Raw genomic sequence first — 114,890 nt, forward strand, 5'->3', positions numbered from 1 at the left:
TCGAGTGAAGGAATAGAGGAAAAAAACTTTGATTTTCTAATGGTTTTTTTGGCTACTTCGACCATCGAATTGGCTACTTCGACTATGACCTTCGACTTCGAATCGAACAGTTCGAACTAAAAATCGTTCGAATATTCGACCATTCGGTAATCGAAGTGCTGTCTCTTTAAAAAAAAACTTCGAACCCCTAGTTTGCCACCTAAAACCTACCGAGGCCAATGTTAGCCTATGGGGAAGGTCCCCATAGGCTTCCTAACAATTTTCTGATCGAAGGATAATCCTTCGATCGATGGATTAAAATCCTTTGAATCGTTCGATTCGATGGATTTAATCGTTTGTTCAATCGAACGATTATTCCTACGATCATTCGATCGAACGAATTGCGCTAAATCCTTCGATTTCGATGTCGAAGGATTTTAATTCGGCAGTCGAATATTGAGGGTTAATTAACCCTCGATATTCGACCCTAGGTAAATGTGCCCCTAGGCGTGGGAAGGGAAATCACTTTTCATCTCAAAACAAGGAAGTAAAACATTCTTTTCCCACTTTTTCCTTTCCAGCCTGTAATTTGCATATGCAAATTAGGATTCCGATTCGGTTCAGTATTTGGCCAAATCTTTCACAAAGGTTTCAGGGATTCTACCGAATCCCAAATAGTGGATTCGGTGCATCCCTAGTAGGAAGCCTGATTATTTTGTTCTTGCTAAATTGGTCATCAACTTAAAAAAAGCATGATAAATAAAAGGGGCACATATGGTTCTTTACATTCATTACAGTTACCAGACGAATATTTTATTCTCACAAAAATGCATAGTTGAAGGTGATATTATAGTATTAACATTTTTACCTTATACCTGCAGTTACTTTACTATTCCCATCAACCTCACCGTGGCTCATTTATCATGGAAGCTAGTGATCAAGCTCGGATTCTCCTCTTACAAATAATAATGATGATATTGTGCAATAGGCAGCAGTGATTGAACCCAATCCTTTAGGCTTGGATACTAACCCAAAGCAGTTTAATGTTTAATATGAGACTTGATTGGAACTCTGCTATTTACACTAGGCCACACCAAACATAAAGCACTAGTATTCGACACTTTGTGCCGGTTTTGCTTATGTTCCATATGCTCCTTTCACCCAGTGATGCCAACAAGAAGCAACTACTGTGTTGAGCCAATTGGTACGCCCTGGATTCTGTTTGCAATATTATCTGTGGCTATTTTTGTGTTGCTTCTTTCATACTACAAGTTAGAGTCCTGCCTATTTGCCTACAATGACCTACAACCTGCACCTTTTCAACACAAACTTTATTTACAAAGAAGGAACTGACATTATCAGAGGGCCAACAGGAAGCCAGAAAAGGAAAGCAGAAAGCTCTGCCAAACCTGACCTAAAGGTAATTCAACCTCCCAATCTACATAATCTTTACTATGTTTTTAATACCTGCCACGTACTGTGTGTTACTAACCTGCCGAAGCACTCTAACTCCCATTAGTGAGATGATTGGAGCTGTGGTTTAACAGTATCAGAAGGGTCACTGTACTACTAACAGTTCAGTACAAAGACTTCTGCAACATGCAACTCTCCAGTTACTGAACAACTTAAATTATAACTATAAAATCTTCTGGAAGTTTTAGTTTTAGCAATTTAGCAATTGCTGTAGAGCTGCTGCTTGTGGATCATTAGATTACACCAATGTAATTCATTAACAAAAAGACTTCCTATTAACAAAAAGACTTCCTATTAACAAAAAGACTTCCTATAAAGCATCACATTTGCACAAGAAGGAAACTGCATATCCACAAAAAGACGTGTAGACATGTAATTTCACAGTTGTAATAAACAAACATCATTGATAGGACGGCATGCCTTCGATTCCAATGCACGGTAATCACTACAGGGTGTTAAACATCTGGCTGACAGCAGTGGGACTGCAGGAATTTCATTTTCTTTTGCAAAAGTGTTTTTAAATATCCAAGTGTCTGAGCCATTGGATTCAAAATTCATCTTCTGAGCTGTCGGCTAAGAGCATTACTCTGTCTTGCATGCTGTTAAATTCTCTCTGCTGGAGAAAAGGAAGGAAATGGTGAGGATCCTGGGAAATGTTGGAAACAGAGCACGGCATGGGAATGAGAAGAAGGAAAACGTGTAAGAACCAAGAAAAAAGGGGAGGAGAAAAGATTGAACTCTGGAGTCATGGAAAGGAAACCAAAAGCAGTGGAAAATAATTCAAAATTAATAGCAAGAACATCCTTAGAGGATATTTACCTTGAAATTAGCATTCTGTAATATGTAGACAAAGCTACTGCAATGCAATTTACTTGCTGGCTTTATTTTTTACTCTTTGAATTATTCAGTTTGAAGCAGTCTCCAGAGAAATAACAAAATAGAGTATGGAGAATAGATATGAAGTAACTTCAACACAGACATACAGAGAAGCAACATTCTAGCTAGATCTGTACTTTACAACTGGTCTTTATCACACAATTATTTATTGATTCATTTTATGTACCGTATATACTCGAGTATAAGCCGTCCCGAGTATAAGCCAAGGTACCTAATTTTAACTCCAAAAACTGGGAAAGCTTATTGACTCGAGTATAAGCCTAGGGTGAGAAATGCAGCAGCTTCTGGTAAGTTTCAATCAAAAAATTGAGGGTTTCTGCTCCCATTGGAGGTGCCGGCGTCTCGTTTTTAGATGCCGCGAATATTCTTGGAGACTATTCTCGGACGCCGGCGACTATTCTTGGACGCCGGCGACTATTCTTAGGCGCCGGCGACTATTCTTAAATGCAGGCGACCGTTTTTGCGCTTGACCCGAGTATAAGCCGAGGAAGAGTTTTTCAGCATATTTTGGGGGCTGAAAAACTCGGCATATACTCGAGTATATACGGTACTGACCAAAACATGTAGCATGATAGTGTATTTAAAGTTCTAGGGGCACATTTACTTTGCTCGAGTGAAGGAATAGAATAAATAAAACTGAATTTCTAATGTTTTTTTTGGCTACTTCGACCATCGAATTGGCTACTTCGACCTTCGACTTCGAATATTCAACCATTCGATAGTCGAAGTACTGTCTCTTTAAAAAAAACTTTGACCCCCTACTTCGCCACCTAAAACCTACCGAGGTGCAATGTTAACCTATGGAGAAGGTCACCATAGGCTTTCTAACAATTTTTTGGTCGAAGAAAAATTGCTCCATCGATGGATTAAAATCCTTCGAATCGAAGGATTTAATCGTGCGATCTAACGATTTTCCGTTTGATCGAACTATTTGCGGTAAATCCTTCGACTTCGATATTCAAAGTCGAAGGATTTACATTCAGCAGTCGAATATCGAGGGTTAATTAACCCTCAATATTCGACCATATGTAAATCTGCACCCTAGTCTTCACACACAGAGCCCCACTGGCAGTGTCCAGGTGTTTACCTTACAAGTCAATTTTAGGGCAATGTCCATAGTTTTGTTGCCCACCATCAGATTGAAATCATGTGGGGGGCAAAATGCAGCAATAGCCCTGTGTGCAATTGCCCTAAAGCTCGTTCTAAATAAAAGACAAGTGAACCACTTTTTCTGATATACTTTTTGGCCATTGAAAACAGTAAATATTTTAAAATGTCTTTGAGATGTGTTTTTTCAATAACATTTTCCTTTCATACATGGTTTGCTAATAGAACTCCCATGTGCTTCTTTATACCTTTCTTTTATGCTGTTTGAAGCCATTTCTCCTGCGGCGATTCATGATCTTTATGATGTACAGAGCTCCAAGGATTAAAATTGCTCCGGCTACACCGACTCCTACTGGTATGAGCATCCCAGACATGTATCCTGCCTGAAGAGAAATTAGAAATACAAATTTATTATACTTGCAGTGTCTTTAAACACTTCTAATCTTTTTTGTTCTATAACCATTCTGTTATTCCAAAATAAGTAAACTAAACATCTTTTTTGTCTTTGTTTATTAAATTTGATCAATCTGATTTTCCCGATAATACTCGAGTTTAAATCCCTTTATTTAAACTCGAAACAGAACAATTTATAGGAACACTGAAATTAAAGGGCAAGTCAACCCCAATATAAAAATGTGCCTAATAAAAGAAAACATAATTCTAAATATTCCAATGTACATGTATTATAACTTTTTAGTGCTTTTAAAGTTACTGTATATACTCGAGTATAAGCCGTCCTGAGTATAAGCCGAGGTACCTAATTTTAACTCCAAAAACTGGGAAAGCTTATTGACTCGAGTATAAGCCTAGGGTGAGAAATGCAGCAGCTTCTGGTAAGTTTCAATCAAAAAATTGAGGGTTTCCTGGCCACTTCATGTCAGCAATACTATGGGTATTCGCCCCGCCCCCATACCCCAGTTAGCATTGTCCCTCCCCCAAAGAAAACGATAAAGGACCCAGCTCCTCCTCACTTACTTGTCTTTTTTGCTTAGTCTTCATTCTAGTTAGCATGGGACATCTTGGCGGCGGCTTTTGTTCAGATCCAACTCTTCAGAAAGGTTGGCGATTTCTGAGGGCTATTCATTCAGTAAGACTGTCGCATGAAGCCCCCTCAGCAGGAATCCAATTCCTTATTACAGGCTACTCCAGGTTAGTGATTTAAAAAGTCGCTACTGGTGTGTGAGATCCCAGGTGGCTTTTTTTACCAAACATACTTCCTAGGGTGCATGTTTTCGAGTGCACGTTTTTTCGCGCGCGTGCCTATCGTCGCGCGCACGTTTTTTTTTGTCGCGCGCACGTTTTGTCGCGCGCACGTTTTTCTGGCGCATGTTTTTTCAGCTTTTTTAAAGTGGTCGCCATTTTTGTATGCTGGAAAGTGCATACATTTGGAAGTGGATACTTCAGTTTTTCTGTTCCAGTCAGGTAATCAGATGCCTGTCTTACAGAAAGGTCGGGTTTGTAAAAACTCAATTTTCATTGTTTTCTCCTGTATTGCTTGTAGCATACCAGGAGGTACTGAAGTGTACTGGTGATCTTACAGCCTCAGTTACAGCTGCCCTTGTTGCTTGGTATGTCCCTCTTAGTTTTCTCTTAGCAGTTTTTTTTTTTTTTTTCTTCTCACTGTCATTTTCAAATGGTTTTTGGTTATTGTCTCTGCAGCTTGCCTTATGGAGTCCTTGCAGAGGAAAAGAAGGAAGCTTGGCTCTTCTTCTCAAGTTTGTGCAGGCTGCTTTGACGCTCCTTTACCGGGGAAGAAGTTTTGTAAATCATGCTTTGGCCTTCTACTACAGGATACGCCTGTTAGTGAAATCCCTTCAGGCCAAGGGGCTTCAGTGTCCAGGGAGGAGTCCGACTCCTCTGATTTCTCAGGAGAGGAAAGTCTAGAACCAATGTCGGAATTGTTTTCTGAGGAGGAAGAAGAGGAGACAGAATCTTCATCCTTTGATTTGACCTTAATCCCTCCGTTAATTAAAGCAATAAAATTAATCTTGGGGGTAGAAGAGGTAGCGGACGCTCAGAAGTCTAAGGTGCTCCCATCTTCTTCAAAGCCAAAACAATTATTTCCTCTTTTTCCGGAAGTGGCAGAATTAATCTCGGCAGAATGGGGTAAAGCAGCTAAAAAGGTTTCTTTTGCTTCTATGACTACGAGATTTGCAAAGTTATATCCATTTAAAGAACAGGATACCAAGAACTGGGATGCAGCCCCAGCAGTGGATTCACCTGTGATTCATTTGGCAAAGAAGACAATTTTGCCAATTGATGACTCGTCAGTACTAAGAGATCCCATGGATAGAAGAGTGGAGACGGAGCTTCGTAAGGCATATCAAGTGGCAGGAGCCTCATGTAAGCCGGCAGTAGCTCTAGTTTCAGTGGCAAAGGCAGTCTCCTTGTGGATCGACAGTTTGGATAAAGCGATTGCTGAAGGTACGGATACAGCTGACATTAGTGCTGGATTATCAGAATTAAAGATGGCAGTGGCATTTATGTCGGAAGCGGCAGTGGATTTGACGCGGTTGGCTTCCAGGTCAATGGCAGTATCAGTGTCGGCAAGAAGAGCATTATGGCTCAGATCTTGGGGTGCAGATGCGGCTTCTAAACTAAGTCTCTGTAACCTACCTTATGTTGGGGAAAATCTTTTTGGTCCTAAATTACAAGAGGTCATAGAAAAAGCGACAGGTGGGAAGAGTTCTTTCCTGCCGCAAGAAAGGAAAAAATCGAAGGCTCAACCCTTTAAAGGTTTTTTTTTTCGAGGCTCAGGAAGAGCTAGAGGTTATGCCAGTAACTATAGATACTTTGGCAGAGGCAGTTCAAGACAGTCATCTTGGAGAGGGGGTCACTCCGCAGTTATCAGGGGGAACAAGCTCAAACTGTCCCCAACTTCTAAGAAATCCTTCTGACGATCATGGAGTAATGGATGCTCGAGTAGGGGCAAGGCTTTCAAGGTTTTACGAGGTCTGGAAGCAGTCAATTTCAGACCAGTGGGTACTGGATTCATTGAAAAGAGGTTACCGCATAGAATTTTTGTCGGTTCCAACTCTGAATTTTTTTTTGGTTTCCCCTATCCCTCGAGGTCAAGAAAAGAAAAAAGCCCTCGAAGAGTATGTCCAAATCATGTTGGACCAGGAGGTAGTGGTGCCAGTGTCTCAGGAAGAAAGGGAAAAAGGCATTTATTCCCTACTCTTTCTAGTGAAGAAGGCTTCGGGAGGGTGGAGGCCAGTGCTGGATTTGAAGAAACTGAATTCCTGGGTGCATCTTCAAAAATTCAAAATGGAGTCGATAAACACCATTATTGCGGCAGTCCAGGCAGGAGACTGGCTCTTGTCGATCGATTTGAAAGATGCATACCTTCATCTTCCGATAGCAGATCAGCATCAGCGTTTTCTACGCTTTGCACTTGGACACAGGCATTTTCAGTTTCGGGCCCTTCCCTTTGGTCTCTCAACATCTCCAAGAACGTTTACCAAGGTACTCATCACCCTGGTCGCAGAGCTAAGGAAACAGGGCCTGACGGTCTGGCATTACTTGGACGATATCCTCCTATCCGCAGGGTCTCCAGAAGTCCTTTTGTTACACAGAGAGATTGCAATTTCTTTTCTTCAATCTCACGGGTGGTTAATCAACTGGGAAAAAAGTCAGTTGCAGCCATCTCAATCCCTAATTTACCTGGGGGCTCTATTCAACACGGCAGACAATGTGGTTCAGTTGCCACAACGGAAGATAGAGCGCATGGTGAAAGAAATGGAAGATTTCTGTCCCCAAGGGGAGGTTTCAGCAAGACGATTTATGTCTCTCCTAGGTTTGATGGCAGCCTCCATTCCAATGACCAAATGGGCCAGATTCCATATGAAGGAGGCACAACGTTATTTCCTGACCCATTGGAATCGATGGGAAATCAATTGGAATCAGTTAATTCCTCTTTCTCCCGAACTCAAGGTCAGCCTTCAATAGTGGATGAACCCTTCAAATTTGTCCAGGGGTTTTCCCCTTGCTCCAATAAATTGGAGGATAATAACAACGGATGCCTCCTCCCAAGGTTGGGGAGCTCTCCTGGAGAGCAGTGTGGCTCAAGGAACCTGGAAGTCTCCATTGAAAGTGCACGCAAATGTGTTAGAACTAAGAGCAGTGTTTCAAGCACTGCAGGCCTTTGCTCCAGATATAAAAGGAATGGCGGTAAAAGTCAAGGGAGACAATTCCTCAGCAGTATCCTATATAAGGAAACAAGGAGGAACAAGAAGTTTGCTATTATGGAAAGCAGTATGTCCAATCCTGAGCTGGGCAGAGCAGAATCTGGAGAATCTGACAGCAGTTCATATTCCAGGGATTCACAATCAGAAAGCGGACTTTCTCAGTCGTATGACTTTGTCAAAACACGAGTGGAAGCTGCATCCAGACATTTTCCACCGGCTAGTAGAGAAGTGGGGTCTTCCGGAAGTGGACCTCATGGCCTCTCCGGACAATGCTCAACTGCCTATATTCTATGCAAGACATTTCAGCCCTCTAGCTCAGGGGACAGATGCACTCCTTCAGCCCTGGTCGTTCCGTCTAGCCTATGTGTTCCCACCAATCCCTCTCCTCCTTCAAGTCCTACTGAAGGTTATTCAGGAGGAAGCAGAGCTAATCCTCGTGGCCCCTTATTGGCCTCGTCGCCCATGGTTTCCTCTGCTCAGAAGACTGGCAGTAGCAGACCCGTGGCCGATTCCTGTGAGGGAGAATCTACTGACCTAGGGACCAGTGTCACATCCAGACCCGCACTCGCTCTCGTTGATGGCATGGAGATTGAGCGCAAAAGGCTTGTAGCCTTGGGCCTCTCTGAAGCAGTGGTGGTTACATTGCTTAAGGCAAGAAAAAGTAATACGTCTACCACATATTATAAGATTTGGGAAAGATTTCTCCTATGGCAATTGGAGAAGGCAAATTCCTGTTTTCCACCACCTTTACCTCAGGTTTTAGAATTCCTGCAGGAAGGATTGAGCAAAGGTTTGCAATACAGAACTCTAAAAGTTCATGTAGCAGCACTTTCAGCGATGACTGGGATAAGATGGGCAGAAGATCCGTTAGTAAAGCGTTTCTTCTCAGCCACGTTAAAGATTTGTCCTCCAAAAAGGACTTTATCTCCTGTTTGGGATCTACCAATGGTGCTGAAAGCCCTTTGTGAACCTCCATTCGAGCCTTTGCAAGAGGCGTCCTTATGGTTGGTGATCCTAAAGACTTTATTCTTGGTGGCAATAGTTTCAGCAGCGAGAGTCAGTCTCCTACATGCTCTGTCTGTAGAAGAGCAAAACATTTCCTTTGGCCGGATAAAGTAATTTTAAAGCCTCCAGACTCATTTCTACCCAAGGTGGTTTCCACATTTCACCTTGCACAGGACATAATAATCCCTATCATACCGGACGAGCCCAACCTTTCCTCGAAGCTCCAGAAGCTAGATCCGGTGAGGAGGCTGAAACATTATTTGGCTATGACTCAGTCTTTGAGAAAGTCTGGAAGTCTGTTTGTGATACCGGCAGGTCCTCGAAAAGGGGAACAGCCAGCGAAGTCTACAATTGCTAGATGGATTGTAATCTTGATACAAAAATCTTACAATCTTCAAGGCAAGCAGGCACCAGCAGGACTAAAAGCTCATTCAACAAGGGCTGTAGCTACCTCCTGGGCAGCAGAGGCGGAGGTTTCAGAATCGGCAATTTGCGAGACAGCAGTTTGGTCATCTGCTCGAACCTTCTTTAAGTTCTATCGTTTGAATGTTAAGAAACCTTCTCAACATAATTTTGCTCCCGCAGTTCTGCGGTCTTTTTCTGTTGGTTAAAAGCTGTTTATGCCCTCCCTCTTGTTTGGTTGTCATTGCTTGGGTATAACCCATAGTATTGCTGACATGAAGTGGCCAGGAAAAATGAAAATTTCCTATCATACTTACCGTAAATTTCTTTTCCTGGCCACTTATCATGTCAGCAAACCCACCCTCTGTTGACTAAATTATGAGACAAGTAAGTGAGGAGGAGCTGGGTCCTTTATCGTTTTCTTTGGGGGAGGGACAATGCTAACTGGGGTATGGGGGCGGGGCGAATACCCATAGTATTGCTGACATGATAAGTGGCCAGGAAAAGAAATTTACGGTAAGTATGATAGGAAATTTTCATTTTTCTGCTCCTATTGGAGGTGCCAGCGTCTTGTTTTTGGATGCCGGCGAATATTCTTGGAGATTATTCTCAGACGCCGGCGACTATTCTTAGGCGCTGGCGACTATTCTTAGATGCCGGCGACTGTTTTTGCTCTTGACCCGAGTATAAGCCGAGGTAGAGTTTTTCAGCATATTTTGGGGGCTGAAAAACTCGGCTTATATACGGTATTTGTAAAAACAATTGCTATTGAAAGCAGCATTTGCTTAACTCCTGGTTGTTACTTTTTCAACAGTGTTGCAGAAGTCTTAGTTCCCCAGCAAAGACATGTCTGTTAATCAGCTGCCTTGTCCTACATTGTTTCAACAGTCTGAGCCACCAGGACAGAGAATTAAAAGGGACAGACAAGCACTGCTTTCAACAGAATTGCATATAAAAAAAATAGCTTAAAACTCATAGAAAAAAATGTAATGGATGTGTATTGCAAAGTTGCTTAAAATTATGTTTTCTTTTATTAGGCAAAAAATGATCTTTTTGGGTTGACATTCCCTTTAAAATAAAATCACAAAATCAGAGAGTTGCTTAGCTCTAGTCACAAAGTAAGTTGTAGTCTGAAATTATCTTAGAATTGTCTCTTGATTATCCTTACTGAATGTATGAATACATCTTTCCCTTATCTTAATAGTGGGTAAAGCAAAGCTGAAATCAACACAAGACAGTGCCCATGTGCCAATCAGTTCCCCATTGCTCAGATAAAGCCAAAATCAACACTGGACAGAGCCCCTTGTGATACTCAGTTTCCCATTGCTCAGATAAAGCCAAAATCAGCACCGGACAGCGCCCATGTGCCAATCAGGTTCCCATTGCTCAGATAAAGCCAAAATCAACACCAGTGCCCCTATGCCCATTGTCCTCTCTTTGCATGGGTGTCACTGCCATCCACAAGATCCAGACCAATGTGTTTCGCTTGACCTCATACATTTTTTTTTCAGATCACACAAGTGCATTATTTTTAGACTTTTACATTCTTGCAAGCAATATATACAGTAAATGGAGATTAAACAGTTCAAACATTTTTTGTTTTCAAATAAAGCATGTGATATTAGGTAATTCTACTCCTTTAAATTCTTTTACCAAGAGAAAATCCAAGATACAACGCAGGTAAAGATTAGCCATGCTTAACGGTACAACCACATTAACTAGTATAGAATTCTGAATAAATAGCAGCTCAAATATACTGACACTGCAGGATACAGTTGAACAAACAAGTTCTTATCAAGGTATGGTGGCAGGGCAATGTGTAAGCCACAGTCAGAGTAATAGAATCTGACACCCCCTACTATAGTACAGCTGGCGCTCAATCAACATTTAAGTGCAATTCCAATCTTAAATTGGAAAACCAGATAGCAGTATCAGTAAACAGGGAGTCTGAATTGGGAGATAAGTACCAGGGAGGCGGAAGATGCTAGAAAGGCAAAAATGAGTACCGTGCTGGCACAAAATTACAGCAGCGGGTTTCAGAACATCAGTGGGCAGTTTATGGAATTACATGGCAGTACATTTTATTCCTCTACCCCAAGAGGTGAGTTTCCAACGAAGATAGGTATAAATATATACTTTTATAAGTTGAGGCTTTCTAAACTTTTTGAATTTTAACTGTATGAGGTCCACAGCTGAGAAAAATTTACATACCGTATATACTCGAGTATAAGCCGTCCCGAGTATAAGCCGAGGTACCTAATTTTACCTCCAAAAACTGGGAAAGCTTATTGACTCGAGTATAAGCCGAGGGTGAGAAATGCAGCAGCTTCTGGTAAGTTTCAATCAAAAAATTGAGGGTTTCTGCTCCCATAGGAGGTGCTGGCGTCTCGTTTTTGGATGCCGGCGACCATTCTTGGATGCCGGGGAATATTCTTGGAGACTATTCTTAGGCACCGGCGACTATTCTTAGGCGCCGGCGACCGTTTTTGCGCTTGACGCGACTATAAGCCAAGGTAGAGTTTTCACCATATATTCGGCTTATACTCGAGTATATACGGTACATATCAAGTGCCACCAAAATTTGAAAACAAAGTATCATCTTATCTAGTGTTCGCATGTACATGTAAATGTTATGTTATATATACATATATATTAATAAAGCTCCAGCAAATTCCGCAGGATGTAAATAGGTATTTATATGTATATGCTGCCATATATCTGTAGTTTTAAGCTGTTGTACTGTGTAAGCCATTGAAAAAATGCAGAAAATGTGAAGTTTGGTGATACCTTTTATTGGCTAACTGAATAAGTAAAAATGACAAGCTTTTGGAGCACCAAGGCTCATTCGTCAGGCAAAATACAAATGAAAGCTGGAAAGGCACATCATATTTATTGTTAAATTATGGGCAATAAATTAGAAAGTTACATATAGACAGAGATAACTTGTAGAGATAATAAAAGTAATTAGAGTGAGTTGTACATAGTCACACAAAGGGGCAGATTTATCAAGGGTAGAAGTGAAAATTTGAATTAAAAAAATTGGACTTTTGAGCTATTTTTTTGTGTACTGAATAGTCCAAATTCAATTCAAATTTGAAAAAAATTCGAAAATTTGAATATCGAAATTTATCGTGTACTGTCTCTTAAAAAAATCAGCTTCGACTACTCGCTATATAAAACCTGCCGAATTGCTGTTTTAGCCTATGGGGGACCTCCTAGAGTCTATTTGGAGTCAATTGATTGAAAAATCAAAGTTTTTTTCAAAAAAAACTTTCGAATTCTATCAAATGCACTATTACTTCAATTTGTACGATTCGAATGCAAAATGCCTATTCACCCCAAAAAAAACCTTTTTTTAAATAAATTTAAATTGGTCTTTTTTCATTCGATTTTCGCAGTTTTTTTTTTATTCGAAATTCGAACCTTGATAAATCTGCCCCATAGTGTGACATGGACCAAGACATAATAGGGTAAGGTTAACATTAATGGCTTTTCAAAACATGTTTTCTCCAAACATCTACACCACCTTCAAGTAGGTCCACAATGTGCAATTAAGATTCTCGATGCAATAAAAGCTTAATGAAGATTTACATTGTGACAGGCTAATTTTCATTAGCAAATTTGTTTTCTTTGCACATTTTATTACATTTCCTCCATAGTGGTCAATTATTTCTCCTGCAATTAATCACAGACAATCCTGCATTTATATTTCTTCTTTTACTTTATAATAAATGGAGCTATTATCAGGGGACACATTGTAAAAGAAGAAAAGGGATACAAATTCTACTGAATGATTATTTACACCTCTTCATTTTGCCTAATTTGATTCCCACACTAGATTGCACCATGACAAGACATCTCCTACAGAGTCCAGCAGAAGGGATCAGTTGCCTGAGAGCAACACTATGTAAATTAATCTGCAGTGCAGCAAAATTAACGGCCTCTCATTCAATTATAAAACACAGTTTGGCTGGGACTCCAAGTAAATACTGAGCTCCTGTTTCTGCCAACAACAAAAGCCTGAAATCTGATGCACCACTTAATCTGCTTTATCATCTCTTTCTACATTTAGCACCGGGGATTTAATATTAATGGCTGTGCAGTAAAAAAATCTGAAATAGGAACTTCATATTCAGAAAATCATATGTACAAAAATGAGTTCCTTCAACATATTGCTTTCTTGAGTTTACACCATGGCTCATGTATTTAATCCTGCCAGTTCACACAAGGATGTATAAAAGTTGCCATAGACTTATAAATGGAAATCATACCACTATTGAAAAGTCGTTCACCATTAAATAAACTTGTAACTTGAGGGCCGATTCACTAACTTCGAGTGAAGGATTCGAAGGTAAAAAAACTTTGAATTTCGAAGTTTTTTTTGGGCTACTTCGACCATCGAATGGGCAACTTCGACCTTCGACTATGACTACGACTTCGAATCGAAGGATTCGAAGTAAAAATCGTTCGACTATTCGACCATTCGATAGTCGAAGTACTGTCTCTTTAAAAAAACTTCGACCCCCTAGTTCGGCAGCTAAAAGCTACCGAAGTCAATGTTAGCCTATGGGGAAGGTCCCCATAGGCTTGGCTAACTTTTTTTGATCGAAGGATAATCCTTCGATCGTTGGATTAAAATCCTTCGAATCGTTCGATTCGAAGGATTTTATCGTTCGATCGAAGGAATAATCCTTCGAACGTTCGATCAAACTATCTGCACTAAATCCTTCGACTTCGATATTCGAAGTCGAAGGATTTTAATTCCTAGTCGAATATCGAGGGTTAATTAACCCTCGATATTCGACCCTTAGTGAATCGGCCCCATAATGTATAAAGAGATATTTTGCAGAAATTTGCAAATGGTCTTCTAAAATTTACCCTTGTAAATTGGCAGAATCAGAGACTCAGACATGAATAGAAGAGGTCCTTCACTTAAAGATAAGAAATATAAAGTACCAATAAGGGTGCTATTTATGAAAACTATAATTTTTCCTATTATACAGTGTATTAAGACTTAAAAGTCCCAACCACGATCTAGCTTACTTTACTAAAAAAAAAATCGTACTTGCGGAAAAAGTCTTGACAAACACATGCGGCAATTTGAATTGTGTGTCTTTTTTGAATTGCCGCCAGAATAACTGGAATTTATCAAACAAAAACCAGCATCTAACTGCTCGAAACTCTCAACAATCATGAAGGCAAAAAACATGTTTCAATTCATCTGCCATTGACTTTTACATGAATGTGATTTTAGCTGGATTTTAGCAGTTTTGGAGCATAATAAATCTCAAAAAATTAGATTTTTATGACTCTTAAAAATTTAATTTTTTTTCCCTTAAAAATTCAACCAGGAAAATTTTAGACTTAATAAATAGGACCCTAAAAGTGTTACCTAATAGGGAAATAGCCTTTTAACTTCTGGGGTCAGTGACCCCTATTTAAAAGCTGGCAAGAGGTTGAAGTAAGGCAAGTTATTCAAAAATTATAAAAGGTAAAACACAAAGACCATTTGAAAATTTGGGAATTCTAATTGTATGTAAACGTGAACTCTCTCTTAAAAACTGCAGTAAAAATGTAAATAAAGTTTATATCTTCAAGTTTTGCATTCCTTTAAATACAAATTTTTGTACTGAGTCTAGGAATAGCATTTTTTTAACCAAATCATAGGAAAGAATCCTTAATAATTAACCAATTAACGCTAAAAAGAAACATTTGGTAATCTTTGGTATTTTTTATTTACCTAGAATGTGTTATTATTATGAATAATGAAATAGACTGATATTGCTTTACCTTGTCTTTCAGCTTTTCCATCCAGCTTCTCACTACAATGAAAAAAAATAAGTAAGTATTAGTCTATTGTTTCATAATCTTTGCACTTAGTTTATATCAAGTCATGTAGCAGGTGAGTTCTGCTAAAGGGGTCGTTTACCTTCAAACAACTAGTTGGTTTCAGATAGATCACCAGAAATTAAGATTCTTTCCAATTACTTTCTATTTTCTATGTGACACCGTTTTTCTAATATTGAAGTGTAAAGTGTCTCTTTTCACCTTCTAAAGCAGCTCTGGGGGGGTCGGCGACCCTGTAAACTGTTCCAAATTGATACATTTAGTTGCTACATTCCTTATCTTTGTCCCTGCTGAGCAGAATCTCTGGGTTTCATTACAGGCAGCTGTTAGAATTGATACAATAGTTACTGATACTCCAGAGATGCTGCTGAGAAATGGATCAACCAAGGGGCAGATTTATCAAAGGACGAATTTCCCTCGAAGTAAAATCCTTCGAAATCGAATATCAAATTTGGAGGTTTTTAGCGCAAAATGTTTGATCGAATCATAAAATAAAAAATTGTTTGATCGAACGATAAAATGAAAAATTGTTTGATCGAACGATAAAATCCTTCGAATCGAACGATTTGAACGATTTTTAGCGATCGATCAAATGATTTTTATTCGATAAAAAAAACTTAGAAAAGTGCTCTGGAAGGTCCCCATAGGCTAACATTGCACTTCAGTAGGTTTAAAGTGGCAAAGTATGAAGTCGAAGTTTTTTTAAAGAGATAGTACTTTGATTATCGAATGGTCGAATAGTCAAACGATTTTTACTTCGAATCATTCGATTCGATCGAATTTGACCAATTCGATGGACGAAGTACCCAAAAAATTACTTTGAAATTTGAATATTTTTGCACTCAAACTATTCACTCGAGCTTAGTAAATCTGCCCCTAAATGTTGGAAAACAGTTCAGAGTCTGCACCTGAATTACTGAGCTGCCAGACTGAAACACCAGAGACGCAACATTCAACTTTATACTTAGATTTTGGAAAAAACTGTAAAAAAAATAAATAATGGAAAGTGATTGAAAAAGTATTTATTTCTGAGGAACAATCTGAAAACAACTGAACTGAAAAAAGTGTTTGGAAGGTGAACAACCCCTTTAATGAATGTGTAGAAAAACAAAGACAAAGTAGTAGTAGTTATTCTGCAGGAATAATAGCCAAACTTCCATGTGGTTATAGCACCTTCCATCTGTACCTTTAATGGTGGTCTTATGCCTTTAAAAATAAGTCTTGGAGATCTTCCCCCAATAAAAGCTAAAGAAAAGAATGCATCTAATTCAGCTATATACTCTTCTTCTCCTTTGTCCTCTCTTCAACCTTACATTCATCAACATTCATCAACCTCAGCTATTTCTGTCTTGCTATCTCTCTGCACTGCTCCTCTCTTCTCTCCTTTCCATCAATCACTTCACCATTCCACCTTTCAGTACTCTGTCTTCTTTAGCACTGATTTCTTTTATTTTTACCAACCTCTTTACTACTCAACAAACATAGAGGTTCTGTTGAACCTATAAACCTGCACTTTGCTTAGGTCGCACAATGTAAATGTAGCCGTATGCTATATTACTTTTCAGAACAACATTGGCTTTCTTTATTAAAAATAAAAATATACTAGGGTACTAATGCAGAAAAATGGTGTGTATCTTACAATATGATGCAATGTAAGAAATAAATATATAAATAAATAATAAAAAAAGAAAGAAAAAAAAAGAAAAAAACAACAAATAACGCTGTTAATGTTATGAAGTAACTTCTCAGATGCATATTGACAAAATTGTTAACACACTGTACATGAAACGTATGTACCATTAATATCTGCTTTTATCAATAAAGTCAAACTTTGAGTGAAAAAATAAAAATATACTGTATAACTCTGAATTAGGGATGCACCGAATCCAGGATTCGGTTCAGGATTTGGCCAGGATTCGGCGTTTTTCAGCAGGATTCGGATTCGGCCGAATCCTTCTGCTTGGCCGAACCGAGTCTGAATCCGAATTTGCACATGGGAAATCTCGTGACTATTTGTCACAATCACAAAACAAGGAAGTAAACAATGTTTTCCCCTTCCACGCCCTAATTTGCATATGCAAATTAGGATTCGGTTCGGTATGGTATTCAGCCGAATCTTTCGTGAAGGATTTGGGGGTTCGGCCGAATCCAAAATAGTGGATTCGATGCATCCCTACTCTGAATATATAAACAAAAACACATTTCCTTCATAATATATACAATTATAAATTAAATTACATTCACAAAAACACAACTGATTTTTATAACCCCATACACACTGGGCTTGCTGGTCTACCATCACATCAGATTAGATTGCAAAACCAAAAAATAAAAAAATGGCACAGATTTTTGCAATCCAGGTTTTGGAACTTAAGTAACAATGAGCTCTTCTTTCCCAAATCTTGCATTGTATTTTGGCCATGATATCTTACAGAATGAATAGAGAATGCAAAGAGAAGATCTACTGTTCAGAATAATAGCAGTCTGACATCACTCACTTGACCAATCATTGTTTTTTGGTAGCAATGAAATTTCTACAAGGCAAATAATTTACTAGTAGGTGTAGTAGAGTAATAGAAACCCAACAGACCCAACAATCATGACCTGCTGCTGATTCTGTGTCATTGGATCATTCATTGAGGCTTGTTCCAAATAATAACAGTGTTCAACATAATAATAGCTTGTTCCAAATAATAGCAGTGTGGAGTTCAATTAGTCACGTCATTCATTCTGTGACAGGTGTCAATTATGGCTCTTATATAAGGAAGGAAGGAGCAACTGTTGTGCTGGTTATAGTGCATTTCTCTCTGAAAATGGTGTAAAATGGGTAAATTGGGTCCAGATATTGTTGAAAAGAACAGCGTAATTTTATTAAAAAGTTGCTTGGAAAGGGAAAAACATAAAAAAGTGCAGAAAATGATAGGCTGCTAAGCTAAAATGATCTCAAATGCTTTAAAATGGCAACCAAAACCTGAAAAATGTGGTAGAAAATAGAAAACTACCATTAGATTGGATAGAAGAATAGACAAAATGGCAAAGGCTCGACCAATGATGAACTCCAGGAAGATCAAAGAAGGAGTAAAGTTACCTGTGATACTGTTACAATTAGAAGACGTCTATGTGAAGCCAAACTATCGACAAGAAGCCCCCGCAAAGTCCCATTGTTGAAAAAAAGATGTGCTGAAGAGCTTACAATTGGCCAAAGAACACATTGACTGGCCTAAAGAGAAATGGTGCAACATTTTGTAGACTGAGGGAAGCAACATTGTTCTTTTTGGGTCTCCATTGAAGCGAATTGCCGAATTGCTGTTTTAGACTATGGGGGACCACCTAGAACCTATTTGGAGTCAATTGGTGGACTTTGAAAAATCTAAGTTTGAAAAATCTAAGTTTTTTGGGGGAACAACTTTGATTCGAATTCGATCGAATGTGCTATTACTTCAATTCGTACGATTCGAATTCGCCCGAATATGGACCTATTCGATTGAAAACTGACCTATTCGGCCCAAAAAAACTGACTTCATTTCAGTTGGTCTTTTTGAATTCGAATTTCGAAGTTTTCCCTTGATAAATATGCCCCATAATGTGGTAAATTGGAATCAAAGGGATTTTTTTTTTTTGCCTTCCACTGGATCAGCTCAATTCTAAGTAGGATTTATTTAAACAGCAAGGTGGACTTGATGGATATGTGTGATTTCTCAACTATAACTACTAGGTTAATATGTCTCATAAAAGCGTTATAGCTCATATTCCCTAGTATGTTTGTGCACAGTTTTCTTATTAGTGGGTAATCACAGCAAACAATGCCCGTGTGTAAGAGCCCAAAATGCAGCTTATGGGGGCAAAGCTGTTACCTGTGCCTGTATCTGTTGTTTTCTTTCTTTATTTTTGCTTTTACTAATTGCCTCAGATAATTATTACCCCCTGGATTTGTTTTTCAAACTGACCAATTCTACAGATGGTTTTAAAATCACTAATAGGTGAAACCATATAGACAGGTATAGGACCTGTTATCCAGAATGCTCGGGACCTGGGGTTTTCCGGATAACAGATCTTTCTGTAATTTGGATCTTCATACCTTAAGTCTACTAGTAAATCATGTAAACATTAAATAAACCCAATAGGCTGGTTTTGCTTCCAATAAGGATTAATTATATCTTAGTTTGTCTCAAGTACAAGCTACTGTTTTATTATTACAGAGAAAAAGGAAATCTTTTATAAAATTGTTGAATATTTGGATAAAATGGAGTCTATGGCCATTCCGTAATTAGGAGCTTTCTGGATAATGGGTTTCCGGATAAGGCATCCCATACCTGTATATACTGTAGTAACATATAACTCAAACTGGGAAATGAATGTTAAAAGATTTAATCCAAACCAATTTTGCATATTGGTTTGTAGTAATTTGAGTCAACAGAATCTGTGTAAATTAGGTAAAATAGGGGTAAATTATATGACCTTCAACACAAAGGGGGGAATTCACAAAAGTGTCGGTAAAAAAAGTAACCCAGAAGTGGCGGTCGACAAATTTGTAAAATGTCGTACGAACGGCAAATTCACAAAGGCAGATGTTACCATCTCTGAATGTCTCGTAAGTCTGACAATTTTCTAAAATGTCGTATATCTTTTCATCGTACAAACGACATTTACCAAGACTTTTTAAACGACAATTTGTCTGACATTTTCATTTTGGAGAGCCTAAAGTGTCTGAAAAATTGTCGGTAAAAAAAATGAGTTTACGAGTAATTCATAAAAATGGTGGGAAAAGTGGCGCCGAAAAAACCACGCCCACTTTTAACGACACTAATTCAAAAGTGTCGCACATGTCGGAAAATTGGCGGAGAAATGCTCTGTGAATTTGTCGGCTGTTGCTACAACACTTTCTACGACATTTTAAAGACATTTTTTCGTTCCCAACACTTTTGTGAATTCCCCCCAAAGTCTTCATAAGAAATCCGAATCTGCTGCATAGACACTATTGCACTATTTACAGGTATAGTGTACTTCTATATTCACACACTACTAAGCAATGTAGTTTAAGTTAGGTTTTTTGCAGCCAATCAGGCTATAAAAAGGGAAATACGCCAGCGTTTTTTGAACTTTGATGCATTTTTGCCTAACAGTATATAATGTAAATGACAGAAGATTGAGGAAGATTTAGCTGCTTTATAGCACTTCTCCTGGTCTGAGGTGGCGAAGGCAACTCTGGCGAAAGAAGTAACGGAGTAAAATCCGCATTTTTGTGAATTTGCAGAGCAAATAGTTGTGCGAATGACCGCTAGCGCCTGTCTCTTTCACTAGCGAATTGGCGCCTGCGCCCGTTAGTAAATTGGTGATGTCTGTGCAGGCGGTAACGCTAGAGAATTGACGCTAGCGTTAACCACCTCGCCCTTTGGTAAATCTGCCCCTAAGGCTCCAATTTAAAGGAATTGATAGATTATCTAGAAAAAAAAGGTCCCAGGCATTCTGGATAGTAAAACCCATGCCTGTCCTGTATGTCATTGTTTAGTTCATTTTACAAGGCATGATGATCAGTGAGTCTCTGCGGGGCAAAAGGCCTTGATTCAAATGCATGACAGCATAATATCTTTTGTACAAGTCACATACCATTATTAAAAACGATTTCTTGTCATGTGTTTATCATGTTAGATAATTCCTTTATATATTTAACATGATGTCCTTATACATTGCACTGAGGGTTACAGGATCGCAATTTACAGGATCGCAATTTGCAGGTTGTACAGGTCAAGTAACAACAAGACCTCCCTCTCATTCATTCCATTTTTGGTCTAACAAGGAGTTCTTTATAGGAATGCACCAAATCTAGGATTTGGCCAAAATCTAGTTTGGACTGGGATTCAGCTGAAACCTTATTTCTTTGCCAAATCAAAGCTGAACTCAGACGGTTTTCAGAAGATTCAATATGGCAGATTTACTAAAGGGTCGAAGTGGTCGCACAATAGAGAAATTTCGCCAGAAATCCAATCCACAGGGAAATCGCCAATTTACTAACCGGCATAGAGGACAATTGTCTAGAGAAAGAGACCATCGCTAGCGTAGTTTCACGCCCTATCACCAGGCGAATTTTCATCTAGGCAAATGATAATTACTTTGCCAATTCACTAAAGTGCGAATTTTACAGAACGCTACCTCTTTCACCAGAGTTTCCTTCACCTCATTAGACCTGGTGAACTGATAAGATGAAGATACATCCTCATTGATCTTATGTCAGTGACATTATATACTGTTTGCCGGAATGTCATAAAAGTTGTAAAAACCGCTGCCATTTTTAAAAAAAATTTAAAGCGGGATTGCCTTCAAAAGTCCTAACTTTTTGTGTTAGCATTTTTTTCCAAACTATTTGAGGGGCATTTCACATTTGTTTTAGGGTGGGCTCATGTCCAGGGCATTAAAGGATCTCTTTTGTCTTTATTTTGCTTCCTTGGAAATTTGTGGCCACTTCAAGCATTTGCACCAATATCTCTAATAAAGACGTCTTTACGACCTATATTTACCCGTCCTATTCAAATTTACCTAAGCGCAAGAGTACTAACAAAGTTTCGCTAAGCAGAAATGAACGTTAGGGAAAAATGGTATGAAATGGTTGCGCTGACTAATTAACGCTATTGAAACTTCGCCAGCGTTTCGCTGCCCAGATATAACTTTGCATTTTAGTGAATTAGTGTAGTGGTTGCGAATTTTCGTCTGGCGAGGTGTGGCGGATCATTCACTGGTGAAAATGTGCCCTTTAGTGAATTTGCCCTTATGTCTTATTTACAGGGTACGTTGTAGGTTGGGTATAAAGGTGGGCGATGTCGCCAAACGAGCGGATCTCCCTCCGATATGCCCAACTTGAGGTGGGCAATATCGGGCTGATCCGATCGTGGGCCCTAGGGCCCAACGATCGGATCCTTCACGTTCGCAAACAGGCGGTCAGATCGCGGGACCGCATCAACGAACAGATGCGGCCGCGATCCAACGGGATTTTTAACCCCATCCGATCGAGATCTGGCCGACTTTCGGCCAGATCTCGATCGGGGAAGCCCGTCGGGGGCCCCCATACACGGGCCAATAAGCTGCCGACTCGGCCTGTCGGCAGCTTTTATCGGCCCGTGTATGGCCACCTTAAGCCCATAGGAACAGGTCTGAAATGCAGTGCCGGGCCAAGCCGGCTGGGTGCCCTAGGCAACCCAGCCGGCTACGTCCCCCACTCCTCAAGAATTTGTGCGCATGCGCGGAAGTGCATAGGTGCGCACGCACGGAAGTGCGTACGTGCACATGCACGGAAGCGCGTACGTGGGCATGCACGGAAGCACACAAGTGCACACCGAGGATGCTAAGGCTGTGGAGACTCAAGCGCACAAGCGTGTGTGGGCGGAAGAGAGCAGGTACGCGACGAAGAGGAGGAACTGCCAGGGTCTGAGCTAAGGGAAGACAGAAGAAGAGGTATGTGCCTGGCACCCCAAAACTTTTGCGCCCTAGGCACGTGCCTCTTCTGCCTACCCCTAGTTCCGGCCCTGCTGAAATGCAAAGACTTGCACATCCTGAGTACAGGGCTGTTTGTGTTCCACATCACAGTATTCATGAGAAGCGAGCAGGCAGCAATACTTCAGCAACCTCTTGCAAGTGTGCTAATGAGCTCAAGATATAGAACCTGTCTATATTAGGCATTAATTGCAGGGCTGTGTTTGGCACTGGTGTAAGGGTAGCACTGCATGGACGTTTTTGGCGCGATTCGACGTGCTGCAAAAAAATGCCTGCGTCAGATTGCATGCGAAGGAAATAAGGTGAGTGAATGCATTGTCGCATGGTGTGGCAGTGTTGAACCGACGCGACACACTTGTCGGATGCAGATGCAGCATGCAACATTTGCATCCAACAGTCATGTCGCGTTGGATCACCGCTGGCACACCATGCAACATTTCCATTACTTACCTTATTTCGGTTGCATGCGATCTGACAAAGGCGTTTTGTTGCGGCGCGTCGGATCGTGCCAAAAACGTTCATATAGTCCTACCCTAAAGCACAGGTGGTACAAATCTCAAGGCGCAAGTGTTTTGCGTATGGGTCATATGGGGTGCAACATCAAACCATTTAGGTCTCTATCACCCATTGGATTTATAAATGAGGCCTTATAAATTTTGGGGGATTTAGCTCAAATCTGAATATGCAAATTAGAGTTTTCATTCTGTTCCTAAAATTATTCCTTGAATTTAAGCAGAATCTTCCACTGAATCTGGAACAAGTTTTTTTTTTTTAATTGTTTTTATTAAATTTTAAACACGTACAGCTCTGGAACAAGTTTGAACATGAATACTGAGTCTGAAACATCTCCATCTCACAATAAGGATCTGCATAGCCTTGAAGTGATTGATGCATTGCTTTAATAGTATTGTCTGACTCACTGTAAAGTTACATGCAGTTTATGAATTCACATCTTCCTAGCAGTATTAATTCTTCAGTTTAAATGAGTTTACCTCTGAAGACTAATGGGCAGGATAAGAAAACCTGACATTGAGCAATACTCTAGAGCCAGATCATTTCTTGCTTTCAGAAAGTTTTGTTAAATATGTGATAGAAATTCACAAACAGGTCCGGCAGCTCTGGAGACTTCCATTCAGAGCAAATGAAGAGGTAGTGAAAATGTGCTTGCCATAAAAACTGTCAGCAATGCTAAATTCACATTCCATATTTGACAAAAATGACCAATAATAAGAACTTTTATCTCCATGGAAGTGATCTGGAAACTTGCACAGCTCTAGTGTATAACTTGTTCCCTAGCACTTGGTGTACTATAACTCCCAGTATTCTTATCAGTAGTATTAGAATGGCCAGGGGCTTATAAACCCTACTGCTTAAATGATTTCTTTTCTCCTGCCCTAAAACAACACTTGTCAAATAGCGGCGGTTACTCTGTATATTAAGCAGTAGAGAAGTAAAATAATAGCATGCAATAGGAACAGACAAATTATGAATTCCATGGTTGCCGCCTGATTTGCATTTGTATAGTAAGATCCCTTACGGATTTAATATTATGGGGAAGATTTATCAAGGGTCAAATAGTAAATTAGAATTTTTAAGTGTCAAACTTCACACATTCTAATTGTAATCCCCTATTCGAATGTAAATTCGAATGTGAGATTTATCACACATCCACCATGGAAACAGTCCTAATTCGAATATTTGCCACCTTAAACCTGCCGAGTTCATGTACAAGTCAATGGCAGAGGTCCATTGAGCCATTTGGACATGTTAATAGTTTTTTTTTGACGCACGCCATCATTCAAGTCTATGGGCGTCATTTTTTCGGTGAAACTAGGCGAAAAAATTCGCCCATCCCTACCCATCACTACTATTAACATGTCCAAATGGCTCAATGGACCTCTGCCATTGGCAGGTTTTAGGTGGCAAATATTCGAATTAGGACTGTTTCCATGGTGGATGTGTGATAAATCTCACATTCTAAATTACATTCTAATAGGGGGATTAAAATTAGAATGTGTGAAGTTTGACACTTAAAAATTCAAATTTACTATTTGACCCTTGATAAATCGTCCCTATAATATTAAATCCGTAAGGGATCTTACTATACAAATGTTTCGCCAGCGGCGAATAAATTAGTGAATTTGCTGCTAACAATTCTGACGCCGGCGACAATACCGAAGCCGGCGACAATTCTAGGCACCCATTGACTTTAACGGGCATCAGAATTGACGCCATCGACAGAATTGTTGCAGGCATCGGAATTGTCACTGGTGTCAAAAATATTTTGATGCCGGCACCATTATTCGCGTTTCATTAATTTTCCGCCGTTTTGTGAATTTCACTGGGAATTCGCAAATTTTTCTGTGAAGCGAAACGACAGAAATTCGCCCATCACTAGTTAATAGCCTTCCTGACATCTGAGTTTTTTTTCCAAGAAAAACTCAATTCGTATGAATCGAATACGATTTTCGGGTCGGAACCATTCGATCGAATATTATCCATTCAAATTTTTTATAAATAAACTCCCATTCGAATTGTGAGTATATTCGAATTAAAAAAATTCACATGAATTCCAAATTCACCTTTGATAAATGGGCCTCTATGTGTATGTGTTGCTACAGTATCTATTTTTACTTTCATTGTTTTACTGTTTTACCTGTATCAATGCTAGTAGTGATATAACCACTACAGGGTGGAATAGGTTAGGTACAAAGCATTTCTCCGTAAACTATTAGTCCTGAACAGCCGAAGCTCAGAATAACCTAAGTTGAAGTCCCGAAGCCGCGAAAAGACCCAAAGCCACAAAAGGAGTCAAAGTTGTAGTCCCGAAGTCGCGAAAAGACCCAAAGTCACGAATGGAGCCAAAATTGAAGTCCTGAAGCCACGAAAAGACCCGAAGTCATGAATGGAGCCAAAATTGAAGTCCTGAAGCCACAAAAAGACCTGTAGTCACGAAAGGAGTCGAACTTAAAGTTCTGAAGCCGTGAAAAGACCCAAAGTCACGAAAGGAGCCAAAATTGAAGTCCTGAAGCCACGAAAAGACCCAAAGTCAAGTCATGAATGGAGCCAAAATTGAAGTCCTGAAGCCACGAAAAGACCTGAAGTCACGAAAGGAGTCGAACTTAAAGTTCTGAAGCCACGAGTTCAGTTCTACTGAACACCAATGTGTGTTGTTTGGATTTATTAAACCCCTGGCCACCAATGTATTATTTTAATACTCCTTCCAAGGAAAATGGGCCCTCTGGGAGTAAATACACATCCCAATGTACAGCTGATCCTGGTCAGAAACAATTTGACTGTCTACAAAAAGGTTATTTAGTGCTTTGTTTTTGTTTTTTTAAACAAAAACAAAACAATGAATTAAGACCTTTTCATCCATGTAATGGGAATCAATACATTCATTTGAATTACATGTTTAATTAAAAGGAACAAGTAATAGGCAACCAAGTGCATTTGATGTATAGTCAGTCTTCTTTCCTGTTTGCTACATGTTTTCTAGTTTAATAATCTGGGGTGGATAATTATTAGGAGCACTTTGCCCTATGATGCACATTGCAGCAGGAACAACAACTAATCGACCAAATCATTTTACAAACTGCTGTAAAGTATTTTATAACAAACAGAATCTAAATGGTAATGAGAAAAAGATTTGCGTAATAGCAGGGTAAGCAATTTCACTGTAATAGCTTCAGTGGATTTACAGAATGATTATGTTAGAGAAGAGAACCAGGGCTAGCTTCACCATGTCAAATGAATTCAAGTCTTCAAATTCAGAATACATTGTTCTGGCAGCAAGAAATTAGAAACTCAGCATAGCAATCCTAGACATGAACATGTCCCACTTGACTTTATTGATAGAGAAAGCGTATAGTATCTCCATTAGTATCAATCTGTGCTCGGAATATAGAACTCATTTACTGACATACATCATTGGGTCTTGTCCATAGGGAAAAAAGAGGCATGTCAGAATAATGTATTGGGTGTTATCCATAGGGAAAAAAAGAGGCATGTCAGAATAATGTATAGGATTATTGGCCTATAGAAGTGAATGTATATTTATGTATTTTCTGTAATCCCATTGAGCTCCTTTAGGGCATGGAAAATGATTAATAAAGCATAAGGTGGGGACAAAATGTTTAAAAAATGTTTCTCCTATCACGTCAACGGCAGTCTCCTGACAAGTGACAGCTCTTGCTCGTCAAGCTTGGAATGCCACGTTTCCAAGCAACAACCAGAAAAAACTGGTTCCGATGCAACGTGAGGAAGCACAGGCGTCATGTCTGATGCGCTGAATATATCGGCCAAACGATCGGATTACAATGCTGCCAATGGCCGTGACGGGTCGAAGAACTGCATCAACTAGCTGATGCGGTCCTGGATCGCAGAATAAAAATCAAACTTGCCCGATCGTTATTTTACCGATTTTTTGGCTGATATCGATCGGGAGGACACGTCGGGAGCCCCCACACATGGGCAGATAAGCTGCCGAATCAGTCTAAAGGACCAATATCACCAGCTTTAATTTGCCCGCGTATGGCCACCTTAACTGCTTGTTGATCCAAATGGCAGATGTTGCATTGGCAGATTCTGTTAAAGCAATCTTATTGGGTTTAATTGATGTTTAAATAATTTTTAAGCAGACCTGAGCTAGGGAGATCCAAAAATAACCCAGGTTCTGAGCATTCTGGATAAGAGATCCCATACCTGTACTTGGACAAGCTTAATATCCATGGGTACAGTGATCTCAAAATCTAGTTTCGTATAGGCATGTGAATATATACAGGTAGTTTCATATATGTGAGAATATTAATAGTTCTGTACAGTTATGTGTATATACATGTACTTGGAGTCCTTTGGAAAATTTTAACCCATATTAAAGGGGTTGGTCACCTTTAAGTTAAATTTTAGTATGATGTAGAGAGTGATATTCTGAGAAAACTTGAAATTCAACCAATCAAAATTTATTGATAAAATCAATTTTTTTACCTAATTGAAAAGACCCAAAAACTCGAACGTCAGGAAAACTGCAAACATCACCAAATTAATCCCTGGACCTCCCCCATTGACTTATACAGTAATTCAGCAGGTTTTAGGTGGCGAACAGTCGGAATCGAGTTCTTAAAGGGCCAGAGGATGATAAATCTCGAAATTCAAATTAAAACTCGAATCAAGTTTGTATAATTCACAAATATGAATTTGAGAGTTTCGACCAAAAAAATTAGAGAATTCGAATTTTCACTTCGACCCTTAATAAATCTGCCCCTTAGTATTATGAATTATTCACTCTCTAATGTTTATTTAATCTCTAAAGTCTATCTAATCTTAGATAGCTCCATTTTTTTTTTTAAAGGTTTTTTTATTTTGCATTTTATAACAATAAACAAACAAACATTATATCATTTGTGGTTCCATTTTCTCATTGTTGTCATAGTACAGTGTAAGTATTTCACATAATTGAGTCCTGTACATTAGTATATACTCTAATTCAGTTATTATACTGTTGCTATTACTCCTAATTCCCTTGAATATGGGATATAGGTAGTTATGCCACTGTTAGCTTATCCTTCTTGATATTAAGGCTCCTCTGCGGCTTCCAGCCAACCTCGCCACACCAGGTCATATTTCTGAGGACACCCTCTTGCAGTATAGGTGAGTTGTATTAAGGAGAGTGTTGCTTTAAGTAAGTTCAACCAGCCATTAATTGTGGGGGATTGGGGGGACATCCAGTTCAGGAGGATACATAGTAGTGTATGGAAAAGTATTCTCATGGCAGCCCTAGGGGTAACCTCATCTATTACACCAAGAATGCATACCTGGGGGGTTATTAGTTTAGGTAGTGCAGTTTTATCCTGAATATAATTAAGAACCTGGGACCAGAAGGCTTGGATTCGAGGGCATGACCAAATGAGATAGATAAGATGCCTCTGAGGCCCTACACTTAGGAAACTGTGGTGAGTCCAGTCGGCTCATACGGAACAGCCTATTTGGGGTTAGGTGGAGTCTATGTAGGATCTTGCACTGGATCAGTCTGGTTGAGACGAGGTAGTCATATGGCTTATCAGTTGCCTCCTCCCAATCTTCGTCCTCCAGCTCTGGGATGTCTCTGCTCCAGGCTGCACCCACTGCATTAAATGGAGATTTAATAGTAGCTAGGAGAAGCGAGTACAGCCTGGTGACAAGTTGTTTGGTGGTGGGGGCTTTAAGGGCTGATTCTATCTTAGAGGTTGTGAGATTCATCACGTCCCCATGAAATTGGGTATTGGCGGCCTGTCTAAGATGAAAATAGGAGAACCAGGGAAGGAGCTCTTGGGTTTGAACATGTTTGATTTCAGCCCTGGGGCGTATCACCCCATCTATAACCAAGTCTGATAGCTCCATTTTAGGTTCCAAAACTAATATCATCATATCCATTCTGTGCACAGTTTTGACTGACTGCTCTAAATCTTTTCTATAAGGCTGACGGATTGAAATTTTTACAATGGCAAGAATAAATGTTTCATTCCTGAGAAATGGATTTGTAAGTTATTTCTCACCTGTAATAACCTACTTTTCGTAAATCCCCTTTTCTTTTGAGTTTTGGTAAAATGATGCACCAACAAAACAGGTTTAAATGGTAATTCTACAAATGGTATATAATCTGGAAATATATCTGGATACGCCTGCAAAAATAGAAACCAAGGCACACTCCATTCAAATGCTTCTGCAAAAACTCCATGTTTTTCCTTTTATTTAAGGTAAGATCCCCTTAAATAAAAGGATACCTTAAATAAAAGGAAAAACTTTGGGTTTTTGCAGAAGCATTGAATGGAGTGTGCGTTTGTTTCTATTTTTGTGTGTATAATACAAAAGCTCTTAATTGCAGCAGAGCCAACATTGAGCACCTCTCATCAGTAAACATACCCCTTTTTTATATATAAAGGCAAAAAGAAGCTTTGGATTGTGTGGATACTCCTGCAGCCTTCTTAGCTAACTCCTATCCATTCAGCTATTCTATTTCAGCTATGCAGTCCGAATGTGCATATGGTACACAGCTGAATTGCACAGATGTTTGTGTGAATAACTAATGTGAGTGAATAAGAAAAGGTTTTGTTCTTCCATCGGCTGCAGCAGGTGCCGGAGCACTGGGGCACAGCAACAATAACGAAATCTTAACTATAGAAATATGATGCCGTTTTATAGCTATAGCTCTGTGTTACAGGGGAGCAAAATTAATTCCGCATTGCACCCCCTGCTGTCTTTTTTTCCATTCTGAAGAAAAGCCTTATGCAAGCTCAACTCTGGAATTGTTTTCTTGTTTAGCTTTTCCCTGTGTTGCAGATGGAAGCATAAAAATGATTTACCACCCATTACACATCTTTGCCTTTCAAGTGCTAATGATAAAACCATTTGCATATATATTGGAGTACACATGATTTCCATCAAATCACAGGACAATTCCATTTAATAATGTAGGGAAAGTGGGTCTTTGCATCAAATCTGAATATCTTTCACTATACACTAGGCAGGGTGCACCAATGGAAGAACTCAAATGTTTGCTGTAACGGAGACATCACAAAAATGGAGACAGAGCCAAATGGTATAGGGGTTATTATGGCGTAGGGTGGAAATAAGAAAGGGCTATGACCAAACCATGGATTTTCTTTAATAAAAACAAGGATTTCCAAAAAATACTATAGATTATCCGTTCATCTTGCCTGGTAAACCCACCTAATATGTCTGCAAAAAAATGTCTGCTTACCAAGGGGTTTGTTCCTATTATGTTTCACCAAGGTTCCGGCATTATCAATGCATTTCTTAAGGGGTTGAGAACTTTTCCCCTCATACAATTTATCATAGGCTCATTGTACTACATAGACTACCTGCTGGAACTGATTGTACTATATTGATCCCATATTTTCTCATAGACAAACATGCCTTACAAGAACCACAGGAGCCCATAGCCCCTCAATCGCTTCTTACAAAATAATCTTTCCAATTTCATTTTACACATCTTGCTGCTGATTTAAAAGCCTTATTGTGCTGTCCATAAAGGAAAGCCTTATCAGGTTAAATGCATTGGTAAGCAATGCTATATCATTGTCATGTTCAATTAATAGTTTCACGGCATCAATCTAGTGATGCACCGAATCCAGGATTCGGTTCGGGATTCGGCAAAGATTCAGCCATTTTCAGCAGGATTCGGATTCGCCGAATCCTTCTGCCTGGCCAAACCGAACCTGAATGCTAATTTGCAAAAGCAAATTAGGGACGGTTCGGTATTCGGTCGAATCTTTTGCAAAGGATTCGGGGGTTTGGCCGAATTCAAAATAGTGGATTCGGTGCATCCCTACATACAGTAAATCTTTCATTCCTTTTGGGTACATATGAAATTTCAGTAATATTCTATAAATGCGAGAGTCTGAAAAACTGACCTTATATATTGCAGTGATTAATAATTTCTAATGTTCTGGGAAGAACTGCAAAATGGGTGGTTGTGTAATTTACTTGCAATAGACACATTGCTGTGGCCTACACACATTTTTTAGTTAAAACAGTTATATAAAATGCGCGGCGCTTGGTGACAGTGGCATGTTTGGAGACAGACTGGAAGGTAGTCTGATACCTATCATTACACTGTTTTTTCTGTAGAACTACAGCCTTTTAAAGATGGACAAATATTATCACTGGAGGGGAAGTTAGGCAGGCTTCAGTGATTATAATTGCTAAACTGAGACCCCAGGTCAGTTCTCCTGTTAGCTGAGAACTGCACCAGCCAAGGCTACTTCTATGGGAGCACCATGCCGCCATCTTCAGCCGAGGCTACTTCTATGGGAGCACCATGCCGCCATCTTCAGCCAAGGCTACTTCTATAGGAGCACCATTGCACCATCTTCAGCCAAGGCTACTTCTATAGGAGCACCATTGCACCATCTTCAGCCAAGGCTACTTCTATAGGAGCACCATGCCGCCATCTTTTTCTCCTTTCCAGATCTCCTTTATGTCCAAGTTTGGGTGCACATGCACAGTAGAGTGGACGGCTAAACTTAAAAGCAAAAAGCCAGCTATTCACTCTACTGTGCACATGTTGCCCAGGGCCACAGAAAAGATAGGAGCAGCCAAAGAAGACTGCTAGGTGTTGCTCCTACAGGACTCAGGCCCGGTGCAGTTTTCAGTGAATAGGAGCACCAGGCCAGTGTCTCAGGTAAAAGCCTAACAGATGGCACTTCTTTCTTTCCTTAAAGTAACAAAATAATTTCTCTAAAGTAACAAAATACCATGACAGATAGCAAGTAACCAAGAACAACCGATCAGAGATTTCTAAAGAAATTCTGAATTTTATATACTAAAATTACTGTACCAACGCGAGGTTCTGTAGCTAGTGATGGGAGAATGTTTGGATTTGTATGGATTTGTGGCGGATTTCTGCACTTCAGCGATTGCAAATCTGTTCACAAAACTGCCGTGAAAACTCGTTGTGGAAAAATTCGATGCGTCAAGAAAAAATTGTTGCGCGTCAAAAAAAAAAAAGTTGTGCGTCAAAATTGTCGCTCTTCAAAATTAATTTGATGCCCATCGACTTTAATGCATTTGGACATAAGAGTCGCATGTATAATATTTGTCGCTCATGTCAAAATTGTATTGACTTCAATGCTTTTCATGAATATTTCGCCGTTTCGCCTCAAATTTTTTTGGAGTTTTGCGAATTTTTTGGCGAAGCAAAACAGGACAGATTCGCTCATCACTATCAGTAGCCTTACAATAGTAATAACTCAGGTCTTCAGAACTGTCCACAGAAGCCCCACATCTTCCAATCTTGTTAGACTTTTCACTATGACACTCTTGGAGGATTATTTATTAAATGTCGGATTTTAGTGCTTTTAGAGATTTTTGAAACCACGATTAATCTAACAAACTCTAAAACCACGACTGTCATTGATTTTATTAAAAGATCAGAGTATAAAAATGCAAACGGATTATAGTGGTTTTGCCTTAGAGGTTTTTGGGGTTTTACACTTAATAAATTCTAGAATTTTTAGAGCTTTTTGGAAATACACAAAGACCATGATTTTTTTCGAGATTAGTGGAAGAAATTGCAATGTGCTTATTAGTAAATGTGCCTCTAAGTGTTAGAGGCACTGCACTTGTCCATTATGTTCTGAGCTGCTCTTAGGAAGTTAAACTTAGGGGTTCTCAGAAATAACCAAAGAAATAACCAAATCATTACCAGAAGGCAAGGTTATATCTGTCATAAAAGATTATGCTATAGGTTGATGATTAATCAGGGTGCAGGATGCACTGGTTTCTGTGCTGTCACGTGCATTTGAATTAAATGTTACTAATCTGCCTTGTATCATTCATTTTATATTGTATATAGCAGGGATGCATCAAATCCACTATTTTGGATTCGGCCGAACCCCCGAATCCTTTGCGAAATCCGAAACCGAATACTAATTTTCATATGCAAATTAAGGGTGGGAAGGGGAAAACATTTTTTACTTCTTTGTTTTATGACAAAAAGTCATGCGATTTTCCTCCACGCTCCTAAGGATTCAGATTCTTTTCAGCCAGGCAGAAGGATTCAGCCGAATACTGGCCGATTCAGCCGAAATCAGCAATCTGAATCCTGCTGAAAAAGTCCGAATACTGGCCGAATCCTGGATTCGGTGCATCCCTAGTGTATAGTATATACTGTATATAACTGGTTGCTGGACTTCTGTAGTTCAATTCCCGCTGAAGTTCCAATCAGGGCCCCTTAGCTCCAATAATAAGGGTACAGGTATAGGAAAAGCAGTGTATAAGTTATTTAGGAAACATACCAAGAATATTTAGAGCAGCAAATACATTCATACAACACAGTATCCAGACTAATCTTTTCCCCAAATATCACCTTAACAAGCTTTTGCACCGTGCATCCCTTGCGACTGCTCCAATCTCCCCCCCGGGGCAGTCCCACAATAAGTAAATAATTGCAGTTTATTCTGAGGATCCCTAATTTCAGGTACCTGATAGAAGACCAGATTATGTAAATCAGTGAGTATGAAAATGGGTAGTTACTGCGCAGTAATACTTTAATGTGCCAACGGGCCTAGGGCAAAGCTGTCCTTGGTGGTCCCCCACTGCATCCCCAATAAATGTGTAATAGGGCTGCTCTCAAGCAGGTGAATGTGAATATAATAAGGCAGGAAATAAAATAAAACCCTGTGCTTAATGAAGTAAACATGAGATCAAGGTGTCTAATCTCCATGGGGTAAGCCAATAATAACAAGTAGCATAGGCAGATAAGTAGAATATATCATATTTGGCAGATATATATAATACAAGTACTGAAGGCAGAGAGAATTTAAAGAACATCAACATAATTAAATAAAGAATTGTATTCTTTGCCTGTCCCTAACATTATAAGGCAGTTCAGCTAAGTAACAAAGTAGTTCAGTTTAAGACTAATTTATTTTAGACACAGTGCCAACCTTAATTGCAGCCTCAAAACAGCCCAGGGTTGTCTTTTGAGTAGATATTGGCATTTGCTTGATAAATAGGCCAGTTCTATACTACAGTGTATCAGACAAAAGGTGCTAAGGCAACAAAACTCATTTCAGATGTATTGAACGGTGCTTTATAAACACACTCATTAGCTGCAGGAGACACCACGCAAATATCTAATATCATTTGTTCAAAATACAAATTATACCAGGAAAGGTCCTTTAAAGACATTAATTTTTATTCATTTTTTGTGCTCTGGTTTCAGCGCTGATTTGGTGCAAGAAGGAAGTAGGGAATGAGGCATTTAGGGTAAGACAGTTGCTCTTGCTACCTGCTATGGTTCTTCTGTGTTTAGCCCAGATGAACTCACAACTGGCATCATATGAATGAGAAACAAGCTGCCTATGGCAGACATTAGCACTGTTAGGCAAGTACTTCTCATGAAGGTAAAAGTCAAACTAATGGATTAAGTGGTGCCTGACAGAACTAGTATCTGCTATGGTCAGCATCTTTCTCATTCCACATAATGTAAAACAGCTGTTGGCAAAGACAAAACTTTGCTCTTTGATTCTGACAATGCAGTAATGATCAAAATGCCATAAGTACCTCTAAAAAGAGTTGGGTGCCTATCAAATCCTTTTAACAATGAGAACTCAGTAATATTAGCTGACACAAATCAAATCTGTGATTGATCAAATAAAAGGTTTCACAGCCCTCAACTTCTAGCCCTTTTACTTTGCAGTAAGCGCTGATGGTATGTACTTCTTTTTTAGAAACATTAAAGCTCTCAAAAATAGTTTGCTGGGTTAGGGGGTTTAAATTGAGCTTTTATTTGAGCTGGCAGGTTAGAATGAATCCTTTAAATGAGAAAAGGCCAGACCTTTAGCTGGTGATCAGTAGATCTCAAGACATTGTCTCCAAACATCTTGTCTCTATCATCCTCCTGTTTCATTCTTTTCATGCAGATACTTATTATGTTAAGGTTACATAAGAAATGGATGTTTCAATATAACAATATGCATTCTCTCATAAATCAATATTTAGGGGCCAATTCACCAAGCTCGAGTGAAGGATTCGAAGTAAAAAAACTTCGAATTTTTATGTGTTTTTTTGGCTACTTCGACCATCGAATGGGCTACTTCGACCTTCGACTACGACTTCGAATCGAAGGATTCGAAATAAAAATTGTTCGACTATTCGACCATTAGATAGTCGAAGTACTGTCTCTTTAAGAAAAAACTTCGACCCCCTAGTTCGCCACCTAAAAGCTACCGAACCTAATGTTAGCCTATGGGGAAGGTCGCCATAGGCTTGGCTAAGTTTTTTTGGTCGAAGGATAATTCTTCGATCGTTGGATTAAAATCGTTCGATCGTTCGATTCGAAGGATTTAATCGTTCGATCGAACGATTATTCCTACGATCGTTCGATCGAACTTTTTGCGCAAAGTCCTTCGACTTCAATATTCGAAGTCGAAGGATTTTCATTCCCAGTCGAATATTGAGGGTTAATTAACCCTCAATATTCGACCCTTGATGAATTTGCCCCTTAAATAATAGTTTCCATGAATTCTAACAATGCTTTTATGGGTGTAGATCATAATGGGACAACATAACTAAAACTAGACCTCACATAAGTAAAGTATGGGCACTCCTGTTTTAAAACAATAAGGTGAATGCCCTGTAATGTCCCAGCTAAAGGTCTGATCTACATTTAGGGGGTTATTTACTAAAATCTGAAAATGTATTACTATTTTCTTAAAGCCACTTCAGCCAAACTCCTGTGCACATTTTTACTGTATTTATCAATAAATGTACTCAGAAAAATCTGGTGCGGTAAAAAGACTGTTAGAAACAATCCAAATTGTACAATTTTTTCGGATTTGATGCCTGAAAACCACCCTTTTTTTTTTGTTATTGTACGAAACATAGCGCAGATATCATGATCTTTTCAAGGGGACCTGTCAGCCAGACATAAAAACCTGTATAATAAAAGTCCTTTTCAAATTAAACATGAAACCCAAATTCTGTCTTTAAAAAAAAAAACTCTTTTAAAACTCTCAGCTGTCAATCATATATTGCCATAGGCATAGAGGCGGGACAGGCAATTTCTTTCACTTTCCATTCTGCATTTCCTACATGTCACTGCTCTCCCCACATTCCCCTTCCCTCCTCACCATTTAATTGTGCAGCCAGTGCATGGGCATAATAAGGAAAAGAAAGAGAGAAAAGGAACCTTGTTTTGTAACTGTATCAAACACTACGGGGCCGATTCACTAACTTCGAGTGAAGGATTCGAAGTAAAAAAACTTAGAATTTTTGTGCTCCTCGACTATCGAATTGGCGTAAATTCGCCTGAGTAGAATGATTCGAATAAATCGAGCGCAAAAACGCTGCGACTATTCGCCATTCGATAGTCGAAGTACTGGATCGAGCGCAAAAACACTGCGACTATTCGCCCATTCGATAGTCGAAGTACTGTCTCTTTTAAAAATACTTCGACTGCCTACTTCGCCACCTAAAACCTACCGAATTGCTTTAAAAGCCTATGGCAAAGTCCCATAGGCTTGTTTTCCAAGTTTTTGATCGAATAAAAAGGCATTCGATCGAATGAAAATCCTTCGAGCGAATATTCGATCGAGCGCCTATTCGCCAATTCGACTGTTCGCAGCGCGTAAATTCGCCCGAATTGTCTATTCGATTCTATTCGATTCTATTCCCCAGTCGAATTTCGATGGATTTAACCCCTCGAAATTCGACCCTTGATGAATTTGCCCCTACACCTCTGTAGTTCACCCACTTCTCTCCACATATAGTTTCGGTTTGTTGTATAATTTAACAAGGGAATCCTTAATTGTTGCAATAATCCAAACCGAAACTCTCTTGGTAATCTTAGAAATGAACTGATAACACCAGATAAAAATGTTACAAAGTTGCTTGTTGTTAAAATCTAGTGAATCTGACTCTTTTCTGCAGAATATGACAAGTCATATGCAGTATTCACCTTCAAACACCTTTAACCAGTAATTCTAATAAAGAAAAACCTTTACAATTGGTATCGTTTGTTATTTTATTCCAGTTTAACCCACACAGTCGATAACCAATAGATTAGGGGGCAGATTCACTAACTTCGAGTGAAGGATTCGAATGAAAAAAATTCGAATTTCGAAGTATTTTTTGGGTACTTCGACCATCGAATTGGTTAAATTCGTTCGAATTCGAACGAAATCGAACGAATCGACTATTCGACCATTCGATAGTCGAAGTACTTTCCCTTTAAAAAAAACTTCGACCCCCTACTTCGGCAGCTAAAAGCTACCGAAGTCAATGTTAGCCTATGGGGAAGGTCCCCATAGGCTTGCTAACCTTTTTTTGATCGAAGGATTTTCCTTCGATCGTTGGATTAAAATCGTTCGATTCGAAGGATTTAATCCTTCGATCGATCGAACGCAGGATTAGCGCTAAATCGTTCGACTTCGATATTCGAAGTCGAACGATTTTAGTTCCCAGTCGAATATCGAGGGTTAATTAACCCTCGATATTCGACTATTGATGAATCGGCCCCTAGGAGTTCGTTACTCCCTATTCAATCACTTGTGATTGAAGGTGCCGTTTATCTTATGAGGATTCAAGTTCATTCAGAAAATTCATTAAATTCACTCTCAATATTTTCAACCAATTTAACCAATAAAAGGTTTACTATTATAATTCATTAATATAAGGTGACCTGTGCAATTAATTAAAAGTTGATTAATTCTTATGTGCTCTGATTAATAAAGTGCCAGGTGCAATCGATTAATTCACCATTCCATTTAGTGATTTGTGCATAAATTAATTAAAATCTGAGAGTTAATCCTTATGGTCACAATTAAAAAAAACCCTGGTTATCGATCTCTGATTAAAATTTGAGAAAAGTGAAATTGTATAGAGGGTGGAGTTGCTCCCAAGATTGTAACTATGGTTTTTTTCTAAGTCCCTAGGAGCACCACAAAGATGTAGAACGACAGGACCTGTAGGGCTGCGGTCTCAAAAGTACCTTTTCTAACTGTTTGAGAGAGGCTATCTTAACCTGTAAAACCGCAAACCCCACAGTCCTTGGAAAGGAAAATAGATAAGTAAAAAGAGTCTGAGAATATTAAAAAGATTTTTAGTTTCAATCCCGCCCCACCATCCGATGGTTCAAGGCTAAAAACAAGGAGACCGTCAGTTGCCCTGACGCACGTTTCGCAAATTCGCTTTTTCAAAAAAAAAGTGCATGGGCATAAGCATCAGGTGCCCCATTATGGTGCAGAAAGAAGATTTTGGCATGATGCAAAGTTTGTCCTAATAAAAATATCCACAAAATGGCCGCTGCCTGCTTGCTGTGATTGTGAATTCCATGACTTGACAAAACAAGATTGAAATAATTTATATAGTGTAAGTGAAGTTTATTTTGCTTGACTAACCTCATAAAATAGGATTTGGAATTTATTTTCCAGGGTGACAGGTCCCCTTTGCACAGATCAGGCGGCAGCAGACCCAGGATCTTGTCTGGCCTCTTGAGATTTGTTTCCCCCGAATTATTTGTCCCTGTTTGATATTAAAGGCAAAATCCAGTGCCAAAGCTGAAGGGGTAGTGTATGTCTTGCAAAGCATCTGTGCCTTTTTTATGAGCGAAGGCCATTTTTCATATGTTCTGATAAACCTAAACCAAAGTTCATGAGTTTATGGCATTTGACTGTGGTGTTGCTGATATAAGTTCTATACAGTATGGATATTCTGCTTATTCATCAAGCTCCACTGACTAGTTTCATTGGAAAAACCTCAGGTACAGAAAGCATTATCAGCACTATTGAACTAAACTCTGCTGCGGGAGAAGCATTTGGCAGACTGCGATTGATTTCTAATTCTACGCAAAACCATTATGTGTGAAACTATGATTAATACTGCTGGGGGGAAATGCTTTTGTGTATGTTTTATGTTTCCTATGAATTCGCAGATGTATCCCATCAAATATACTGTCACATAGACATGAGCAGATAAATCAAAGTTTCTTTCCAGTTTTTATAACCATAGCAACAGAAATAAAACTAAACTTTTCTTTGGATAGATTTTATAGGAAGCAGTACACCAACGCATTGCAGTATTTTGCTGCAATGTGTTGTCAATGTTCCATAGCTAATAGAGGACACAACACATTGCTTATATAACAGGCCGTGGTAACAATAAAAGTAGCAGGGTTATTAAAGCATAAAGCACATGACATTAAGCCGAGTGCAATCATTGCATTTGTAGTGTTTTAGTGGATTCAGCTTAAGCACATATACATTTCACTGGCACTTACCTGATAAGTTTACAATGTGCTAAACAGGGGCGTAACTACAGAGGAAGCAGACCCTGCGGCTGCAGGGGGGCCCAGGAGGTACAGGGGGCCCCATGAGGCTCTCATTGATGAGCAATTTGAACATATATTGGTAAAACAGGACAAACACTGGATATGTTGGGGGCCCTAAAATTAATTTGCTGTGGGGCCGAGCAACATCTACAGTAGTTACGCCACTGGTGCTAAATAAATTGGACATGGGTAAGAACTCTGTCTGGCCAGTAAAAATTATGATTAATGCTGTTAATGTTGTTAATAGAGAATTAAAATAAAATACAGGAAGGTCAGTAATTTTTACCAACAACGCTAAGCATAGGGCATGGATAGAGCATGCAAAATTGATTGAAATTCCACCCCAAAATGTTGTATTTGCCTTGCCTCTGCCACAATAAATGGTTTGGAATAAGCACACTTACTTTCTATTACTAGGTAGTGTTTGGTGATCCAAGCAATCAACCAACCAGCTCTGGATGACAGACAATACATCTAGATTTGTAACCTACATAGGCCATTGGAGAAAAGTACGATCTGTTCCCAGGCATAGCATTGGCCCTTCATTGGGCACAAAAAGGAGGCAGTGAAACAGATCCACTGAATGTGCAACTGGCCTATGAACCCAGATCAGTGTCGGACTGGGATACCAGGGGCCCACCAGAAAACCTTAGACTGTGGGCCCAATAGAAAAACTTAGACCGTGGGCCCACTTTCCAAACTATTATTTCTCCTCCCCTCACTCAGCCTCCTTATTCTCCTAAAGGGTTCCCTAACGCCTGACAAATTTGTGCTCTGGCGAATGGACGTAACTATGCAAATTCACTAAGATGCAGATTTTTATAAAGCCGCAACATTCTGCAACTACATTTGAAGAATGTGCAACTGGCCTATGAACCCAGATCAGTGTCAGACTGGGAAACCAGGGGCCCACCAGAAACCCTTAGACTGTGGTCTCAATAGAAAAACTTAGACCGTGGGCCCACTTTCCAAACTATTATTTCTCCTCCCCTCACTCAGCCTCCTTATTCTCCTAGGGGCAAATTTACTAAAGGGCGAAGTGACTAACGCGGGTGTAACTTCGCTAGCAAAGGAGATAGACTCTAGCGTTACTTCGCTCCCTAACACCTGGCGAATTTGTGCTCTGGAGAATGGACGTAACTCCGCAAATTCACTAAGATGCTGATTTTACTAAACTTTACCTCCTGCGCCAGACTTGCCTTCGCCACCTGCAATAGAGTAGATAGGACTTTCCCAAAAAACGCTGGCGTCTTTTCCTTTTTCAGGGTGATAGGCTGAAAAATAGCGTAAATTTTTTTCTGGGGTACCCGGCTTCCCCCCTACATTTCCTAACATATGGCACATAAACTATATAGTGGGCTCATGTGTAGGGCAATATAACAACTTTATTTTATTTTATTTTATTAAGGTTTTCCGGACTTGTGTAGTGTAATGTATTTGCTGCAACATATACGTCCATTTAACTTTAACTTCCCGCCGTATGCAAATTGGGCAACACTAGTGCAATTTCGCTTGGTCCAGTAATGGTAGCGCAACTTCGCCATTGTTCGATGCTCTGGACGCAACTTCGAATTTTAGTGAATTAACGTTGTCCTGGCAAATCTACCCCGGGCGAAGTGTTGAGCTGTGAGCCAAGCCGTCACTTGCGAATTTTCGGAGGTTAGTAAATTTGCCCCAAAGTCTTTTATATCTACTTGCTATACTCTATTCTTCCATTATTACACATTTTTTCCCATAAAGAAATAGGGAATAACCATGAAATTAGCTAATTGGTCAGAAGCAAGAGGCCCACTAACACCTGGGCCCACCGGGACTGACACTGACCCAGATGATATGGCAACTGCTGTAGCTAAGACCCTTTATATACAGGTTTAAAAAATAGTCTGAGATGCTCTTCAAATACTGGTCAAATACTGGATACATGTACCTTTTATGCTGTAACACGATAACATGATAAAGCAGTGTGTTTAAAAAAGTGAATAACGCTTTTAAAGGGCTTTCATTTCCATACATACAAACATACAAATGCACTGGGAACATTTTTATTCTATTATATTCCTATTCCAAATCAAAACATGTAGACGAATTGTAATTCCAACTGTAATTCCAATTGTATAGGCAATGTCACATTGATACACAAAATAGAAACACATCCTTTGCATTTATCATCTTCCCCAAACACAGTATCAGTTCTCACCCCAAGATCTATGTATCATATCTTTATGTAAATAGCACTTCTTGTATTCCCCTTGCTGTACATTTTATTTGATCATAAAACGCCATGAAGTCAGAGTTCGAAGCAATGCAAATTGTAACAGTGCATCACTAGGGCAGAGGGTTTTTATTAAGCCACAACATTCTGCAACTACAATTGAAGAATTGTACTCAATAACAGATATATTCAAATCCCCAATGCTCATTCTCTGAACATGTTTTAATACCATTCTGATAAGCTCCTAATACCCACTTGTCTGAAAATACTATTGTAATCTTTTGTAGCCTCTTCAGAAATGCTCAGGCTGTGCTTCTACTTACACTGAATTCAACGCCAATTTTGCCTCCGCTGCAGCACGAATTTGTAAAGAGCAGTAAAAGGTTCATGCATTATTTATAACAGGTTTGCTCTCTCTGTATAACAGCTGCAAAACAGAAGAACTACTGTGTATCAAAGGGAAATTATTTTTAACTGCAAGTCTGCAGGACAGAAAATTTCAACTGGTAGGTGTCTTCTATATAAAATAGGATTCAATGTTTCGGCTCACATTAGAGCCTTCTTCAGGAACAGCCACACTAAGGGGAGAGCGGCAGAGGGAGGGGGGGGGAGGGGGCAGAAGACCCTTTAACAGGTACCTGCCCAGCTTCCCCATCCCCCATCATTACACTCAAGGCAGGTGCCCCTGCTGCCTAACCCTAGTTCCAGCTAGGGTTGCCACCTTTTCCGATTGGGGCAGGGGCAGACCAGTGATGTAAGGGACGGGGCATATGACATCAGGGGCAGGGCGGATGACATGGTAATCAGCAATTGGCTGATCACTATGTCATTAACGTCAATGGCCTGTCTGGATTTTCTAATTTGGAAATCCAAACAGCCCTAGCCTGGGATACAGCCTGGAAGAATTGTATCATCCACAGGCCTCACCATATCTGCACTAAGTTTACTATCTGCATTACATCTTTTGAGCACTGCTATTGTTACCTGATTACTTACTAGTAGCCATTAAACATGATTAAACATCATACTCAATATGCTGCCCCATTGCACAAACACCACCTATCACAAGAACACTTTATAAGGGGCGATTCACTAACTTCGAGTGAAGGAAGTAAAAAAACTTCGAATTTTGAAGTGTTTTTTGGGTTACTTCGACCATCGAATGGGCTACTTCGACCTTCGACTATGACTTCGAATCGAATGATTCGAACTAAAAATTGTTCGACCATTTGACCATTCGATAGTCGAAGTACTGTCTCTTTAAGAAAAAACTTCGACCCCCTAGTTCGCCATCTAAAAGCTACCGAACTCAATGTTAGCCTATGGGGAAGGTCCCCATAGGCTTTCCTAAGTTTTTTTGGTCGAAGGATTTTCCTTCGATCGTTTGATTCGAAGGATTTAATCGTTCGATCGAAGGAATAATCCTTCGATCGTACAATTGAACTATTTGTGCTAAGATCCTTCGACTTCGATATTCGAAGTCGAAGGATTTTAATTCCCAGTCGAATATCGAGGGTTAATTAACCCTCGATATTCGACCCTTTGTGAATTGGCCCCGAAGTGTCCTACCTAAGGCCAGGGGCACACAGAGCTGCTGTCATGTCTTGTAGCTCCAATGACGACACACGCCATCGGCCTGTGTGGAGCTACACAGAACAGATATTGTTGCAGGAATGTGAAAGTGTGCAGATAAACTGGGATTCTATTTGGAGGATTATTTTCTGGTTCTGCAGAGTTGGAGAAAGTTTGTATTAAACAATACAAAAACGATAAAATCCACATTAGATTACATGACAACACAGGACCCAGTGCAGTCTATATATTCTGATTATTAATCAGTCTTGCTGTATCGGCTTCTGGCAGATATTATTTGACTTGTGCCGTTTTGATCATTTATGACGATCCCTAAGCAGCCCAGACCACACTGAGCATGTGCACAGTCTTGGTCTTGCAAAGATGTATAACAAAGTTACAAGATGGTGACCCCCTCTGGCCAACTTTGAAAGCATAAATTATTTGTTTGATTATGCTTGTGGTGCAGTAAGTTCATGTTTATGTTTCGTATACAAAACACAGCATTTCTAGCCTTATTCTATTTTAGACTTTACTTCCCCTTTAATGTTATCATTAATGCAAAGTGACATTAGCCACCATCTGCATTACACTCAGACAGTTACAAGCACTTGTCCTTTAATGATTAAACAAATATTGTCAATAAGTTCCCCTTAGGATTCTGGATCCATGAAGGGTAATGAAAATGTATTGACATGGTGGATCTGCATTCATTATCTGGGTTGCAGTTAGATTGCTATTAAATATTAATTAAGGATGGGGACGGAAGTATTGGTGAAAGACCAGAGTGAATTCTGCTCCCTTGTGATTTGCATCATAAGCGATTCATTTAAATATTTCTTGGCAATGAAATGCTAATTATATGAACAATATGAATGAACCAGGGGCGGAAGTCATGTGACTTTATACGCAAATTGAAACTTAGGGACTGTGCATCATATGTCAAAGAATTAATCTACTGTAAATTCATCACAAAATGCGAGTCACATGATCAGCAACATGACATAAATGAAAGTCACCTCTATGTAACTGCCTAACCATAATCTCAGCTCATTGGATAGTTTTTAGGAAAGTTTGATACAGTGCCTTTTTCTTGGCCATATTTGCATATTCAAATGTGAGCATTAATTACAAAAATGCTTCATCTGTGAAAAAATTGCCCTTGCTAAGCATTCACATTGGGGCAAATTCACTATGCGCCGAAGCGCCTAACGCTAGCGTCAATTCGTTAGCGTTGGTCATTTTCGTTACTTCGCAAATTCACTAACGAATGCTGGCGTAAATCCGCTAGTGTTACTTCGCACCCTTACGCCTGGCAAATTTGCGCAACGGACGTAACTATGCAAATTCACTAACGCGCGCATTGTACTGAACGCTACCTTTTACGCTAGACTTCCATCGCCACTTCAGACCGGGCGAAGCGCAATAGAGTAGATAGGGATTGCTTCAAAAAAAGTTCAAATTTTTTCTAAGTCCCAAAAAACGCTGGCGTTTTTTCTATATTATGGATGATAGGCTGAAAAAGATCGAAACATTTTTTGGGGCTCCCCCTCCTTCCCCCCTACATTTCCTGACTCATGGCAACTTAACTATACAGTGGGCACATGTGTAGGGCAAAAAAAAATTATTTGATGTTTTGAAGGTTTCCCAGGCATTTGTAGTGATTGTACGTATTCCTCCATTGAAATTTGAATTTGGCGCCGTATGCAAATTAACCATCGCTAGCGTAACTTCGCTTCGCTTAGCGAATCAACGCTAGCGCAACTTCACAACCTTACGCTACCCCTGAGCGCAACTTCGGATTTTAGTCAATTTGTGGAGCGCTGGCGAAACTACGCTTGGCGAAGTGTGGCGAAGTGCAGCGAAGTTACGCCTGGCGCAACTACGAATCTTAGTGAATTTGCCCCATTGGGTTCAGTTAAGCACTCGCCAAAAAGTACTGGGGGGTCTGCAAATTCATGAAACAAATTTATAAATCCTCAGCATGGCTCCCCGAAACCTAAATTTATTTTAAATATATTATGTAACTTTGATACATTTCAGAGGATTGAAATATCATGGCTGGACTTATGCAGGTAAGTCCATTATTAAAGGAGAACTAAAGCTTAACTAATGAAGTAGCTAGAAATGTTGTACGGGCGACGGTTTTGACGCGAGCAACTTTTCCGATGTGCGTCCATCGAATTTTCTCGGGAGTTTTGCAAATTTATTCAGCAGCGGGGAAACGCGGAAATTCGCCGTGAATTAGTGCCTGCCAAATTTATTCGCCCATCACTACTCACCCATGTTTTATTCATTCCTATGGGATTTTTGGGAGCATGTTTGTCAAATGGTGAGTTCTAACTTTCACCCATTGATAAATATGCCTCTAAAAATCCCATTAGAATGAATAAAACATGGGGGAGTTTTTATTTATTAAAATCTAAACTCACATTTTAATAAATGCGCCTCTAAATGTGTAATATACAGCATTACTTTCTATATAAAGAGGACAGGAAGTCCAGTAACACACGGTTGCCAATTCGACTATTCGCCAGCGCGTAAATTCGCCCGAATTGCCTATTCCATTCTATTCAATTCTATTCCCCAGTCGAATTTCGAGGGATTTAACCCCTCGAAATTCGACCCTCGATGAATTTGCCCCTAAGACATTTCACGAAACTCGGATTTTGCCGCCCGCGTCAATTCGTGTCAAATTTGACGCTCGCATCAATTTTGACACCATTGTTAAAGTCAATGCGCATCCGAATAGTGTTGACATGCGACGGTTTTGACGCAAGCAACTTTTCAGATGGGCGTCCAAATTTTATTCACCATCGAGTTTTCTCTGAAGTTTTGCAAATTTATTCAGCGGCGGGGAAAAGTGTAAATTCGCCGCAAATTAGTGCCTGCCAGATTTATTCGCCCATCACTACTCACCCATGTTTTATTCATTCCTATGGGATTTTTGGGAGCATATTTGTCAAATGGTGAGTTCTAACTTTCACCCATTGATAAATATGCTTCTAAAAATCCCATAGGAATGAATAAAACATGGGTGAGTAGTGATGGGCGATGGTCATCTGAATAGTGTTGACGTGCAACGGTTTTGACGCAAGCAACTTTTCCGATGTGCGTCCAAATTTTATTTGCCATCGAATTTTCGCAAATTTATTCAGCGGTGGAAAAAATGTGGAAATTTGCGCAAATTAGTGCCTGCCAAATGTATTCGCCCATCACTAGTAACTGCATATCAAGCACATTGCCTCCTCTATTCACTTTACTATATTTTAAGCAATTCAGAGCATGGGTTAAGTGAGACTGGCTGCTATTTCTGAGCACCCTCTGGGTATTTTGTCCATGACAGTTCTTTTTCTATACAAGTGGAAGATGATGATATTCATAACTGTGAAGGGAAGAGGATAAGGAAGGTCAGCAGTACGTACAGAAATGATGCTAAGGGCTTCACATGAGGGGGAACTGTATAGAGAGTCACTGTGCTACTGACCAGGAGAAAAGCAGTTGGACATTAAACTGTACACATATAAATGCACAATAATCGCATTTGTTTTCATCAGGGACGAAATCTAGACAGAAAAATAATGAATTAAAACACAACTTATATTTACATTGATCTTTACCAAAGTGCCATTTGTGTCCCAATGGAAGGCTATTGCCCAGGGAAATACAGCAGTGTGTGTGTGTTGCCATATTTATAATAATGAAACTATTCTGCCCTCTAGTGTCTATTTATGATGAAGAATCATAACACAACAAGGCTTTCCAATTCCAGGAGAAGGGGATAGTATTTAGGGATTTGTGTACTAACACTAAGGGGCAGATTCACTAAGGGTCGAATTTCGAAGTAAAAAATACTTCGAAATTCGACCCTCGAATTGAAATCCTTCGACTTCGAATATCGAAGTCGAAGGATTTAGCGCTAAACGTTCGTTCGATCGATCGAAGGATTTTTCGTTCGATCGCACGATTAAATCCTTCGAATCGAACGATTCGAAGGATTTTAATCCAACGATCGAAGGAAAATCCTTGATCAAAAAAAGTTTAGCAAGCCTATGGGGACCTTCCCCATAGGCTAACATTGACTTCGGTAGGTTTTATCTGCCGAAGTAGGGGGTCGAAGTTTTTTTTAAAGGGAAAGTACTTCGACTATCGAATGGTCGAATAGTCGAACGATTTTTCGTTCGAATCGTTCGAATCGAAGTCGAAGGTCGTAGTCGAAGGTCGAAGTAGCCCATTCGATGGTCGAAGTACCCAAAAAATACTTCGAAATTCGAAGTATTTTTCATTCGAATCCTTCACTCGAGCTTAGTGAATCGGCCCCTAAGCATGTTTTTCCTAGTGCACAAATATTAGCAATTAGAAATAGTTTACTGCAGGTGGCATAATAAGAGGTAATCTCTTGATTGGTTGCTATGAATTACTGCATCGGTGTCAATCCAACCACCCTCTGCAAATCTACAGGAACACCCAATTCTCTCATTCTGCCATAAACTTTATTTTTTAGTCCATTTCTGTGTTAGCTAAGAAATCTACCCTGCAAGACAATCAGTTATACCAGGGGTCCCCAACCAGTACCAGGCCACGGACAGTCTTGAACTGGGCTGCCAAGCCTAGGGGACAATTACACAGTGTGCCGAATTGGGCGCTGGTGTTCCAGAATTGGACGCTGACCCCTCCTGACCCCCTCCCGACACCCTCTTAACCTCTCCCGACCCCTAAATCCCTCCCCCGGACCACCGGTCCCTGAGCCAAAAAAGTTTGGGGACCCCTGAATTATACCATTCCTAAACAAATAGTAGGGGGCCCAACACTGACTCCTGACAGAATGAGACTGCCTCCTAGTAATTTTATGATGACAAATTGCTGTAAATGGTTATATACTTCTATATTCCCACAGCCTGCTATGCAAACTAGTCTATGTTGCTACCTTGTAAATGGTGTTAACAATATATAGACAGGTAGGCTTCTTAGTACATGGGCTCCTCGAGGCCAAAAGTCATGGCATATTATTGGTGCACCTTTCGAAACCTTTGAGAATGCAGCCTAAATGTCAAAATTAAATTGACATAATAAACTAATAAACTTGCAAATTGTCCAAGTTATGAATAATATAAAGAGAAGTGATCACTTACTGAGCCCTTGTTTTTGCCGTTCCCATTCCAAAGCATCTGGAACATGATATGCTCCCCTTCCAATCTCATCTTCTCCAGGATCCTGAAAGGATAGTCCTGGGAGGGTGAATGGAGGCAGAGCAACATCTCCTTCAACACTTTCATCCACTGAATCGGTGTCCTTATCTTCCTCTTCTTGTTCTCCATCATCGTCCTCATCATCATCTTCTTCATCCTGCTCATCACCCTCTACAGCAAGAAGTATAAAAGAACATTACATCCACACCTAATTTAGATTTACTGCTACATGAATGCTTGATTGGATATGATAGTAAATACACTGAGACCACCTTTTAACAATCCATGTTTCAAAAGTAACCAATAGAAATTACATCCACGAATGCTGCTTTGTTCTGAAACTGTCTGGATTGTTTTATACCTTACTAACTAACATGAGTTCAGTGCCTGCTCTGACTTATAGTTACTGGCAAGTAATGCTGATAACACCAGATAATGCCCAGTAAGTATGGCATCTTATGGCCCATTTGAAATAGGTTCCAGTATGTGCCAAAAACCCTGGAAATGTTCAGGTGTTGGCAACTGTGCATTCATCTTTACATGATTTATTCCTCCAGTTTTGTTTTCTGTTTCTTTCAGCAATCAATGGGGCAGATTGACTAATGTACGCTGGCGGCTTTTCACTAGCGTTACTTCGGCAATGCGACCATTTGAGAAAATGCACTAGCATTTATGTCTGCCTAGCGAAATGTCAATTTGCATAGGGTGGAAATTTTAAAGTTGTATGGACGTCTTTATGTTAAATGTTGGTGCAAATACATTCAAATTACACTTTTAAAAACACGTGTCCAGGGAACCTTAATAAAGACAAGAGAGTTATTCTAATTCCCTACACATGCGCCCACTGTAAAATGAATGTTCCATATGTTTGCAAATGTATGGGGAAACCGGTTACCCAAAAAAAGTTTGTTAGGTCTTTTGCAGGTGGCGAAGGCAACTCTGGCGAAAGAGGTAACATTCAGTAAAAGCCTCACTGTAGTGAGTAACAAATGGTCGCCACAGCAAAAAGTCGCCTGGCGATAGAGTGTGAATGACTGCTAGCGCCAGTCTCGTTCGCTAGCAAATTGGCGCCTGCACCCATTAGTAAATCGGCAATGTCCCTGCGGGCGGTAACGCTAGCGAATTGTCGCTAGCTTTAGCCACTTCGCCCTTTAGTAAATCTGCCCCAATATACAGTATTTATTCCTCTCAATCATCAGTGCGATTTGCTGTTCTATCTTATTTACCAACTTCTTTCTATTTTCCTTCTGTTTTCCCCTCAGATCACGTTACCCACAGAAATCAATGAGTTTGCGCCACATGCTAGGGTCAACTAAAATGTTAAAAAAATCATCAGGTTGTTGTCATGAAAAAACAAACTGCTGTGAACAAATACATGATTTTGCTGAAGGTAGTCAATACAAAGGTGGACAAAAAAAAAATACTAAAATGTATGACCATACAAAATAAAGGGTTTTTGCTATACCATCATTTATACTAATAAGCTGCTCTGTAGCTATGGGGTGGCCATTCAAAGCTGAAAAGGAGAAAAGGAACCTGTTCTGTAGTAATCTATAGTAGATTCTTCAGAACGTATCTGTTTATATAAACTATAGTAGTACTTATCTGTTATCTACTGTGTATTCTGTGCTTGAATGGCTGCCCCCATGGCTACACAGCAGCTTGTTTATATAAACTATAGTAGTACTTATCTGTTATCTACTGTGTATCCTGTGCTTGAATGGCTGCCCCCATGGCTACACAGCAGCTTGTTTATATAAACTATAATAATAATTATCTGTTATCTACTGTGTATCCTGTGCTGTAATGACTGCCCCCATGGCTACACAGCAGCTTGTTTATATCAACTATAGTAGTACTTATCTGTTATCTACTGTGTATCCTGTGCTGTAATGACTGCCCCCATGGCTACACAGCAGCTTGTTTATATAAACTATAGTAGTACTTATCTGTTATCTACTGTGTATCCTGTGCTTGAATGGCTGCCCCCATGGCTACACAGCAGCTTGTTTATATAAGCTATAGTAGTACTTATCTGTTATCTACTGTGTATCCTGTGCTTGAATGGCTGCCCCCATGGCTACACAGCAGCTTGTTTATATAAACTATAGTAGTACTTATCTGTTATCTACTGTGTATCCTGTGCTTGAATGGCTGCCCCCATGGCTACACAGCAGCTTGTTTATATAAACTATAATAATAATTATCTGTTATCTACTGTGTATCCTGTGCTGTAATGACTGCCCCCATGGCTACACAGCAGCTTGTTTATATAAACTATAGTAGTACTTATCTGTTATCTACTGTGTATCCTGTGCTTGAATGGCTGCCCCCATGGCTACACAGCAGCTTGTTTATATAAGCTATAGTAGTACTTATCTGTTATCTACTGTGTATCCTGTGCTTGAATGGCTGCCCCCATGGCTACACAGCAGCTTGTTTATATAAACTATAGTAGTACTTATCTGTTATCTACTGTGTATCCTGTGCTTGAATGGCTGCCCCCATGGCTACACAGCAGCTTGTTTATATAAACTATAATAATAATTATCTGTTATCTACTGTGTATCCTGTGCTGTAATGACTGCCCCCCATGGCTACACAGCAGCTTGTTTATATAAACTATAGTAGTACTTATCTGTTATCTACTGTGTATCCTGTGCTTGAATGGCTGCCCCCATGGCTACACAGCAGCTTGTTTATATAAACTATAGTAGTACTTATCTGTTATCTACTGTGTATCCTGTGCTTGAATGGCTGCCCGCATGGTTACACAGCAGCTTGTTTATATCAACTATAGTATACTTATCGTTATCTACTTGTATCCTGTGCTGTAATGACTGCCCCATGGCTACACAGCACTTGTTTATATAAACTATAGTAGTACTTATCTGTTATCTACTGTGTATCCTGTGCTTGAATGGCTGCCCATGGCTACACAGCAGCTGTTTATATAAGCTATAGTAGTACTATCGTTATCTACTGTGTATCCTGTGCTGATGGCTGCCCCATGGCTACACAGCAGCTTGTTTATATAAACTATAGTAGTACTTATTGTTATCTACTGTGTATCCTGTTTGAATGGCTGCCCCATGGCTACACAGCAGCTTGTTTATATAAACTATAATAATAATTATCTGTTATCTACTGTGTATCCTTGCTGTAATGACTGCCCATGGCAAACAGCTTGTTTATTAATTCAGTGTACTTATCTGTTATCTACTGTGTATCCTGGCTTGAATGGCATCCCCATGGCTACACAGCAGCTTGTTATAAAGCTATAGTATACTTATCTGTTACTACTGTGTATCTGTGTTGAATGGCTGCCCCATGGCTAACACAGCAGCTGTTTAATAAACTATAGTAGTACTTATCTGTTATCTACTGTGTATCCTGTGCTTGAATGGCTCCCCATGGCTACACAGCAGCTTGTTTATATAAACTATAGTAGTTACTTATCTGTTATCTACTGTGTATCCTGTGCTTGAATGGCTGCCCATGGGTACACAGCAGCTTGTTTATATAAACTATAATAATAATTATCTTTATTACTGTGTATCCTGTGCTGTAATGACTGCCCCCATGGCTACACAGCAGCTTGTTTATATAAACTATAGTAGTACTTATCTGTTATCTACTGTGTATCCTGTGCTTGAATGGCTGCCCCCATGGCTACACAGCAGCTTGTTTATATAAACTATAGTGTTTTTAAGCAGTTACCAGTGCAGGGCAACAGTACATTATATTGTCATTCCTTTAAAAAACTTTCATTTTTTTAAAAAATTTGAGTAGGTATACCTTTGTGAAAATGATATACTGTATACATCATATAAGCTGGGGGAACTACAGGAAAATCCATGTGGCAGAACTACACTGATTGTATTTAATTTTAATGCAATGAGTTTGCAATCAATGCAGCCCAGAAACTTGCATGTATTAGAAATGTCCCTGTTACCTATTCACACATGCAATGAGGCTGAACATTTTTTCGCCTTTTCTAAATAATGTTCATATTGAAGATTGCCGGAGCGCAATGATTAGTAGTTGCTTAACTGTTGGAAACTGATACTTCATTTCCATCTGTTCCTTACTAGAAATGGTTCTCCCAGTAAAGTGGAGTGTGGTGCCCTCTCCTGGTATATAAGTCTAGGGACATCACCGGCAGATGTTATGATAGTTATATTCCTAATGTAGCAACGTTTAAAATTTTAGGGGGTTATTTATTAAAGTCTGAATTGTAAAAACTCAAAAATGCAAGTTTTTTTTTTACTATAAAATCCAAATTTTTTGTGGAAAAAAAATTGTATTTTTCAAGATTTATTATACCCCAAGGATGGAAAAAGTCTGAATCCAAAAATCCACCATCTCAGACCTGCTGAGGTTGTATATAAGTCAATGGGAGAGGTCTGTATCCTATTTGCAAGTTTCTGTGGTCTGCACTGGAATTAGCCCGAAAATCCGAGTATTTCGGGCTTTTTGGGGAAAAATATGAAAAGTTTTCTGGAAAAAGCCTGAAAAATCGCAAAAAATGTACGTTTTGTATTTCACTCGATTATATTGCGTTTCCCCCCGATCCGATTAAGGGTAGGACTACATGGACATTTTTGTCGCGATCCGATGTGCTGCAACAAACCGCCGGCATCAAATCGCATGCAACAGAAATAAGGTAAGTAATGGAAATGTCGGATGAAGTCGCAGCGTTGATCTGACGCAACACTACTGTCGGATGCAGACGCAGCATGCGTCACTACTGTCGCAACATTACTGTCGTCACAAACAGATATTAATGATTGATTGAACCAAAATGACCAAAATGTTTAGATCTGCCTGATAAAAAAAACTCCAATATCCACAAGGAAGGAATTTTTTAAAGACAGTATGGGGCCCATTTACTTAGCTTGAGTGAAGGAATAGAGGAAAAAAACTTTGAATTTCAAATGTTTTTTTTTGGCTACTTCGACCATCGAATGGTCTACTTCGACCTATGACTTTCGACTTCGAAACGAACGATTCGAACTAAAAATCGTTCAACTATTCTACCATTCGATAGTTGTAGTACTGTCTCTTTAAGAAAAAACTTCGACCCCCTAGTTCGCCACCTAAAAGCTACCGAAGTCAATGTTAGCCTACGGGGAAGGTCCCCATTTTCTTTGGTAGCTTTTTTAGGTCGAAGGAAAATCATTTGATTGATGGATTAAAATCCTTCGAATCGAACGATTCGAAGGATTTAATCGTTCGATCGAACGAATAGCGCTAAATCCTTCGACTTCGATAATCGATGTCGAAGGATTTAACTTAAGTAAATTTGCCCCTATGTGTCTGATTATTGGCAGCTTTAGAATGACTTCTGAGATTCCAGTATTCTTCCTCCCCACCTCTTTTCTTAGATCAAATACTCATTTCTTCTGTAGCAAAAAAGGTTAATTTAACAGCATAATGCAGCATCTGGCCAACTACTATTTGGTTTAATTGCATGTCCTACTGCTTCAAATATTTACTGTGCTATGTTTCAATGTTTTGCATGATGCCAATCTGTCACTTATTTTTGATCCAGGCTTAAATAGAACAATATAAGAAGTGGCAGATTAAAGTTTATGGCACATGGTCCATTTTCATAGCCACGCTCCTCACATGAAGAACAGCAGAGGTCAAAACACCTTTGGTTTCCCATAGGTTTAAATGGGCAATGGTTTCAACACTTCTTGGCTTCCACACTGGTTTGCAGCCACCCCTGCTGACAATGCCACTGGCAGTGATTTTTTTCCTCCATTCCAAACAAAAAACTGAATTCTGATGAGAAAGAGCATTTGGAAGTAGTCAAAATGCATCATGTGACATGAGCCTATGGTAAGGTTCTATCAATTTTGCATGACGGCCTTTTGTATAAAGTTTCACAGTTAAAGGGCATGTAAAGCCAAAAAAATAAAATCCCATTTTTACTTTCTTTAATGAAAAAGGAGCCTATCTCCAATATACTTTAATTAAAAAATGTGTACCGTTTTTATAAGAAATCTGACTGTGTGCAGTGAAATTCTCCCTTCATTTACTGCTGTGGATAGGAATTGTCAGATGGTCCCTAACTGCTCTGCAGGGAAACAATCATACTTATGAACAGCAGGGGGAGCCCCCACCTTACTTCCCAGCCATGCAGAACTCAAGCAGCTTTGTTTATGACGATCCCTAAGCAGCCCAGACCACACTGAGCATGTGCAGGGTCAGGGTCAGGCAAAGATGTATAACAAAGTTACAAGATGGTGACCCCCTGTGGCCAACTTTGAAAGCATAAATTATTTGTTTGATTAGGCTTGTGGTGCAGTAAGTTCATGTTTATATTTAGTATACAAAATACAGCATTTCTAGCCTTATTCTATTTTAGACTTTACTTCCCCTTTAAGCCATATTCTTTCCAAAGTCTTATGATGGGGTTGACACAGTACAGGGTTCATATTAAATAAAGCCTTTAAATGTACATATATCAATCCTCTATAATCCTATGCTTTGGATGCCTTTCAAGCTCTCACGGAGCAACATTTTGATGCATTTGTCAAATTTTAGTTTTTCCTTTTTTGTATCTGTTCGCAATTATGATCAAACCCTTAAGCTGTGCCCTAGGATGAGAAATGTAGTTACGAAACAGGCTGACTGTTACTAGTCGCTTATCTAGCTTCAGAAAAACACAGCTATCGATATGAGCCCCTCCTGGGATGAAACACCATATGATACAAGTAGGTATTCTTGAATTATTCTAGATGTGGATAAGTCCAATCAAAGTAAATTGGACACTTTAATTGTACTGGCTGTTGAAAAATATGGACAACCTACCTTCAGATTCAAGTTTATCAGGCCTGTAGGACTTAGGGACTTCGATTCTCCTTGGGAAGGGAACCTGCTCTTGGCTGATCTGTGTGGTTATGGATGGGGTCAAATTTTCTGCCTCTCCTGGTATCACAACTGGGAGAATAGTAGAAAGTGAAATAGCGAGAGAGGCATCATCCTTAGGTTTTGTCTTCAGATCTAGAAGGGGATTAAACAAGTCACAACAATCCACAGCCTACATTTCCGATTAAAGACTTCTGTGCCATGAAAACAGTCACCCTAACATAACCACGAATTTTAGACAATCAATATGGTAGCTCACACGTTCCCAATCTTAAAACAAGAAGATGGACTGCTGGCAAAATCTGACAAATGCCTTAAAATGTGCTTAAAATTCATCTGTCCTCTGCAGGTGACTCAAGGAAAGTGATGGAATTGGAATTTACTGAATAGTGTATTCTCAAAAGAAAAACATATATAATGGGGGCAATAATGTTTTTCAAGTATTCGCACTCATAAAAACTGTGCATTTTTATTTAAAAAATGTAACCTATACCTCTCCGTATTTAGTGAGGAGCTACCCCCACCTAATGCTAACAGGCTAACAGGCTCAGTTTCTTATACTCTGTTATTTGGTACTGGCAGTCAGGACCGCCATCAGAAATCGCAGGGTCCCATACGACAAAATTTCCTGGGCCCCCTGGGCTGCGCCCACCGCAAGCCCCACCTACAGGTCCGCCCTCCCCACCACACACTAAAAAAACAAAAAAAATATTGGTGGCTAGGGTTCCCACATAAAAATAAAAAGATATTGGTGGTCAGGGCCCCCCATTATTTGTGGCCAGGGCCCCCCCCATTAAAAAACTATTGGTGCCCCCCCCACTTTATAAGAAAATTGGTGGCCAGGGCCCATTAAACGTCCATGCCTTCCCGAAGTCAGCAGCTCTCAGAAAGATGGGGGGCCCGGCTAATCAAGTAAGTGTGGCGTGGCAGGGCCCCCCTTACCCTTGGGCCCCCTACAACTCTCCCCCATGTCCCCCCTGATGGCTGCCCTGCTGGCAGTAATGCAATAATCAGAGCTGGGCCAAGCCCCCTTGCCCCCCAATGCAGTTGATGTGCGGGCTGGCCCGATACCCGAGGGTGGCCTCTTTGCAGGTGGCGGGTGGGTTGAGCTCTTCTCCTGCTCTCCCCGCCACCACCTTCAAATGCCGGCTTCCGACTTTATAACTGTGCACCTGCTCGCCCAGCCCCTTTTGTGATGTCATCAGCAGGGCGGGTCTATAAAAGGAACCCGAAAGTTGGATGTGGGCAGGTTGTGGGAGGGTCGGATTTTATTCGACCTGCACATCACTAATACACACGCAAACGAGCGCACACCCCCATGGTTATGTTACATGGGGGCACCAGAGTGCACGGTTCCCCAAGGGTGGGGCGAGGGCCTGGAATAGGGGTAGGCAAACAGAAGAGGTACGTACTCCCACTGCCCCCCTGAGCTTTGCACCCTAGGCACATGCCTCTTCCGCCTACACCTAGTTCCATCCCTCATGAACGTATCCATTTTATTTAAATGGATGATCATCTGTCCATTCAATTTAATATGATGTAGACAGTGATATTCAAAGATTATATACTGCTGGTCTTGATTCATATTTTGTGGGGTTTTATTTGACTTTTTCTAAAGGTCTCCAGTTTGCTACCTGGTTGCTAGGGTCACTGACCCATACAGCAAGGTAACGAGGGTGGGGACCTGACCAGAATGTAATTAACCTCACAATTAATATGTTTTCTGCGTGTCAGGGTCATTGACAGCAATTTTAATTTCAGTTTGGAGAGAGAAATAACAGGAAGGCAGGCATCGGTAAAAAGACCAGCCTAATGCAGATAATGTCTACACTATAGAAAATAAAATGTGAACTTGCCTTGCAGATCATATGACACAATATATAACATGTTCAGCATCTGCATCGGAGGAGAGACAGATGAAGTGACAGATGGAGCGATTGTACCTTCCAAGCGTGGGGCGGCAGAATCCAGTGCTGATTCCTGAGGGAATGTCTCCTCTCCCTCATTGTCAAAGCCCTCAATAATGGATTCTTCAGTTGCTGAATGAATTACAAAGGCAGGGGCTGTTGTGCCACTGGGGTTTTCACTGAGTTCTGTGTCCTGCTCCTTGGCATCTGCTAAACAAAATATTATGTGTATCATTAAAGGGATACTGTCATGGGAAAAAAACAATTTCAAAATGAATCAGTTAATAGTGCTGCTCCAGGAGAATTCTGCACTGAAATCCATTTCTCAAAAGAGCAGACAGAATTTTTTTATGTTAAATTTTGAAATCTGACATGGAGCTAGACATATTGTCAATTTCCCAACTGGCCCAAGTCATGTGACTTGTGCTCTGATAAACTTCAATCACTCTTTACTGCTGTACTGCAAGTTGGAGTGATATCACCCCCTCCCCCACCAGCAGCCTAACAACAGAACAATGGGAAGGTAACCAGATAACAGCTCCCTAACACAAGATAACAGCTGTCTGGTAGATCTAAGAACAACACTCAATAGTAAAATCCAGGTCCCACTGAGACACATTCAGTTACATTGAGTGGGAGCCACAGCAGCCTGCCAGAAAGCATTTCTCTCCTAAAGTGCTGGCACAAGTCACATGACCAGGGGCAGCTGGGAAGTTGACAAAATGTCTAGCCCCATGTCAGATTTCAAAATTGAATATAAAAAAATCTGTTTGCTCTTTTGAGAAATGGATTTCAGTGCAGAATTCTGCTGGAGCAGCACTTTTAACTGATGCGTTTTGAAAAAAACATGTTTTCCGATGACAGGATCCCTTTAAGAACAACAGCTTCTAACAAAAGTACCTTTAATGCCCATGCCCTTTGGCATTTTTCCTGACAGAAAGTAGCACAATGAATCCAAATAGATGCACCCTTGTATATATATATATATTAATATGTTTCTTTTCACCATGCTGTCCAGGTCAGTGCCAAGGGGAGAAGTTGCAGATAGTGAAAAAAAGGAATCACACCCATGTCTTTAGGTATTTTCAAAGTCAGATGAACTGCACATTATAAACTGTGTTTCCCTAATTGCATTAAGTAAAATTGCATTCACTAGTGTGACACATACAATATATCTCAATCTATAAATTAGATTTATTACTATTACTATTATTTTTTACTGAAGGTTTATGCAGCTTTATTCCCCAAAGCAACATTTTATGCCATCTCAACCTTACTCATAGTAATCCCCTACCCTGTTTCATTTGTGATATTGATAGTTCTGCTGCAAATTGCTGCTTGTTGGTTTTTGGTCTAAAGTGCAAAATGCTTTTCCTAAATATAATGAGCTTCCACAAAGAGTTTCTAGAAGATAATTAAATAGATCTGACTTCAGTAATTATGACACTGTGGAATAAACTGACGTTTTATATATGCAAGGACCCCAGATATTGCTAGAGGCTGGCATTTGATCGGTAAGTAGCATGCCTCAGGCTTTAAATACCTGCTGGCAGCATTATATTATAAAATATGATGCAAATAACAAATACAGACTTCATAAATGTATGTTCCTATCAATATAGATCTGTAAAAATAGGAAGAGTTTTAGCAAACCAAACCCAGGGAAAGCCACTTACAAGGTCATTGACAACTACGGTTGCCACTCTTTTTGGAAGAAAATACCGGGCTTCCTACATTTTTGTGGTTTTTCTCTATAAATAACATTGGCATTAAGCAACACTTTTACCGGCCAGGTGGCAACCCTATTGACAACCTAAGTCATTCCTAACCTTTGAGCTGCAACACTTTTCAATAACTTTATCAACAACATGGAATCCAGCCAGCAATTAGTAGAATAACTTGTGCAGCAATACCTGTACCAGTAGCAGAAATGTTAAAGGGGTACTGGAATATTAATGTAATAATATGGTTCAAGTTCAAGCCTTTTCTATATTGGGTAGTAACCCAATAAGCGTACCTGAGTAGAAGACAAAACTTGTTGGAGGAGGCTAACACAGCGTATAATCATGAGTAGGAAGGACCTGGCGAGGATGTTCAATGAACAAACAGACAGACCTCAAATGAAAAGAGAGTAAAGGAGATTGGGACTTTGGTAAAGTCCTATGACCCAGGCTCCTAATGACTAATGGACAGGTGCCTGGAGGGTCTTTGCCATAACAGATGACACTGCTAATAGGCAGTCATCTGTATGTGATTGTGTAACCAGTACTGTGCTTTTTTCCTCCTTAATAATTTTTGGGAACTTTGTCATCTATATGCTAATTAGTATGTGTTTTTTAACCAGATGTCAAGCTTTCACTAACTAAATTTCTATTTGCCTCAGACAAAATAAATCTCTTCTCATTCTGCACTGCAAATTGTAGAAATTATAGCAACAATCTCCATAAGGGCTTCTAACTTGGAAATAGCTCACCGTCTTTCAGCAGACGGATCAACTGAACTGAATCTGACAGATCTCTAGTATAGTTTAGTTTGGTATATCTCAAGTGCAACCAACTACCATGAATGACACCTTGGGGTAAATTTATCAAAGAGTGAAGTTCCGCCACTAGAGTGAAATTCCGCAGCTCTCCATTCATTTCTATGGGATTTTGAAAGGAGTATTTATCAATGGGTGAAAGTGAAATTTCATCCTTTGATAAATACGCCTTTAAAAACCCATAGAAATGAATGGGAAGTGGCGGAATTTCACTCTAGTGGCGGAACTTCACTATTAACTTCACTCTTTGATAAATATACCCCCTTGACTTTTCTAAGGGGACGGACTGAGGGTTTCATTACCTCCAATTTGTCTGGTAGCAACAGTACTGCCCAGCAGGCTGGTAGAAGCATTATGCTCTTCAGTCATAGCATTCACTGGTGGAGTCGAGGTTATTTCAGTCTCTGATGTGTTGGGTTCACTATAATTAGTCTGTAGGTTTTCTTCTGACACAAAACCAGAACCGTTCTGTATTGCATTAGTGTTATTTTCAGACTGGGCATCTATGCCTGGAAATGTTGGTGAAGAGGCAACTATAGCTTCTGAACTAGTTGTTACATTTTTATCTTTCATTGATTTAATGTCTGCAGTTACTGGTAAAGGTACAACATTTGAGAATTTTGTATCATCCCATTCACTATTTTGCTGTGGGACAGTTATTTCTGCAGTTCTGTTTTCTGGGCTGACTTGTGTTAAGGTTTCCAAATTACTGTAGGCCGATAAGGCGCTTTCCAAAGTGACATCAGTTACTGAGTTGGTTTCTGTACTTGACCCATTCTCATTCTTTAAGTCACTGCTAATTTGAGAGACTGCCGTTGGCTCATTAACATGGAGAGACACCGAAGCCTGGCTATCCGTTGCTTTAATGTTGCTTGTCCTTGGACTGGTAGTCAACATTTCCATTGTGTTTAACTGAAATGAATTTTCTTGTTGGTCTGTCTTTTTGTTGTCCTCTTCTTCTGCACCATAGTTTTTATCTAGTCCTGTATCAATGCTCTGAGAAGTCTCCTTACTAATATAATCTACAGTAGAAAGAGCTGTGGTGAGAATTCCATTTTCATACAATGTCTCTGCTTGCCCACTGGGATTGAGCATAACCGCAAAACTAGAACTATTCATCTCTGGGCTTTCACCTTTCCCAGAGCTGTTATCAGACAAGTTGTAATTGTCTTGTTGTTCATTAACACCAAATGTGTTATTTATTGAAGCCCCATCTGATATACCCTGGGAAGCCTTGGTCACTGTAGATGGTGTTGTCAGCTGATATTCTTCTAAATTGGCTTGGAAGCTCTGATTATTATTTTCATCTAAGCCATCAAAATGGTCTGTAGTTTCCAGTACATCCTCTGTCTCCCGTAGATTCAGTTTATGTAGGGAGAATCCAGTGATTAACGGTGATCCGAGAAGAATGGTGCAAAACACCATATATATCAGAATGTGCCGAGATCCCTTCATGTCAGGCAGTAGCAAAACACATATACAAAATGGCAGAATTCTTAAAGAAAAAGGGAAAGAAGAAAATAATTATTTTGCATATTTATAACATCACATATCTATGTATAACATTTAGGGCACTGAAAATAATTAAGGCTCAGTTTTTTTGTTTTATGTGTACCAGACACATGAGCCCTCAGCACTCTGCATTAAAGAATCTGTTATCTATGAAGGACTCAACCATGGCTGTTTTGTACGCCGTTATTTAAAAAAAAAAAAAAAAATAGTTTTTAGGAAAATGAGGATGGGGTAAATTCAGTGCAAAGGTTGAATGTGGCTGATTCCCTCTTCATAACCTCAGGCAGTGTCGGACTGGGACATTAGGGGCCCACCCAAAAACCTTAGACCAGGGGCCCACCAATGAACCATAGACCAGGGGCCCACTCTCAGTACTATTATTCTTCTTCTGCTTTCTCAACCTCTATTCTCCTAGTCTCTATTCTTTACATACTATAATCTATTATTCCATCTATTTAGCCACTTTGTTCTCAAAGAAATAGGGAATGGCCATGAATTAGGCCAAATGTTTAGCAGCCACAGACACCTGGGCCCACCGGGATTTTTCCTGGTATCCCGGTGGGCCAGTCTGACACTGACCTCAGGCCCTTGGTTTTTCAATCTAGCATTCATTACAGATGCAAGCATTTAGTCAACTGTGCCCATGAGTTTGTATGCTCATGAGATATCCCTTCCTCATCTTTCCCTTTCTGGGTCTGTAGTCTCACAGATGTTGCTTGTTCCTCAAACCATGCAGTTAATGTGGAATTTGGCCTCTCATTCCCCAATAATAGTGTCCTTTTCATTTGAGAACAAAAAAGTGAGACTGAGAAAGACTGGACTTGGCAGTATTACATACTTTAGATCATAGATAACCTTGCCTCCAAGCCTGGAATTCAAAAATAATCACCTGCGTTATGGTCACTGGACGCAACATCCAAGGGGTTGCTCACGAGCCACTGGTCTATCTTACAAAACCCCTATGACACACTAAAGTAATTTGTAAGGGAGCCAATTTATTTATTTACATTTATTTCATAATTAAGTCTACAATCTTGCAAATAGTGTATTTGTATGCTTTATAGTAGAAATAGTTATCCATATATTGACTTTGACTTGGAGTAAAATGGTTATGTCTTGCTTTTTCGCTGCCGCCCTCCAAAGAAATTGAGGAGCTAACATCTTGCTTCCCTAGCATCTCAGACTGAAGACAGTATACAACCGCCTCTCTCTTAACCCTTTGATGTGACTGTTTGGCTAGCAAAAGTCCATTACCCAGGGGGATTTTTTATATATCAACTGGTCTTGTGTTTTTCTTGAAGACGTTTCACCAGTCATCCAACTGGCTTTCTCAATTGAGAAATGGTGAAATGTCTTCAAGAAAAACACAAGTCCAGCTGATTTGACTTATTTCTACAGATAATTCCAGTATAGGGGCTCACTCTCGGTCTGAATTTATCAGCAGGCTGAGAATCAGCCCAGCGTGGCTGATGCCCATACTATTCTAAAATATTATGTTTTTGTTTTGTAAGCTGGCCTTTAATTCAGGAACATTGGAGAGATATGTATGGCCTGACATTGATATCATAGCAATGATTTATTGGCTCATCATTCAAAAGCTGCCAACTAGAATTAGCTGCACTTCATTGGTTTGGCTGTAAGCATGACTGGGTCACTTATTAATCTTTACAATGAGAAACCTAGAACTTAACTGATCTGTCAATTAATCATACTACCATTCACCCTTGAGATATATGGGTTAGTATAATGCAGTGTAAGATACTTGGGTGTCTTTGGCATTCCATCTTCCACTGACACTGAACTGGATCTCAGAGTCAAGTGGCCCGACATTCACACTTCCCAGCTGCTATGGATAATTTGTCACTTTGTTAAACATTAGCACACAAGGGCAAATACCTTGATGGCATGCATTAAAAACTTTTTCTAATCTTACTGCAGAAATGCGACTCCATCCAACCCAATCGAATATCTATAGGCAGACGATGGCAACAACAGACAGTGATACAAAAGATTACAGACCTTGTACCATACTGAAACTAAATAACATAAAATCTAACACTGTCCCATTTACATGTACACTGTTCCCACAAAGAAATATAAAAGTAGAAACTGTATGGGGGTGGTTTGAGTGCCGTGAAAATCTGGAAACCAAGGAGGTAAATGATGAGAAATGTAAGATAATGAGTGGTTAAGAGAGAAATAAGTGTAAATTTGGGGAATAAAGGGGTGGGTTCAATTAAGAAGGAACAGTAGTGAAAAACGTGGGGAGGTTTTAGAACTCAGCATGAAAGGCTAGTAGTGGGTGACATATTGGGAGCAACTTCCGAGGGCCTTTGAGGTATAAAAGGCACTGACCAGTTTCAAAATATGTTGAATTATATATGAAAAATGTCGTATTCCTAAAGTTTAGGGGGCTCTAAAATAAGTTTGCTTTGGGGCCCAATAACCTCTAGTTAAACCACTGACAAGAAGGCAGGCTTCAGGCTTTTTAAAAAAGATACTAGGGGTAATTTATGCAAGTGCAAGAGCACCAATCACCAATGTGTTTAAAGGGCACCTGTTGGGTAAAAATGTTATCCCCAACCAAAGGTGTGGGCTAATAGAGTCGGCATTCCAGTTGAGGATAAAAGTAGTCTTTAAACAAAAAAATGCCCCCCGCCAGCGATAGGCTACCCGCAACGGGAGTGAGTTCCCAGTGTGAGAAGCCATGTCCAGTCACTTGCATGCGCATAATGAAAATCTGCCCCGAATTGCTCATTATGCGCATGCGCGTGACCGACGTCATGAGTGTTATGCTTATGCGAGTGACACAACATGGCTGTTTGCACCGGGAGCTCCCGCACCTTTGGTTGGGGATAACATTTTTACCCAACAGGTGCCCTTTAAAACGGCACAGTTAATGCTAATTTAAAATGCACTGTGCAAGTTCTGGCTGCACTCAGTACCTAAGATTGGAAATCCGCAGTGCAAGTGGGGGAGTTACCAGTTAGGTGACAGTTGGGGGAAGGAAAGCTAAGTGCCTCCCTCTGCCTGCCCCTCGTGAATACATCTCTGCTGTACACAAGTAGAACTGTATTCATGGGGCAAATTCAGGATTCTGTTCTTTGTTTTGCAGTACTTCATAGCAGAGCAGGGTAAAAATGGAAAAAAAAAACCATGGCAGATTGTTCCAGTATTTTCCATTTTGCACCTTGCCCTGTACTTAATAAATGATCCTCCATACTGATTCTAAAACCAATACAGGATTTGTGTTGCTATTTAAAACAACAGGATTCCTGTGCCTGAAAGATGCTTTTTTGAAAGGTTACCACCTGGATAAACTGAGCAAACGTTCTATCATTTCTGTCCCCTAGGGGCAATGTTTCACTGTGTTCTATTGGGGATACTTCATGTTGCCTTGGCAGAGAAAGCACTGTGTCATCAGCCTCTACATAAATGGAGATAAATATAGCACCGCAACCAAATAAGTTGTATTTTAGTGGATACTTAAAGGGATTCTGTCATTATTTTTTTGATGTCGTTTTTATTTCTAAATTACAGTTTACACTGCAAATAATTCACCAGCAAGTGTTTTTTTTATGTTGTACTATTAGTGTGTAGGTGCATCTCAGGTCATTTTGCCTGGTCATGTGATTTCAGAAAGAGCCAGCACTTTAGGATGGAACTGCTTTCTGGCAGCCTGTTGTTTCTCCTAATCAATGTAACTGAATGTGTCTCAGTCAGACCTGGATTTTACTATTGAGTGCTGTTCTTGGATCTACCAGGCAGCTGTTATCTTGTGTTAGGGAGCTGCAATCTCGTTACCTTCCCATTGTTCTATTGATAGGCTGCAGGGGGAGGGGTGATATCACTCCAATTTGCAGTACAGCAGTAAAGAGTGACTGAAGTGTATTAGAGCACAAGTCACATGACTGGGGGCAGCTGGCCAACTGACAATATGTCCAGATTTCAAAATTAAATATGAAAAAATCTGTTTGCTCTTTTGAGAAATGGATTTCAGTGCGGAATTCTGCTGGAGCAGCTCTATATTAACGGATGTATTTTGAAAATAACTTTTTTTTCCCCATGAAAGTATCCCTTTAACTGAAGGAAAGCCTTATTGTAATGGATATATACTAAAACACAAGCAGTAAAATAATCTGGTTGCTAGATTGCTATGACCAACTCTGCTGCTTCAAATGATCTCCCAGCATCTCTTAAACATTTGTACAAAATGTAACACAGTATGCAATAGCTAAAGGGACAAATAATTGATGGATTTAAATTAAATTTTCCTTGTTCCGTGTTGTGCCCCCTCTGCTTATGTATATACATTTGAATACATGTGTGTGTTGTGTATGGAGGCTGTCTTTTGGTGACAGACAGGTATTTCTGGTCACAGTGCTCTCCAAACAAGATTTTCTGCATTTAATATATTGTCCTTTTTTTCTTATTCCCAAGTGAAGACTTTTTTTTTTGTTTTCACCTGACTCTAACTTGAGTCAGAGAACTGTCCCAATATGGGGGCAGATTCACTAACTGGTGAATTTTCGCCAGCTTCAGCTTCACACCCATCGCACCACTACGCCAGATGCAAATACAATACGAATATGCTAATTCACTAAAATGCAAAGTTTCATCCTGGGCGTCTAACGCTGGCGACTTTTCGCTAGCGTTACTTTGGCTGTGTGAGCATTTCATAGTGAAGATGCGCCAGCATTCATTTGTGCAGTGGAGTAACTAGATATTACTGGGCCCCACAGCAAATTAATTTTAGGGCCCCCAACATTTCCAGAGGTTGTCCTGTTTTACCAATATATATTGACATTTCTTATTAATTAGGGCCCCCTGCAGCCCAGGGTCTGCTTCCTCTGTAGTTACGCCCCTGCATTTGTGCCTATCGAAACTTCGCTAGTGATCTTGCGCTAAGGTCAATTTGCATAGGGGGGGAAATTTAACATTGTATGGACGTCTTTATTATAAATGTTGCTGCAAATGGTTTAAGTTACTGGTTTATATAACACATGTCCAGGGAACCTTAATACAGACAAGAGAGTTAATATAATGCCCTACACATGAGCCCACTGTAAAATGAATGTTCCATATGTTATGAAATTTCTGGAGAAAACCGGTTACCCAAAAAACGTAAGTTATGACTTTTGCAGCCAATTCCCCTTAAAAAAGGAAAAGTCGCCAACGTTTTTTTTAACTTTAATGCATTGTAAGGCTGTAAGGATGTAAGTGACAGAAGATTGAGGAAGATGTAGCTGCTTTATAGCACTTCACCTGGTCTGAGGTGGGAAAGGCAACTCTGGCGAAAGAGATAACGTTCAATAAAATCTGCATTTTAGTGAATTTGCAAACGTCGTTTCACCAGAGCGAAAAGTCACATGGCGATAGACTTCGAATGTCCGATAACGATGGCTCAGTTCGCTAGTGAATTGGCACCTGCGTCTGTTAGTGAATTGGCGATGTCCCTGCGGGTGGCAATGCAGGCGAAAAGTCGCTAGCGTTAGTCACGTCGCTCTTTAGTAAATCTACCCCATGGATTTTATATATGAATACATATTATATAAATCCCTGTAGTTCAGAAACTTAAGAGTTTTCATTAGTTGTGCTTCAGAACTGGGTTTCTGTACTGATCCGGCTGGGACTGGTCTCTGGTTCATTCATACAGGTTGCCATCGTGTGATCAGTTTGGACCAGAGTCGGGTCCCATAAGAGAAGAATTGCTGTCCCACTGCAGGGATGTCTACTATAGGTTGCAAGGCGACTGTGGAGGATTCTGGGGGTTGCAGTACAATGATGGGGGGGGCACTTGTTAGGCTACTGGCAGCTATAAGTACCAATAAGACCATCCCTTCCTATTTCAATACAATGAGACATAAATGCTCTTGTAATTTTAGTAGAAAGAGGATTTTCTCATTCCTGCAGCAGCCAAGAATAATAGCAGCTAGTAGCGCTCTCTCTGTCATACACAATAACACGAGCAATAACATGAGCAATAACACGAGCAATAACACGAGCAATAACACGAGCACGCCGGTACCCAAGCCCTATGCTTTGTGGCAAGGCAGCATGACTGGGGTTGCTATGGCAATATTACATGGCATTGAATAGTATGATGAGAGCAAGAGGAAGAAGCTTACCAGTCAGTCCGACTACACATCGCTTCAATGTTCCATGGAATTCATACCCGTCCTGTCAGCCCCATTCTCTCCTTCCAACAACTGGAGTGGAACTGAGGTCTGTGCTACAGGATCCGCCCAGGCTGCTGCTTCTATTCACTAGAGAGGGGCCGGGAACAATCAATCTCACTACAGCCCTGCCTGCTGCTGCCCATACAACCCTGCCTGGTAATGCGCATGCGCAGCCTGCCTCCCCTTTATTCTTGCCCAGGGATGTGCTAATAGCTCAGAGCCCGTATTTCTACTCCTTAATATATATATATATATATATATATATATATATATATATATATTTTATCTACTCATTCATGTAGTAGCAGCTTCATTCAATGGTATACATTATTCTAAATGTGGGTTAATTCATTAGCACGCACCTTGTGTAATCTGATCTCGAAAGGAATGCCATAGTCTCCACACCTTCAACCTGTTCGGCAACAATGGCTTTTTGGGGAAATAAATCATTTCCATCCTTAGAGCAGAGACACACGCTCAGATTCGGGGGAAATTAGTAGCCCAGCGACAAATCTCCTCTTCTTCGGGGCCAGCGCCAGGTTTCAATGAGGCGCGCCCCTAGGCCGCGCGGTCCTAGCGCCCACCTCACCTCCCCTTCCCAGCGCGCCGGCGAAAAAACGCTGGCACAGCTGCGTAAATGAATGGGGACGCACGCGTCCCCATAATGCGGCTGGGCGGCATGCCGCCCCTATTTTTTTGCCGCCCTAGGCCCGGGCCTATGCGGCCTTGCCGCAAATCCGGGCCTGTTCGTGGCGACTAATCTCCCTGAACTGCCTCCCACCGGCTAGAATCTAAATCGCCGGCGGGATGGCATTCGGATCGCTTTGGCTTTCCGAAGTCGCCCAAAGTTTCGTCGTGAGGCAACTTCACAAACCGAGTGCCACCCCACCTGCGATTCTAGAGGCAATTTATGGTTGGGCAACTAAATCTCCCCGAATCTTCATCTGTGCCCTTACCCTTAGGGTAAGCTTTAAAGTTATTATTTAATGTAATTGTGACTGAAAGCAGTATTAGTATGGCAGACATGTCTTGGCTGGAGGAAAAAATACCTCTGTTACATTGTTTCATGAGTCAGAACCAGGAGTGAGAAAGGGGCCAATGTCACTATTCATTAAAAATACTTTTACAAATAAGTTTGGAAAGTTGCTTAGATCCATTTAAGGGATTGTTCACGATTAAGTTAACTTTTAGGGGCAAATTTAATTATGGTCGAATATCGAGGGTTTATTAACCTTCGACTGCCGAATGGGAATCGTTCGATTCGAAGGATTTTAATACATCGATTGACCGATTTTCCTTCGATCACAAATTGCTAGGAAAGCCTAGAGGGACCTTCCCCATAGGCTAACATTGGTACTTGCTAGGTTTTAGGTGGCGAAGTAGGTGGTCGAAGTTTTTTTTAAAGAGACAGTAAAGAGACAGTACTTCGACTATCGAATAAGATTTTTAGTTCGAATCGTTCGATTCAAAGTCGTAGTCGAAGGTCGAAGTAGCCAATTCAATGGTCGAAGTAGCCAAAAAAAACATTCAAAGTTTTTTTATTCTATTCCTTCACTCAAGCTAAGTAAATGGGCCCCTTAGTATGTATGTAGTATGAATTGTTCTTGCTACTTTTTATTACTCATCTTTCTATTCAGATCCTCTGCTATTTATATTCCAGAACCGTATTCAAGTCCGCGAATCATTGTTAGTGTATAAAAAAGCTAAATAACTCAATTGCAAATTGTCTCTGAATATCACTCTCTACATTATACTAAGGGGCCGATTCACCAAGGGTCGAATATCGAGGGTTAATTAACCCTCGATATTCGACTGGGAATTAAAATCCTTAGACTTCGACTATCGAAGTCGAAGGATTTTAGCGCAAATAGTACGATCGAAGGAATAATCCTTCGATCGAACGATTAAATCCTTCAAATCAAACGATTTGAAGGATTTTAATCCAACGATCGAAGGATTATCCTTCAAACAAAAAAATTTAGGCAAGCCTATGGGGACCTTCCCCATAGGCTAACATTGAGTTCGGTAGCTTTTAGATGGCGAACTAGGGGCTCGAAGTTTTTTCTTAAAGAGACAGTACTTCGACTATCGAATGGTCGAATAGTCAAATGATTTTTAGTTTGAATCCTTCAATTTGAAGTCGTAGTCAAAGTCGAAGGTCGAAGTATCCCATTCGATGGTCGAAGTAGCCCAAAAAACACTTCGAAATTCGAAGTTTTTTTACTTCGAATCCTTCACTCGAAGTTAGTGAATCGGCCCCTAAAAGTTAACTCAAAGGTGAACAACCCCTTTCTGGAAGCAATATCGACTTGATGATCATTTATAATCATGACAGGATTGTAAACGTGTGTGTCTCTATAAAGCACTATGTCATATGTTGCTTCTAGATATTTAAAGATTATTACACTGCTAGAGTGCAATGACCTGCCAGCCAAGTCATCACTGTTGGGAAGAAACTCCGTGCTACTGGGACATGTAATGTGATTACAACAAACATTTGACACTTTTTTTCATTGTTATATTAAATCTGAGGACCCAATTTCTTATGTTTAGTTTCAGTGCTACAGTGTCCACAACTTCTAGTATCTGAGCCATTAAAGGAGAAGGAAAGCTACCAAGGCAGTTTATTGCCAACAGATTAGCCAAAACGAACAAGCTAGAACACCATTTTTATTCTTTAGAAGGCTTTTCCATACCTGAGTAAACAGCTCAAGACACTGTCTGTTTGTTTAGGATAGCAGCTGCCATGTTAGCTTGCTGTGACATCACTTCCTCCCTGAGTCTCTCTCCCTGTCGCTCATAGCTCTGAGCTCAGATTATAGCAGGGAGGGGAGGAGGAGAGGGATAGAGGAGCAAACTGAGCATGCTCAAGCCTGTGCCCTGGGGGTTTACGATGAAAACAGGAAGTCTGATAGAGAAGCCCATGTGTACAGGGTCGGACTGGGGGGTCCGGGGCCCACCGGGACTGGTGTCCAGGGCCCCCCTCTGGCCCCGCTACCTACTTGTTCGGCGAATCCCTGCTCGGCGCATCGCGCATGCGCAAACGGCGCGCATGCGCAAACGGAAACGGCGCTCGGCGCGCATGCGCAAACGGCGCTACTATGCGCCGAATTTTTTTTTATTATTTTTAAAAAACAGTTTGGGAGAGGGGGACTGGCCCGGCGGGGCCCACTAGGGTCGGGGCCCACCGGGTATTTTCCCGGTATCCCGCCGGGCCAGTCCGACACTGCATGTGTACACAATAGGGAGGCACCGAATCCACTATTTTAGATTCAATTGAACCCCCAAATCCTTCATAAAAGATTAGGCCGAATACCGAACCAAATCCGAACCCTAATTTGCATATGCATATGCAAATTAGGGGTGGGAAGGGGAAACTTTTTGTGACAAAAAGTCACATGATTTCCCTCCCCTAATTTGCAGAAGGATTCGGCCGAATCCGAATCCTTCTGCAAATTATCCTTCTGCAAATTAGGGGAGGGAACAATTTTATCGTACGATCAAATGATTTTACTTCGACTTCAAAAAACTTAGAAAAATGCTGTAGAAGGTCCCATAGGCTAACATAGCACTTCAGCAGGTTTAATTTGGCCAAGTATTGAAGTCAAAGTTTTTTTAAAGAGACAGTACTTCGATTATCGAATGATTGAATATTTTAACTATTTTACTTCGAATCGAATTCGAAGTCGTAGAATCCTATTCGATGGTCGAAGTATCCAAAAAATTACTTTGAATTTTTTTACTTCAAAAATTCCCTCAAATTCACGTCGACACTTGATAAATCTGCCCCTATTGCTGTCACTGCCCTTAAAGTGAAAGAGCACAAAATGTTCCAAATTGGTCTGGCAATAACCAAATCAGATGGCAGTGAAAGAGTCAATGCCTGGTTTATTACTCAGCATTTTAGTTGTTGTGTAAGTGTAATGTACTGGACTTATGGGATCCTCTCTCTTTTTGACTAAATAAATCCCAGCAGCACCTCCTCATTCTTCCAGGAGGAAACCCACCAAACAACGTGACTCTTTGTTTATAAAATGACTACCGCGCATGCGCAATGTCAACGCAATACGACCAGCGTACAGGAGCGAGCTGCAGAGTGTAACCCCGCCCTTCCGTCATTCGCTACGCTTGTCTCGCCGGGATACTGACAGCAAAGATGCCGCTGTATGAGGGGCTGGGGAGCGGAGGGGAGAAGACGGCGGTCGTCATAGACTTGGGGGAAGCATTTACCAAGTGAGTACGGGGGAACAGCCAGCTAGATACTAGGGCCTACCCCTAAATAATGGCGCCAGCTCTCAGGCCTCGGAGCTCCTTCTATGTTCTGTATTAGCAGAGTATCTTACTGGGTACTTGCTGCTGCCGCCGCCTCCCATTGGCTGGCACAGCTGTCTGTCAATTTCTGCTATAAGATATGGCAACGCCCCTCATACTGACTGAGGGCAGAGCTCGCCTTGCTGGATACTTCCGCCAGGAACTACAATGTCGGTTGGGGACCAAATCTACATCCTTGTGTCCCCTGTGGGGATACCCGTGCGTTAAACTGTTCAGGGATTACAAAGTTAGATGGAATGATTATTTGTAGCTGTGGGCTGGCCCAAGCTTGCCTTGAACCTCAGGGGGAGGCCTGTAGCCCAAAATTAAGGGGCAGATTTATTAATCTCGAGTGATGGTTCGAATTTCAAAAAGTTCGAATTTTGAAGTAAATTTTTGGGTACTTCGACCATCGAATAGGCTATATTCGACCATTCGACTTCGATTCGAACAATTTGAAGTAAAAATCGTTCGACTATTCGATAATCGAAGTACTGTCTCTTTAAAAAAAAAAAAACTTCATACTTCGCCAAATTAAAGCTGCCGAAGTGCAATGTTAGCCTAAGGGGACCTTACAGAGCTTTTTTCTACGTTTTTGGTCGAATAAAAATCCTTCGATCGATCACTTAAAATGGTTCCATTTGAACGATTTTTATTCGATCGATCGAATACTGTTCAATTAGAGGGTCGAATTTCGAAGTTTTTTTTAACTTCGAAATTCGACCCTTAGTAAATCTGCCCCCAACTGTATGTTCTGTCTGGTGCTGTTGTGTGTTGGCTTCAACATGGGCTGAATGGCCTGGAAAGGGGTGGTTCATCTTTAAAGGAGAAGCAAACCCTAAATTAAACAAACACTCCCCCCTACATAGACCCCCTCCCTCCTCCCCCAGCCTGTTACCCCAGGCAAATGCCCTTAACTCTTTACTTACCCCTCCGTGCAGATTTTGTCAAGCGGAGTTCGCGGCAGCCATCTTCTTTTCTTCGGAAATCTTCGGAATGAGATCGGCGTAGCGACGCATGCGCAGTTGCAGCAATATTCTGTTTCACGACAACTGCGCTTGCGCCAAAACTCACGAAAATAGGCAAAGCACCGGCCTCATTCCGAAGATTACCGAAGCGGCTGAAGATGGCGCCCATGAACTCCGCTGGACAGAATCTGCACCGAGGGGTAAGTAAAGACTTAGGGGCATTTGCCTGGGGTAACACTTAGGCTGGGGGGGAGGAGGGATGGGGGACTATGTAGGGTAGGGTTCTTTTTTTTCATTAAAGGAGAAGGAAAGGCTAAAAATAAATAAGCCTTATCAGAAAGGTCCATCTAAATATACCAGTAAACCCCCAAAGTAATGCTGCTCTGAGTCCTCTGTCAAAAGAAACACTGCATTTCTTTCCTTCTATTGTGTACTCATGGGCTTCTGTATCAGACTTCCTGTTTTCAGCTTAAACCTCATTGCCCTGGGCAAGAGCATGCTCAGTTTGCTCCTCTTCCTCCCCCCTCCCTTCTCTACTGTAATCTGAGCCCAGAGCAGGGAGAGACTCAGGCAGGAAGTGATGTCACACCACATTAATACTGCAGCTCCTATGCTAAACAAACAGAGTTTCTAGAGCTTTTTACTCAGGTATGGTAAAATATTCTACAGAATAAATATAGCATTCTAGCTTGCACTATTGCAGCTAATCTATTGGCAATAAAATGCCTCCGTAGCTTTCCTTCTCCTTTAAGGGGCAGATTTATCAAGGGTCAAAGTGAATTCTAGGGAATTTTTGGGGATGCACCGAATCCACTATTTTGGATTCGGCTGAACCCCCGAATCCTTCGATTCGGCCGAATACCGAATTAGGGGTGGGTAGGGAAATCACGTGACTTTTCGTCACAAATGAAGATTTTTTTCCCCTTTTTTCCTTTCCTGCCCCTAATTTGCATATGCAAATTCGGATTCGGTTCGGTATTCGGTCGAATCTTTCACCAAGGATTCGGGGATTCGGCCGAATCCCAAATAGTGGATTCGGTGCATCCCTAATTTCTTTATTCTCCTTGTCGCTTCTCTATACATACTCTTATCTGCCGTTCTCTCCTTTTCTTCTCTCCCCTGTTAAAATATGAGCAGCATAAAACTTTTTTTTAGTTTGTTTCGCTAATAGTTGAACTGGAAACAAAAGCTGCGGCTCACTTGTCCATGTGTCGTTCGTTGTCAAAAGCTTTCTTTTTCCAGATGTTTTGTATGTCAATTAAGTTCATTATTTATTTTAGTAGTTTTAGGGCAGAGACAGACGAGAAGATTCGGGGAAACTCGAAGTTGCCTCACGAGGAGGGCGACTTCGGAAAACTAATCGCTCCGAGTGACATCCCGCCGGCGATTTTAGATTCTATCTGGCGGGGAGGCAGTTGAGGGAGATTAGTCGCCCGAAGAAGAGGCAATTTGTCGCTGGGCGACTAATCTCCAGGATTGTCTCGCCTGTCTCTGCCCTTAAAGTTGCACGTTTTACATTATGCTCTTCTAAATTTTTCCAGATGTGGATTTGCTGGTGAAACAGGGCCGCGATGCATTATTCGTAGTGAAATAAGAAAGCCTGGCATTTCTAAGGTATTTATACTGCATACACGCACAATAACAGCAAAAAGGATACTGTTTTTAAAGGGGTGGTTCACCTTTAAGATAACATTTAATATGTTTTAGCATGGTCGATTCTAAGCAACTTTTCAATTGGTCTTCATTATTTATCGTTTTTTAAATTATTTGCCGCCTTCTGCTGACTCTCTTTAGCTTTCAAATGGGGCTCATCTAAAAAACAAATACTCTCTAAGGCTACAAATGTATTGTTATTGCTACTCATCGTTCTAATCAGCGCCTCTCCTATTCATATTTCAGTCTCTTATTCAAATCAGTGCATGGTTGCTAAGGTAAATTGGACCCTAGCAACCGGATTGCTGAAATTGCAAACTGGAGAGTTGCTAAATAAAAAGCTAAGTAACGCAAAAAAACACAATTAATAAAAAATAAAAAACAATTGAAAATTGTCTCGAATATCACTCTCTACATCATACTAAAAGTTAGGTGAGCAACCCCTTTAATGTACTATTTACACAAATCAAGCAGCATTTTTATTACTAAAAAAAAAATATTTTTATTTGTTGCAGCCTATAAAAGTTGTCCAGTACCATATTAATACAGAAGAACTGTATTCGTATCTAATTGAGTTTATTCACATGCTTTATTTCAGGTAAGGAGAATTCTACAATTGTTCAATGTTCTTTCTTTAAAAAAATTATACTTAAAAAGAATACTGGTGGCGTTTATGAGCCTTAAAGGGATACTGTCATGGGAAAAAAAAAATTTCCAAAATGAATCAGTTAATAGTGCTGTTCCAGCAGAATTCTGCACTGAAATCCATTTCTCAAAAGAGCAAACTTATTTTTTTTATATTCAATTTTGAAATCTGACATGGGGTCATGTGACTTGTGCTATGATAAACTTCAATCACTCTTTACTGCTGTACTGCAAGTTGGAGTGATATCACCCCCTCCCTTCCCCCCCCCAGCAGCCAAACAAAAGAACAATGGGAAGGTAACCAGATAGCAGCTCCCTAACACAAGATAACAGCTGCCTGGTAGATCTAAGAACAACACTCAATAGTAAAAACCCATGTCCCACTGAGACACATTCAGTTACATTGAGAAGAAAAAACAGCAGCCTGCCAGAAAGCATTTCTCTCCTAAAGTGCAGGCACAAGTCACATGACCAGGGGCAGCTGGGAAATTGACAATATGTCTAGCCCCATGTCAGATTTCAAAATTGAATATTAAAAAAATCTTTTGAGAAATGGATTTCAGTGCAGAATTCTGCTGGAGTAGCACTATTAAGTGATGTGTTTTGAAAGAAAACATGTTTTCCGATGACAGGATCCTTTTAAATATAAAGATTAACTTCCCCTACCATACACTTATATGCATATAATTGTCATTGACCGTGTAAAACTGAAGGAATGGCTCTGTAGTTTGCTTTGTCTTGGTTCTGGAGCAATAGTTTGTCTCTGATACACTAAACAAAACGATTATTATGCACCAGAGCTTCTTTCTTGCATCAGTTTTCTGTCTTTAATAGATGTTTGTCAGGTTATTATTATCCACCTTTGTCTCAATCTGTTTGTTCATTGGTTATATTTAGCGTTATATGTTTTGCTTTCCAGACACCTTTTGGTGAATCCCAGAGATCGCCGTGTTGTTTTGATAGAATCTGTGCTGTCTCCGACTCACTTCAGGGAAACGATCACGCGTGTTCTTTTCAAATATTTTGAGGTATATTTTTTTAAAGGAAATTTATACCCCCCAAACAATGTAGGTCTCTATAAAAAGATATTGCATAAAACAGCTCATATGTAAAATCCTGCTTCATGTAAATAAACCATTTTCATAATAATATACTTTTCTAGTAGTATGTGCCATTGGGTAATCATAAATAGAAAATTGCCATTTTAAAAAATAAGGGCCGCCCCCTGGGATCGTAGGATTCACTTTACTCACAAACATACCAACAAACCATACTTGTTAGGTCACATGAGCCAATTAACAGACAGAGTTGTGTCTTTTGCTTCCACACTTCCTGTTACAGTTAGAGCTGCAGTATTTCTGGTCAGGTGATCTCTTGCTGTTACAGTTAGAGCTGCAGTATTTCTGGTCAGGTGATCTCTGAGGCAGCACACGGACCATCACGAAATGGTGGCTCAAGGCAAGAGATGTAAAAGGGCAATATTTACTTAAATATATATTCCAGTTTGGTAAGATTCTTTAATATGCCACTTAATATGATATGAACTATCTGTTGCTTAAGTGTTCATTTTGGGGGTATAGTTTTCCTTTAAGTATGTGTTACAGTGTCTTGCCTGGACTCAGCCTCAGAAACCTTGCCCTGGCCCTAACTGGATTACTTTCACTATTATGCCCAGGTTCAAATAAAAAATAGAAACATTTTATCCTATTATGCTATTAAATAGCGGCAAACCTTTACAGCTCAGCTGGATGTTGCATGGATAATTGCAAGTTTATTTCAAAGCGTAAATGGGCAAAGGGCAGTTTTTGGGTGGCACAATGTATTGCTAAATAGGTTGTTGATTATTGTAAATTGTGGCTAAGGCATCCCCAAATATGTTATGTTTGTCATTGGCACTGCATGATCTTACAAATAAAGGTGGCCATAGACTCACAGATCCGCTCGTTTGGCGACATCGCTTGGCTATATCGGGGGTAATTTGAACGTTCGGCCGTATGGACGAACGATCGAATTACGATACGCCAAGGGGCTCAGACGGGTCGGTCGGGTAAAAATCTAACCTTCCCGATCGATATCGTGGCCAGATATCGATCGGGAAGACCCGTCGGAAGCCCCCATACACGGGCAGATAAGCTGTCAAATTGGTGTAAACGACTGATATCGGCAGCTTTATCTGCCCGTGTATGGCCACCTTTAGATACAAAGGCCCAGAAGGGTTTCAGTATGAGTTATATACAATAACCATGCCCGATTCTCTCATTTTACTGAATAACATTCTACACTGCAAATTCGTTTTTTGTCATTATTTCATTTTCCCAGCCGGAATGGAAGGCAACTTTGTCTTTAAAGAAGAAGGAATGGTCTTTTTATTTGGGGGTGCCAAAAGTTAGGTACACCCAAGTGATCGCATGTACTTACCTGAAACCCCAGGCCGGAGCACCTATTAGGAAAAAACTGCACTGGCCTCGGATTATTCCAGCGAGCACCCTCTTCTTTTTTTTCTCACGGCTGCGCATGTGCAGTAGCGTGAAAAGCCGAACTTGAACGAAAAAGTCGTCTATTTCATTCTACTGCACATGCCCCGGAAAATTTGAAGAAAGAAGAAGCAGGAAGATGATCGATTCATGGTGCTCACTGGAAGAATCCCAGGGCGGTGCAGTTTTCTCCTAATAGGTGCTCCGGCCCGGGGTTTCAGGTAAGTACATGTGACCACTTGGGGGTGCCTAACTTTTGGCACCCCAAATAAAAAGACCTTTCCTTCTCCTTGAAAGACAAAGGTGCCTTCCGTTCCGGCTGGGAAAATAAAATGACAAAAACCGAATTCTTCTCCTTTTAAGTCACTTGCTTTTCACCGATTGTTTTCACAACCAAGGGACTGCAAAGAACATATTTCATATTTTAAATGTATTTCGGTTCTTATATTTTTCTAAAACAAAGTATCACATTTCATTGTTTTGTTAAGAGATTCATTGTTTTGAACTTTTAAGTATAGGATTTGTTATTCAGTAAAAATGGGAGAATTGGTCAAGACCATGTTCATCTTTAAACACCACTGTATGTATGTGTTTAATTAATGTCTTATTTATGTTTTCATACAGGTTCCATCGGTGCTCTTTGCTCCAAGCCATCTCATGTCTCTTCTAACCCTTGGTATCAACTCAGCCATGGTTTTGGACTGTGGATATGCAGAAAGTTTAGTGCTGCCTGTATCCTTTTTTTGTAGCAACATTTAAAGGGTGGTTCACATTCAAACAACTAGTGGTTTTCAGATAGATCACCAGAAATAACGTCTTTTTCCTTTATATTTTTATATTTTCTATGTGTCACCGTTTTTCTAATATTGAAGTGTAAAGTGTCATTTTTCACCTTCTAAAGCAGCTGTGGGAGAGGGGTCACCGACCCTGTAAACTGTTCTAAATTGATACATTTAGTTGATACATTTCTTATCTTTGTCCCTGCTGAGCAGAATCTCTGGGTTTCATTACAGCTGTTAGAATTGATACAATAGTTACTGATACTCCAGAGATGCTGCTGAGAAATGGATCAACTAAATGTTGCAAAATTGTAACAGTTCAGAGTCTGAACCTTAATTACTGAGCTGTCAGACTCAAACACCAGAGACAGTGACATTCAACATTAAACTTCGATTTTGGAAAAACAGTAAAAAATTAATAATGGAAAGTAATTTAAAAAAAGTCTTTATTTCTGGGAAATAATTTCAAAACATCTGAACTGAAAAAAGTGTTTGGAAGGTGAACAACCCCTTTAATAGACTATAATCTATAAAAAAAAAAGTGTGTTCTTTTTTTATTTTCTTTTGGAGGGCTTGAAGAGATATGATGAAGATGAAGGACATAGTGGTGGGTCTAGGTACTGTTTAAACACGGCTTTATAATATCATAGTACATTCAGCCCTAACCAAATAGCTTAAAAGAACATATAAATGCCTACAGAATGTTTGCTTGTTGTGCAAGACTTCCTTTGAGTTACAGATTGGACCCTGGGTTTACATTTTTGTGTAGTTTTTGTGTTTAGATTTAGCATAAATGTAGCCCCGCTCAGGTAATATGTTATAAACACTAACACCCAGGGGCGTATCTACAGAGGAAGCAGACCCCTCCTCCCTTTCCCAACTGGTCTCCATTTATGTAAACTGCTAGTTATGCTGTTATTTCTTGGTGTGCGTCTGATTTTGTTCTGCATCTTTTGTTATACTTTCCTTGGGTCCATATGCCTAGTTCAACCTCACCTGCCCTTTTAAAAATGTTTGCTATGAGAATTGGAGACCACCTGGTACAGTAGAACTGCTTTTGAATATAAGTAAGCTGTGAGCCCTGGTTCCTTGATTGCTGCCACTAATTTATAGTTTAGAAATGCTAGTTGTATGGGTTTAAGCACCCCTTATTGGTGTCTCCATGTCAGTGCAGATTTAGCACTCTCATATTCATTGCATTATACATTTTAATGAACAAATGATTTCATTGCAATCAGTTGAAATCAGGAATGGCCTACTTTTAGAGAACATTGTACAAAATATATTTTCTTAACGTACATCAGATATATGAAGGTATTCCAATCCTAAACTGCTGGGGATCTCTTCCCTTGGGAGGCAAAGCGATTCACAAGTAAGCATTTTATTGCCATCAATTATATTTTGTGTGTTTTCCCCAACTGTGCCCCTAGTTACTTATTGTTTTGTATGTATCATAAAGAGCTTTGTCTTTGCCCTTAAAGGGATACTGTCATCGGAAAACATGTTTTTTTTCAAAACACATCAGTTAATAGTGCTGCTCCAGCAGAATTCTGCACTGAAATCCAATTCTCAAAAGAGCAAACAGATTTTTTTATATTCAATTTTGAAATCTGACATGGGGCTAGACATTTTGTCAATTTCCCAGCTGCCCCCGGTCATGTGACTTGTGCCTGCACTTTAGGAGAGAAATGCTTTCTGGCAGGCTGCTGTTTTTCCTTCTCAATGTAACTGAATGTGTCTCAGTGAGACATGGTATTTTACTATTGAGTGTTGTTCTTAGATCTACCAGGTACCTTCCCATTGTTCTTTTGTTTGGCTGCTTGGGGGGGGAAGGGAGGGGGGTGATATCACTCCAACTTGCAGTACAGCAGTAAAGAGTGATTGAAGTTTATCAGAGCACAAGTCACATGACTTGGGGCAGCTGGGAAATTGACAAAATCTCTAGCCCCATGTCAGATTTCAAAATTGAATATAAAAAAATCTGTTTGCTCTTTTGAGAAATGGATTTCAGTGCAGAATTATGCTGGAGCAGCACTATTAACTGATTCATTTTGAAAAAAATGTTTTTTCCCATGACAGTATCCCTTTAATCAAGAAAACAGCTACGTTGCTATGGAAATGTAATATATAGCCATATAGACCTATGGCTCATGCGCCTGAACAGAACACTCGGGGCAGATTTATTAAGGTTCGAATGGTAAATTCGATTCACAAATTCGTATTTTAATTCCCCAACTCGAATTTGAATGTGAGATTTATCACGCCTCGACCCTGGAAACTGTTCAAATTTGAATATTCACCACCTAAAACCTACCGAGTTCATGTACAAGTCAAAGTCAGAGGTCTGTTAAACCATTTGAATATGTTAATTGCCTTCCTGACATTTGAGGTTTTTTTTCGGCGGAAAACTGGATTTGAATTCGATTAGAACTATTGGGTCTTTCGTATTCGTATTAGACGTCCGCGTTTTTTTAACAAGTAACCTCATAAGTAACTTACATTCGAATGTATTAGAATTAAAAAAAATTCACATAACTTTGAAATTCTACGTTTGATAAATTACCTTCTAATGTGTTTGTTATACATTGCTTTATCAAAAGCTATCAACAATAAATGCAGCCTTAAACAAAAAACACAAGTTTGCATGTTCTGAGCAATTTATAAAACTAAATTTGAAAGGGGGGGGATACTTCCCCTTTAAATTTAGATGCGCATTCTATAAGGATGTTGTGGTATGAGGAGCTTAATAAACTCCTTATCTATAAAAATAAACACCTATAGGTCTATAGAAATATCTTACTCTGTATGCAGCACCTTTGTTTACAATGACATATACTGTATATTGATAGTAAGCAGCACCGTATTCTTACTAATAATCGCAGATGCTTACATTTACTACTTGCCTATATCTTTGCTTCAGAGAGCTGGAATCACAGTTGTTGGAGGAGTGCACAGCCAATACAGGAACAGCCAAGGACCAGAGCCTGCCTTCTGTAATGAGTAAGCATTGTTTTCTTGTATAAGCTGAATAAGGTCTGTGACAGTGAATTAAACATTAAAGGAGAAGTAAAGCCTTACTAAAGAAGTAGGTTGAAATGTTGTACATAATGTTTTGTACCAGCCCATGGCAACCACAGCCCTTTAGCAGTAAAGATCTGTGTCTCCAAAGATGCCCCAGTAGCTCCCCATCTTCTTTTCTGCTGATTCACTGCACATGCTCTGTGCTGCTGTCACTTACTGAGCTTAGGGACCCACTCACAATATACAGTACACATAGAATAGAAATGTCACAATATAAGGCTGATTAGTAATTAATACACATAATTACTACATGGCAGCACAGAAACCAGTGCATTTAGCATCAGAATTGAATAATCAGCAAACCTGTAGCATCAGCTTATATTACAGCCAGGGAAGCTCATTTTCTGCTGGATAATTAGTGACGAGCCCTAAGCTTAGCTTCTCAACAGCCAATCAGAGCCCACTGAGCATGTGAGTGTCACAGACACTTTCCAAGATGGTGACCCCCTGTGACAAGTTTGAAGTCCTGGATCATTGCTGCTATTGACAAGCTGAAAGGTTAGCCTCGTGCAATGAGTTGAGTATATAAAAGATGGCAATATATTCATTTTTAGGCTTTAGTTATCCTTTAAGCAACTAGTTGTTGGCAGATTGTTGAGGAGGTGCATGTACTGTACTGTTGATATTTTAAGAGAGTATTCCAAAAATGTTCTCCAGAAGACAACTGACTTGAGTACTTTCAAAAATATTTTATTTTTCTTTAAATACACCAACCGTTTAGCATTTGGGAAATGTTGTGTGATTTACATAAGAAGGGCAGTTTTAAGTAGATTCATAAGAGATTAAGTAGATTCATATTGCTTACGGCTGTTCTTTTTTTCCCCTATTTCAGGCAGTATTTCAGAAGAAATAGTGGAGGACATTAAAGGTAATGAATCTGTGTGTATGTATATACTGTATGTCTGTATAATTTTTTGGCAATGATATATTTTCTCTCCGGTGCATGTGACAAATTATCTGAAAATTAATTTAATCTCTGGCGTTAATTTAAATTGTGTAGTCACCATAAAATGCCGCCTTCTGGTTTTGTTATGAAATTATTTCGGTTATGCACGTTTTGTGTCTCCTTTGGGCTGTAATTCTAGGTAACACTGTAAATGGAAGATTCTGTCACATTGCTTATCGATCCAATCATTATTATTATACTATATTTATATAGTGCTGACATATTCTGCATCGCTTTACACACATTTTACATCATAAGCTTCAATCGCTGGAGACCAGAAGGCCATTTGAAGTTCCTTATCACACACAGAAATGGCTCAATTATATCAGGAGTCTGTTAACTTGCTTTTGAGGATGGAAACGGAAGTACACAAGGGGAAACCCTGCAAGAACACCATAAGAAAGCCATAAATATAACAATTTCAGTGTCAAGTGCGTTCATAAAACAATCTCAGAAAAGACTGTGTGTAGATGTTCTATTGTGGCAAATTAGATGATTGTATTTCTCTTTTGTTAAAGTGCGCATCTGCTTTGTAAGTGACCTCCAAAGAGGACTTAAACTTCAAGCTGCAAAATTTAATTTGGATGGCACTGCTGAGGTAGGATTTAAATAGATTTTTATTTTCCCTCAGATTAGATTGAACATCTTTATTGCAACCCATTGATTTCTGGATGTAAATAAAGTGACTTTCTTCTTGTATACAACCTTAGCGACCCATGCCACCACCTGATGTTGACTATCCTTTGGATGGACAAAAGATTGTGCATGTTAAAGGTTCTATCAGGTAAGGCCTGGACTGGTAATCTATGGATTCTGGCAAATGCCAGAGGTGTCCAATAGGTAGATCGGGATCTTCTAGTAGACCTTTAGCTGGTGATCAGTAGATCTCAATACACTGTCAACAAATATCTTATCTGAATGAAGGTCATGAAACAGGAGGGTGATTTAGACATTTGTTATATTAAGGTTAGATAAATGTTTAAATGTAACGCTATACATTTTCTCATAAGTCAATATTTAAGTAATATTTTCCATGGAACAGAATGCTAACAATGCATTTATGGATGTAGATCATAATGAGACAACATCACTAAAAGTAGACCTTGCATTAGTAAAGTGTTGGCACTCCTCCCATAGACAGTCACTATTTATTGGCCTGGTGGGGGCTGTTTGGGCCTATGTGTACTTGAAATGCCAGGGCCTGTTTAAAACTCAGTTCGACCTGCAGGTAAGATCAATGTAAAGACTACTTTTTATTCTCAACCTAGGATTATGGTGGGGACCAAACTTTGACTGGCAGCAAAGCAGTTACTATTTGTGAAACATTTTGTGAATGCGCAAAGGGTATTCACATACTTGATGTTTGCTGTTCAAAAGATAATGAAAGAGTGGATTGCAATGGGCTTTAAAGTGTTTTCTCCTGCCCAGTAAGCTCCCACAGCTATTGATAGACTACATCGATTAAACTCGATTCCTTTTTTATCTGGCCAGAGAAACTGACTGCCTTCTAGTGCAATCACATATCAAAGAGTCCCCCACACAGACCATGATTCAGTAGTAAATTATAACCAAGAACATCTGTTTGTGTATGGCCATCTTAGAATAATTGTTATGGTCTGTCAGTAGTTGAGGCAATGTATTTGTATTGCTCACAAGTAAAGAAAGTGCTTTATTTTTCTGTTGCTTTACAATTTTATACTACAAGTTACACTTCTCTTTTGCAGGGATTCCGTTTCGGAACTGCTTTTTGAGCAGGACAATGAAGAGAAGTCTGTTGCTTCTTTAATACTGGATGCACTCGTTCAGGTAAATAATTATGTTGGTGGCTAACTAAAGGTGGCCATAGACGTATTTTCGTAGAATATTCTGTGTGTGTATGGTGGAAAATGAGCCAACCAATATCGGCAGAAGACTTGGATATCGGTCGGCTCGTCGATCGGGCTGGACGGAAAATTTTGATTGTGTGCCTTTGAAGGGACCCAAACATCGGCCATTGTTAGTGCTGAATCGTCAGACACAGGTAGAATTCTATTGTTTCTATATGTATATCTAACGATTCAGCTCTACATGTGTGTATTGAACAAACGATCTTTCTTGGAAACATCTTTTCCAAGAAAGATCGTAATTGTTACGTCTATGGCCTCCTTAAGTCACATGCAGGGTGATTTTTAGGGTATGTGATCTATCTGCCCACGGGCGACCTGTGGAAAGCCAGATTTTTATAATATTGTTACAATGGTAACAGTATAATGGTTATATCAACTACAGTTATATTAAACACCTTGTGCTTAAGAGTTAATTAACTGTTGGAGGTAGATGCATCATTTATCAATGGTATCAATGTTAAGTGCATTTGATAGGGAACTGTCTCTGATGGAAAACATTTGATCACACGGGCTACTGGAAATAGCTCATATGGGCCAATTTAATAATTAGCCAGTGTTCTCAGTGCCATAGTTAAAACCATTCTGCTTTTGTACAACCAGTTTTTTCAGTTCTTGTTCAGCAGTTTGCCAAGAGAGATATTCGTTATACAAAAGGCTGTGGATTAAAATAAATATGGATTTAGTCCTGATTATCATATTTGAAGCGTAGGTTCTGAAGGAGAGGGTAGGGAAACTGCAATTCATAATTCACAATAAAGTAATGTTTTTAAACATGCCGTAGCACTGCCCTTGTACTCTAAATCCTATGATTTGGATGTCATAAATGGCCAGTGATAATGAAAAGGGTAGGAATGACAAGTTAAATTGTGGTAGTTGGGAAAAGAGAGAACCTGTTCCATATTGCAGAATTTGTGTTTTGTAGTTGGCAACATGCAGATATTGAGCGGTATGAGCTAAACAGCCAAAGAAAGTTCTAGTAGTTAATAGGAGACGAGATGCCATTAGCTGTCTGGAGTCAGTAGAATTAAAAGATCTTGCATATTTCCATCCATAATTGTACGAAATCAAGGATTAAAGTGCAGGAGTAAATGTGCATTTGAACTTTCAGAAGTACATTATGGCTACCAGAGAATTAACAATTGATTTATTTATTAACCAGTGCCCAATTGATACAAGGAAACAGTTGGCTGAAAATCTGGTAATTATCGGTGGCACAGCTATGTTGCCTGGATTCCTTCACCGACTTATGGCAGAGATACACTACTTGGTGGAAAAGCCAAAATACAAAGAAGCTCTGGCTACCAAGATCTTTAAAGTTCACACTCCCCCTGCAAAGCCAAACTGTGTGGCATGGCTTGGAGGTACAGTATCCATAGAAATGGGAAGCAAGTATAGGTGGGGGGTTTAAAGAACTTATGAGCTCTTTGAAACATTTACCTGCATGTTAATTAATAGAAATAAGAATGTTTTTAACTTAATTCATATACAGTTGTTTTCATAATAAAGCAGTCTAACGTCACCAACCAGTGAAATTATATTTCTACAAGGCAAATAATTTACTAGTAGGTGTAGTAGAGTAATAGAAAACCAACAGACCCAACAGTCATGACCTGCTGCTGATTCTGTGTCATTGAATCATTAATTGAGGCTTGTTCCAAATAATAATAACCTGTTCCAAATAATAGCAGTGTTCAGTTCAATTAGTGAGGCCATTCATTCTGTGAAAAAAACAGGTGTCAATATACGGCCCTTATTTAAAGGAAAACTATACCCCCCAAACAATGTAGGTCTCTATTAAAAGATACTGAGTAAAACAGCTCATGTGTAAAACCCTGCTTCATGTAAATGAACCATTATCATAATAATATACCTTTTTAGTAGTATGTGCTATTGGGTAATCATAAATAGAAAATTGCCATTTTAAAAAATAAGGGCCGCCCCCTGACATCGTACGATTCACTGTGCACACATACAAACCACATGTAAGGTCACATGAGCCAATTAACAGAGTTCTGCCTTTTGCTTCCTCACTTCTTCCTGTTACAGTTAGTGTTGTAGTATTTCTGGTCAGGTGATCTCTGAGGCAGCACAGATAGAGTCACGAAATGGTGGTTCAAGGCAAGAGATGTAAAAGGGCAATATTTACTTAAATATATATTCCAGTTTGGTAAGATTTTTAATATGTCATTCAATTTGATATAAACTGTCTATTGCGTAAGTGTTCATTTTGGGGGTATAGTTTTCCTTTAAGGAAGAAAGGCAGCAAATGATGTGCTGCTGGTTATAGTGCATTTACAGACATTTCCAAGAACAGTGTACTTTGATTAAAACATTGATTGATTGGATAGGGGAATACATAAAATCAGCTAAAATGATCTCAAATGGCAACCAAAACCTGAAAGATGTGGAAGAAAACTGAAAACAACCATTGGAATGGATAGAAGAATAGCCAAAATGGCAAAGACGCAGCCAATGATCAGCTCCAGGAATATCAAAGAAGGAGTAAAGTTCCCTGTGATACTGTTACAATTAGAAGACGTCTATGTGAAGCCACGATGTCAGCAAGAAGCCCCCGCAAAGTCCCATTGTTGAAAAAAAGACGTGCTGAAGAGCTTACAAATTGCCAAAAAACACATTGACTGGCCTAAAGAGAAATGGCGCAACATTTTGTGGACTGATGAAAGCAACATTGTTCTTTTTGGGTCTAGGGGCAACAGACCTTTTGACAGACGACCCCCAAACACTGAATTCAAGTCACAGTACAGAGTGAAGAGAGTGAAGCCGGGGGCACAAGCATCATGATATGTGGATGTTTCTCATACTGTGGTGTTGGGCCTATTTATCACATACCAGGGATCATGGATCAGTTTCAAAACATCAAAATACTTGAAGAGATCATGTTGCCTTATACCAAAGAGGAAATGCCCTTGAATTTGGGGTTTCAACAAGACAACGACCCCAAACACACCAGTAAATGAGCAACATCTTGGTTCCAGACCAACAAGATTGATGTTATGGAGGGACCAGCCCAATCCCCGGACCTTAATCCAATAGAAGACTTGTGGGGTGACATCAAAAATGCTGTTTCTGAGGCAAAACCAAGAAATGTGGAAGAATTCTCAGAAACACTGATTATACAACTAAATATTAGTTCAGTCATTCAAAGGAAAGCAAAATCTTGAAATATTTTTCAGTTTATTCAGTGAACGAGTTTGTAAAGAAGAATACAGACACTGATATTTTTTTGTAACAGTCAAATATTCCCTTTTTGTTTACTTTCTGTAAAGGAATAACACAAATTTGATAAAAAATGTTTTGATTTGGAATAGAATGTGCAGTGTTCCCAATGCATTTGTGTGTATGGAAATTAAAGCTATTATAAAGATTAACTTTAAACACACTGCTATTATTCTGAACACAACTGTAGATCTGGGTTTAGCACACATAACCAGGTTTCATATTTCTTTGTACGTCATGCCTTGGTCTGCCAAAGAGAGTTACAGCCCGGTTTTGCATATATTTATGGCTTTTTTTTTTTTTATTCTTTGCCAGGGGCGATTTTTGGAGCTCTTCAGGATATCCTGGGGAGCAGATCTGTGTCTAAAGAATATTATAACCAGACTGGCCGTATACCGGATTGGTGTTGCCTGAATAATCCTCCTCTTGAGATGATGTTTGATGTTGGCAAGTCTGGACCCCCAATGATGAAAAGAGCTTTTTCCACTGAGCAGTGAACACTTTGCCAAACCTAACTTTGCTTAAAGAAGAGACTGAATTCTTCTACCGAAGGCAGATATTTATTATCCAAGTTTACAAACCTGAAATAATTCCAATTTTAAAGCCAACTCCTCTTGGGTTTAATGTTGCCATGTTTAAGTTTGTTTTACCTCTGTAAAAAGACCATTTTCACATTTAGGAAATGGTCAGATGATTCTTGTTGTCCCGTCTGCCTTAAAAATCCCTTCTCAATCCCAAGGAGAATGGGAGTTGTCGTGGAAGGACAGCTGGAGGGCAGCAGCAGGTATTCCCTCTTAAATTTGTGTAGGTTGTGGTTCTGTGCAACGTCATTAGAAGCAATGGGCTGAATGTGTGAATTGTAATAGGGCCATTTATCATATTAGCATGGAAACCATCACATCATATTGTACTGGCTGTAAAACAAACATCTTAGAGGAAACGCTGGCAACATATTTAATTGTCAACATTCCTTGTTCAATGCATTTGTCTTTGCAAACATTACATGAAATAGGCTTCATATATAATACGATCCCCATAGTTTGCAATTTAGTCATAATAAACTCCAGAGCAGCATACAACATTGCTGATTTTGGAATGGAGCACTTATTCCTTATTTTTTTTTTTCTTGTAAAATGTTCTGGGATCTTTTGGCTTTATTTATAAACACATTATGGCGGTGCTTCATGTTGCTTGCGCATTAGGACAATGGCAGTGCTATACGAGGCCTATGAGACTGCACAATAGTGGTGGATGGGATAGGGCAGCCAGTGACCTTATGTTCTGCTTCTGTGAGTGACGATGATGGAGGTCAGTTTGCAGTAAACAAAATAACAAGAACCAGTGGGAACCAACGGATTGAGAAAAAAAAAATGTTTGTCAGGGGAAAACCACATTTAGCTTCAACATTCAGATGAATTGACCGTGATGTGGGGAGAATATTATGATTCTGTAGACTCATGCCATACCTCCCAACTGTCCCTTTTTCGGAGGGACAGTCCCTCTTTTGACAGCTCAACCCGCAGTCCCTCATTTGTACTGGAAAGTCCCTCTTTTCTCTGCACTGAACAGCCAGAAAAAGAAACAAAGTTTCTCACTTAATTGGCTTTTGGCAGAGAGCCCAGAACAGCTAACAGGTGCAAATAAGATACTTTGTAACAATTTTGAGACACAAAAACACAGTTTAGATAAGGAGAAATATTTTCAAACTTTCATAACCTGCCAAATTTTGTAAAACAAACATGGTAATTAGGGGGTTTGGCCACAGAAAGGGGTGTGGTCAAAAAATTGCTGCGCTACGGGCGGAAAAAAAATTTTTGTCCCTCTTTTTACTTCCAAAATGTTGGGAGGTATGCTCATGCTGGCAGTTATTTGCTTTGCAGGTTGGGAAAGAAAATTTTATGGTGATGAGGGAATTCCGATCAGTTTAGGGTTTTCTGGGGTTAAATGAGGTGTGGGGTCACTTTAGAGTTGGCAATACACACACAAAGGTCCCCTTGTTGGTCATGTCACCAATGACAATCAGATCTTTGCCCAATTGACCACACAGGTAAGCCACAAAAGCATAATTTGTTACTTTTAGGGATGCACCGAATCCGGAATTTGGCCTTTTTCAGCAGGATTTGGCTGAATCCTTCTGCCCGGCCGAACCAAATCCTAATTTGCAAATGTAAATTAGGGGCGGGCAGGAAATCGCGCGACTTTTTGTCACAAAATAAGGAAGTACATTTTTTTCCCCTTCCCAGCCTAATTTGCATATGCAAATTAGGATTTGGTTCGGTATTCTGCCAAATCTTTTGCAAAGGATTCGGGGGTTTGGCCGAATCCAAAATAGTGGATTTGGTGCATCCCTAGTTGTTTTATCTTCCATCCCAAAGGTTATATCCCATGGTGGACCAGTACAGGCCTACAGGAGAGGCAACAGCTACACCTCAAGTGATATTCTCCCATTGAGATTTACATATATAGGATATGGGGCTGTCATCTTAGCCACATGTATGAAACAATAAGTTGGAAACTCTGTGAAGTGCTAAAAAAGCATGGCCGGCTTTATACGAATGTGCTTAATCAAGAGGCCACATTCTGGGCTTTGCCTGCCGCATGGAAACATTTTGTTATTACAGCTACCCATTAAAGGAGAACTAAAGCTTAAAAATGAATGTGGCTATAAATGGCATATTTTATATAGTGAACTTATTGCACGAGGCTAAAGTTTGAGCTTGTCAATAGCAGCAATGATCCAGGACTTCAAACTTGTCACAGGGGGTCACCATCTTGGAAAGTGTCTGTGACACTCACATGCTCAGTGGGCTCTGATTGGCTGTTGAGAAGTTAAGCTTAGGGCTCGTCACTAATTATCCAGCAGAAAATGAGCTTCCCTGGCTGTAATATAAGCTGATGCTACAGGTTTGCTGATTATTCAATTCTGATGCTAATTGCACTGGTTTGTGTGCTGCCATGTAGTAATTATGTGTATTAATTACTAATCAGCCTTATATTGTGACATTTCTATTCTATGTGTACTGTATATTGTGAGTGGGTCCCTAAGCTCAGTAAGTGACAGCAGCACAGAGCATGTGCAGTGAATCAGCAGAAAAGAAGATGGGGAGCTACTGGGGCATCTTTGGAGACACAGATCTTTACTGCTAAAGGGCTGTGGTTGCCTTGGGCTGGTACAGAAGCACAAAACATAATGTACAAAATTTCCAGCTACATCTTTAGTTAGGCTTTAGTTCCCCTTTAAATCAACCCTGGCATGTTCAGTGGGAGCTTTAAAATATAATTTAATAAATTGTAGTTTGTAGAGGATCCAGCGCTGACCTTGACCATGAACACAACTATGTACTAATGTTATAAGTTATATTATTATTATTATTATAGTAACAAATGCTACACTTGCATCATCATGACATGACAGCTCTTACCAACAGCTCAGAACAGAATTGTGCAGAAAGACACATCCACCACTAGGTGTCGCCCTATGCACTTTCACGAATTGCGCATGCGTAGAGGAAGAGGGTTGTGGATTGGCCATTCCCGAACAATCGGATCTCGCGTTGTTTGGCGTGTGGAGGAACAGAAGAAGTGAAAGTGCAGTCTCACCGCCTGTTAGTGACGAGTTCGCTCCACCATGAGTTCTATTGGTACCGGGGTGAGTCTCTGTCAGTAGCCGCGGCGTTTATTCTCCTCGGAGCAGGATGTGAGCTGTTCCATAGCGAGAGAGTCCCGCGCTTTCAGGGGACACGTTTGTGTGCTGGGCCCTTATACCCGGGGCTGCAGCTCTATATAGTCGCACAGTCTCTGCTGCAAATGAAAGCGAAAGCCTCACAGTTGTGCTGCTGCTTCGGCTGATGCTGCTATTGTATATGAGCTGTGTGACTGGAATTACTGCCTATACCTTGCGTGGGATGTCCTCAGTCACCATGGCAACAGCACTGGCGTATTCTCTACACATACAGCAGGGCCTGGCTGCATACACTATGTATCCTGTCAGTTATATCCCTATAATACACAAAAGCCTTGAATATCTTGTAATTATATCCTTATAAACGGTGAGTTCTGATGTCATCAGTTATAAACGGTGAGTAGTGATGTCATTTCTGTCACGTGACTCACAGAAACTTGTGTATTATAATAAATAAAGTACCCCCAGTTGTAAAATATGAGGATATTAGAAGTTACCTCGGAGTTCCATGACCTGTATAAAAACACTCGGCCTTCGGCCTCGTGCTTTTACATATCTCCCAACTGTCCCTTTTTCGGAGGGACAGTCCCTCTTTTGACAGCTCAACCCGCAGTCCCTCATTTGTACTGGAAAGTCCCTCTTTTCTCTGCACTGAACAGCCAGAAAAAGAAACAAAGTTTCTCACTTAATTGGCTTTTAGCAGAGAGCCCAGAACAGCTAACAGGTGCAAATAAGATACTTTGTAACAATTTTGAGACACAAAAACACAGTTTAGATAAGGAGAAATATTTTCAAACTTTCATAACCTGCCAAATGTTGTAAAACAAACATGGTAATTAGGGGGTGTGGCCACAGAAAGGGGTGTGGTCAAAAAAAATTTGTCCCTCTTTTTACTTCCAAAATGTTGGGAGGTATGCTTTTATATGGTCATGAAACTCCTCAGTGACTTATAATATCCTTATATTTAACAAGAGGGGACACTTTATTCACTATATAATACACAAAAGCCATGAATATCTTGTAAATTATATCCTTATAAACGGTGAGTTCTGATGTCATCAGTTATAAACGGTGAGTTCTGATGTCATTTCTGTCACATGACTCACTGAAACTTGTGTATTATAATAAATAAAGTACCCCCAGGTGTAAAATATGAGGATATTAGAAGTTACCTCGGAGTTACATGACCTGTATAAAAACACTCGGCCTTCGGCCTCGTGTTTTTATATGGTCATGAAACTCCTCGGTAACTTATAATATCCTTATATTTTACAAGAGGGGGTACTTTATTCACTATATATTCTGCTCCTAGTGATGTCATCACTTATAAACGATGAGTAGTGATGTCATTATTGTCACGACTTGTGCCTTTAAGAGTGGCTTGGATGATTTTTTGGACAGACATAATATCAAAGGCTATTGTGATACTAAACTCTATAGTTAGTATAGATATGGGTATATAGAATTTATGTGAAAATATGGAGGGTGTGTGTATGGGGCTGGGTTTTCATTTGGAGGGGTTGGACTTGATGGACTTTGTCTTTTTTCAACCCAATTTAACGAACTATGTAACTATTATAATAAATGAAATATGAGGATATTAGACGTAATCTCAGAGTTTTGCCTCGTGCTTTTATATGGTCATGAAACTCCTCGGTGATTTATAATATCCTTATATTTTACAATAGGAGGTACTTTATTCACTATATAATACATAAAAGCCATGAATATCCTGTCAATTATATCCTTATAAACGGTGAGTTCTGATGTCATTTCGGTCACATGACGCACTGAAACTTGTGTATTATAATAAATAAAGTAATAACAGTTGCAAAATATGAGGATATTAGAAGTCACCTCGGAGTTCCATGACCTGTATAAAAACACTCGGCCTTCGGTCTCGTGTTTTTATATGGTCATGAAACTCCTCGGTAACTTATAATATCCTTATAATTTACAATAGGGGTACTTTATTCACTATATAATACACAAAAGCCATGAATATCCTGTCAATTATATCCTATTATATCCTCTATTTATTAGAGAACAGTACCGCCATGCTAATAAAACACCACTCCATTTCACAAATAAATCCCCGTCCAATCAGAAATGCTATGGGAACCTCCCTGTCCAATCATCCGGCAAAACAGAGGTGGGCGTGCGCTATGGTGCTGCAGACTCCTGTATAGCCACCCGTTACCTGGGACCTGTTACTTGGCAACCGGAACAGCATATTGTGAGTGGTGGCAGAAAGCGCAGCTCCCCGTGTTATCTGCCCGGCCTCTCTTGTACTGTCCGCTGGATTGTGACCATCACACTGTGTCACACCTACTAATAATTCCAGTTATCTTAATGGCACAGAAGGGCACCACACCACTCAATGGGGAGTCAATATAAAGGCAATAATATACAACCCGTGTCTCGAGGTTGGCAGGTATACGCTGGTCTATACCCACGTATTAAAGCCAGGGAAATTAAAGGTGTCTGGATGTATAGGAAGCGCCTGATCCCCCCAAGGACAAATAGAGGGGTTAGGTAATGTGGTACATGGCATGTTCGGCGGAAAACATGGCACATATATATGGGGTTGTTCACCTTTAGGGATGCACCGAATCCAGGATTCGGTTCGGGATTCAGCCTTTTTCAGCAGGATTCGGCCAAATCCTACTGCCTGGCCGAACCGAATCCTAATTTGCATATGCAAATTAGGGGCTGGGAGGGAAATTGCGTGACTTTTTGTCATAAAACAAGGAAGTAAAAAATGTTTTCCCCTTCCCACCCCTAATTTGCATATGCAAATTAGGGTTTGGTTCGGTATTCGGCCGAATCTTTCGCAAAGGATTCGGGGGTTCGGCCGAATCCAAAATAGTGGATTCCGTGCATCCCTATTCACCTTCTAACAACTAGTTGGTTTCTGATAGATCACCAGAAATAATGACTTTTTCCAATTACTCTATATTTTCTATATGTGACTGTTTTTCTAATATTGAAGTGTAAAGTGTCATTTTTCACCTCCTAAAGAAGCTCTGGGAGGGGGGTCGCCGACTCTTTAACTGTTCTAAATGGATACATTTAGTTGATCCATTTCTTATCTTTGTCCCTGCTGAGTAGAATCCCTGGGTTTCATTACAGGCAGCTGTTAGAATTGATACAATAGTTACTGATACTCCAGAGATGCTGCTGAGAAATGGATCAACTAATGTTGCAAAATTGGATCAGTTCAGAATCTGCACCTGAATTACTGAGCTGCCAGACTCAAACACCAGAGACACCAACATTCAACTTTACACTTAGATTTTGGAAAAAAATGTAAAAAATAAATAATGGAAAGTAATTGAAAAAGTCTTTATTTCTGGGGAACAATATAAAAACAACTGAATTTAAAACAGGTGAACAACCCCTTTAAATTTACGTTTAGTATGATCTAGAGAGAGAATTTCTGAGATAATTTGCAATTGGGTTTTAATTTTGTTATTATTTGTGGTTTTCGAGTTATTTGGCTTTTTATTCAGCAGCTCTCCAGTTTGCAATTTCAGCAGCCTGGTTGCTAGGGTACAAATCCCCCTAGCAACCATGCACTGATTTGAATAAGAGACTGGAATATGAATAGGAGAGGCCTGAATAGAAAGATGAGTAATAAAAAGTAGCAATAACAACACATCTGTAGCCTTACAGAGCATTTATTTTTTAGATGGAGTCAGTGACCCCCATTTAAAAGCTGAAAAGAAGGCAAATAATTCAAAAACTATAAAAATAATAAATAATGAAGACCAATTGAAAAGTTGATTTTAATTAGCAACTCTATAACATACTAAAGATTAACTTAAAGGTGAACCACCCCTTTAAAAGGTTATTTTGTCCCAGTTTAACCTGGCAATGTAAAACTGACCATACAATATGATTTATGCTGCTGATTTGGCCCCTTTAGATTTGTAAAATACAAAGCTGCAGTACAATGCAAGTGTTCTTTTTACATTTCTTAAATGTTTCATTTCAGTATGATCTTTCTGCCTCCACGTTTTCGCCAGATGGTCGGGTATTTCAGGTGGAATATGCAGCCAAAGCAGTCGAGAACAGCAGGTAAGAAAGTTATTCCGTTTTTATGTGAAGGCATATAGAATTTTTTTTTTCCAAAATGAATCAGTTAATAGTGCTGCTCCAGCAGAATTCTGCACTGAAATCCATTTCTCAAAAGAGCAAACAGATTTTTTTATATTCAATTTTGAAATCTGACATGGGGCTAGACATATTGTCAATTTTCCAGCTGCCCCAGGTCATGTGACTTGTGCTCTGATAAACTTCAATCACTCTTTACTGCTGTACTGCAAGTTGTGATATCACCCACCTCCCTTCCCCCCCCCCAGCAGCCAAACAAAAGAACAATGGGAAGGTAACCAGATAACAGCTCCCTAACACAAGATAACAGCTGCCTGGTAGATCTAAGAACAACACTCAATAGTAAAAACCCATGTCCCACTGAGACACTTTCAGTTACATTGAAAAGGAAAAACAGCAGCCTGCCCGAAAGCATTTCTCTCCTAAAGTGCAGGTACAAGTCACATGACCAGGGGCAGCTGGGAAATTGACAAAATGTCTAGCCCCATGTCAAATTTCGAAATTGAATATAAAAAAATCTGTTTGCTCTTTTGAGAAATGGATTTCAGTGCAGAATTCTGCTGGAGCAGCACTATTAACTGATGTGTTTTGAAAAAAAACATGTTTTCTGATGACAGGATCCCTTTAAGGCATTCTAATTTTAGTATTTTATAATCAGTAGATGGTTTATGCTCAGGCAACATGGTCACTAATGCTGCATTTAGTATTTAGTTGCACTGGGACACTAGTGTTTATCCATCATGTGACACAGGACAGAAGCACAAGAATGAATTGTGAGCTCTTCAGAGACACTGTCTGCTCAAATCCAGCTAAATGCAGTCACATTGATTGGGAGGCATTTCATAATGACCCAAAACATAGAGCCAAAGCAACCCAGGAGTTTATTAAAGCAAAGAAGTGGAATATTGTTGAATGGCCAAGTCAGTCACCTGATCTGAACCCAATTGAGCTGCATTTCACTTGTTGAAGACTAAACTTGGGACAGAAAGGCCACAAACAAACAGCAAGTGAAAGCGGCTGCAGTAAAGGCCTGGCAGAGCATTAAACAGGAGCAAACCCACAATCTGCTGATGTCCATGAGTTCAACATTTCAGATTGTCATTGCCAGCAAAGGGTTTTCAACCAAGAACTAGAAATTAACATTTTATTTTCAGTTTTTTCATTTGTCCAATTACTTTTGAGCCCCTGAAATGAAGTGATTGTGTTAAACACTGAATTAAAACTGGAAGTCTGCAGTTCAACTGCATCTGAGTTGTTTCATTTAAAATTCATTGTGGTCATGTGCAGAACCAAAATAAGAAAAAAGTTGTCTCTCTCCAAATAGTTATGGGCCTAACTGTGTGTGTGTGTGTATATAGAAACATGGAGGAGCACACCCCAAACCTGTTTAGCAATTTGCCCAGGTGCTGGTAAATAAAGTAACATAGTACTGCACTCAATGGGAATACTTGTGAAAAAAAAGCAAGATTTATTGAAAAATCCAACGTTTTGAACACCAACTGTGCTCTTACTCAAGGATCATAATGTATGGAATACGGCCGGTCAGACCGCATCAGCGTACCATCTGCAATCCAACGGGATATTTACCCCATCCCGATTGTCATCTGCCCGACTTTTAGCCGGATATCGATCGGGGAAGCCGGTCGGAGGGCCCACAAATGGGCCAATAAGCTGCCCACTGCAGTCTGTCTGCTGCTTTTATCGGGCCCGTGTATGGCCACCTTAATTCGTTTTGTTTGTATGTGTAATTATTTTTTCCCTTTGTGATCTTGGGTCTGCAGTGTAACATGCTGTTAATCTTACAAATGAATAGAAACCTGTGTTTTTGGGATCATATATAATTTCATCAAATGATTATGTTTTTTATTATTGCCTTTAATGTAGGGATGCACCGAATCCAGGATTCGGTTCGGGATATGGCCAGGATTCGGCCTTTTTCGGCAGGATTTGAAATTGGCCGAATCCTTCTGCTAGGCCGAACCGAATCTGAACCCTAATTTGCATATGCAAATTAGGGGCGGGAGGGAAATCATGTGACTTTTTATCAGAAAACAAGGACGTAAAAATGTTTCCCCTTCCCACCCCTAATTTGCATATGCCTGGCAGAAGGATTCGGCCAATTCCAAATCCTGCTGAAAAAGGCCGAATCCTGGCCTTATCCCGAACCGAATCCTGGATTTGGTGCATCCCTACATTAATGGCAATAATAAAAAAAATAATCATTTGATGAAATTATATATGATCCCAAAAACACGGGTTTCTATTCATTTGTAAGATTAACAGCATGTTACACTGCAGACCCAAGATCACAAAGGGAAAAAAAAATAATTACACATACAAACAAAACGAATTAAAGGGATACTGTCATGGGAAAAAACATTTTTTTCAAAATGAATCAGTTAATAGTGCTGCTCCAGCAGAATTCTGCACTGAAATCCATTTCTCAAAAGAGCAAACAGATTTTTTTATATTCAATTTTGAAATCTTACATAGGGCTTGACATATTGTCAATTTCCCAGCTGCCCCAAGTCATGTGACTTGTGCTCTGATAAACTTCAATCACTCTTTACTGCTGTACTGCAAGTTGGAGTGATATCACCCCCTCCCTTTTTCCCCCCAGCAGCCAAACAAAAGAACAATGGGAAGGTGACCAGATAACAGCTCCCTAACACAAGATAACAGCTGCCTGGTAGATCTAAGAACAACACTCAATAGTAAAAACCCATGTCCCACTGAGACACATTCAGTTACATTGAGAAGGAAAAACTGCCAGAAAGCATTTCTCTCCTAAAGTGTTTTTTTTTTGCTTCTACCTTGTAGCACAGCTATTGCCATCAGATGTAAAGATGGAGTTGTGTTTGGCGTAGAGAAACTCGTGTTGTCCAAATTATATGAAGAAGGATCTAACAAGCGCATCTTTAATGTGGATCGTCATGTCGGTATGGTAAGGAGCTGACTTCTGTTTATTAAGAACATAAAATAAAGATGACCTATTTCCAATGGAAGGCTTATATAGTATATGAAATCCTTTCATATTATTGCTAGTGTCCCTTTAAATGTGTAGGAGTAGCGTTAGATGCATTAGTATACAGATGAATGCATCACTCTGCATATACATTGGTTTTATAGGCAGTAGCAGGTCTTCTGGCAGATGCACGGTCCTTAGCTGATATTGCACGAGAAGAAGCCTCAAATTTCCGGGCAAACTATGGTTATGACATTCCTTTAAAGGTACTTTGGTTTCCTGAATTATCACTCTTTGTTTTTGTTAATGTAATTAACTTTAAAAAGTCATTTGTTTCCCTTTGCCTCCCTCATCTTGTATTTCAGCATCTTTCAGACAGAGTGGCCATGTATGCGCATGCATACACACTGTACAGCGCTGTCCGACCGTTCGGATGCAGGTATGACAAATACTTCATCCCTCTTATCAACACTGAGCTATCATTTTTATAAGCGCACAAATTGTGTAGCAAATATGTTCAGTATAACTACGCTGCTGCTTTTTTTTTTAGCTAGACTCTTTACCCTGTCCCTGTATTATTTTATTATGTAAATACAGGTATGGGACCTGTTGTCCAGAATGCTCGTGACCTGGGGTTTTCCAGATAATGGATCTTTCTATAATTTAGATCTTCATACCTTAAGTCTACTAGAAAATCATTTAAACATTAAAGGGGTTGTTCACCTTTGAGAGAACTTTTAGTATGATATTCTGAGACAATTTGCAATCTGTTTTAATTTTTTATTGAAGGTTTTTGAGTTATTTAACTTTTTATTCAGCAGCATCTTCAATTTTCATTTTAAGCAATCTTGTAACTAGGGCACAAATTCCCCTAGCAACCATGCATTGATTTGAATAAGCGACTGGAATATGAATAGGAGAGGCCTGAATAGCAGGATTAGCAATAAAATAACAATACATTTGTAGCCTTACAGAGCATTTGTTTTTTTAGAAGGGAGTCAGCGAAGACAAATAACTATAAAACCAATTAAAAAGTTGATTAGAATTGGTTGTTCTATAACATACTAAAAGTTACTTTTAAAGGTGAACCCCTTTTAATGAACCTACTGGTTTTGCATCCAATAAAGATGAATTATATCTTTATTGGGATCAAGTACAAGCTACCGTTTTATTATTACAGAGAAAAAATAAATTATTCATAAAAATATTGATTATAATGGAATCTATGGGAGACAGCTTTTCTGTAATTTGGAGCTTTCTGGATAATGGCTTTCCAGATAACCGATCCCACACCTGTATTATGTTATTGCTTTGAGTGAGAATTATAACTTCTGTGTCTGCTATGGAATAATAACATTAGCATAACTCCAAACTGTTGTCAGTATTTGTGAGTTTTTTTAATGAGCGATAACAAACTACATAGAATGAAGAAGAAAAAATGCACCAAACACCATCAGTTATTGAAGGTTGTTTTCATAGACCATCAATGACAAGTGTAATGTCCCTTTAAAGGAGAGCTAAAGCGTAACTAAAGTATCTAGAAATGTTGTACATGATGTTTTGTGCTTCTGTACCAGCCCAAGTCAACCACAGCCCTTTAGCAGTAAAGATCTGTGTCTCCAAAGATGCCCCAGTAGCTCCCCATCTTCTTTTCTGCTGATTCACTGCACATGCTCTGTGCTGCTGTCACTTACTGAGCTTAGGGACCCACTCACAATATACAGTACACATAGAATAGAAATGTCACAATATAAGGCTAATTAGTAATTAATACACATAATTACTACATGGCAGCACAGAAACCAGTGCAATTAGCATCAGAATTTAATAATCAGCAAACCTGTAGCATCAGCTTATATTACAGCCAGGGAAGCTCATTTTCTGCTGGATAATTAGTGACGAGCCCTAAGCTTAGCTTCTCAACAGCCAATCAGAGCCCACTGAGCATGTGAGTGTCACAGACACTTTCCAAGATGGTGACCCCCTGTGACAAGTTTGAAGTCCTGGATCATTGCTGCTATTGACAAGCTGAAACTTTAGCCTCGTGCAATAAGTTCACTATATAAAACATGCCATTTTTAGTCATATTAATTTTTAGGGTTTAGAAAAAAAAAATCAATGTAGTCTATAGTTTATTAGCACTGACTTCTATTGGATGAAATCTTGCTGATAAATTTCACTCATCACTAATGACTATTTTTCGGCAGGTTCCCCCATGAAAACAAAAAAGGCCATAAGCTACAGCGGGTGAAGAAAATGTGTTGGGCCTCAAAACAAAAATTGTTTCTCATCAAATAAAAATTAGTCGCCCATAGATTTAGGGGGTTATTTATCAAAGTCCGAATTTATCTCAATATTTTCTGCTACAAACTCTGATCAAATCCGCTCTGGTAGTTTCCGCTTATTTATTACATTTTCCTGAAAATTTGCTTTGCGGGAAAAAATCAGATTTTTCACAATTTTTTCTGTTTTTTTCTAAATTTTAACCCGAAAACTCCATAAAACTTCAGGGTATTGCACGAAACCCAACGCACAGCAAAAAATCATTGGGACTTCTCCCATTGACTTATATGCAACCTCGACAGGTCTGAGATGCCAGATTTTCTCATTCAGACTTTTCCATCCTCAGGGTTTATTAAATTCTGAAAAATTCTAGATTTTTAAAAAGTCTGATTTTATAAAAAATAAAAAAAAATCACGAATTTCATGATTTTTGCATTCGGAGTCACTAATAGCCAAGCCTGCCATAGTAATAGGGATTTTTTTTATTGCTCTTGGCTATGATAAAGAGAATATTGATAATATTTATGTTGTGAACAATGTATTTCTCTCTTCATCACTGTTGTTATTGTGCAGTTTTATGCTGGGATCTTATAATGAAGACGATGATGCTCAGTTATACATGGTGGATCCATCAGGCATTTCCTATGTGAGTTACATAAGTGTGACATTGTTTTGTTTGTTTAAAAAAACATTTTTCAAGATAAATTAATACATTTTTGTAATCCACATAAAAAAACTCCCCACACTACAAAATATGTTGTTTCTTTATTAATACATGTCAGTAATAATACATTTTTCAAATGATCTGTTAATGTTACATTTGCTTACTATTCGTTGGTTCTTTGGAATACTCAGTGTAGTAGCAGTATACTTCGGATTACTTTCATTCTATATTTTTCTCACCCTTCCATACACTGAGGACTTAATACAAGTATCCCACTTTTTGAAGGGGAAACTATAAAAACCCATGCTCAAAACCCACTGAGCATGTGAGTGTCACAGACACTTTCCAAGATGGTGACCCCCTGTGACAAGTTTGAAGTCCTGGATCATTGCTGCTATTGACAAGCTGAAACTTGAGCCTCGTGCAATAAGTTCAGTATAAAATATGGCATTTTTAACCATATTCATTTTTAAGCTTTAGTTCTCCTTTAACCTTGTGTTCAAGGTTAAAGCAAGTTTGCTTTCATAGATCATTATTTTAGGTAACATGACACTGACATATATTTTATAGTAAAATTGCACGAGCATTTTGCAGCAGTGACATATTTTTGTTTGATATGCAACATGTAGGAAAATGCAAGTTATTCATATATTTCAATGACATTTATGCTGATAAAAAATCTTTTTTTTTTGTGTGTGCGTATTTCAGGGCTACTGGGGTTGTGCAATTGGGAAGGCCAAACAGGCTGCTAAGACAGAGATTGAAAAGCTTCAGGTATGATATTGACCTATGGAATATAGTGCCCTGTTGGATCTAATTGCTATTGCCTTCATGCTTGTGATTACTCAGGATTTCTCCCTGTTGAAGGAGAACTTATCACCCCCAAAAAGAAATCTCTACTTTTTTTTCATGATATTTGAGTTAAGACAACTAATGTTGGTGTTGTCTCCAGACATTGCGTCAGCATAGTCAGCTCAGCATTGCTGTGGAGAAAGCATAATAACACTATAAAACTGCTGCTATCATGAAAACACTACAGAAAGAAAAATGGATTGAAGTGGAAAAAGTGCTAAAAAGACTCAGTTATTTTACAACTGTTTTGAAGTGTTTTGTTCTCATATAAAAGGGTTGTTCACCTTTAAATTACCTTTTAGTATGATGTAGAGAGAGGGATAATCTGGGAGGATTTCAGTTGTTTTTCATTTTTTTATTATTTGTGATTTTGACCTAACACTGCTAGGTAAGCATGAAACGTGTTAGGCTCCATGTGGGTTTTTTTTTGTTGATTCTTAATATGATGTAATAAAACTTTCTTTATGAAAAGCATGGATATAGAGAAATTATTTGAACTTGTTTCGTCACTAGTAGGGATGCACCGAATCCTTTGTGAAAGATTCGGCCGAATACCGAACTGAATCCAAACCCTAATTGCCATATGCAAATTAGGGGTGGGAAGGGGGAAAAAGGTTACTTCCTTATTTTGTGATAAAAAGTTGCACGATTTGCCCCCCACCCCTAATTTACATATGCAAATTAGGGTTCGGCCGAATCCCGAACCGAATCCTGGATTCGGTGCATCCCTAGTCACTAGAGGTCTCTGTCATGCCATAACATTTACTATATATTTACTGAGTTCTGTGATCCAGCCTTTTTTTGTGGATTAATATCTGTAAGTAAACGAAATACTCCAAGCAACGGCTATTTGCACGAACTTTATATGGTTATAACCGTCTTTCCTCCCATGCTCCAAAAACAGACAAATTATGAATGGCCCTCTCCCCTGAGCAGAGACACTGAATTATGAACATGTTGGCAAGATAGTGCTTTCTTTGTGAATACTAATATGTCTGTAACTAACAGATGTCTGTATTTGTATTTAACAGATGAAAGAAATGACCTGCCGTGATGCAGTCAAAGAGGTGGCAAAAATGTAAGTATAAGACTGCTTAGTTTGAGGTGTAGTAGGTGCGAATACTACTTAACCTGGCTTTGCCCACCAACAATGCCAGCATCTAGTTGGAAGAGTAGAAGCAATTGAAGGACCAATTCAGAATGAGATATTGGGCAATTTTGGATATTATGGGCACATTAATAAAGGGCAAAGGGGAAGTGCAGAAATACCAAGAGCAGCCTTTAGAGGCCCATACTCAAAATAATGTTGCCTATAACTACAGTCTCTGCTCTGTGCAAGATTAAATATCCAGTACAATGCACCTCTCAATGCACAGCTCTTACTAGCCCAAACAGGCTATGTACCCAATGGCTGCCTTAAAGGAGAACCAAACCCTTATTAAAATCCCCTACCCTACATAGACCCTCCCCCACCAGCCTAGGTGTTACTAGGGATGCACCAAATCTAGGATTCAGTTCAGGATTCTGCCTTTTTTTAACAGGATTCTGACAAATCCATCTGCCAGGCCAAACCTAATTTGCATATGCAAATTAGGGATGGGAGGAAAATTGCGTGACTGTCACAAAACAAGGAAGTAAAAAATGTTTTCCCCTTCCCATCCCTAATTTGCATATGCAAATTAGGTTCAGCCTGGAAGGTGGATTTGTCAGAATTTGCATATGCAAATTAGGCCTCAGTATTAGGCCGAATCTTTCTCGGAGGTTCAGCCAAAATGGTGGATGCGGTGCATCCCTGGGTAAATACCCCAAACTTTTTACTTACCCTTCATTGCAGCTTCAGGGCATCAGAGTTTAGGGGCGTCATCTTCTTCTCTTCGGGAAGAGATTGGCATGTCTGCGCTTGCACAGTTGGCACAATCTGCCAGACCCGGACAACTGCGCATGCACCGAAAGCCATGAAATTGGCGAAGCGCTGGAAGACCCGAAGATTACCGAAGGGAAGAAGATGGCGCCCGTGATCTGATGCCCTGAATCTTCAATGAAGAATAAGTAAAGAGTTACGGCATTTAACCGGGGTAACACCTAGGCTGGGGAGGGGGGGAGCAGTTCTATGTAGGGTAGGGGATTTTAATAAAAAGGGGTTTGTTCTCCTTTAAAGGAGAACTAAAGCTTAACTAAAGAAGTAGGCTAGAAATGTTGGACATTATGTTTTGTGTTTCTGTACCAGCCCAAGGCAACCACAGCCCTTTAGCAGTAAAGATCTGTGTCTCCAAAGATGCCCAAGTAGCTCCCCATCTTCTTTTCTGCTGATTCACTGCACATGCTCTGTGCTGCTGTCACTTACTGAGCTTAGGGACCCACTCACAATATACAGTACACATAGAATAGAAATGTCACAATATAAGGCTGATTAGTAATTAATACACATAATTACTACATGGCAGCACAGAAACCAGTGCAATTAGCATCAGAATTGAATAATCAGCAAACCTGTAGCATCAGCTTATATTACAGCCAGGGTAGCTCATTTTCTACTGGATAATTAGTGACGAGCCCTAAGCTTAGCTTCTCAACAGCCAATCAGAGCCCACTGAGCATGTGAGTGTCACAGACACTTTCCAAGATGGTGATCCCCTGTGACAAGTTTGAAGTCCTGGATCATTGCTGCTATTGACAAGCTCAAACTTTAGCCTCGTGCAATAAGTTCACTATATAAAATATGGCATTTTTAGCCACATTCATTTTTAGGGTTTAGTTTGCCTTTAAGCACGAGGTAAGTGAATGGCTGCCTGTACTCTAGGAATGTGCCAGGATTGCTGATGTGCTGCCCCTTCTATATGCAACATTGCTGAGTGTGGGTTGTGTTAAAGGAAAACTATACCCCCCAAACAATGTAGGTCTCTATTAAAAGATACTGAGTAAAACAGCTCATATGTAAAACACTGCTTCATGTAAATGAACCATTATCATAATAATATACTTTTTTAGTAGTATGTGCCATTGGGTAATCATAAATAGAAAATTGCCATTTTAAAAAATAAGGGCCGCCCCCAGAGATCGTAAGATTCACTGTGCACACATACAAACCACATGTAAGGTCACATGAGCCAATTAACAGACAGAGTTCTGCCTTTTGCTTCCTCACTTCTTCCTGTTACAGTTAGAGCTGCAGTATTTCTGGTCAGGTGATCTCTGAGGCAGCACAGATAGAGTCACGAAATGGTGGTTCAAGGCAAGAGATGTAAAAGGGCAATATTTATGTAAATATATATTCCAGTTTGGTAAGATTCTTTAATATGTCATTCAATTTGATGTAAACTATCTGTTGCTTTAGTATTCATTTTGGGGGTATAGTTTTCCTTTAAAGCACAGCTTTTGCTTTAATTGTCCTATTACAAACAAATATTATTGTGATATATAATGAATACAGGGACAGTTGAATTTCATTCTTTTGTTGACTTGTTAGATTTCAATGAGAATAATGAAATCTCTACTCTGCACTGTTTTCACAGAATCTACATTGTCCATGATGAAGTGAAAGACAAGTCATTTGAACTGGAATTAAGCTGGGTTGGCAAAAGTAAGATAATTACTCCCCTGTGTGATAATAAACAGAAGTTTTGCTCTGCATAAAGTGGGGGCAATCAGTAGATAAATATAGCTTCCTTAGCAGGCCTACTGGGTGATTTCTATTCCATCGGTAATAAATAATGAAACCTGCATAAACAATCACTATGGTTGTTAGAAAATACATAGAGAAAGTATATTTGACTAATATTGAAGGTAAAACAATCCTATTGGGTTTATTTAAAGGGATTGTTCCCCTTCCAACCTTTCAGTTCGTTTCAGATAGTTCACCAGAAATAAAGACTTTTTTCAAATATTTTCTAATATGTGACTGCCGCTGTTATAATTGATATAAGTTACTAATATTTCACAGACGCTGCTCAGAAATGTGTCCTAGTTACATAGTTAAAGAAAGGGGCTGTTCGCCTTCAAAACACTTTTTTTCAGTTCAGTTGTTTTCAGATTGTTCCCCAGAAATAAAGATTTTTTTCAATTACTTTCCATTTATTTTTTACAGTTTTTCCAAAATCTAAGTGTAAAGTTGAATGTTGGTGTCTCTGGTGTGTGAGTCTGGCAGCTCAGTAATTCAGGCGCAGACTCTGAACTGTTACAATTTTACAACATTGAGTTGATCCATTTCTCAGCAGCATCTCTGGAGTATTAGCAACTATTGTATCAAGTCTAACAGCTGCCTGTAATGAAACCCAGAGATTCTGCTCAGCAGGGACAAAGATAACAAATGTATCAACTTAATGTATCAATTTAGAACAGTTTACAGGGTCGGCGACCCCACCTCCCAGAGCTGCTTCAGAAGGTGAATCATGACACTTTAAACTTCAATATTAGAAAAACAGTCACACATAGAAAGTGATTGGAAAAAGTCGTTATTTCTGGTGATCTATCTGAAAACAACTAGTTGTTTGAAGGTGAACTAACCCTTTACAGATGAGCACTGATGAGTATGTAATGCTCATCTGGAGCACTGCATACTCCAGATGAGGCCTCACCAGGGACCTATAAAGAGGCTTAATTATGTTTTCATCCCTTGAGTTAAAGGACCAGTAACACAATTATTTTCAAGTTCAAAATCCACTCTACCCTTTTCCACCTGCAGATCTAACTCTCAGAAATGGTACTATGATTAATGCTTAATAAAAAAAAAATACCAGCTTCCGGACGTACTCTGTCTTTCCCAAAAAGCGACTGCAAGATCCGATGTGCGTTGCTCGACCTCTCCTCCTTGCCAGCCTTCTAAACCCGGAAGTTAGTTTTGGCTGCGGCCAGTGTAACTTCTTTGGCGTCTTATTTCTGTAAGAGCAGGAGAGTGACAGACTGCAGCAGCACATTGGTCAGCAATAAATCTAAAAACTAACAAGACCCCTCCTAATTCGGTGCGTGCATTCCTTTACCTCTTCCCTGCTTTTACAGAAATAAATTATGCCGAAGAAGTTACACTGGCTGCAGCCAAAACTAACTTCCGGTTTAGAAGGCTGGCAAGGAGGAGATGTCGAGCAACGCACATCAGATCTTGCAGTCGCCTTTTGGGAAAGACATCCGGAATCTGTGTTTTATAATGGTATTTTTTTTATTAAGCATTAATCATAATGCCATTTGTGAGAGAGAGATCTGCAGGTGGAAAAAGGTAGAGTGGATTTTGAACTAGTGTTACTGGTCCTTTAATGTCTTTTTTATACAAGACAGAACATTATTTGCTTTAGTAGCCACAGAATGACACTGCCCAGAATTAGACAACTTTTAATCTACAAAAAAACCCAGATCCTTCTCATTTAAGGAAACTCCCAACACACTGCCATTTAGTGTATAGCTAAGCATTCTGGATAACAGGTCCCATACCTGTACTTCATGTTGGTGCTATAATTTCCATGGCACTTAAGTAAGTGGGGTGCAGAAACCAGTGTTAACTGCATGTATGAGAGTGCAGTTGTATTTAATATTGTGGTACAGAGTTTGTACTTGAGAATGAGTTTCCCTTTAAATAACATTCCCAACATATTGTTTTTATTTGCTCACAACCAGTAACCAACGGAAAGCATGAAATAGTCCCAAAAGATATTCGGGAAGAAGCAGAAAAATATGCAAAGGTAAATCTCACGGAAGTTGTTGGTTTTGTATAAAGTGTCTTTGGAAGTCTGTATATAATACATACATCTTTCTTATAACAGGAATCTTTAGAAGAGGAGGAGGATTCTGATGATGACAATATGTAACATCCAGTGGTAACTCGGTCTGTTCACTAAGAATACTGGGGTTTTTTATGTATAAATATATGAAAAGGAACCTGCAACCTCAATGTGTGACAAAATGGCAGTAAAATAGTTCTTTTTAATCTTTGTGTGATGCATAATCATATTTTGCTGCGAATGTGCGACATCGCTAAACGGGCGGATCTTTCCCCAATATGCCACTTACGGCATGGCTATATCGGGGGTAATTCGAACGTTTGGCCGAACAATTGAGTTACGATACGCCAAGGGGCTCAGACGGGTCGGTTAAAAATCAAACCTTCCCGATTGATATCGTGGCCAGATATCGATCGGGAAAACCTGTTGGAAGCCCCCATACACGGGCAGATAAGCTGTCAAATTGGTCTAAACGACTGATATCTGCAGCTTTATCTGCCCGTGTATGGCCACCTTAACATTTGGCATCCCAATTGCACAAAGCCTTTCCTTCTCCTTTAAGCCTACGGTTTTTAATAAAAATAAAAAGCTATGGGCAAACTAGTTAAATTGCTAGTGCACAATATAATACTCCTACATAATTGAGTTCTGCTTATCCGAGCTCTGAGAATTAAATTATCTAGCTTGCAAGAACCAAACAGCTTCAGTTTCCTGGTTTGCCCCGTTTAACTCAAGAAATAACAAAAGCCATCATTTTCGCCTGTTTTAGGGACCAGTCCTGTGCGGAAACGCTGTGTTTTTTTTGTTTTTTTAAAAAAAGCCGACCACTAATTAGTTCCAAGCTTGGGCAAGGGCACACTTGGTAACTGTAGCTCACATACTCAGCAGGGGGAATGAGCAGCCATTGCCTTCATTCAGCTGTGTAAACATGAAAATCAGCTGTGAGTAATCTGCTCAATGTTTTGTACTACATTTAGTGCCGGCCTATTACTTTTCACAGACAAATCGCTCACTAATTGAACAGATTCCACACACAGCACATGAGCCAATTGACAAGAATGAAGATTTACACTTGTGGGGTCTCTTGAGAAGGAAAGGTTACAATTAATAAGCTTTATCAGAAAGCTCTATATAAATACACCAGTAAACCCCCAAAGTAATGCTGATCTGAGTCCTCTGTCAAAAGAAACAGCACATTTCTTTCCTTCTATTGTGTACTCATGGGCTTCTGTATCAGACTTCCTGCCTTCAGCTTAAACCTCCTTGCCCCGGGCGTGAGCATGCTCAGTTTGCTCCTCTCCCCCCCCCCCCCCTTCTCTGCTGTAATCTGATCCCAGAGCAGGGAGAGACTCAGGCAGGAAGTGATGTCACACCATGATAAAACTGCAGCTGTTATCCTAAACAAACGGCTTCTAGAGCTTTTTACTCAGGTATGGTAAAACATTCTACAGAATAAATATAGCATTCTAGCTTGCACTATTGTGGCTAATCTATTGCCAATAAACTGCCTCCGTAGCTTTCCTTCTCCTTTAAAAAAAAGTAGTGTTTCATGCCGATTTATTGAATATTTCTGCAAAAACCATAATCCCTCCCTTCCTGCTCCTTGAATTCCCAGGCTCTCAGCTCACTGCACTGTAGGACAGGAACCAATCAGCAGCTAGCAGGACCTGGTAGGGAACTGAAGCCTGTGCTTGTGTGACTGCAGGGATGTGATTGGCTGCCCCCTCCTACTGTGCTGCTGGCAGCAACCCTTAGGACACGCCCACCCCTCATTTTAAACACAGACAGGGACAATTTTTAAAGACTTATTAGTTTTTAGCACCATATAAAACCAGTACCAAATATTACTTTTAATTGCCTACAAAATTAGGGGTTTTTTTTATCCTATGTCTCCTTTAAAGCTAGGACAATGGAAAACAAGGATAATGAGACCGCCTTGATACCCAAACAACCTTCAGCTCAGCAGGTGGCCAATTGCTCACACAATTGCTCCTAACATTTATTTTAAAGGGCAAGTCAACCCCCAAAAAAAAGTGCCTGATAAAAGCAAACAGAATTCTAAGCAACTTTGCAATATACATTCATTACAAATTTTCAATCGAGAGAGAGACAATGTCAGACAAGGCAGCTGATTAACAGACCTGTCTTTGCTTCTGGGGAACTCAGACTTTTGCGACACTGTTTAAAAAGTAACAAACAGGAGTTAAGCAAATACTGCTTTCAATAGCAATTATATTTCACAGATAACAATAAATGTATATTGGACACTTGCTTAAAATTGCCCTTTAATTCGTGCATTTTTATTGTTTTAAAGTCACCAAGACCATATGCAACCATTGGTCAGCCAATTATTACTGGGAAATGCATGCAGTGATCTTAGTAGAACATCACATAGCTTTATAAGTGATTAAAAGGAGGAATTGTGACAGGTGGCTTAAAAAGTCTTCCTACAACTCAGTGTAAGAATTCAGGAGGGCAGTCTCTCCCGGTGTATCCTGCACAACAGATCTAGACGGATACTTGTAGTTGCACAATGGACAGTGTAAAGCTAGAAGGAAGCTTTCTATGATGATACTGAAATGTCAGCACAAGCAATCATTCACTTAGAAAACTAAAGGTAAAATTGCACTGACCGACACATGAGATGGGATGGCTGTAAAGAGCCCAGGGTTTGTGCATTTATTGAAGGAGAGTTGACCCAGGTTAGCAGGTTACACTTTAGGGTGAGGGCACACCTGGAGATTGGGGGGAGATGTAGACACCTGGCGACTAATCTCTTCTTTGGGGGGCGACTAATCTCCCCGAACTGCTTCCCCATGTCTTCAGTCAATGAAAAACCACCTGCGCCAATGCACTCGCGGTGCTTCGATTTCCAAGTCGCCCGAAGTTTCCTCAAGCCATAATTGGATTTGGCTGATGATCCTATTAGATCAGAGAGGATACTGTTTTGTGAGGTACAAGCTACAGTAATATTGAAATGGTTACACCGCACACCTGGAATTTTACTCACTTTTTCTGCTTTAGTGGTGCTGGTTATTCTTCGGCCTGACGTGGCCTTCCACGGGAGGTTGTACCCCCCGAAACGTTGATATTGGTGGTGAACACAAATAAAAGAAAACTGCAGAAAATTGGTGTGTGCGGATCCATAATTGAAACAAGCTACAGTAAGCCTGCAAGCACTTGTGTTCTCATTTGAACCAAGTAAGTAGTAAGGATGGGACGACAGAGCAATTTCTTCTAAGGGCAGGGGCATACTAAGGTACCGAGGGAGATTAGTAGCCCGAAGAAGGTTTTTTTTCCATTTGGGCAACTAATCTCCCTGCGGGCTAAAATCTAAATCGCCGGTGGGATGGCACTCTGAGCACTTTGTTTTCCGAAGTCGCCCAAAGTTTCATTGTGAGGCAACTTCGGAAAACGAAGCGCTCCGACTGCCATCCCGCCGGCAATTTAAATTCTAGCCCACGGGGAGGCAGTTCGGGGAGATTAGTCGTCCGAAGTAGAAATGGTTTGTTGATGGGCGACTAATCTCCCCTAATAGCTTTGTTTGCCCCTGCCCTAAGGGTTTTGTTCTAAGAACATCTGACTGCCCAAATCGGATGCATTATGTTTCAATCGTTGGACCCTAGGGCCCACGATTGGATCAGCCTGATATCACCAACTTCATTGTGGACATATCCGGGAGAAATCCGCTCGTTTGGTGACATCGCCAAACGAGTGGATATTTGCGTCTATGGCCACGTTTAGTAGGGTGACAAACAAGCACATAAATAAATGAATTCAAATCCTGCAGCAAATTAGCAAAGCTGATGTGAGAAGTTTTTATGGGGACAAAATTATGCGATGAATTTAGAGCGATAGTATTCCATATCCTTTAGTGCATTTTAGATGAGCTGAATGATACAAAGCAGCACATAGTAAAAATAAACCCCAAAACAAAACCACAAGCAATAGTAAACTAAAAACTCAATTCAGTCAGAGGTATGGAGAACTTACTTCAAGCATTTGTCATTATGAGCCCCCCCCCCACTCCATTTATAAGGCCTGGGAACAAAGAATTCAGTCAAAGGTGTTCACTTAGGCAGTCTGTTGTCATTAAAATTGATGAAAGCTGTACACACAAATGAGCGATTAACATAAATTTTAATTGCATTATTTACACGGAAGTGGGAAATTCAAGGGCAAGTGTAATGGCACTCACTACAGTGGTTTTGACAGTTCTAATGCATCGGATACTACAAATCCAGGTTAAAAAAAAACCAATTAGGAAAGTTTTATTCATATCAAAATATCCTGATTATCTATACACGTCTGTAGTGGGCTGTGAAGAGATGTGAAGAGATGTGCAGAACTCAGACTATAGGAAACAAGTTTACTTTAAAAAGAAAGTACAGGAATAGGTCACTGCCTGCACACAACATAGGGAATAATGGCTAGATGGGTTTATTTACAGCACGGGGCTATTTCCCACAACACACGGGCAATGTACATGTTCTTTCAGAGAATGAGCCAACTGTGAGCCCACGAGGTAGAAAACCTACCTGACTGCTAATAGTGATATTAAAAACCCTCAACCATTAACACAAAACACCTACCAAGTTGCACTGTTTAGCAATACTTTACCCACTATACCTGCAACTCAAGGGGGCTCATATATAAACACTGGGCAAATTTGCCCCTAGGCAGTAACCCATGGCAACCAATTAGTGATGAACTTCTTTCAGTCAGCTGCAGGTTGAACACTGAAAGCAATCTTCTGAGTGGTTGCCATGGGTTACTGCTAGGGATGCAACAAATGTATAATTGATGAGTGGGTTATTCTAAGCACTTTTGCAATGTACATTTATGTTAAATTCCAAAATATTAAAGAATTCATGTGCTGTTAATATGAATTTTGTTACAACAGCGCCACCTGCTGGTCAGTTTCCCACCAGTCTGACCACCAAGTAGTCAAGGAAGTTGTCAGGAGAAAAAAAAGAGGCTGCTCTGATGTTCTTCTGCTTAGGAAAGATGTGAGAAAGGTTTCTAATTGTTTTCCTAAGCAGAAGAACATCAGAGCAGCCTCTTTTTTTCTCCTGACAACTTCCTTGACTACTTGCTGGTCAGACTGGTGGGAAACAGGTGGTGCTGTTGTAACAAAATTCATTGATGTTAATTTAATGCTTTTAAAGGAAAACAATCACGAAAATTTAATATAAACTGCCTTATACTAGAAGAAGCTAAATACAATTGATAAATTCGGCATCGTTTCTGAAAAGGGTTTATATTCACTATCCCTCTCCATTCTGTCTTCATGCAGCAGTTGGGTGTCAGATATTCATTGACAGTTAGATCCAATATATCTTATGGGGGGGCTCCTTTTGCCTAGAAGATGTATTAGAGCTCACTCTATTAAAATCACCAGACATAGTGTGCAAAAGGCAGTTATTTTGTTAGATTTTTTTTGTACTGGAATCAGTTATTTGAGTGAGCTCTAATTCATCTGCTAGGAAAGGAAGCCCCCTATAAGATATTGGATCATTCATATTTCTTTCTTAGCAGATGTATTAGCGCTCACTTAAATCACTGATTCCAGTACAAACAAAATAACTGCCTTTTGCACAAATCCTGCATGTAGAGAGACATGATGTCTGGTGATTTAATAGAGTGACCTCTAATACATCTTCTAGGCAAAAGGAGCCCCCCTATAAGATATATTTGATCTAACTGTCAATGAATATCTGACACCCAACTGCTGCATGAAGACAGAATGAAGGGAAACAGAGGCTGAGAGAGGAATAGTGAAGATAAACTTGATTTCAGAAACAATGCAGAATATTTAATTGATTGTATTTAGAAAGATTCTTATTTCAGTATGAGGAAGCTAATATTACATTTTTGCGATACCCCTTTAAGATGAGCAACCGAAGTATTTACTTAAATTAGTATTTGTTTGAGCGGTTTGCTTTCTGGTTGTGACTCTTGGACCTTAACCAGCTGCTACATTGTTCAGGAGTCAGAATAGGGTTGCAACTGGTTCAGTTTTGACCCAAACAGTTCGGTTTTTATAAGGCCTGTTCCGGTCTGAACTTCTGTTCAGTTTTCCAAAACCCGAACAATTAATCTGGCCAATACTGTACATGAAAAGCATTCAGAAAGTTTCTTATGTCAGTATGTTGAAGCAAATATTAGATTTTCATTTTCGCGATAGTTCCCCTTTAATATCTTGAAATTAAGAAAAAAAAAAAAATAATGAATGTACATTGCAAAAGTGCTTAGAACAGCCCCCTCATCAATTTTACATTCACTAATTTTTGAGGTTTACTTATCCTTTACGCTTAGAATCCCCTATAAATCATAGGCACATTTTAAAAGGGGTTCCTCACCTTTGAGATAACTTAGTAATTGGCTTTAATTTTTCTATTATTTAATGTTTAGGAGTTATTTCGCTTTTTATTCAGCAGCTCTTCAATTTGCATTTTAAGAATTCTGGTTGCTAGAGACCAAATGACCCTAGCAACCAGTGATTTGCTATAAGAGACTGGAATATGAATAGGAGAGGCCTGAATAGAAAGATAAATAAAAAAAGAAGCAACAACAATACATTTGTAGTCTTACTGAGCATTTGTTTTTTTTTAGAAGGGGTCAGCGACCCCCATTTGAAAGCTGCAAAAGAAAAAGGCAAATAACTATAAAAATTAAATAATGAAGACGAATTGAAAAGTTGCTTAGAATTGGCAGTTCTATAACATAATAAAAAGTTACCGTAAAGGTGATCGACCCCTTTAACAAAACATATAGAAATATAAAGGCCACATAAGACCACGATTATGTAACCCATGAGCTGCACTATAAAGTGTCTCCACTAAACACACCAAATAGTTGAATTGAACAGATTACTTCTAGTGACAAGTCTCGGGTGAGTTATGTACCACGTGTGGACGAAAGGGAAGTAAATACAGTCTGTAGCCGCTTCCCCCCGTAGACATGATTAATACACGAGCCCAGCTTTGCAACCTCCGCGCTATACATACACCTGGGTACGACCCATTTAGAGAGGAAGTGGTGCGCACCGGATGCTTCAGTCAGGTAATTAGCGTTCGTAGCTCCCATCACTTCCGGTGACGCTACAGAGAAGACGGCGTCATCTAAGCAAATGGCCTTCGCTGGCAATCGACGTCACAGGCTTCATCTGACCTTTCTGTATAAAACCTAAATCCGAACGGCTTGAAAACCCCGCATTCCGCAGCGCTGATACCTCCGAAGGGCACAGCCGAGTGTTGTACAGCAGAAAGTAGCAAATATACCCACACAATTCCACCGTCTCCGCAGTCCTTCTTGCCTGTTGCCTCTCCAAGCATTAAAATGGGAAATAGCTATAAAATGGCGCTGAGGCTTTCTTGCAAGCGCATGCGTAATTAAGTGGCGCGCCATACAAGCCCCTCCTTTCCTGCGCAGCCTT

The 114,890-nt window shown here is 39.7% G+C and overlaps 4 protein-coding genes across 8 annotated transcripts; 2 read left to right on the forward strand and 2 right to left on the reverse strand.

The window, feature by feature from the left end:
• Positions 1 to 771: 771 nt before the first annotated feature.
• On the reverse strand, positions 772 to 67,361 carry armh4.S (armadillo-like helical domain containing 4 S homeolog). 4 transcript variants are annotated; one of them, XM_018232274.2, is made up of 8 exons: positions 67,152 to 67,361; positions 59,814 to 61,006; positions 57,009 to 57,179; positions 55,009 to 55,200; positions 48,130 to 48,357; positions 14,841 to 14,872; positions 3,705 to 3,839; positions 772 to 2,068 (listed from the first exon to the last, which is right to left on the reverse strand). In XM_018232274.2, exons 2-8 carry the CDS (start codon positions 60,964 to 60,966, stop codon positions 2,000 to 2,002), a joined length of 1,980 nt encoding a protein of 659 aa, XP_018087763.1. In that variant the 5' UTR covers positions 60,967 to 61,006; positions 67,152 to 67,361; the 3' UTR covers positions 772 to 1,999. The 4 variants fall into 4 exon arrangements, with proteins under 4 accessions (XP_018087763.1, XP_041430766.1, XP_041430765.1 ...); XM_041574832.1 differs by having other exon boundaries at positions 55,009 to 55,125; positions 57,009 to 57,182; XM_041574831.1 differs by having other exon boundaries at positions 55,009 to 55,137; positions 57,009 to 57,182.
• Positions 67,362 to 71,338: 3,977 nt separating this feature from the next.
• On the forward strand, positions 71,339 to 88,289 carry actr10.S (actin-related protein 10 homolog S homeolog). Of its 2 annotated transcripts, none has more exon segments than NM_001092470.1 (13): positions 71,339 to 71,435; positions 74,023 to 74,095; positions 74,650 to 74,732; positions 75,699 to 75,807; positions 77,878 to 77,985; positions 79,337 to 79,404; positions 80,953 to 81,032; positions 81,946 to 81,981; positions 82,578 to 82,657; positions 82,770 to 82,843; positions 83,784 to 83,865; positions 85,105 to 85,306; positions 87,498 to 88,289. In NM_001092470.1, coding segments are annotated over 13 exon segments (1,254 nt in total). In that variant the 5' UTR covers positions 71,339 to 71,358; the 3' UTR covers positions 87,680 to 88,289.
• A 2,456-nt stretch (positions 88,290 to 90,745) lies between these two features.
• On the forward strand, positions 90,746 to 107,655 carry psma3.S (proteasome subunit alpha 3 S homeolog). The gene is given in 11 exon segments (NM_001086516.1): positions 90,746 to 90,831; positions 94,862 to 94,944; positions 97,801 to 97,924; positions 98,110 to 98,211; positions 98,311 to 98,384; positions 100,802 to 100,874; positions 101,601 to 101,666; positions 102,776 to 102,822; positions 105,257 to 105,324; positions 107,349 to 107,413; positions 107,495 to 107,655. Coding segments are annotated over 11 exon segments (768 nt in total). The 5' UTR covers positions 90,746 to 90,810; the 3' UTR covers positions 107,540 to 107,655.
• A 610-nt stretch (positions 107,656 to 108,265) lies between these two features.
• LOC108699748 lies at positions 108,266 to 110,823 on the reverse strand. Its single transcript, XM_018232275.2, has 2 exons — positions 110,086 to 110,823; positions 108,266 to 108,370 (listed from the first exon to the last, which is right to left on the reverse strand). The coding sequence occupies exons 1-2, from the start codon at positions 110,703 to 110,705 to the stop codon at positions 108,367 to 108,369; spliced, it is 624 nt and encodes a 207-aa protein (XP_018087764.1). The 5' UTR covers positions 110,706 to 110,823; the 3' UTR covers positions 108,266 to 108,366.
• Positions 110,824 to 114,890: the final 4,067 nt, after the last annotated feature.

This window comes from Xenopus laevis, chromosome 8S, assembly GCF_017654675.1.
Source record: "Xenopus laevis strain J_2021 chromosome 8S, Xenopus_laevis_v10.1, whole genome shotgun sequence".
In the NCBI taxonomy this organism is placed as follows: Eukaryota; Metazoa; Chordata; class Amphibia; order Anura; family Pipidae; genus Xenopus; species Xenopus laevis.

What these genes read in the sequence shown, in the direction of transcription:
- armh4.S (XM_018232273.2), bottom strand. Translation starts at nt 60,966, where the DNA reads ATGAAGGGATCTCGGCACATTCTGATATATATGGTGTTTTGCACCATT. An exon ending in ACGGCAAAAACAAGGGCTCA is followed by an intron (nt 14,873 to 48,129) that starts GTAAGTGATCAC and finishes TTTTCATTGTAG; the next exon opens with TGAGAAGCTGGATGGAAAAG. An exon ending in TCAAACAGCATAAAAGAAAG is followed by an intron (nt 2,069 to 3,704) that starts GTATAAAGAAGC and finishes CCTTTTCTCCAG; the next exon opens with CAGAGAGAATTTAACAGCAT.
- actr10.S (XM_018231995.1), top strand. Translation starts at nt 71,614, where the DNA reads ATGGCAACGCCCCTCATACTGACTGAGGGCAGAGCTCGCCTTGCTGGA. An exon ending in CAGAAAGTTTAGTGCTGCCT is followed by an intron (nt 77,986 to 79,336) that starts GTATCCTTTTTT and finishes AACGTACATCAG; the next exon opens with ATATATGAAGGTATTCCAAT. An exon ending in GAGCCTGCCTTCTGTAATGA is followed by an intron (nt 81,033 to 81,945) that starts GTAAGCATTGTT and finishes CCCCTATTTCAG; the next exon opens with GCAGTATTTCAGAAGAAATA.
- LOC108699748 (XM_018232275.2), bottom strand. Translation starts at nt 110,705, where the DNA reads ATGCCCCTGCCCTTAGAAGAAATTGCTCTGTCGTCCCATCCTTACTAC.